The 123,775-nt window shown below is 34.0% G+C and overlaps 6 protein-coding genes across 9 annotated transcripts; 3 read left to right on the forward strand and 3 right to left on the reverse strand.

The window, feature by feature from the left end:
* The first annotated feature begins 7,210 nt into the window (after positions 1–7,210).
* LOC139485865 (tubulin beta-4B chain-like) lies at positions 7,211–87,388 on the forward strand. Of its 3 annotated transcripts, none has more exons than XM_071270514.1 (4): positions 7,211–7,523; positions 8,779–8,887; positions 9,807–10,162; positions 10,847–11,802. In XM_071270514.1, exons 1-4 carry the CDS (start codon positions 7,467–7,469, stop codon positions 11,660–11,662), a joined length of 1,338 nt encoding a protein of 445 aa, XP_071126615.1. In that variant the 5' UTR covers positions 7,211–7,466; the 3' UTR covers positions 11,663–11,802. The 3 variants fall into 3 exon arrangements, with proteins under 3 accessions (XP_071126615.1, XP_071126614.1, XP_071126613.1); XM_071270513.1 differs by lacking the exons at positions 8,779–8,887; positions 9,807–10,162; positions 10,847–11,802 and adding exons at positions 84,493–84,601; positions 85,266–85,621; positions 86,417–87,388 and having other exon boundaries at positions 7,336–7,523; XM_071270512.1 differs by lacking the exons at positions 7,211–7,523; positions 8,779–8,887; positions 9,807–10,162; positions 10,847–11,802 and adding exons at positions 83,702–83,858; positions 84,493–84,601; positions 85,266–85,621; positions 86,417–87,388.
* LOC139485868 (tubulin beta-4B chain-like) lies at positions 20,950–24,836 on the forward strand. Its single transcript, XM_071270516.1, has 4 exons — positions 20,950–21,110; positions 22,723–22,831; positions 23,166–23,521; positions 23,898–24,836. Exons 1-4 carry the CDS (start codon positions 21,054–21,056, stop codon positions 24,711–24,713), a joined length of 1,338 nt encoding a protein of 445 aa, XP_071126617.1. The 5' UTR covers positions 20,950–21,053; the 3' UTR covers positions 24,714–24,836.
* LOC139485867 (tubulin beta-4B chain-like) lies at positions 47,266–50,906 on the forward strand. The gene is made up of 4 exons (XM_071270515.1): positions 47,266–47,575; positions 48,749–48,857; positions 49,197–49,552; positions 49,939–50,906. Exons 1-4 carry the CDS (start codon positions 47,519–47,521, stop codon positions 50,752–50,754), a joined length of 1,338 nt encoding a protein of 445 aa, XP_071126616.1. The 5' UTR covers positions 47,266–47,518; the 3' UTR covers positions 50,755–50,906.
* Positions 57,545–63,235, reverse strand: LOC139485862 (tubulin beta-4B chain-like). Its single transcript, XM_071270508.1, has 4 exons — positions 62,940–63,235; positions 60,131–60,239; positions 58,883–59,238; positions 57,545–58,485 (listed from the first exon to the last, which is right to left on the reverse strand). The coding sequence occupies exons 1-4, from the start codon at positions 62,994–62,996 to the stop codon at positions 57,661–57,663; spliced, it is 1,347 nt and encodes a 448-aa protein (XP_071126609.1). The 5' UTR covers positions 62,997–63,235; the 3' UTR covers positions 57,545–57,660.
* Positions 67,218–74,926, reverse strand: LOC139485864 (tubulin beta-4B chain-like). Of its 2 annotated transcripts, none has more exons than XM_071270510.1 (4): positions 74,589–74,926; positions 70,892–71,000; positions 69,153–69,508; positions 67,218–68,179 (listed from the first exon to the last, which is right to left on the reverse strand). In XM_071270510.1, exons 1-4 carry the CDS (start codon positions 74,643–74,645, stop codon positions 67,361–67,363), a joined length of 1,341 nt encoding a protein of 446 aa, XP_071126611.1. In that variant the 5' UTR covers positions 74,646–74,926; the 3' UTR covers positions 67,218–67,360. The 2 variants fall into 2 exon arrangements, with proteins under 2 accessions (XP_071126611.1, XP_071126612.1); XM_071270511.1 differs by having other exon boundaries at positions 70,892–72,545; positions 73,539–74,735.
* Positions 87,389–93,090: 5,702 nt separating the features above from the next.
* LOC139485869 (tubulin beta-4B chain) lies at positions 93,091–99,695 on the reverse strand. The gene is made up of 4 exons (XM_071270517.1): positions 99,514–99,695; positions 95,227–95,335; positions 94,550–94,905; positions 93,091–94,116 (listed from the first exon to the last, which is right to left on the reverse strand). Exons 1-4 carry the CDS (start codon positions 99,568–99,570, stop codon positions 93,301–93,303), a joined length of 1,338 nt encoding a protein of 445 aa, XP_071126618.1. The 5' UTR covers positions 99,571–99,695; the 3' UTR covers positions 93,091–93,300.
* Positions 99,696–123,775: the final 24,080 nt, after the last annotated feature.

Consider the following 123,775-nt stretch of genomic DNA (forward strand, 5'->3'; position numbering starts at 1 on the left):
CTTAAGGAGTCCTCTAATAATTTTGATCATGTTTGACTAATTTGTAGATCTTACTTTGCTGAACATTATTGCTGTTTACAGTTTATCTCTATCTATAATAGAATTCAAGATAATAACCAAAAACTGCAAAATTTCCTTAAAATAACAAATTCAGGGGCAGCAACCCAACAACAGGTTATCCAATTCGTCTGAAAATTTCAAGGCAGATAGATCTTGACCTGATTTAAGAAATAATTCATGGAAGCCATAGATTTGTTGGAAATTTACACATGGCCTGGGCCGTGATATTCGAATTTTATCCTGAGCGTTAGCGAGGGATAAAATTAACGAATATCACGGCCCAGGCCATGTGTAAATTTACAACAAATCTATGGCTTCCATGAATTATTTCGATTCTAATAGGACAAATACGATCATTAAAAAACTGAAGCGAATCGGATGATGGGTATACCGTGTGTGTGGCTGTTCTATTTTACCCACTGTTCGATAAATATAAATCAAATCTAATAAACCTGCATGAATGATTTCTTAACTAACCGCTAGAAAAAAAATTTGATTACTTTTTTTACTTCTCAGTAAACCCAACATTTGCAATTTCAAATTTACATTTTTTATCGTAAGCTACCGTTAAATTGTAACCTAGGAGCCGCCATGTTGACTTGCTGAAATTAGTAAATGTGCGAATAATGCAATAGAACAGAAAACAAGCAACACCTACCTCATTACTTTATTTTAATGCAATTGTATCCGAGTTTAGAAGGTAAACGCAATAGAAAAACCTTCAACTTTGACGTTTTCATTCGTATGACGTCATGTTTTGAAATGACGTTAATGCGCCAAAATCATTACTGGAATTTCGCGGAATTTGAATTTATTTTGTTTTTGTCTATTTTTCCGTTCTCTAATGTGTAAATTCTTTTTGTTATGCGTCAGAATCAGAATAAATGTTCTGTAGGGTTTTATTCAATTGTAATTGTTGACACAGCGAAATTCACACCGTTTACACATAGGTCACGATACATGTGGATTTACGTGGGAGGCATATTTAAACAGCCATTTGTGTACATCTTGGAGTCTGCGCTAAGTATAGATATATCGAGAATTTTATCACGGTGTTGTTTACAAAGCGAAAGAAGCACGTCATATTAAAATAACAATTTTACCTCATATCAGATTTGCTCTAAATGCTTTGGTTTCAAAGATATAAGCCAAAATATACATTTTACCCCTGTGTTCTATTTTTAGCCATGGCGGCCATCTTGATTGGATGGCCAGGTCATCGGACACATTTTTTAAACTAGATACCCCAAGGATGATTGTGGCCAAGTTTGGTTAAATTTGGCCCAGAGAAGATTTTTATAAAAGTTTACGGACGACGGACGACGGACGCCGGACGACGGACGCAGGACGCCAAGTAATGAGAAAAGCTCACTTGACCTTTCAGGTCAGGTGAGCTAAAAAGAAGATTACATTCTAGCTAGCCATTTATAATTTTAATCATGAGGGTAAATAAACTCATCATAGATACCAGGATTGAAATTTCATATTTACGCCAGACGCGCATTTCTACAAAAGACTCATCAGTGACGCTCGAATAAAAAAATATTAAAAAGGCCAAATAAAATGCTCTATCGTACCTCACCCATGCATGCATTGTCTAACCATTGCTGCATGTTGGTTATATCCTTAACGTTTAAATTGTTGCATCATCAAATATCAGTCTTTTCCGGGAGTTTTATAGACAATAACTGTTTAGTGTCTTTAAATATGAGCTGTATTTGTACGAGGCAAAGAAACAGGTGTAATACCAAACATTCAATATTTTGTCCACTGGTTGCAGTAAAAACCATCTACCGAGTGATCTATCTAATTTCGTGTTCTCATTAATTCACAGCAACTGTTAAGATGTTTTGCTTATTTGTTTCGTTCTGACTAACCAAGAAGCATTTGCATTTCAAATATAACTTGCACGTTTTTCAGTCAGACTATGTTCATATTATACCGACTTTTGACTCGGGCTTATACAATTTTTCGACAGGTCACCTTTTCTGTGGTCGGGCATCCTGGTACTCGGTCAAGTGTATTAAGGGCAACCAAAATAAGTATAATCAAGCTTGTAATCGGAGGGGTAAGTTTACTGTTTTCCTATGATTTTGTCGTGTAAAGAAAATATAAATAAGTTAATTTACTCCCCAAATTGTACTAATTAGTATCTTGATTTTACTTCTTTACGTTGCTCTCACTAGACATGGTACCAGGATGTCCGACCACAGAGTAGGTAACCTGTAGAAAAAGAATAAACGATTCAGAAGTTGCTAATATGAAAATAGTCTATTAGTACTGGTTGTAGAGGGAAAATAGAATTCTTAAGTAGCTTCTATAGTAGTCAATTGCAATATCTGAACGATTGTATGAACGACCGGGTTTTTAGTCTGAGTTCCGGTACAATAAATGCCAGACCGCCAATTCCAGTGCATTAAAGACTGTGTGTGCTTTGTACGAACAATTGTGTTGAAACTGAAGAACACTTTCTTTTAATTTCCCTCCTTTTTGATGACTTGAGATGGCTTCTATTTTCTGAATGTTCAAACTATATTGAAAACTTCGCTATGTTAGACGATGATCAGAAATTAGTTGAAATGATTAATTGTGATGAAAATCAAGCATTTTCAGCAGAGGTATCTTAACTTTTTTATAAGACGAAAGTTATTTTTAGTTTGGGATACTATTTTTTTATAGTTTTAGTAACCTTTAAACTAAGCTACTTTTAAAGTCATGTGACATTTAAATAAAATAAATAATTATGATTTTTGTCGAGCCTGCGACTTTTGTCGCAGAAAGCTCGAGATAGGGATAGTGATTCGGCGGCGGAGGCGGCGTTAGCTTATTCTTAACAGCAAATATATTTTAGAAGGTGGAAGACCTGGATGCTTCATACTTTGTATATGGATGCCTCATGTTAGGAAGATTCCGTCAGTCACATGTCCAATGTCCTTGACCTCATTTTCATGGTTCAGTGACTACCTGAAAAAAGTTAAGATTTTTTGTAATGTTAAATTTTTCTCTTATTAAAAGCAATAGGATAACTATATTTGGTATATGCGTATCTTGCAAGGTCCTCGTGCCCGTCCGACAGTTTTCACTTGACCTCGACCTCATTCCATGGATCAGTGAACAAGGTTAAGTTTTGGTGGTTAAGTCCATATCGCAGATACTATAAGCAATGGGTCTAGTATATTCGGTGTATGGAAGGACTGTAAGGTGTACATGTCCAACTGGTAGATGTCATCTGACCTTGACCTCATTTTCATGGCTCAGTGGTTATAGTTAAGTTTTTGTGTTTTGGTCTGTTTTTTCTTATACTATATGCAATATGTCTACTATATCTGGTGTATGGAATGATTGTAAGGTGTACATGTCTAGCTGGCAGGTGTCGTCTGACCTTGACCTCATTTTCATGGTTCAGTGGTCAAAGTTAAGTTTTTGAGTTTTGGTCTTTTTTTCTAATATTGTATGCAATATAAGGTCAACTATCTTTGGTGTATGGATATAATTTATGATCTATATGTCAGTCTCGCAGGTTTTATTTGACCCTGACCTCATTTTCACGGTTCATTGCTAAGTGTTAAGTATTTGTGTTTTGGTCTGTTTTCCTTAAACTATAAGCAATAGATCAACTATATTTGTTGTATGGAAGAATTGTTAGCTGTACATGCATGCATGTATTTAGGACTATTAACACTATATCAATGATAAGTAAAGAAGGCGAGACATTTCAGTGTGTGCACTCTTGTTTATCTATATAATTCATTATTCTAATTTATTCAAATGATAAATCTTTTTGAAATTTTTGTTCAAAAAAGAAATTTTAGGAAAAGCTACATGTACATATATTAAAAGTGAAATGTTTCGTAAATATGTGTCTCATGAGCCAACCCAATGACTTCGATTGATTGTTTTAATGTATATTTTTATTATGTCATTGTATAATGTACCATCAGTATGTCGTGACGCTACAATAAAATGAAATTTATACATTATTTATAATAATAAAAATACATTGGCATCTAAAACGTTTGTTATTTGGTTTGTCGGGACAATAAATGAAAGCTATTAATCACACTTTTCTCTAACACAAACAAATCAGACAAATAGAGTAAATAAATGACATGTCTTCTGACATATTCGTAAAAAAGATTTACCAAAATGTGTGCATGCAGGCAAAAATGCAAGTTATTTAGAAATTAAGCACTTTCCAGGGGTAAACAATCGCCATGCACAAAAAGAAAGAAAACAAGAATGTGTCCATAGTACACGAATGCTCCACTCGCACTATCATTTTCTATGTTCAGTGTACTGTGAAATTGAGAAAAAAATATCTAATTTGGCATTAGAATTAAAAAAATCATATGACAGGGAACATGTTTACTAAGTTTCAAGTTGTTCGGACTTCAGCTTCATCATAAACTACCTTGACCAAAAACTTTAACCTGAAGCGGGACAGACGGACGGACGCACGAACGAACGGACGCACATACTAGAAAAAATAATGCCTCTCTACTATCATATGTGTATCGTTTAGAGGGGCGCATAAAAATGTTAACCTTAAAATACTATATTGGTCTTCCAAAGTTCCACATTTGACATTGTTTTATCCACACAATTTATATGCAGAGGATCATTCCCTTCCCAATTGTATGAATGGATGAAACTACAAATAAAAACAATCAACATAATAAGCTATAAAACGGCAAGCTTTTTATGACACTCAGTCTTTGGAAGAAGCGATTCGATAAAAACTTTTCTTATATCAACGAGCGATATTGTCTTATATCAACTAGTTACATTGTGGGAAATTTCAGACGAATGTTATCATTTGTACGAAGAAAGACAGATTTCTCGGTATAAAGTAATGACTCTTTTCTTAAAACGTGGTGACATTTAACAAGACATACGTCTGCTGTATAATTTCCATGAATTATTTTATGTAATAACCTCCCTTGTTGTGGCCGATCAATGCATTTGAATGGGAACATATGGTTGGACCCCCCTTTATCCTGGGTTAGGTACCCCCTTTTGAAAACGGCTGGATCTACCATTGAGGTCACACTTCTATAGCCTATCCACATGGGTAATATCGACTAGACAAAAATATCATTACTTAAAAGAAAAAAAATACATATATTCAAACAATCCAATCCAATACAGCTCCAAATAACAATGAATATTCAAATTGTAAAATAAATATTCCAAACAAATTAAAATGTACAAATGCTGATGTCCCGAACTTTGAAGATACCAACTGAGTAGCCTCAAACTATAAATTGAACAACTTCAGATACAACGAAAATCAAAAATCTTGTCAAACAGAAAATGTGTTTATTATTAACATAGAAAACAAATATTGACAAGGAAAACAGTTCTTTTTGGATATCAAAGACTTTTCCCGTTGGTAAATCGATATCTCTATGAACATAATCAGCTCGCCGCATGGACGCTCTTTTACATCGCGATGACCGTGAGGACATTCCGATGTATTGTTGCCACACAGATTTGACTTTCGTTTTTGACTAGTAACCGATCGTATAAATACGCGAACATTTCTTAGTGCAAAATAACAATCCGTATCTTTTTCTATATTTATAAATTTAGATCGTTCAGTGCTGTTTATTTGGTAATTTTATTGATGTAATCGTTCTTGTACCATCATAACTGTGTATACCGTTAAATCTTTAGACGTTTGCTAGTTCATATTTCACTTTACAAAAGATTCAGCACCCAAATGACGTTTTTGGAGGTCTGGAAAGCAGTTATTTTATAAGGGGAAATTTTAAAGATTTATAGATATAAGAAGATGGTGCATGAGTTCGAATGAGACAACTTTCCATCAAAGTAATAATTGGTTTCAAGTAAACCATTATATATCAAAGTAGTGCCTTAAACACGGAGCCTTGGCTCACAGCGAACACCACGTTATATAGGAACAACACAATTACTATAGTGCTAAACCATTCAAACAGGAAAACTAACGGTCTAATTTGTATAAAAAAGGAGATTCAAAAGTACAGGTCAGATTTTGTCGAATCAATCTGAACGAGGACATTATGATTCATCTTTGTCACAAGTTAGTTTCATTGTTATCAAAAAAGGAAGTCTTCCATGTGTGCGTTGCGAGCATATCAGATATATATTATTTTGGTGCGTTCATTATAAAATTTGCTATGTGACCAATAATTTTAATACTTACATGCAGCTATTTGATTACGACATTATTAAACCCCGTCGGTACTGGCATTTTTTAATTTTGAAATTGGTGGATTGAACCTGGTTTTATAGAGCTAAACCTCTCACGTGTATGACAGTCTCGTCAAATTCTGTCATATTTACAACGATGCGTGAAAAAACAGACATAATAGGTAAAATTGTCAAAATATGGGTACAGCAGTCAAATATTAATACTAATAAGTACTAATATTGATATAAGAAAAACACCGCTATGATATTTTAAAAGTATCGCATTGATATTAGAAATAATAGAATTTGTATATTTATGTATATAAGAAAAACACAGCACTTCAAATTTTACATGGACATAAACGTTTGCTTCTAACTAACTTCTGAATGTATATTTAGACTCAATTGTTGTTTATATTTGAACAATACGTTTTAAAGTTAGTATTTTCTTAATTTTTCGTTGCCGAAAACAACATTTTCCACATGGAATGTCTGCATATTTACAATTGATATTAGACAATATCGCTAAGTGATATAATTGACCTTTCAATTGCCGGAATGAATGACAGTATACTGAACAAAAAAAACCAATTATTGAATAAAAAAAGTGTATCCATATCATCTATAATTAAATCATAGGTATCTTTAAATTTACATTTTGTCAAAAAAAATCAAGCGTTTTAAAATTTAGAGAGAAAATATATATATTACTTATTTTCTTGTATCATTCAATCTGCTTAAATTAAAGTGTTACAAAGAATTTGTTTTTTACCGTTAGCTATTTCACAATGGAATAATAATTTAAGCTATTAAAAATTAAATCAACAAATTGTATATTTAATCCTAATTATTATGTTTTTTTCCTATGCATATATCCAGAGACATATAATACATATATGTCTCTGATATATCAATAGAATTTATATAATGAGAATTATTGACCGAGCGGAAATTTTCTTTTCATAATTTAACAATTAGAACGTAATTTTTTAAGCCGTTAATAACAGTTGAAAGTTTATGGGCTTTAACTTGTTTGTGTGTTTGTTCGATATTACCTTCGACAACGGTAAACATCTTTAAATGAAATCAACCAATAGAAAACGATCGTCTGCCCGTTGCTAACACCCGGAACCCCACGTATCATACAAATAGGTTAACCACTCTTGGTTTTCAATATCAACATTTAAAATATCAACCACCGTGTGTAGCAGACGTGAATTTTATTAACAAAAATGAGGGAAATCGTACATTTACAAGCCGGACAATGCGGAAACCAAATTGGTGCCAAGGTAAGTCTTATTTGACAAGGAAATAGCATGATATAAGTAAGATTTCTATCAAAATATTGAAAATCCATTATCTGAGTTTTAAGCCGTACATATGAAATGGCGGTACTATTTTCAAAATGGCGCCCTGACTACACAATCGATTTTTAACAGAATTGTGTATTGTATGTGATTAACACAATGTTTGAGTCTATTAATATCTAGATCATTATTTAATAATCGGTTTTAGGAGTAAAACTAGCCAAATTCATATTTTTTTTTATTTTTATGTATAATTTCTTACAATATAGATAAGACCAGATAAATATTTTATTTCCTCAGACATAAACGTGTACAAGAGGTCAAAACATGATAAAATATACATATATTATATCAGTAGTGTATAATAGCACGTGATTTTCGTGACATTGAGATATATACATTATATTTTACCTATAAGTTTAAAGGATTACATTTGTATTTCTTCAGTGATTGTGAGACCCTAAATATATATGTATAAAAATTGTATGTAGATGAAGATTACGTCATTGATGTTATCATATAGTCTATCCAAGGGTGTATTTTAGTAAATAACCAAGCCTATTAAATTGAAAACGTTCACACCTATGATCATGATGATTGTGTTGGATAAAATCCGATTTTTGTTTAATCCCGCGTATGTGCTTCAATATTAAATGTAATTGTTTATACACACATATTCTCTGACTGTAACTGTGTAATTTGTTGTTAATGAGAAATAAAATGCATTCATTCATTTAACAAGGTCATCTGCCGGTGTGACAAATTATTGATCGTTAGCGAGCGATTTAAAAGATATAAGTCAAAAGTGATAGTGATAGTAATGTTTAATTTTCACAATATTTTGACCCTCTGACTAAAAATTTTTAAAAAGTCAAAAAACTCGAACGGATCAACCACCTTGTCAGTTTTTATCGGAAAAAAATCATTGGTTATATAGCAGTTTGGCAAACACTATTTTTGATCATTGAGAAGCTTAATACTTCCTTTTAACAATAGAACGTGATTAAAACGTTAAGCTGATTTTATAAAGAGTTATCTCCCTGTAGTATGCACCTTAATATGGACATGACTTTTTTGTCATCAAAAAGCAACACAAGAGGGAAACAATTTTTGGATTGAGATTTTTGAAATGAAGACTCCGATCTTTCGTATTGGTGTCATTAGACATGTAACCTTTTCACTAAAAGGAGTATTCATCGGAACTATTTATTCTATTGTTTACTCTTTTTAATTACAGTTTTGGGAAGTTATCTCAGATGAGCACGGTATCGACCCCACCGGAACCTACCATGGAGATTCAGATTTACAATTAGAAAGAATCAACGTCTACTACAATGAAGCTACAGGTAAGAAACCAAATACAAAATATAGGAAATACTCGTGAATAAAGGAAATGAATTAAAAAAAAGCTTTGTTAGCAAGGCCACACTTGGTTTGCCCAAACCTTACCCAAAGGTAGAGAAAGTGGGTAGGTAGGCATTTTTATTTTTTTTTGCAAAGAGAAATTGAAGTGTCAGTTGTTTGTAAGCCTTCATGGCTATCTGATTAAAAAAAAACTTTTTCACATGGGGACAATAGAAGATTTTGAGTTGGCAGCTTTTAACTGGGAAGGTAGGGTTAGGGCAAACACACATATTCTTTTTATGGCCCAATATACACTCATTGATATGCGTTTAATATTCGTGAGAAGTTCTGACTGCATTTAAAACTTCATACAATTTTTTTTCCCCCATTTTTTTTAATTGTTCAAAACATTGAACAAAAGGTGCATGATACTAAAATGAAACTATTAGTTTACGTGAAGCAGGGGAAAATAGGAAAAAGGGTTTTATATATATATATATAATTATTTTCTGTGACTGTATCTTGCATTAATTTGTAGGATCCTTTACTATAGATAATTGAACTGATCTGCAACTTTAACATCTCCATGAATTATATATCATGTACTGTAGTACGACGCTAGATTAAAACTAACGAGGAAAGGTAACACACGGCCACCGAAAGCTTTATTATTATGAAGTCCAGGTGGTCGTGTGGTCTAGCGGGACGGCTACAGTGCAGGCGATTTGGTGTCACGATATCTCAGTAGCATGGGTTCAAATCCCTGTAAGGGAAGAACAAACAATTTGCGAAAGCAAATTTACAGATCTTACATCGTGAGGTTGATGTTTAGACGAGTATATCTAGTTACGGTCATGCATGTAATATTATTATAAAACCTAGTACAGTTGACCTAAATTAATTTCTGTCCTTTTTTTACAGGTGGAAAATATGTGCCACGTGCTGTTTTGGTCGATTTGGAGCCCGGAACCATGGACTCTGTCCGATCTGGACCATTCGGTCAAATCTTCAGACCAGACAACTTTGTTTTCGGACAGAGTGGTGCAGGAAACAACTGGGCTAAGGGACATTACACCGAGGGTGCTGAACTTGTAGACTCCGTTCTCGATGTTGTCAGGAAAGAGGCTGAAAGCTGTGATTGTCTTCAGGGATTCCAACTTACACACTCACTTGGTGGTGGAACCGGATCAGGAATGGGAACACTCCTTATCTCCAAAATCCGTGAAGAATACCCAGACAGAATCATGAACACATTTTCAGTTGTACCATCACCCAAAGTAAGTTTTCGTTAACAAAAATGCAAATCCGTTGCTTTAAATTTGATACCGATCTGATTTTACTGAATGGTTTTGTCATTTTGGGGCCGTTATAGCTGACTGTTAGGTGTGAGTCGAAGTTCGATGTTGAAGACCGTACTTTGACCTATAAGGGGTTTTACTTTTACAAATTGTAATTGGCACTCATAACACATCTTCTTATATCTATGTTACAAGTACATGTAAATTAGAATTAAAAAAAAATATGTATGAAAGTTGTAGCGATTTCATATGACAAATTTCTTCATTGGGTTCTTTGGTCAAATAAATAATGAAGGACAAAAACAAAACAGTACCATAAGGACTACCTATTAGGGAGCTACCATTTGATTTTTATGGGGGGGGGGGGGGGGGGGGGGGGGGCTAGGATGAAATTTGAAAAAAATAGGCAGGACAGGAGTTTTGAGTAAAAAAAAAAGGCAGGATGAGACACTTGCAAAAAAAAAAAAAGTCAGGACTACAATTTAAAAAAAAGTCAGGATAAACTAAAAAAAAAAAGGCAGGACCGAACAGAGTGAAAAATAAAAAGGCAGGACTGAACAGAGTGAAAAATAAAAAGGCAGGACAAAATTTTTCATCCTAGCCCCTCCATAAAAATCAAATGGTAGCTCCCTTATTATATCGTTTACTCCATTCCTTTTTCAGGTATCAGACACAGTCGTTGAACCATACAATGCCACACTCTCCGTCCATCAGCTCGTAGAAAACACAGATGAAACATACTGTATCGACAACGAGGCTCTTTACGATATCTGCTTCAGAACCCTCAAACTTACAACACCAACATACGGTGATCTTAACCATCTTGTATCCGCAACAATGTCCGGTGTCACCACATGTCTCCGATTTCCAGGTCAGTTGAATGCCGATCTCCGTAAATTGGCCGTCAACATGGTACCATTCCCACGTCTTCATTTCTTCATGCCAGGATTCGCACCCCTGACATCCCGTGGAAGCCAACAGTACAGAGCTTTAACTGTACCAGAACTTACCCAACAGATGTTCGATGCCAAGAACATGATGGCAGCTTGCGATCCCCGTCACGGCAGATACCTCACAGTTGCTTGTATGTTCCGTGGACGTATGTCAATGAAGGAGGTTGATGAACAAATGTTGAACGTACAGAACAAGAACAGCAGCTACTTCGTTGAATGGATCCCCAACAACGTCAAGACAGCCGTCTGTGACATTCCACCACGTGGTCTTAAGATGTCTGCCACATTTATTGGTAACAGCACTGCCATCCAGGAACTCTTTAAGAGAATCTCAGAACAATTCACCGCTATGTTCAGGCGTAAAGCTTTCTTGCATTGGTACACTGGTGAGGGTATGGACGAGATGGAATTCACAGAAGCCGAATCCAACATGAACGATTTGGTCTCAGAATACCAACAATACCAGGATGCAACAGCCGAAGAGGAAGGAGAATTCGAAGAGGAAGAAGGAGAAGAGGAAGCTTAATCATTTCCTCCAGCTCAATGAACTTTGAAAAAAAATAGTCATTACAAAATGTTTGGATACAAACAAACACTTGTTAAACTTGTTTATCTATTGAAAACTTTACACCATAATGATATTAAATTATTTGTTGAAACAACAAAGTTATTATTATTACTTATTCATAAATGTAAACAATAGGTTTAGCATAAACTTTTAAGATTGAATTTCCTGGTTCAGATACTGTTGAGGTTTTTGGTTTTCACACATAGAATTTCCTAGTTCAGATACTTTTGAGGTTTTTGGTTTTCACACATAGAATTTCCTGGTTCAGATACTCTTGATGTTTTTGGTTTTCACACATAGAATTTCCTGATTCAGATACTTTTGAGGTTTTTGGTTTTCAAACATAGAATTTCCTGGTTCAGATACTGTTGAGGTTTTTGGTTTTCACACATAGAATTTCCTGGTTCAGATACTGTTGAGGTTTTTGGTTTTCACACATAGAATTTCCTGGTTCAGATACTGTTGAGGTTTTTGGTTTTCACACATAGAATTTCCTGGTTCAGATACTGTTGAGGTTTTTGGTTTTCACACATAGAATTTCCTAGTTCAGATACTGTTGAGGTTTTTGGTTTTCACACATAGACTTTTCTGGTTCAGATACTTTTGAGGTTTTTGATTTTCACACATTAGAAGTGGTTTGACATACGGTTCTAAAGGTTAAGTTGGCAGATGAGGTTTCTCCTTAAATTGCACAGATTGGTAGCTTGATTCTACCTTTTTAAGTTGCTCTTACCTGACCGAGTACCAGGATGCCCTTCCACAGATCAGGTAACCTGTTGAAAAAAATATAAATTACGGAGTCAAAAGTCGGTAGTGTGACTCAAGTCTGTTAAGGGCATACGATACAGTAGAGATCCTCTTCTTTTTTTCTTGAAATTTTGGTAGAAGGTCTATTTCAATGTGTACTTCTGAAAGGTGCAGAGCAAAATATATCTTCATGACTTTCTTTTTGAGGTAATTTGGTTCGAAATTTGCATATTTGAAGAAAAAAGGACATTTGATACGATTGTCAATAAAATAACTTTTAACCATAGTTCAAATGACGAATTCAGATAAACTATTAAAGGTCACCTTCCGGACTTCGACACACACAAAAAAAAAGCCACATCGTATATCCTGCTTTAAAAGGCATAGGCATGAAAATGATAACCATTCAAACAGGAAAACTAAAGGCCTTCTCTATAGACATTACATGGACACAAAACTATATCAAAATTAACTCTGGGCAGCTTAGACACTACTCTGAACATGTTAATTAAACCTTTTATAGTGAATATTTAGAGCTGTTTTGAGAAAAATTCGTAATTGCCTCTACGGTGTAGTTTAATATTTCATAGTAAGTACAGCAGTCGATATTAGAGCATACCATTGCATGATTCTGTATCAATATAGATAGGGTTGCCTTTGCCTGTCTTCAGGGTGGTTTTTTTTATTACGGTATACATATATTTATCGACTTATTTGTCTGTATATTATAATCTATTCTGGGAGTGCATGCAACACCGGTGGTCCAACATTTTTTTTGTTTTTTATCTGCATGAGAAACTACTTTACGAAAAGACTTCGTATTTGGTCAGCAGCATAATAACAAGGAGTTGTAACTTGTGAAGACTTTACTGGTCTGTCAGATACCTAATTCCGTTCTGCCGATATTTCGATTTTTTTTTGTCTCGATATGTACTGTTTATAACTTTTTTACACCAAATCCATTGGATGTTGAATGTGTTCTGATTTATAATTTTGTCTTGGATGGATGATTTTTTTAATAGTTGTTAGTGGCTTTGAACTAGCGGTCTGAAACTGCAAATCTCTCAGATCTGTACTTCATGTCTTCTTGTGGTTGGGATATACAAGTACCCGGCCACGTCCACTCTGTGTTTTCATACGACCGCAAAACAAATTTTGCGTTCGTACATTGGTATCACGTCGTCAGCGTCGTCAGAAGATACTTAGTTTCTGGACAATAACTTTATTTAAAGTGAATAGATCTCTACGAAATTTAAACGCAAGGTTTGAAACCACAAAAGGAAGGTTGGGTTTGATTTTGGGGGTTGGTCCCAACAGTTTAGGAAAAAGGGGTCAAAATAGGTATTTTTCTAGACAATAACTTGTGTAGGTATGGATTGTACCACAAGGTTCCATACCAAAAAAAAGAAGGCTGGGATTGATTTTGGGGGTTATGGCCTAACTTTACTGTTTAGGAATTGATGCCAAAAACAATACTTTTCTTATACTTTATATAAATTGCTTATTGCTTGACCAATTTCAATGGGATTTTATTCTTGAAATCTTGGGGGTTCTTTTAAATGCTGAATCTAACCGTGTATTACGTTTTGAAAATTTGGTCCCCGTTTTTAAATTGATCCACATGAGGTCAAAAGGGTTCAAAATTAAAGTTTGTTTGATTTCATCAAAAATGGATTTATTGCCGAATCTAACCGTGTACTTAGATTTTTAATTTTGGGTCCCGTTTTCAAATTGGGGTCCAAAGGGTCCAAATTTAAATTTAGTTTGATATTTACAAAAATTGAATTCTTGGGGTTCATTGATATGCTGAATCTAAACATGTATTTATATTTTTGATTATTGGCCCAGTTTTCAAGTTGGTCCAAGTTGGGGTCAAGTATTTAACTTTATTTGATTTCAAAACATTTGAATGTCTGGGGTTCTTTGATATGCTAAATCTAACCATGTATTTAGGTTTTTGATTTTTAAGCCCTGTTATCAAATTGGTCAACATTGAGGTCAAAAGGGTCCATCATTAAACTTTGTTTGATTTTATCAAAAATTGAAATCTTGGGATGGATTCTTTGATATGCCGAATCAATCCATGGATTTAGATTTTGGATATTGGACCATAATAGGTACAAGAAAACACATTTCAAGGTCATTAGACCACATTCGTTCTGTTTCAGAAACCTATGCTGTGTCAAATATTTAATCACAATCCAAATTCGGAGATGTATCAAGCTTGAATGTTGAGTCCATGCTGGTCCCAATTGTTTAGAGTTCGACCTCTGCGGCCTGTGGAGCATTTTATTGTTATGTGTTTTTTTATTTGTATCCATCTAATGAGTTAGGCGTTTCTCAGCGGATTTTTATAGTTCGTTCTTATGTTACATCACTGTCCCTGGTTAGGGGAGGGTTTACATCCCGCTAACATGTATAACCCCGCCACATTCTGTATGTATGTGCCTGTCCAAAGTCAGGAGCCTGTAATTCATTGGTTGTCGTTTGTTGATGTGGTATATACATATTTGTTTTTCGTTAATTTTTTTGTACATAAATTAGGCCTTTAGTTCTCACTTTTGCATTGTTTTACATTTGTCATTTCGGGGCATTATATAGCTGATTTTGCGGTATGGGCTTTGCTGTTTGCTGAAGGCCGTATGGTGATCTATAGTTATTAATTTCTATGTCATTTTGGTATCTTGTGGAGAGTTGTCTCATTAACAATCATACAACATCTTTATATTTATAGACCACAGAAAAGACATACAAGATCTTCTGCAATGTCAAGTGCAAAAGCTCAAACGTGATTTACGTTCTTGAGTGTCCTATATGTGGTCTCCAATATGTTGGTGAATCTATGCAGCCATTTCACAAACGCCTTAATGGCCACAGGAGTGACCTCACAAAAAAACCGTACATTCCTGTCAGCCAACACTTCAGGTTACCAGATCACAATCTGAAAGATTTTGATCACATGAAGATCCTTGTGATCGAACAGGATTGTACATGGCAACATAGGCAAAGAGAGAATCGGGAGAGGTTTTGGATAAAAGAACTGGGTGTCCTCCATCCAGACGGAATCAATAGAAAGAAATAATTAAATTAACAGTCTAATGTTTATAGTATGATATTCAGGATTTTGGATTAAAATCAATCGACCAAAACTTACCTGTATTATTACTGATCGATGTTTACACCTTATACATTATATATCAGTATTGTTAAAACATTTAACACTGACGAAGGCCATTTGTTGAGCCGAAATATTTGCAATTATTGTATAATTTATATCATCTGTTCAGTTTTTGCGTAAACCCCTGAGGGTTTACGCAGTATATATTGGACGAGTGATGTAGTCTTTCGGAACACCGGATGTTATTCGGAACACTTCTGTTCTTTCTATGACCACCCTTCAAATACATGCGCAATAGCTATGACCACCTTTCAAATGCATGCGCAATAGCTTACTAATCTGTTGAATATGCATTAGCATCTTAAGTTGCTATAGAGATATTTTACGTATGATCTGAAATTTATTATGATATAATATTTTCTTGCACACGATTACAAGCTGCTAATATTAACCTACATGCGTAGTATTTTAATTAGTCAAACGATGTAACCAGCTGTGTTTAGATATGAGATAAGATTTCATGTAAACAATGCGCTTTATATTCTGAGAGAATAATTAAAAATAAAATCTTTAGAAAGAGTTTTAGTAGCATTTTATTTTTGATTTAACGTTTAGTGAAGATGTATATGTTGTAAAAAGCAAGTTATTTATTTTTTTATACTGATATTAAAGGGAAGTCTTTCTTGCATATGATTAAATATGATTAAATAACAGTTATTTTTTTTTTTTGTTAAATATTACAACTTTAATAAATAAAAAAAATGGTTATTAAAAATAAAATTAAACAGATATTGAATATGAAAAAATAGAGAACAATTAAAAATAAAAACTTTAAAAAATGTGTTAGATTTTTCAAAAAAAAAAATCGTTTATTGAAAGTAACGTTAAAATTAATTATGAAAGTTATGTCCGTATTTATTTTCATTAATATTGCAAATTTTAAGTTATTTTCTTTGTTTAAATATTGCAACATTATTTACTTTTTTTTTTAAACAAGGAGGTCACATAATAACCTCTGAATCCTTTTCGTCATTAAAATGCGACTGATAAGTATAGATATTCAATATGAAGGGGGAAAATAACCGTGACTGAAATCTAAATCTAAAATTTATTTTTAAAAAAATACACATTTGACCATGCAGATGTAAGAAATGATACTTCAAGCAATGAAACAACGAATTAAATGTGCCACTTTAATTACGACTGATAACTTAAAATGAATCATGCATGCATTTTTAGCAGACTTAACAAGGTCGGCGATAAGATATCGAATATAAAAAAGAAGATATGGTTTGGTGTCAATGAGACAACTATCTACAAGAAACAAAATAACACAGAAATACAAACTATCATGGGTCACCGTACGGCCTTCAACAACAGACAAAGCACGTACCGCATAGTCGGCTATAAAAGGCCCCGAAATGACAGCTCAAGCGTTTGTCAAGCGTATACCTGTAAACTGCACGCATATAATATACACGCTACACGAGCGTTGAAAACGCTACAGATAACTTTGAGACACGTTAAGGGCACATTGCATACACAAATACTCGTCGCCTTAAAGCTTTCATTCAGGAGAAGAAGTCCGATACGGTTGAAACTTCATAAACCTACCGGTACAGAAGATACTACACCCTCTCCAACCATGCAACAAGGGACTAGACATAGAAGTACAGGAACTACTCCCATTAGTTTGAGCTGTCAAGATCTACAAAAATATCCCGCCTGCCTCAAAGGTGCATAGGATCGACCATGGTCCAGCACTAATGATACAAGTACCAACCAGAGTTACAATGACGTGGTAGTAAGTCTTTAAAGGCTACCGAGCGGCCTCCAAAAATGAAAAAAACACTATTTAGTCGGCTATTAAATGCCCCGACCATTAAGATTTAAAAACAAAAATCAAACAAAACTAAACAGCCTTATTGATTAACAAAATAATTTACGAAAAAAACTTGACCGACATGAATTATGAACAACAACCATTGTACTACATGTTCCTGGCTTTAGAATGGACATTGGCACATAAACAATGTGGTGACCATAAACCCAACCCTCCGAATGAACCAAACCTTAAGGACAACACATCGCAAGAAAAAACTGTAAAATATAAGTTGCAATTCGCGTCCCTAAAAATATGTGTACGGTGCATGTAATAATCACTTACATAAAAACAATAGACACAATTAAATCACTGAAATAATCGCACTTACCGAAAGCTATTTCAAAGCTAGTTAACATGTAGACGAACCAGTGAACATAGGCGGACTGGTAAACATGTAAACAGACGGGCGAATGTGACAGACTTATTGACAAACATTTACAGCAGTTGGGAATGTAGAAAGACTAGGAGAAACGCTTAGGTACGTTTTACGCACACCCAATACACGCTTTAAGCTCGTTATGCACTCGATACATATATGATTGACAGGTTGAATGCATCAAAATTACTAGCCAATTGGTAGCGTGCATGATTTTTTTTACCACGACCGATGTACGTCGATTCTATACGTTGATGTGTGAAGCCGGTATTACATTAAGTAAACAGGCAATGTCAGTTTCTAATTGTTATGCACAACAAAAGTAATATAAGACAATACATCTTTATTAAACAATTATCTAATATATATATAATGCCAAACAAGCATTTGGGTTTACGATTGCATTTCTTTTTTTTAAAGAAAGCAACTTGTTCCATCTTTGTGCGATATATACGTGGAAAGGTGGTTCATTTTGAAGCCCAGGTGGTTGTGTGGTCTAGCGGGACGGCTACAGTGCAGGCGATTTGGTGTCATGGGTTCGAATCCCGACAAGGGAAGAACAAATCTAACATTGTTGGGTTGATGTTTAGACGAGTTGTACATGTATATACATAATGTACACCGCCATGTACGTATCACCATCACTGCTGGTGATCCGATGGATAAATCTGTTGTAGAGTTGTCACAGGCTCATGCAGACGTATTTATAAAAATGCTGTTCAACTTTTATATGTACCTATTCAAATTCAATGTTATTTTGTCTTTGTGTTGAGTTTCTGTTAAATTTATTCGTACAATTCTCATACGATTCAGAGGTCGCCAAATGGTGTAGATACTATATTCTGGTCAAGACAGTACGTTGAATTATTTATTGGGCTTTTTGTGTAGTTGGGTTTTTATCTCATCGGCGTATAATTTTTTACAAATGATCTTTTATTCATTTCCTATTTAATGAATGGCTATTATCTATTTTGAATTTATTGAACCATAAAACTAATTTTTGACTCTTCACATTAAATAATCCGCGAAGCGGATTATGTAAAATGTGAAGAGTCAAAAATTAGTTTTATGGTTCAATAAAATCAAAATAAATTATTGCCATTCATTATAAATAAATTTCTATCAAAAATAAGTCTCAAAGAACTTTTTATATTATTTATATTACACTATAACAACGTTCACACATGTTGGCGTATGAATACACAACGTCAGAGTGGGCGTTTCGCCATCAAAATTGACAACATTGGAAATAAAACTAATAATTTTAACCAATCAGAAGACAGTAAATACACCAAATTTATTTATCATGAAATAAAACGCATAACAATACTCTGAGCACAGACCAACCTCAGCATCTGGAAAAGTTTTAAGGTTCATGTGGACGTTTTGGCTCAGTCAAATGGCTGCGTTTTCACTTAAAATTTACTCTGAGTACAGACAAAACTGCACATCTGGAAAAGTTTTAAGGTTCATGTGGATCTTATGGCTCAGTCTAATGGCGGCATTTTTCACTAAAATTTACTCTGAGTCTGACAGACAAACCTGTGCAACAGGAAAAAGTTTTAAGGCATAGCATGCTCTAGATAAATAAATTTCTAAAGCATTGTATGTTTCAAAAAAATTAACTGGATTCTGCAATGAATTTTTACCCGTCCCTTCAGAAGATGATAAAATTTAGGGGTCCTTCAGTGGCCTTTGAATTATGATTTTTTTTACAAACTGTAATAGTAACAAAACAAGCAAAGATAAACACTAATAGACACAGGCACTTGTCTCAGAATTTTTTTTCTTCTATATACCTTAATATAACACTTATATTAAGGTATATAGGAAATTTAAGGTATATAGGAAATTTTTTTCTGAGACAAGTGCCTGTGCTAATAGAGATGGGCCATTTTGTACGTATACCAAGGGGAAACTTCGTGCAAAGCATAATTATTTAGAGTTTCATTGCATTCAATAGAAAAAAGAGAATTTGGTGAAAATAAAATCAAGAATTTTGTAGAAAATCCACAGACTTTAATACAGAGGTTTTTGTAATAAAATTTTAAACAGGGATTACTCACTGGGTTTTCTATGATGTGCTAGCATATTTTTTTTTACAAAATTGAAAGTCCTATAAACAACCTTTTAAATTCCAAAACACCTCATGCTGAGTCACTAAAGTCGAGTGCACCTTAGAAGATGTACTTGAATTGGTTCAAATTTATATTTGACTCTCATATTTGTTTTAACCAATATCTAAATTTTTAAACTTGTTTTAATGAAATCCTTTCTAGCTAGTTGCATGCAATTATCCTCTATATAACAAGTACTGAATTGAATTGCCAAATATGAGAGTACAAGGGGGAAGGCTGTTGATTTCCTATAAAATTTCCATAGTATTGAATCAACACAATGGTACATAATACTTAACAAACAGTTGCGTTTCACTTTGTATGGTCCACTCAGGTACACAGTTTAAATCACCAATTATTGTCCGTCGGATGTCTATTGTCCTTGTATTGTCCATGTCAATCTATATAGTTCACTCAACTATTACCTGTGGGGAAGTTCTCAAACCTTTTTCCGAACTTAAAGTTTATTTTTGCACCTTCCGGAGGAAGGCAAACAAGGGGCAGATGTAAAATTCAGTATTTGATTTTTTGAATTTTGAATTTTAGTTATATCTAGGGCAATATGTCGCATGCTATGTTCTCAATCACAGCAGTCTTTAAAGTTCGCTAATTTTTTGTTTCCTTATTCAATATGCTTGAAATTAAAGTGTCACAAAGACTTCGTTTTTTACCGTTAGCTAATTCATAATTGAATAATTAACTATGGAAATGAAAATTGACAAACTGTATATTTAATCATAATTATTATGTAAATAAATAAATAAATAATTTGTGACCTATTCATATATCAATAGAAATTATGTAACGAGTATTTAACCCCGAGCAGAAATGTTCTTTTCTTAATATAATTATCAGAACGTGATTGTTGAGCCGTTAATAACAGTTGTTGAAATTTTATAAGTTTGAACCTGTTTGTTCGATATCTCCTTCGGCAACGGAAAACAGCTTACTTTAAGTGAAATCAACCAATAAAAACGATCGTCTGACCGTTGCTAGTATACTTACACCCGGAACCCCTCGTATACAAATAGGTTAACTACTCTTAGTTTCAATAAACATCGCAACCACCGTGTGTAGTAGACGTGAAATTTATTAACGAAATCAAAATGAGGGAAATCGTACATTTACAAGCCGGACAGTGCGGAAACCAAATTGGTGCCAAGGTGAGTCTTATTAAACAGGGAAATAGCATGAAATATTTAGATATCTATCAAAATATTGAAAATCGATTATCTGAGTCATGTCGAATTTGTAAGTTGAAAGGCGGTTAAAAATGGCGGTCTTGACTACACTATCGATTTTTAACAGAATTGTGTATTCAATTGTATATGAAGAAGAGGAAATGTTGATTTGAGGTATTGAATAATGTCTAGATCATTATTTAATAATCTGTTTTTGGAGTTGAACTTGCCAAAAGCACTTTTTTTTTATAAAAATAAAAAAATGATTATTTCCTACTATCAGAGACATATAATACATTATATATGTCTCTGCTACTATATAGGTCATCATGTCTGGACATTTACTCAAAAACCCTAAACCAATTTGCATAAAACTTTGAATTGGTTATATATATTGACGTGAGCATCCTTTCGTTTTTATAAATTTCAGATTTTGCGTTTCTAAATTACTAGGTCTTATTCATTTAAAAGGGTGGATTTTCCTGTTTCGTGCAATAACTCAAAAATGCTTTTAGCAGGTCTCATGAAACTTTCAGAAATAGTTTATATCGATTGAAGTAAGCTCCCTTTCCATTTTAATAAATTTAAGATGTTACGTTTCTGAGTTACTGGGTTTTATTCATTAAAAAAGGGGGGATTTTCGAGTGTTCGGACAATCACTCAAAAATGCTAATGAAACTTTGGTAAATTGTTTATATCTATTCCCTTTAGGGTTTTTTAACCAGTTTTTTAATAGAATATTGAAGCGATTTTTAAATGGTTATTAGTATATTTGCTTAAACATGTTAAACATTTGCAATATATTTTTCGTGTCTGATACATACCCGAAGCCAGGGGGAACGAACCCCCCTCGAAAACAAATAACCACTGTTAAAGTCAACGTTCTGTTCGAATTGTGACTGTTAAAGTCGAGTTCTAGGATCCAAATAACCCCCCCCCCCCCCCCCTGGAAATTCCTGGCTACGGGCCTGTGATAAGTCAATTTGTTTGGCTGTGTGTTGATAATTTCAGACATACGTAAATTCGTTACACTTTGATAAATGATTTATTATGTTTTTTTTATTCATATGTTATCTTGAATGATACAAATTTAGAAGTGGTTTGATTAATATGAAAGGTCCTGAGGTCGGTACCAAACACCTTTACTAAAATTAATTTGGCTCGTTTGATTTTTATAAAATTTTGGCATTATATAAAATATTTATTTTTACCCTTTGACAAAAACATAAAATTTAAAAAAAAATATCGAACAAACTACATTGCATATATTATAGCAGTTTGACAAACACTAATTTTGATCATTTAGATGCTTAATATTTACTTAACAATAGAACGTGATTAAAACGTTCAACTGATTTTTGCAGAGTTTTCTCCATGTAATATTCACCTTAATATGCACTTGTAAAGAAAAAACATTGAGGTTGTGTTGGTTCAAAGGTTTGTTCAATATTACAACCAATATTTCAGTAATTTTGATTTTGTGTGGTGCGACTCCGATCTTTTGTATAGGTTATTATTACATAAAACATGTAACATGACGCAAAAAGGAAATATTTATCTGTACTTTATTCTATTGTTTACTCTTTTATTGTAGTTTTGGGAAGTTATCTCAGACGAGCACGGCATTGACCCCACCGGAACATACCATGGAGATTCAGATTTACAATTAGAAAGAATCAACGTCTACTACAATGAAGCTACAGGTATGAAACCAGATAAAAAATTATAGGAAAAAAATCTTACGTCAAAAAGTGAAAAAAGAAAATGAAATTAAAAAAAAAATCGTTAGCAATTCACGCTCATTGACATACCCGCTAAACAGAGCGTTTAATTTTCATGAGAAGTGTTCTGGCATGCATTTTTTTTAATTGTTTGAAAACTTTAACAAAAGGTGTAAGTTACAAAACAAAACTTTCAGTTTAAGTAAAGCAGGACAAAAATAGAAAAAGGGGTAGGTACAATCACGTCATGCATGCAAATATGAAACCTGGAAAAATAATTTATTAACATGAATTAATTTCTGTCCTTTTTTTACAGGTGGAAAATATGTGCCACGTGCAGTATTGGTCGATTTGGAGCCCGGAACCATGGATTCTGTCCGATCCGGACCATTTGGCCAAATATTCAGACCAGACAACTTTGTTTTCGGACAGAGTGGTGCTGGAAACAACTGGGCTAAAGGACATTACACCGAGGGTGCTGAACTTGTAGACTCTGTTCTCGATGTTGTCAGGAAAGAGGCTGAAAGCTGTGATTGTCTTCAGGGATTCCAACTTACACACTCACTTGGAGGTGGAACCGGATCAGGAATGGGAACACTTCTTATCTCCAAAATCCGTGAAGAATACCCAGACAGAATCATGAACACATTCTCAGTAGTACCATCACCAAAAGTAAGTATGGCTTCGAGTTCAAGAGATAACTTGGATAATCATTAAGAAAAAATGTTTTCAATTTTACTGAGATTTTGGCTTCTAGATATTCATATTCTAAAAAAAATTAACAATTTCATTTGAAACACAGACAATATTGGAATATAGGAGGGTGCATCTATTGTTTTTTAGAAAATTGTAAGCTTTGAGAAACTAAATCAAAATGCATTTTCAAATATAGTATAAACAATAAATAGTGAACTAGAATAAATCTGTATTTTCCATTTCCATTTAGATATGAGGTCAACTGGAATATAGCTTTTGTTTAAAACTTCCTTCATCTGTATTCATTAATATTTTGCATGAATGAACTATATGTATACTTTATCTTTTCCAGGTATCAGACACAGTCGTTGAACCATACAATGCCACACTCTCTGTCCATCAGCTCGTAGAAAACACAGATGAAACATACTGTATCGACAACGAGGCTCTTTACGATATCTGCTTCAGAACCCTCAAACTTACAACACCAACATACGGTGACCTTAACCATCTTGTATCCGCAACAATGTCAGGTGTCACCACATGCCTCCGATTTCCAGGTCAGTTGAATGCCGATCTCCGTAAATTGGCCGTCAACATGGTACCATTCCCACGTCTTCATTTCTTCATGCCAGGCTTTGCACCCCTGACATCCCGTGGAAGCCAACAGTACAGAGCTTTAACTGTACCAGAACTTACCCAACAGATGTTCGATGCCAAGAACATGATGGCTGCTTGTGATCCCCGTCACGGCAGATACCTCACAGTTGCTTGTATGTTCCGTGGACGTATGTCAATGAAGGAGGTTGATGAACAAATGTTGAACGTACAGAACAAGAACAGCAGCTACTTCGTTGAATGGATCCCAAACAACGTCAAGACAGCCGTCTGTGACATTCCACCACGTGGTCTTAAGATGTCCGCCACATTTATTGGAAACAGCACTGCCATCCAGGAACTCTTCAAGAGAATCTCAGAACAATTCACCGCTATGTTCAGGCGTAAGGCTTTCTTGCATTGGTACACTGGTGAGGGTATGGACGAGATGGAATTCACAGAAGCCGAATCCAACATGAACGATTTGGTCTCAGAATACCAACAATACCAGGATGCAACAGCCGAAGAAGAAGGAGAATTCGAAGAGGAAGAAGGAGAAGAGGAAGCTTAAACATTTCCTCTAGCTCAATGAACTCTCAAAAATGTTTGGATACAAACAAACACTTGTTAAACTTGTTTATCTGTTGAAAAATTTACACCAGAATGATATTAAATTATTTATTGAAACAACAAAGTTATTAGTATTTCTTATATGTCATAAATTTAAACTATATGTTTAGCATAAACTTTTAAGCTAGAATTTCCTAGTTCAGATACTTTTGAGGTTTTTGGTTTTCACACATTAGAAGTGGTTTAGCATTACGGTTTCTCAGGTTAAGTTGTCATGGTCTTCAAATTGCAGATGACATGCCCCCTAAATTGTACAGATTGCAACCTTTATTTTCCTTTTTAAGTTACTCTTACTTGACCGAGTACCAGGATGTCCAACCACAGATCAGGTAACCTGTTGAAAAATATAAATTACGGAGTCAAAAGCCGGTAGTGTGAAATAAGTCTGACTGAATTAACAGAAGAGATCCGTCGATGATTTGTTACTGAATTTTTGGTAGATGGTCTATTTTAATGTTAACTTTTGAATTGTGCAAAGAAAAATATACCTTCATGACTTACTTTTTGAAATAATTTGGCTCGAAATTTGAATATTTGAAAAAAAGGACATTTGGTATGATTGCCAATGAGACTACTTTCAACCATAGTAAAAATAACGAAGATAAACGCTGTATTAAAGGTCATCCAATCGACACACAAGAAAAAACATCTTACAGTCCGCTTTAAAAGGCTTGGGCATAAAAATGTGAAACAATTCCAACAGGTCAACTAAAGGCCTTCACTATATACATTACATGGACACAAAACTATACCCAATTTAACTCTGGTCAGCTTAGACACTACTCTGAATATGTTAATAGAGAAAAGTTAGTAATTGTCTCAATATATATAGTCAACTGTGGTTTAACATTTCATAGGAAGTACAGCAGTCGATATTAGAGCATACCATTGCATGATTCTGTATCAATAGATAAGTTTGCCTTAGCCTGTCTTCATACTTTGAGTAATTACAGTGCATATAGTTATTGACTCATTTGTCTGTATATTATACCTCAAATATTGGAGTGGATGCAACACCAATAGTTGTTCGTCCGTCCGGAGGTCCAACTTAGTTGTTTCTTTTCTGAGAAACTACTTTACGAAAAAGACTTCGTATTTGGTCAGCAGCTTTTAACAACTATTAGTTGTAACTTGTGAACACTTCACTGGTCTGTCAGATACCTAATTCCGGTGTGCCGATATTTCGATTTATTTTGTCTCGATATGTACTGTTTAAGACGTCTTTACACCAAATCCATTGGATGTTGGATGTGTTCTGATAAATAATTTAGTCTTTTTGGATGGATGTTTTTTTTATAGTTGTTAGTGGCTTTGAACTAGCGGTCTGTAACTTCGAATCTCTCAGATCTGTACTTAATGTCTTTTTGTTGTTGGGATATACATTACCCGGCCACGTATACTCTTTAATAGTTATCCCACAAGGACGCGGTGTGTCAGTGTAAGATCACCCCGATGGCCGGAGGTGAGTCCGAGTGGCCGGATAACTATTTTTCATCCCAGCTGTTTGAGATTAGACGGAAAACCATTTAGAATTCATAAAATCTAGTTTAGAACGCCACACAACCATTATAATATACTTTATATATATTACTATATGATTATACCCTTTATGACCCCCGAATACTATGAGTAGATATCAAACAATGCCAACTCGCCCCACTTTCCAATCGGCCCATACTATAACGCCACTTTATAAAAAAAAATCGTCCAACTCTTGTTTACCGACTCGCTCACACTTTTGAAAGTGTAAAATCAAATTGAACAATCAGTCTGACAACTCACTTATTTACGAAAAAGTAGCAAATTTACCTGACCATATCGGGAAATAGGTATTTAGTCGGATCTTAACACGTACTTGTGATTTGTTAAAACCGGTTTTTGATAAAAATAAACGAAGAAATGTCGAAATGTTCAGGACTTAATTAAATGCGTATTTCGGTAAGATGGTGGAAGCATACGGTTTTTATTGCGTCTTACACTTTGAGAAGCGAATAATCGTTAACTATTTTATTCAAATATTGTGTAAAAACGTTAATTTTGAGCTATGAAAGTCAAGTGGCTCGAGCATTTTTCTGAGGAAGTTTTAAAAAATTGCAAAGAAATATTTTTACAGTGGGTTGGCTTTCAATAGTCTTCACTATCTATAGATTAACAACTTTTGGTTATATTTATAATTTAGAATCATCATTGAAGGTGGAGTACGCTTGTGCAGTTAATTAATTATATTGATGTGCCATTTGTATTTAAGAGTGACATTCCGTTGTATTATGTGCCAATTCGAAAAAGTGATGCGAGTATTGTCTCCCTTTAACAGGTTCATTATTTTATAATTAAGTTTAGGTTTCTGATATAATTTTGAATAATTAAAAAATGTATCAATTCAATATATTTCAGTTTGTGTTATTGTTGTATCAAAAACATTGATTTACGAATATAGTTTCATAAATTTGAAACGTTTAAATTGATTACATACCAATATAAAGAACCGTTCATCATTTTTGAAAAAAACTATGAATGAAAACCGTATTATTTGTCTTCCCTTGATGATAGATTGATTGGGGAAATGAACCAGAGTTATCTAATGGTAATCACAGAGAGGGACTAGCAAGCAATTTTTAATTGAAGCTTATTCAACGTTAAAACATTTTCCCACTATAAACGAATGTTACTTTATACAAATATAAGGACTTTGTGACCTAAATCTACAATTTTTTTCAGATATTATAATTTTTTATTACAATAGATTAATATGCTAGAAAAAGGCTTAAACCCCACTGAATAAAGGTCTGCCAACTCGCCCCACTTATAAAAATATCTTGCTTTCTTTAAGTATGTTAAATTCATGACTGTTTGTCGTATCCAGTCGTCCTGGTGTAGGGTTATGTGTCGTGGCTTGATATTTTAAAGGTCTTGAGTTCGAATCCCAGAATATACACTGGATTTTTTTCTACGTGAATGTTGATAGATAGTATTTTCCCTATAATTAATTATAAGTTTTATAGTGGATTTGACCTTCCCGCCAAATTGTTACAGAACAAAGGAAAGCATGCATAACAAGGAAACTGAAACTGAGGTGATCTGGAAGGGGCGATCCGGCTCAGATCACCCCTGTTAGAACAAAGAAGCTGGGATGTAAGTTTCATACGACCCCAAAAATATTTAGCGTTCGAATATTGGTATCGCGTCGCAAGCGTCGTCAGAAGACACTTAGTTTCTGGACAATAACTTTATTTTAAGTGACTAGATCTCTACGAAATTTAAACACATGGTTTGAAACCATATAAAGAAGGTGGGATTGATTTTGGGGTTATGGTCCCTACAGTTTAGGAACAATGGGCCCAAAAGGGGTCAAAATAAGTATTTTTCTAGTTTCCAGACAATAACTTGTGTGTAAGTGTGTGGATCTTTTTTGAAATTGTACCACAAGGTTCCATACCACAAAATTAAGGTTGGGATTGATTTTGGGGGTTATGGCCTAAACTGTTTAGGAACTGGGTGCCAGAAAAGGGGCCAAAACAATACTTTTCTTTTACTTTGTATAAATTGCTTATTTGTTGGGTTCAAAATTAAAATTTGTTTGATTTTATCAAAAATCGAATTATTGGGGTTCTTTGATATGCCGAATCTAACCGTGTATTTAGATTTTTAATTTTTGGTCCCGTTTTCAAATTAGTCTACATTAAGGTCCAACGGGTCCAAAATTAAACTTTTGATTTAAATAAAAAATGAAATCTAGGGGTTCTTTGATGTGCTTAATCTAAACATGTATTTATATTTATGATTATTGGCCCAGTTTTCAAGTTGGTCTAAGTTGGGGTTAAAATTTAACTTTATTTGATTTCAACAAAAATTGAATGTATGTGGTTCTTTGCTATGCTTAATCCAACCATGTATTCAGATTTTTGTTTTTTGGGCCCTGTTATCAAATTGGTCAACATTGAGGTCAAAAGGGTCCAAAATTAAACTTCATCAAAAATTGAATTCTTGCGATGGATTCTTTGATATGCCGAATCAATCCATGTATTTAGATTTTGGATATTGGACCATAATAGGTAAATTTAAGTTTCTTAAGTTCATAAGATCACATGTATTCTGTGTCAGAAAACTATGCTGTGTCAAATATTTAATCGAAATCCCAATTCGGAGATGTATCAAGCTTAAATGTTGAGTCCATACTGGCCCCAATTGTCCAGAGTTCGACCTCTGCAGTCGTATCAAGCTGCTCCCTGCAGAGCATTTTATTGTTATGTGTATTTCTATTTGTATCCATCTAATGAGTTAGGTTTTTCAGCTGATTTTTATAGTTCGTTCTTATGTTACACCACTGTCCCAGGTTAGAGGAGGGTTTTGAATCCCGCTAACATGTTTAACCCCGCCACATTCTGTATGTATGTGCCTGTCCCAAGTCAGGAGCCTGTAATTCATTGGTTGTCGTTTGTTGATGTGGTATATACATATTTGTTTTTCGTTCATTTTTTTGTACATACATTAGGCCTTAAGTTTTCTCTTTTGCATTGTTTTACATTTGTCATTTCGGGGCCTTATATAGCTGACTATGCGGATGGGCTTTTCTCATTGTTGAAGGCCGTATGGTGACCTATAGTTATTAATTTCGGTGTCATTTGGTATCTTGTGGAGAGTTGTCTCATTGACAATCATACAACATCTTCTTTATATATATATATATAGGGGATAATGTTGAACGTACAGAACAAGAACAGCAGCTACTCCGTTGAATGGATCCCAAACAACGTCAAGACAGCCGTCTGTGACATTCCACCACGTGGTCTTTAGATGTCCGCCACATTTATTGGAAACAGCACTGCCATCCAGGAACTCTTCAAGAGAATCTCAGAACAATTCACCGCTATGTTCAGGCGTAAGGCTTTCTTGCATTGGTACACTGGTGAGGGTATGGACGAGATGGAATTCACAGAAGCCGAATCCAACATGAACGATTTGGTCTCAGAATACCAACAATACCAGGATGCAACAGCCGAAGAAGAAGGAGAATTCGAAGAGGAAGAAGGAGAAGAGGAAGCTTAAACATTTCCTCTAGCTCAATGAACTCTCAAAAATGTTTGGATACAAACAAACACTTGTTAAACTTGTTTATCTGTTGAAAAATTTACACCAGAATGATATTAAATTATTTATTGAAACAACAAAGTTATTAGTATTTCTTTGTCATAAATTTAAACTATATGTTTAGCATAAACTTTTAAGCTAGAATTTCCTAGTTCAGATACTTTTGAGGTTTTTGGTTTTCACACATTAGAAGTGGTTTAGCATTACGGTTTCTCAGGTTAAGTTGTCATGGTCTTCAAATTGCAGATGACATGCCCCCTAAATTGTACAGATTGCAACCTTTATTTTCCTTTTTAAGTTACTCTTACTTGACCGAGTACCAGGATGTCCAACCACAGATCAGGTAACCTGTTGAAAAATATAAATTACGGAGTCAAAAGCCGGTAGTGTGAAATAAGTCTGACTGAATTAACAGAAGAGATCCGTCGATGATTTGTTACTGAATTTTTGGTAGATGGTCTATTTTAATGTTAACTTTTGAATTGTGCAAAGAAAAATATACCTTCATGACTTACTTTTTGAAATAATTTGGCTCGAAATTTGAATATTTGAAAAAAAGGACATTTGGTATGATTGCCAATGAGACTACTTTCAACCATAGTAAAAATAACGAAGATAAACGCTGTATTAAAGGTCATCCAATCGACACACAAGAAAAAACATCTTACAGTCCGCTTTAAAAGGCTTGGGCATAAAAATGTGAAACAATTCCAACAGGTCAACTAAAGGCCTTCACTATATACATTACATGGACACAAAACTATACCCAATTTAACTCTGGTCAGCTTAGACACTACTCTGAATATGTTAATAGAGAAAAGTTAGTAATTGTCTCAATATATATAGTCAACTGTGGTTTAACATTTCATAGGAAGTACAGCAGTCGATATTAGAGCATACCATTGCATGATTCTGTATCAATAGATAAGTTTGCCTTAGCCTGTCTTCATATTTTGAGTAATTACAGTGCATATAGTTATTGACTCATTTGTCTGTATATTATACCTCAGATATTGGAGTGGATGCAACACCAATAGTTGTTCGTCCGTCCGGAGGTCCAACTTAGTTGTTTCTTTTCTGAGAAACTACTTTACGAAAAAGACTTCGTATTTGGTCAGCAGCTTTTAACAACTATTAGTTGTAACTTGTGAACACTTCACTGGTCTGTCAGATACCTAATTCCGGTGTGCCGATATTTCGATTTATTTTGTCTCGATATGTACTGTTTAAGACGTCTTTACACCAAATCCATTGGATGTTGGATGTGTTCTGATAAATAATTTAGTCTTTTTGGATGGATGTTTTTTTTTATAGTTGTTAGTGGCTTTGAACTAGCGGTCTGTAACTTCGAATCTCTCAGATCTGTACTTAATGTCTTTTTGTTGTTGGGATATACATTACCCGGCCACGTATACTCTTTAATAGTTATCCCACAAGGACGCGGTGTGTCAGTGTAAGATCACCCCGATGGCCGGAGGTGAGTCCGAGTGGGATAACTATTTTTCATCCCAGCTGTTTGAGATTAGACGGAAAACCATTTAGAATTCATAAAATCTAGTTTAGAACGCCACACAACCATTATAATATACTTTATATATATTACTATATGATTATACCCTTTATGACCCCCGAATACTATGAGTAGATATCAAACAATGCCAACTCGCCCCACTTTCCAATCGGCCCATACTATAACGCCACTTTATAAAAAAAATCGTCCAACTCTTGTTTACCGACTCGCTCACACTTTTGAAAGTGTAAAATCAAATTGAACAATCAGTCTGACAACTCACTTATTTACGAAAAAGTAGCAAATTTACCTGACCATATCGGGAAATAGGTATTTAGTCGGATCTTAACACGTACTTGTGATTTGTTAAAACCGGTTTTTGATAAAAATAAACGAAGAAATGTCGAAATGTTCAGGACTTAATTAAATGCGTATTTCGGTAAGATGGTGGAAGCATACGGTTTTTATTGCGTCTTACACTTTGAGAAGCGAATAATCGTTAACTATTTTATTCAAATATTGTGTAAAAACGTTAATTTTGAGCTATGAAAGTCAAGTGGCTCGAGCATTTTTCTGAGGAAGTTTTAAAAAATTGCAAAGAAATATTTTTACAGTGGGTTGGCTTTCAATAGTCTTCACTATCTATAGATTAACAACTTTTGGTTATATTTATAATTTAGAATCATCATTGAAGGTGGAGTTCCGAGTACGCTTGTGCAGTTAATTAATTATATTGATGTGCCATTTGTATTTAAGAGTGACATTCCGTTGTATTATGTGCCAATTCGAAAAAGTGATGCGAGTATTGTCTCCCTTTAACAGGTTCATTATTTTATAATTAAGTTTAGGTTTCTGATATAATTTTGAATAATTAAAAAATGTATCAATTCAATATATTTCAGTTTGTGTTATTGTTGTATCAAAAACATTGATTTACGAATATAATTTCATAAATTTGAAACGTTTAAATTGATTACATACCAATATAAAGAACCGTTCATCATTTTTGAAAAAAACTATGAATGAAAACCGTATTATTTGTCTTCCCTTGATGATAGATTGATTGGGAAAATGAACCAGAGTTATCTAATAGTAATCACAGAGAGGGACTAGCAAGCAATTTTTAATTGAAGCTCATTCAACGTTAAAACATTTTCCCACTATAAACGAATGTTACTTTATACAAATATAAGGACTTTGTGACCTAAATCTACAATTTTTTTCAGATATTATAATTTTTTATTACAATAGATTAATATGCTAGAAAAAGGCTTAAACCCCACTGAATAAAGGTCTGCCAACTCGCCCCACTTATAAAAATATCTTGCTTTCTTTAAGTATGTTAAATTCATGACTGTTTGTCGTATCCAGTCGTCCTGGTGTAGGGTTATGTGTCGTGGCTTGATATTTTAAAGGTCTTGAGTTCGAATCCCAGAATATACACTGGATTTTTTTCTACGTGAATGTTGATAGATAGTATTTTCCCTATAATTAATTATAAGTTTTATAGTGGATTTGACCTTCCCGCCAAATTGTTACAGAACAAAGGAAAGCATGCATAACAAGGAAACTGAAACTGAGGTGATCTGGAAGGGGCGATCCGGCTCAGATCACCCCTGTTAGAACAAAGAAGCTGGGATGTAAGTTTCATACGACCCCAAAAATATTTAGCGTTCGAATATTGGTATCGCGTCGCAAGCGTCGTCAGAAGACACTTAGTTTCTGGACAATAACTTTATTTTAAGTGACTAGATCTCTACGAAATTTAAACACATGGTTTGAAACCATATAAAGAAGGTGGGATTGATTTTGGGGTTATGGTCCCTACAGTTTAGGAACAATGGGCCCAAAAGGGGTCAAAATAAGTATTTTTCTAGTTTCCAGGCAATAACTTGTGTGTAAGTGTGTGGATCTTTTTTGAAATTGTACCACAAGGTTCCATACCACAAAATTAAGGTTGGGATTGATTTTGGGGGTTATGGCCTAAACTGTTTAGGAACTGGGTGCCAGAAAAGGGGCCAAAACAATACTTTTCTTTTACTTTGTATAAATTGCTTATTTGTTGGGTTCAAAATTAAAATTTGTTTGATTTTATCAAAAATCGAATTATTGGGGTTCTTTGATATGCCGAATCTAACCGTGTATTTAGATTTTTAATTTTTGGTCCCGTTTTCAAATTAGTCTACATTAAGGTCCAACGGGTCCAAAATTAAACTTTTGATTTAAATAAAAAATGAAATCTAGGGGTTCTTTGATGTGCTTAATCTAAACATGTATTTATATTTATGATTATTGGCCCAGTTTTCAAGTTGGTCTAAGTTGGGGTTAAAATTTAACTTTATTTGATTTCAACAAAAATTGAATGTATGTGGTTCTTTGCTATGCTTAATCCAACCATGTATTCAGATTTTTGTTTTTTGGGCCCTGTTATCAAATTGGTCAACATTGAGGTCAAAAGGGTCCAAAATTAAACTTCATCAAAAATTGAATTCTTGCGATGGATTCTTTGATATGCCGAATCAATCCATGTATTTAGATTTTGGATATTGGACCATAATAGGTAAATTTAAATTTCTTAAGTTCATAAGATCACATGTATTCTGTGTCAGAAAACTATGCTGTGTCAAATATTTAATCGAAATCCCAATTCGGAGATGTATCAAGCTTAAATGTTGAGTCCATACTGGCCCCAATTGTCCAGAGTTCGACCTCTGCAGTCGTATCAAGCTGCTCCCTGCAGAGCATTTTATTGTTATGTGTATTTCTATTTGTATCCATCTAATGAGTTAGGTTTTTCAGCTGATTTTTATAGTTCGTTCTTATGTTACACCACTGTCCCAGGTTAGAGGAGGGTTTTGAATCCCGCTAACATGTTTAACCCCGCCACATTCTGTATGTATGTGCCTGTCCCAAGTCAGGAGCCTGTAATTCATTGGTTGTCGTTTGTTGATGTGGTATATACATATTTGTTTTTCGTTCATTTTTTTGTACATACATTAGGCCTTAAGTTTTCTCTTTTGCATTGTTTTACATTTGTCATTTCGGGGCCTTATATAGCTGACTATGCGGATGGGCTTTTCTCATTGTTGAAGGCCGTATGGTGACCTATAGTTATTAATTTCGGTGTCATTTGGTATCTTGTGGAGAGTTGTCTCATTGACATTCATACAACATCTTCTTTTTATATATATATATATATATAGGGGATAAGCTTAGCTAGCGGAAGAATGGGTGCGTTTTTCTTTTGGTCTGTAATACGTACGGGGTTTAAAACTGTTTTCTAAACTGAGAGTTCTTCTTCATACACATATATATTCCACTGGGTTAGATTTTAAAAATGACGTTCAACTTTTATATGTACCTATTCAAATTTAGGGGAACATCTTTATTCTCATACGATTCAGAGGTCGCCAAATGGTGTAGATACTATATTCTGGTCAAGACAGTACGTTGAATTGTTTGTTGGGCTTTTTGTGTAGTTGGGTTTCTGTCTTATCGACGTTTTATTATTTACATATTATCTTTTATGTATTTCCTATATGAAATAAAACACATAAAATACTCTTGAGTACAGACAAACCTGCGCATCTGGAATAGTTTTAAGGTTCATGTGGACCTTTTGGCTCAAATTGCTGAATTTATACTTAAAATTTACTCTGCCTGAGAACAGACCAACAGACCAACCTGTGCATCTTGGAAAGTTTTTTTTTAAGGCATAGCATGCTCTAGATAAATAAATTTCTAAATGCTCTAGATAAATAAATTTCTAAAACATTGTATGTTTCAAACAATTTAACTGGATTTTGCACTGCATTTTTTCCGTCCCTTCAGAAGATGATAATCCTTAACAGACAGTTGATTTTCACTTGATATGGTCCACTCAGGTACAAGTTCAGTTGGTCTTATGCAAGGGGAAGTTCTTTCTCCGATACTTTTTTCGTTATATGTAAATGACTTTAAAATTGAATTTCTACGTAATAGCAATATACCATATGAAGTGCAAGACTTGTCATTATTTTTACTTATAGATGTACGCTGATGACATGATTTTATTTTCTGATTCAGTTATTGGCTTGCAAGATATGTTAAACACATTATTATTATATACTTGTAAATGTGGTTTGACTGTTAATATTGCCAAAACAAAAATTATAGTATTTAGAAACGGAGGTTTTGTAAAAGACGAAGAAATTTGGTATTATGATGGCAATGCTATTGACATAGTGGATGAATTTTGTTACCTTGGTGTACTGTTAAATTTAAACGGTAAATTTGCTAAAGGCTTTTTTTAAGCTCAAAAACATTTAGCTGAGCAAAGTAGAAAAGCTGTACTTGGTTTAAAATCGAAGGTTTCGTCATTGTACTTGAATGTTTTTACATATTTGAATTTATTTGATACTTACGTAAGCAGTATTTTATGTTATGGTTGTGAAATATGCGGCTTCCATAAAGCTCCAAGTATTGAAAAAATACAACTTGATTTTTGCAAAAATATATTAGGTGTCAAACAGTGTACAACAAATGTTATGGTTTATTTTGAATTGGGTAGATACCCTATGATATATTTTAGAATGTGCAAAATAGTGAAGTACTGGTTAAAATTGTTATCCACAAGCAACTGTATTCTTAAAAACTGCTACAGGGAACAACTGTATAATTTCTGTAATATTAGAAGTAGCTGGATTTATCAACTACAACAATTATTATTTAACTTAGGTTTAAATGAGATCTGGTATAACCAAGACAATTTGATTATTGATACAAATTTATTATTATTTGTAAAAACAAGGATATATGATCAAGCAAAACAGACTTTGAATGATCAACTGAACGTTTCATCTAAGTGTTATTTATATAAATATATTGTCAATAATGTATGTTTACAGAATTTCTAACTAAACATATGAATTTTAGAGTGTATTTAACTCGCCTTAGATTGTCTTCTCATAATTTGTTTGTTGAAGTAGGCCGTTATCATGGAGTAAATAGGTTAGATAGAAAGTGTACTCTTTGTACTTTGAATATCACTGAAGATGAATTCCATTTTGTTTTACAATGTGAATGCTATAGAGACTTATTATGGCACCCTCAACGGAGTTGGGGTGACATATTGTTATTCTACGTTTCTTTTTTTTCTTATTATGTCACCCGATCGACAATGTCGGGTGACATATTGCTTTTCCTCTGTTTCTTTGTTATTATTATTATTCTTCCAACTATTTTGTCCGCCACTTTTCTCGGAGCCAATGGAACCAATCTTAATGATAGTTAAGTATAATAGGGAACACAAAATTGCGGGTTGCAGTAGGGTCTAAGACCAGAAAAAATGGCTGCCGTTTCTATGGAAACGGAACAATTGTGAAAAATTCCATTTTTTGTTTTTTTGGAATAATTTGGAGATGCTTAAACTCAGAATCATCATATTTTAATACAACGAAGGTGCCACCCATATACTGGTTTGGGATGATTTTGGCAATCATTGGAACTACTATGTTGCCATGGATACTACACCAAAAATTTCAAAAATATGAAAATGCTTCAAAATTTTTGAAATTCTAGCATAACGATGAGCAACTTTGGTAGATGTGGAAATTGGCGTTGGAATTTCCAAAATGTCTGCCGTTTCCATGGAAACAATGCAAAAAGGTCAAAATGCTCCAAAAACTTCCGGGTTTGGTGAATAACTTTGGTATGCTTGAACTTAAAATCATCAAATTTTTATACAATATAGTTGTCCACTATATACAGGTTTTGAATGATTATGACAATCATTGGAACTACTCTGTTACCATGGATACAGGATCAAATGTTTCAAAAATTTCAAAATGCTCCAAAATTGATGAAACTTAATATGATAGTTGACTGGCAAGTCTGGATGAGACTTTTGACTTTGGAATTTCCAAAAATGGCCACCGTTGCCATGGAAACTGCAAAAAAGTCAAAATTTCTCAAAATGCTTTGAACTTAATGAAACTTGATATTATTGTTAACTGCCAAGTACAGATGAGACTTTTGACTTTGAAATATTCAAAATGGCTGCCGTTGCCATGGAAACAGCAGAAATGTGAATTTTTTTAAAATGCTCTGAATGTACTGAAAATTTACAAAAAGATGTATTGCCATAAATATATGTGCATTCACTGTTAAACCATTTTGAAATGGCTGCCGCTTAGTGGCAATAGGGGAAGGGTGACATCCGCTATTGCTTGCAATGGCAATTCTAGTTATGGCACCCTCAACGGAGTTGGGGTGACATCTTGTTATTGTTCGTTTCTTTTTTTTCTTTTTATTATGTCACCCGATCGACAATGTCGGGTGACATATTGCTATTCCTCTGTTTCTTTTTCACTATTATTATGGCACCCTCAACGGAGTTGGGGTGACGTATTGTTATTCTACGTTTCTTTTTTTTCTTATTATTATGTCACCCGATCGACAATGTCGGGTGACATATTGCTTTTCCTCTGTTTCTTTTTCCGTATTATTATGTCACCCGATCGACAATGTCGGGTGACATATTGCTATTCCTCTGTTTCTTTTTCACTATTATTATTATTATTATTTTTCTTCCACCTAGTTTTGTCCGGCAGTTTTCTCAGAGCCAAAGGAACCAATCTGAATGATGGTGCACTATAACAAGGAACCCTGACTTTCCAGTTGCAGTGCAACTTTGGAACTAAAAAATGGCTGCCATCACCATGGAAACCGAAAAATAATGGAAAATTCCAGTTTTTGGTTTTGATGAATTATTTGGAAATGCTTTAACTTAGAATCATTATATTTTGATACAATGTAGGTGCCGGGCATATACTGGTTTTGGATGATTTTGGCAATCATTGGAACTGCTATGTTGCCATGGATACTACACCAAAAATTTCAAAAATATGGAAATGCTCCAAATTTTATAAAACTTCACAGTAATGATGAGCAACATTGGTAGATGTGGAATTTGGTGTTGCAATTTCGAAAATGTCTGCCGTTACCATGGAAACAATGCAAAACAGGTCAAAATGGTCCAAAAACCTTTAAGTAGCATTTACTTTCTTAAAATGGTAGGTCAAATTGGTTGAAACTTTGATGGTATGGTCCCTCTCATGTACCAATGTGGTATATGCCATTCAATTTTGGGAACGGTCTCTGTTGCCATAGGAACCATCCCAAATGTCAAAAATTTCAAAAATTTCAAAATGCTCCAAAATTGATGAAACTTAATATGATTGTACACTGACAAGTCTGAATGAGACTTTTGAAGTTGGAATTTCCAAAATGGCCACCGTTGCCATGGAAACTGCGGAAATGTCAAATATTTTCAAAATGCTTCAAACTTTATGAAACTTAATATTATTGTTAACTTGCATGTAAAGATGAGACTTTTGACTTTGGAATTTTCAAAATGGCTGCCGTTGCCATGGAAACAGCAAAAATGTGAAATTTTCTAAAATGCTCTCAATGTACTGAAAATTTACAGAAAGATGTACTGCAATGCATATATGTGCATTCACTGTTAAACAATTTTGAAATGGCTGCCGCTTAGTGGCCATTGGGGGAAGGGTGACATCCGCTATTGCTTGCAATGGCAATTCTAGTTATTATTATTTTTCTTCCACCTAATTTTGTCCGGCAGTTTTTTTGGAGCCAAAGGAACCAATCTGAATGATGGTGCACTATAACAAGGAACCCTGACTTTCCAGTTGCAGTGCAACTTTGGAACTAAAAAATGGCTACCATCACCATGGAAACAGAAAAATAGTGAAAAAATATAATTTTGGAGTTATGTGATTTGTTAGAGAATGCTTAAGCTTAAAATCTTTAGATTTTAATACAATGTAGGTGCCCACTTTATACTGCTTTGGGAGGATTTTGGCAATCATTGGAACTACTATGTTGCCATGGAAACTAAACTAAAAATTTCAAAAATATGAAAATGCTCCAATTTTTTTGAAACTTAAGCATAACGATGAGCAACTTTGGTAGATGTGGAATTTGGCGTTGGAATTTCCAAAATGTCTGCCGTTTCCATGGTTACAATGCAAAAAGGTCAAAATGCTCCAAAAACTTCCGGGTTTGGTGAATAACTTTGGTATGCTTGAACTTACAATCATCAAATTGTTATGCAATGTAGTTGTCCACTATATACAGGTTTTGAATAATTTTGACAATCATTGGAACTACTATGTTACCATGGATACAGGTGCAAAAATTTCAGAATGCTTCAAAATTGATGAAACTTGATATGATTGTTGACTGTCAAGTCTACATATGACTTTTGCAGTCGGAATTTCCAAAATGGCCACGGTTGCCATGGAAACTGCAAAAATGTCAAAAATTCTCAAAATGGTTTTAACTTAATGAAATTTGATATTATTGGTAACTGACAAGTAAAGATGAGACTTTTGACTTTGAAATTTTCAAAATGGCTGCTGTTGCCATGGAAACGGTATAAATGTCAAATACTTTAAAATGCTCTGAATATACTGAAAATTTACAAAAAGATGAATAGCCATGCATATTTGTGCATTTACTGTTAAACAAGTTTGAAATTGCTGCCGCTTAGTGGCAATGGGGGGAAGGGTGACATCCGCTATTGCTTGCAATAGCAATTCTAGTTATTATTATTTTTCTTGCAACACTTTTTGTCCAGGCGATTTCTCGAAATCAAAAAGACCAAAGTTGATGGAACTTTACTATAATAAGGACCCCCATATGCAAAGTTGCAGGAAGCATGGAATGGTTCAAGATGGCTGCCGTTACCATAGAAACGGAACAAATGTGAAAAAATACAGTTTTTGTTTTTGGTGAACTGTTTGGATATGCTTTAACTCAGAATCATTATATTTTAATACAAAGGAGGTGCCCACTATATACAGGTGTAAGGTGATTTTGGCACTCATTGGAACTACTATGTTGCCATGGAAACTACACCAAAAATTTCGAAATTTTCAAAATGCTCCAAAATTCAGGAAACTTCACAGAAACGATGAGCAACATTGGAAGATGTGGAATTTGGCGTTGGAATTTCCAAAATATCTGTTGTTACCTTGGAAACAATGCAAAAAGGTCAAAACTTTGAATTTTCACAGAACATTCCAGAACATCAATGTTAAATTTATTCTAGAGACATTAAATGGTATATGATTATGGAGGGAAAAAATTGCAGCAGGGGTTTGACTTTGGAATATTCAAAATGGCCGCCGTTACCATGGAAACAGCAAAAATATCCAAAATTTCAAAATGCTTCAAACTTTATGAAACTTTGCAAAAATGTTACTAGACATCTGTAGATACACTTTTTGACTTTGGAATTTTCAAACTGGCTGCCGCTCACCTGGCAATGGGGGAAGGGTGCCATCCGTTATTGCTAGCAATTACAAATCTAGTTATTATGTCACCCGATCGACAATGTCGGGTGACATATTGCTATTCCTCTGTTTCTTTTTCACTATTCTTATTATTATTTTTCTTCCACCTACTTTTGTCCGGCAGTTTTCTCAGAGCCAATGGAACCAATCTTAATGATAGTTCACTATAACAAGGACCCCTGACTTTAGAGTTGCAGTGCAACTTTGGAACTATAAAATGGCTCTCGTTACCATGGAAACAGCAAAAATGTGAAAAAAAAATCAAAATTGAAAATCCATTCAATCTTTCATCATTAGACCCAACATGATGAAACTTTATGGGAATGTTGTCTGGCATGCCAAGATGTGTTGACCATATTTATAAATTCCAAAATGGCTGTTATTACCATGGAAACTGGATACACATTTACCATTAGACCCTATGGGAAATTCTTAAAAGTGGCATTTACTTCCTTAAAATGGTAGGTCAAATCCATTGAAACTCTGATGGCATGTTCCCTCCCATGTACCAATGTGGTATCTGCCATTAGAAATTTGGAATGGTCTGTGTTACCATAGAAACCAGCCAAAATATCAAAAATTTCAAAATGCTCAAAAAATAATGAAACTTAATATGATTGTTGACTGTCAAGTATGCATGAGACTTTTGGAGTTGGAATTTCCAAAATGGCCACCGTTGCCATGGAAACTGCAGAAATGTCAAATATTTTCAAAATGCTCCAAACTTAATCAAACTTAATATTATTGTCAATTGGCATGTATAAATGAGACTTTTGACTTTGGAATTTTCAAAATGGCTGCCGTTGCCATGGAAACAGCAGAAATGTGAAACTTTTAACAATGCTCTTATTGTACTGAAAATTTACAGAAAGATATATCGCAATTCATAGATCTTCATTCACTGTTAAGTTGTTTTGAAATGGCTACCGCTTAGTGGCAATGGGGGGAAGGGTGACATCCGCTATTGCTTGCAATGGCAATTCTAGTTATTATTATTATTATTATTCTTCCACCTAGTTTTGTCCGGCAGTTTTCTCAGAGCCAAAGGAACCAATCTGAATGATGGTGCACTATAACAAGGAACCCTGACTTTCCAGTTGCAGTGCAACTTTGGAACTAAAAAATGGCTGCCATCACCATGGAAACCGAAAAACAATGGAAAATTCCAGTTTTTGGTTTTGATGAATTATTTGGAAATGCTTTAACTTAGAATCATGATATTTTGATACAATGTAGGTGCCGGGCATATACTGCTTTGGGATGATTTTGGCAATCATTGGAACTACTATGTTGCCATGGATACTGCACCAAAAAATTCCAAAATATGGAAATGCTCCAAATTTTATAAAACTTCTCAGTAACGATGAGCAACATTAGTAGATAAAGAATTTGGCGTTGGAATTTCGAAAATGTCTGCCGTTTCCATGGAAACAATGCAAAACAGGTCAAAATGGTCCAAAAACCTAAAAGTGGCATATACTTTCTTAAAATGGTAGGTCAAATTGATTGAAACTTTGATGGTATGGTCCCTCCCATATACCAATGTGGTATCTGCCATTTAATTTTGGGAATAGTGTCTGTTGTCATAGGAACCAATCAAAATGTCAAAAATTTCAAAAATTTCAAAATGCTCCAAAATTGATGAAACTTTATAAGATTGTTGACTGGCAAGTCTGCATGAGACTTTTGAAGTTGGAATTTCCAAAATGGCCACCGTTGCCATGGAAACAACGGAAATGTCAAATATTTTCAAAATCCTCCAAACTTTATGAAACTAAATATTATTGTTAACTTGCATGTATAGATGAGACTTTTGACTTTGGAATTTTTCAAAATGGCTGCCGTTGCCATGGAAACAGCAAAAATGTGAAATTTTCTAAAATGCTCTCAATGTACTGAAAATTTACAGAAAGATGTACTGCAATGCATATATGTGCATTCACTGTTCAACAATTTTGAAATGGCTGCCGCTTAGTGGCAATGAGGTGAAGGGTGACATCCGCTATTGCTTGCAATGGCAATTCTAGTTATTATTATTATTTTTATTCTTCCACACATGTTGTCCATACTATTTCTCAGAATTGGGCAGACCAATGTTGATGGAACTATACCATAATATGAACCGCCGTGTGGAGTTGTGCAAGAGACATTGGAATGGTAAAAAATGGCTGCCGTTACCATGGAAACAGAACAAATGTGAAAAAATACAGTTTTTAGTTTTGGTGAACTGTATGGTAATGCTTTAACTCAGAATCATCATATTTTAATACAATGAAGGTGTCCACTATATACAGGTGTTGGATGATTTTGGCACTCATTGGAACTACTATGTCGCCATGGGAACTACACCAAAAATTTCAAAAATCTCAAAATGCTCCAAACTTCACGAAACTTCACAGTAACGATGAGCAACATTGGAAGATGTGGCATTTGGAGTTGGAATTTCCAAAATAGCTGTTGTTACCATGGAAACAATGCAAAAAGGTCAAAACTTTGATTTTTCACGGAACATTCCAGAACATTAATGTTAAATTTATTCTAGAGACATTAAATGCTATATGATTATGGAGGGAAAAAATTGCAGCGGGGGTTTGACATTGGAATATTCAAAATGGCCGCCGTTACCATGGAAACAGCAAAAATATGAAAAACTTCAAAATGCTTTAAATTTAATGAAACTTATAACAAATGTTGCCTAGCTTATGTAGACTTGACTTTTGAGTTTGGAATTTTCAAAATGGCCGCCGTTACCATGGAAACAGCAAAAAATTCAAAATTTTCAAAATGCTCCAAACTTAATGAAACTTTACAAAAATGATGTTTTGCATGTGTAGATGCACTCTTTGACTTTGAAGTTTTCAAAATGGCTGCCGCTCGCCTGGCAATGGGGGAAGGGTGCCATCCGCTATTGCTTGCAATGGCAAATCTAGTTATGGCACCCTCAACGGAGTTGGGGTGACATATTGTTATTCTACGTTTCTTTTTTTCTTATTATTTTTATTCTTCCACACATTTTGTCCACGCTATTTCTCGGAATTGAATGGACCAATGTTGATGGAATTATACCACAATGTGGAACACCATGTGAAGTTGTGCAGCAGACTTTAGCATGTGCAAGATGGACGCCGTTACCATGGAAACAGAACAAATGTAAAAAATATTTTTTTGGTTTTTGGTGAATAATTTGAATATTCCTGAACTGAAAATCATCAAATTTTTATATATTGTTGGTGTCCACCATATACAGGTTTGGGATGATTTGGGGAATCTTTGGAACTACTATATTGCCATGGAAACTAAATATGTTTAGCATTAAACCCTATGGGGAAAATCTTAAAGTAGTATTTAAACTCTTAATATGGTATATCCAACCATTAAAACTTTAATGGTATGTTCCTTATCATGTGCCAATGTGGTAGGTGTCTTTGGAATTTTGGAAATGGTCACCGTTATCATGGAAACAGCAGAAATGTCCAAAAATTTCAAATTGGTCCAAACTTTCAAAAAATTGACAGACATGTTAAGTGGCACATCAAGAGTTGGTATTCGACTTTGGAATTTCCAAAATGGCCGCCGTTTCCATGGAAACAACACAAAAATAAAAAATTTCAAAATGCTCCAAAACTGATGAAATTTTACAACAACGTTGATAGACATCTTTAATCTTGGAAATTTCAAAATGGATGCGGCTCGCCTGGCAATGGGGGACGAGGGTGCCATCCGTTATTGCTAGCAATTACAAATCTAGTTATGGCACCCTCAACGGAGTTGGGGTGACATATTGTTATTCTACGTTTCTTTTTTTTCTTATTTTTCTTATTCTTCTTCCACACATTTTGTCCGTCGTGTTTCTCGAAATCCTATGGATCAATGTTGATGGAACTTTACTATAATGAGGACCCCCATGTAAAGTTGTGCACCTTGGTATGGAATGGTAAGAGATGGCCGCCGTTTCCATGGAAACAGCAAAAATGCGAAAAAAATCAAAGTGTTCCAAAATGGAAGAAACTCCACAGGAATGATAACTGACATGCGCTGATTTCCAATTTGACTTTGGAATTTTCAAAATGGCTGCCGTTACCATGGAAACAGCTAAAATATCAAAAATTCTAACTCTTTCGTTATAACACTCAGCTGGATGAAACTTTATAAAAATGTTACCCGGTACGCTAAGATGTCAAAACAATATTTTGATAATCCAAAATGGCCGCTGTTGTCATGGAAACTGGGGCCAAGTTTTGCATTGACCCTATGGGAAAATGCATAAAATCTGCATTTTCTCAGAGAGTATTGCAACAAAGTAAATGAAACTGCATTGATATATAACATGACATGTGGCAATAAGATGTCTGCTTTTAGAATTTTGGAATTATCTACTGTAACCATGGTTGCAGGACAAATGTTCAAAATTTCCAAAAAAAATCAAAATGCTGCAAACTGGATAAAACTTTGCAGGAATGGTGACTGACATGTGCGGAGTTGCATTTTGAAGTTGGAATTTCCAAAATGGCTGCCGTAACCATGGAAACAGCAAAATTGTCCAAAATTTCAAAATGCTCCAAACTTAATGAAATTTTACAAAAATGATGACTTGCATGTGTAGATGCACTCTTTGACTTTGAAATTTTCAAAATGGCTGTCGCTCGCCTGGCAATTGGGGGACGAGGGTGCCATCCGTTATTGCTAGCAATTACAAATCTAGTTATTTTTATTATTCTTCCACACATTTTGTCCATCGTGTTTCTAAGAATTGAGTGATCCAATATTGTTGGAACTATAACATATTGAGGACCCCCATTTGAAGTTGTGCACCTTGCTATGGAATGGTAAAAGATGGCCGCCGTTTCCATGGAAACAGCACAAATGCGAAAAAAATCAAAGTGGTCCAAACTGGAAGAAACTCCACAGGAATGTTAACTGGCATGTGCTGATTTCCAGTTTGACTTTGGAATTTTCAAAATGGCTGCCGTTACCATGGAAACAGCTAAAATATCAAAAATTCTAACTCTTTCGTTATAATATCCAACTGGATGAAACTTTATGAAAATGTTCTCCAGTATGCCAAGATGTCAAGACAATATTTGGATAGTTCAAAATGGCCGCCGTTGTCATGGAAACAGGGGCCAAGTTTTGCATTGACCCTATGGAAAAATGCATAAAATCAGCATTTTTTCAGAGAGTAGTGCACCAAAGTAAATGAAACTGTATTGATATATAACATGACATGTGGCAAAGAGATGTACGCTTTTAGAATTTTGGAATTATCTACTGTAACCATGGTTGCAGCACAAATGTTCAAAATTTCCAAAAAAATCAAAATGCTGCAAACTGGATGAAACTTTACAGGAATAGTAACTGACATGTGCGGAGTTGCATTTTGAAGTTGGAATTTCCAAAATGGCTGCCGTAACCATGGAAACAGCAAAATTGTCCAAAATTTCAAAATGCTCCAAACTTAATGAAATTTTACAAAAATGATGACTTGCATGTGTAGATGCACTCTTTGACTTTGAAATTTTCAAAATGGATGCCGCTCGCCTGGCAATGGGGGGACGAGGGTGCCATCCGTTATTGCTAGCAATTACAAATCTAGTTAAACCTTATTATTATAGACGTCCATCGTTGTTCAAATTAGTGCAACTTCTCAGCACTGAAAATATTAAAGACAGCGGTGGATCCAGCCATTTTAAAAAGGGGGGTTCCAACTATATGTCCCATTCAAATGCATTGATCGGCAAAAAAAAAGGGGGGTTCCAACCCCCGGAAACACCCCCACCCCCTGGATTCGCCAATGAAATATTTGCGTAATTAGTGTAAATTCTTGTTTGATGCACTTAATCATAGGACCGAACTGTTATTGGTCAATACTTGATATTTATTTGCTTCTCTGATGTATATTGTGTGTTATAAAAATGTACTTGTATTTATTGCACTGATAAGCATAATGTGCTTAAAGTAATAAAGAACTGAAATTACACAGTTTAGTAATTCACCAATTATTGTCCGTCGAATGTCTATATTGTCCTTCTATTGTCCATGTCTATCAAAATACAGTTCACTCAACTATTACCTGTGGGGAAGTTCTCAAACCTCTTTCCCAACTTAGTTCATTTTTGTCATTTTTGCACCTGCTGGAGGTAGGAAAAAGGTGCACTGTAAAATCCAGTAAAGGTTTTAATTTTCTAAAACATAAAATGTTTTTGAATTTTAGTTTTCTCAATCACAGCAGCCTTTAATGTTCGCTAATTTTTTGTTTCCTTATTCAGTCTGCTTGAAATTAAAGTCGACTTCGTTTTTTCAAGGACGTATATTATGTTAGTTATACGTCCTTGGTTTTTTACAGTTAGCTAATTCACAATTAGATAATTAGCTATTAAAATGAAATTTAACAAACTGTATAAATGTAATCAAAATTATTATGTAAATAAATAAATACATAACTTGTTTATTATGTGTTACCTATTCATATATCAATAGAAATTATATAATGAGTATTTACCCCTGAGCAGAAATGTTCTTTTCTTAATATAATAATTAGAACGTGATTGTTGAGCCGTTAAAAACAGTTGTTGAAATTTTATGAGTTTGAACCTGTTAGGTCGATATTTCCTTCGGCAACGGAAAGCAGATTACTTTAAGTGAAATCAACCAATAAAAACGACCGTCTGACCGTTGCTAGTATACTTACACCCGGAACCCCTCGTATACAAATAGGTTAACTACTCTTAGTTTCAATAAACATCGCAACCACCGTGTGTAGTAGACGTGAAATTTATTAACGAAATCAAAATGAGGGAAATCGTACATTTACAAGCCGGACAATGCGGAAACCAAATTGGTGCCAAGGTGAGTCTTATTTTACAGGGAAATAGCATGAAATATTTAGATTTCTATCAAAATATGGAAAATCGATTATCTCAATTCTGAGTCATGATTTTGTAAGTTGAAAGACTAGTAGTTGAAAGGCGGTTAACTGGTTAAAAATGGCGGTCTTGACTACACTATCGATTTTTAACAGACTTGTGTATTCAATTGTATATTGTCGGATAACACAATTTTAAGTCTTTAGAATCTAAAACGTTTAAGAAGAGAAAATGTTGATTTGAGGTATTGAATAATGTTTAGATCTTTATTTCAATTTCATAATCGGTATAAGAAGTTAAACTTGCCAAAAGGACATTTTTAATATAAAAAAATTGATTATTTCCTACTACATGTATATAGGTCAACATGTCTGGACATTAACTCAAAAATCCTTTAACCAATTTGGATAAAACTTTGATTTGTTTATATCTATTGACGTGAGCTCCCTTTCGTTTTTATAAATTTAGATTTTACGTTTCTGAGTTACTGGGTTTTATTCATTAAAAAGGGGAATTTTCCAGCTTTCGGTCAATAACTCACAAATGCTTTCAGCAGGTATCATAAAACTTTGGATAACAGTTTATATCGATTGAAGTAAGCTTACTTTCTATTTTTATAAATTTATGATGTAACGTGTCCGAGTTGTGGGGTTTCATTCTTTAAAAAAAAGGGGGGGGCATTTGCGAGTTTTTCGAACTACAACTCTAAATGCTTTCTACAGTTCTGAAGATTTTTAATGAATTGTTTAAATCTATTCCCTATTGATTTTTTGGGTGTTTTTTTAGCCAGTATTTTATGTAGAATATCGAAGCGATTTTTAAATGGTTATTTAATAGTATATTTTTGTTTAGAACTTTGCAATATATTTTTTGACGTGTCTTAAAAGTCAACTTGTTCAATTGTTTGGCTGGGTGTTGATTGCAATGTTAATTGCTCAACTGTACACTTAATCAATACGTCACACTTTGATAAATAAGGGGGTATCAAACACCTTTACTTAAATTAATTTGGCTCGTTTAATTTTCATAAAATTTTGACAATACATAAAATATTTCCGATCTTTTGTATTGGTTATTATTATACATTAAACATGTAACATGACGCAAAAAGAAATATTTATCTGTACTTTATGCTATTGTTTACTCTTTATTGTAGTTCTGGGAAGTTATCTCAGACGAGCACGGCATTGACCCCACCGGAACATACCATGGAGATTCAGATTTACAATTAGAAAGAATCAACGTCTACTACAATGAAGCTACAGGTATGAAATCAGATAAAAAAATATAGGAAAAAAATCTTACGTCAAAATGTGAAAAAAGGAAATGAAATTAAAAAAAAACTTCGTTAGCAATACACACTCATCGATAGACCACCCGCTGCGTATAAAACTTATAATACAATCCTCTTTTCTTTGAGTTTAATTTTCTTCATTTCTTTAATTGTTGAAAAAAATGAACAAAAGGTGCATGTTACAAAAATAAAACTTTCAGATTAAGTAAAACAGGACAAAAATAGGGGAAAATATATATAGTCACGTCATGCATGCAATTATAAAATCTGGAACAATTAACATGAATAAATTTCTGTCCTCTTTTTACAGGTGGAAAATATGTACCACGTGCTGTTTTGGTTGATTTGGAGCCCGGAACCATGGACTCTGTCCGATCTGGACCATTCGGTCAAATCTTCAGACCAGACAACTTTGTTTTCGGACAGAGTGGTGCAGGAAACAACTGGGCTAAGGGACATTACACAGAGGGTGCTGAACTTGTAGACTCTGTTCTCGATGTTGTCAGGAAAGAAGCTGAAAGCTGTGATTGTCTTCAGGGATTCCAACTTACACACTCACTTGGAGGTGGAACCGGATCAGGAATGGGAACACTCCTTATCTCCAAAATCCGTGAAGAATACCCAGACAGAATCATGAACACATTCTCAGTTGTACCATCACCAAAAGTAAGTATGGCTTCGAGTTCATGAGATATAACTTGGATAATCAACAAGTTGTTTAAAATTTTACTGGGATTTTGGCTTTGAGATATTCATTTTCTAGACGAATTTCAGTTGGAACATATAAAGGTGCATCTATTGTTTCATATTTTTTTTAAAGAAAATTGTAAGCTATGAGACACTAAATCAAAATTTCAAGTAAAAGACATTATATAGTGCACTATAAATAAAGAATAATTTTAATAGTGAAACTAAAGAATAACTTACTGATAAATATATATTTAGATATGAGGTCAACTTAATTACGGTTTTGTTTATAAATTCCTGTAATATAATTCATTAATGTTTTACATGAATGAACTATATTTATGTAAACGTTATTTCTTTTCCAGGTATCAGACACAGTCGTTGAACCATACAATGCCACACTATCTGTACATCAATTGGTAGAAAACACAGATGAAACATACTGTATCGACAACGAGGCTCTTTACGATATCTGCTTCAGAACCCTCAAACTTACAACACCAACATACGGTGATCTTAACCATCTTGTCTCCGCAACAATGTCAGGTGTCACCACATGTCTCCGATTTCCAGGTCAGTTGAACGCTGATCTCCGTAAATTGGCCGTCAACATGGTACCATTCCCACGTCTTCATTTCTTCATGCCAGGATTCGCACCCCTGACATCACGTGGTAGCCAACAGTACAGAGCTTTAACTGTACCAGAACTTACCCAACAGATGTTCGATGCCAAGAACATGATGGCAGCTTGCGATCCCCGTCACGGCAGATACCTCACAGTTGCTTGTATGTTCCGTGGACGTATGTCAATGAAGGAGGTTGATGAACAAATGTTGAACGTACAGAACAAGAACAGCAGCTACTTCGTTGAATGGATCCCAAACAACGTCAAGACAGCCGTCTGTGACATTCCACCACGTGGTCTTAAGATGTCTGCCACATTTATTGGTAACAGCACTGCCATCCAGGAACTCTTTAAGAGAATCTCAGAACAATTCACCGCTATGTTCAGGCGTAAAGCTTTCTTGCATTGGTACACTGGTGAGGGTATGGACGAGATGGAATTCACAGAAGCCGAATCCAACATGAACGATTTGGTCTCAGAATACCAACAATACCAGGATGCAACAGCCGAAGAGGAAGGAGAATTCGAAGAGGAAGAAGGAGAAGAGGAAGCTTAAACATTTCCTAAAGCTCAATGAACTTTAAAAAAGAATAATTTTAAAAGTGAAACTAAAGAATAACTTACTGATATACTGGATACAAACAAACAACTGTCCAGTTATCTATTGAAATATTACACCATCATGATATTAAATTATTGAACAATGAAGATATTATTATTACTTTGTCATAAATTAAAATGATATGTATGACATAAAGTTTTAAGATAGAATTTCCAGGTTCAGATACTTTTGAGGTTTTTGGTTTTCACACATTAGAAGTGGTTTGGCAACACGGTTCCGTTAACATGACATGGATTTAAGCAATTATCTTCAATGTAAAGGTAGCCACACGGCCTTCCACAATGAGCAAAAATCATACGGTAAAGTCAACTATAATAGTCCCCGACAGTAAATAGAACAAGGGCCTTATTTAATTGTAACGGGGGAAAATGTAACAGTCAGAAACTTAGACAATCACTATTTTTTTTTAGCTCAATCCGATGTACCAAAAACACGCATCAAAGGTCTAACAGAACAACAAATTAACAATATTTGAAATTCGTCTGTAAAGGGATTGAAACTGAAGGTTACTTGCACAAATATCATAAATACAAAAGACACAAAGCACCGATCAAAAAGCTCTCGCAGTAAAGCTTATCCAAAGCAAGTACATAAACATACTCTCGTGGGTCATATGTTATTGGTAGTTTTGTGCTACGCTAGAAGGTTCTTGTATTTATTTTTCAATGGTTAGTCTTTCTTCTAAGTTGAACACATGCAAAAGTGATAGTTTAGTATATTTTTGTTAAGCCGGGCTTGGCAAAAAATAGTTCTGTTATTTGCTTGCTTATATATACATGATGTAATAATGATTCCCAAGTATGAGATTTTATTTTGGCGTTTAGCTATAGATCTTAAGATTTTATTCTCTCGCCTAAATCAAATGTAACAGAAGGCAAGACATTACAGATATTTAATGGTGAAGGTGTTGCTCAATGTTAAAGGTCAAACGGCTAATTGTTGGTGTCTAGTGTAGGTGTTAATCCGGTGAAGGTGACGTAAACTTCTTGTGTAAAGATTTATGTTCGGTATCCACATTCTGTCAAATAGATACAACTGCCTTGTGTTCTGCAGTTTCAATCTGCTATATTTCGGATTTCATTGGCCTCATGTTCTTGGTCCAGTGTCTGAATTAATTAGCAATGTTCATATTAGGTTTTTGGCTTGCGTACAAAATGTAGGAACTACTTGTATTATATAGATGATATTTTGTATGAATGGCATTACTATCAGTACATGTTAGTGTGACAACTATTTTAATGCCCGGTCATCTAAGTCAAGGGCCATCGACTCTGCATTAATTAGCAATGTGGCGGTCTTTTTTTCTGCCAACAAGCGAGACGTTGATGTCTCTGTGTCAACAGTTAATTTATATAATCGTTGAAATATTATATATACATGTCAATAAAAAGGGTTTGTTTCGTTTCACCATGACCTGATTTATATGGTTCATTGATTTACTTTAAGAAACTATAAGAGCCTAATGGGTTCACAAAACATTGTCCTCATTTTGATTAATCGTTTGGTCAACATTATAAAGTTGGATTTTTTTCAGATTAATTGCTCAGATAAGGCATAAAATGGGTGTACATGTTTGCCTGACTGTGCTGAAATCATTTTCATGGTTCTTTGAGCAACATTAAATGTCGTAACAAAACAGTATACGTTTTTAACCTTTAATATGAAATCAAATAGACCTAGAAAAATCTAATTGCACGAGTTCGCTATCTTTTTATAACTTTATCTATGTTTATGTGGAGTTATATGACTGTATGGAGTCTTCAGAGGACACCTCGATGGTTAATTAGATGGCATCTACATTAGAATACACACGAAGTCTGATACAAGTAAGGAACACTACGCCAAATTTTATGGTTTTGGGTGAGCTTGGGAGATTTCCCCTCGAAATTAAAGTTAAACTTAGAATGGTATCATTCTGGACAAGACTTGTACAAAATGATACTAAACTAAGTAGTATTTTATATCAACTGATGTTATCCTTACAAAGTAAAACTAAATATACCTTCAAATGGATTAAACATGTAGAAACTATTTTTGATGAAGTTGGGATGAGTTACATTTTTAAAAACCAGTATGCATTTTGTGATAAAATTGTTGTGAAGCAAATTTTATGTGACCAGTTTATACAAAAGTGGTATAGTGATATACAAAACTCCTCCCGTGGCCTCTTTTATTCGATATTCAAAAAACAGTTTTGTTTGGAAAATTACCTATTGAGACTTAGTGACTATAATCGAACGTGGTTAACCAAACTGCGTACATCTAATTTACATTTACCTATAGAAACTGGTCGTTGGTTCAATATCCCAAGGGAAGAAAGAACATGTAACTTATGTACAAATGGTATTGGAGATGAATTCCATATTATGTTTATATGTAAAAATGAAAATATTGTTTTATTAAGAAACAAGTACATACCTATGTACTACACAGCTCACCCGAGCATTATCAAGTTAGAAGGTTTACTCTCTTATTGTAATACTGCACTATACAAAAAGCTATCATTGTTCATCAGAAAAGTTAATGTATTTCTTTGATTTATGTCATATCGATCCATATATGTTGTATATCTTTCTTTTTTTTTTTTATAATCATTCACACTGTTTGGTTCTAATGAGCTGTATATATTGATTTAAATATGTTTAATCGTTCTTCTGTCATGTTGTTTGCATATAATATATTATATATTTGACCTCATGTTACACGTTTATATGTGTCTGAGTGTTTTCTAATAAATCGTAAATCGATACATATTATCGAGCCCGTGCATTGTTAATTGGTTTTTTTAGACCTTTTAATTTGGATATACATTTTATTGTGTTACAAATCAAATATAAGAATATTGAATCAAAGGTTGATGGTTTGGATAGATCTTTATTTCTGAAATCTCATTATTCTCCATTCTTTTTTATTTTAGCAGCCTATTATTCTCTATTACTTATTATTTGGTCATTTTTTTCTATTCTGTTAATAACATTCAAACCCTTATAGTTTATTTATTTACTTCATTGACAAGATGATTGGTGGCTATTTTCACGTCCAGCGGAAAGTTTTAAAATAATCGCATTTTGAGGACGAGATCATTATATAATTAATGCGAAATGAATATAACTCGGCTTTGTACTAGACAGACTTTTAACGCGCTATAGTTAACCTGGTAGCAATCCGCCAGACGACATCCACCCTTGACGGACACTTCCTTCTGAATCCGAGACGACCAGTTCTTTCCCCTTACTCCTTAAGAGTTGGTGTCGTGTGATAAGCAGATGAGCAGTAAATACCATTCTAAAGTCGTCGGTTCGACCCCATGACTTAGCGCTGCGCAACATAGGCAAACATGCTACCTAAAGACCAGCGAGATGGTTACTTTATTGAAAAGCGTTATACGCCCACCCATTTATTCAGAGTGACGGATGTTCACAGCCAAGGGCAAGTTTGTAGCAATTAATATCTTCAATCTTGTTTTAATAGAAGTATAAACTTCACAATCGGCGGATTTAAAAAAAAATAAATGACCAATGTCAGTTCTGATATCATTAGCCTAATTATTTACCGTTATCAATCTTTTAATTTCGCCTATGCTTGGAAGCATCAATATAATACTTCCATGGTCTAATAAAGAAATGAATTGATTTGAATAATAATTTCATTGCGATTTAAGCACATCATCTTGAAGTCTTCAAATAGATTAAAAATACCAGGCGAAATAAGTTTAAATTACAACTTGGAATATATATGTACGAAACAAGAGAACTGAAAACTATTGTAAGTCGCGTGAACTTATTGAATAATTTGAGTAAAATGTTCACGGAAATGACTTCGGAATATACGAACACAGATCAAGATTGGACTTGATCTTAGCTTTCCTAAAAATATTTCTCAATTTAATATTATATTTAAGATTAGCAACTAGCTAACATACAAATAATCAGTGGCGGATCAAAAACTTTATAAGAGGGTCTACTGACTGCAAAAAAAAATGGGGCCCGCTACAGTCATGCTTCAGTGATACCGTATACAATAAACCAATTTTTTCCCACGAAAGGGGGGCACGGGATCCCTGTATCCGCCTATGCTTAGAAGCAAAGTAAGGGTACTCGTAGTAACTAAACAGGGGCGTAGCTATAAAGAAATGATGTGGAAGCAACTAGCGCCGAGCGGAGCGAGGCGAAAAAAAATTTGGGACCCTATTATGCAGAAATTTATTTTTTTTCGGTTTTCGGTCATAGGACGGTTAAAAGAGGAGCTATATGTAGATAAAAATTTATGAATGTAAAACTATTAATAAATCTTCTGAATATAGTAATACTTAAACAACACATATTTGTGATACAGAATTTACTCAAAATTGTCTAAAATCTGCTCTTCGGGTCTGGGCAGAAACAAACTTCTCTATTACTTTGTCAACATTCACACTGAAATCCTGATGAATATGCAGTAATGCTATGTAACTTTCGTTGTTAATTGTTGATCGTACATTTGTTTTCAATTAGATACGTAGTACCGTGACTGCATGATCTCAGTGTCATCATGGTATGGTAGCACTCGCGAGATGTTATAAACCAGCGTACGTGTTCGGCATCGAGCGACCTCTTCGTCAAAATTACATGCTAGGTCAGTTTCGTATGTTCAGACAATATTGAGATTTGTTTGTTTGTGATATTTCCTACAACACGATGAGCAACGCAGATACAGCACAAAGAAGCGATTTTCTGATAACTTGACGCGACTCCACTCTCCAGTTGTCTTATCATATGGTCTATGAACGCAAAAAATAATGAGACTTTCCAATACTGTTTTGGCGTGGTTGCAGGGTGATTGGCTCCGGTAGTCTGTCAACCACATCGCCTCGGCATATTTTCAACGATATCGAAGGGATCTGATAATTCTAATGCCGATTGGTACATCTCATTCCAAACTGATGAACTGTACACTGTAAAATGTGCTACAAAACTACATATCTTAGATTGAGTATTACAAATTCAAAAGTAAATATCTTGTTAAAGATACAAGTAACCTTCCGATTTTGTCATAATCTCCAAAAAAAAATTTTATTTTGAAACCAAATGTCGTTATTTAATGATATTTCATCAATTACAAAAAAGTGACAACATAGGTGTTTCCTTTAACATTCCATTTATAAATTTTTATTTTGCCATTTCTTTTTTTGCATGCCGAATCAATGTGCACGCAACTTCGGAGCTACGATCTTTTTCTGAAATAACAGCTTCATCGACACTTGTAACTAGGTTGTCAAACTAATATCCGGGATAGACGGAAAAGACACCAACAGTCTCCGATTCCGATTGACCAAATCATCTCTCTCTTTTTTTTTTTTTTTTTTTTTGTGTGAAAACGACGTGGATGCACGTGCTGTCGTGCCTCCGGGTAGCTCGTAGTAACTAAGTAAAAGCTAGTTTAAAGTCTTTATTTCATATACTACAAAAGGTACGTTCTCCCTGACATGTATCCTTCAACACTAAGACCGGTTAAAAGATATACAGGTATACATTCGTTTTCCATGTATAGTCACGTGTCTTTTGTTGACTTATGAAAACAAAGATAGATCAATATGATTGACACAAAGACCACAAACCAAAATACAACGGTGTGAACAACTATTGGTCACCGTAGTCACCGGAGAATTGGGTTGGTAAATGCTCACATTTATCTGAACAGAAACAGGCTCCAAATGTCCTCCTTTACACGCCATAACTCATGGTGGAGCCTAAATAAAGGAGGCTCATACGGAGAACAGAAGATACAAAGGCTGCTATATGCGAAACAACTTCGCAGAAAAATCTTACGATCTCGTTTAAAAAAGAAGACTGTTTATAATGATATTGTAACCCGTTTTATGTGCGTTATTTTTTGTATTGTGTTCCTGTCACATCGACATTTATCTCAGTGTCTTTATACGTGTTACCGTCGCCTGCTTTCGTCGTTAATAACGTGATTCCATAACACTGAACAGATAATTGAATAATTGTGGCGAGCGGGGCGATCCGAAAAAAAATGTTTTGAACAATATCATACTAAATGTTTATATAAATCGTGTTAAACATAAGATTTTTATTATTTTTTAGTGATCAATCCAGCTGAATCTGACACCATGCATGTTGAATGACTTAACGTCCGGGTACTGTAATACGATTGGTGAAAAAAAAGTTCCAAATTCCAAAAACCTATAATACACGGTTAGATTCAGCATATTTAAGAACCCCAAGAATTCAAGAATAAAACCCCATTGAAATTGGTCAGGAAATAAGCAATTTATACAAAGTATTAGAAAATTATTGTTCGATCTCGGCCCCCAATTCTTAAACAGCTTGGGCCATAACCCCCCAAAATCAATCCCAACCTTCTTTTTTTTAATGGAACCTTGTGATACAATTTCAGAAAGATCCATACACTTACACACAAGTTAATTATTGTCTCGCAACTAGCAAAATACTTATTTTGACCACTTTTGGGACCCTTGTTCCTACACTGTTGGGACCAAAACCCCTAAAATCAATCACAATCTTCCTTAAGTGGTTATAAACCTTATGTTAAAATTTTATTGATTTCTATTTACTTATACTAAACTTATTACCCGGAAATCATCCGAAGCTGATGACGACGACGACGTGATACCAATAATACAACCAATTTTTTTTTATTTTTGCGGTCGTATAAAAATATAAACAGACTGACAATTATCAAAGCATACAATGAGTCAAACTTATTCAAATAGATTTTAATAAGATATTCAATGAAATATTTAATTACACGTAGATGTAAAAATATTCGGTATCTTATATCAATTTTCAGAAGAAATAAAAATTGTCCACAATCTTGTTATGCCTGTTGTTGTTGGTCTTCTTCTTCTTCCTCGTCAAATTCACCTTCTTCTTCGGCTGTCGCATCCTGGTATTGTTGGTATTCTGAGACCAAATCGTTCATGTTGGATTCGGCTTCTGTGAATTCCATCTCGTCCATACCCTCACCAGTGTACCAATGCAAGAAAGCCTTACGACGGAACATAGCAGTGAATTGTTCTGAGATTCTCTTAAAGAGTTCCTGGATGGCAGTGCTGTTTCCAATAAATGTGGCGGACATCTTAAGACCACGTGGTGGAATGTCACAGACGGCTGTCTTAACGTTGTTGGGGATCCATTCAACGAAGTAGCTGCTGTTCTTGTTCTGAACGTTCAACATTTGTTCATCAACTTCCTTCATGGACATACGACCCCGGAACATACAGGCAACTGTGAGGTATCTTCCGTGACGGGGATCGCAAGCTGCCATCATGTTCTTGGCATCAAACATTTGCTGTGTCAGTTCTGGGACAGTGAGAGCCCTGTATTGCTGGCTACCACGTGATGTCAGGGGAGCAAACCCTGGTATGAAGAAATGAAGACGCGGGAATGGAACCATGTTTACAGCTAATTTGCGGAGATCAGCATTCAACTGACCTGGGAATCGAAGACAAGTTGTTACACCAGACATTGTTGCAGAGACGAGATGGTTAAGGTCACCGTATGTTGGTGTGGTCAGTTTGAGGGTTCTGAAACAGATATCATATAGAGCCTCGTTATCAATGCAGTAGGTTTCATCCGTGTTTTCTACCAGTTGATGTACAGAGAGTGTGGCATTGTATGGTTCAACGACTGTATCTGATACCTGGAATGATAAAATAGTCAGTTTGATATTATCATTTTCATGTGTCAAGAAGATATGATTGTAAAAATGTGCATGATAGTCATCTTGAATTCAGATAAACAGCAAAATAACAAAACTCAATAAAGATCCTTTTAAAATATCTTTGTTTATAGTACCGTTTCTCATAATTTGAAGGTGAAATAAAAAAAAAAATTGTTTATTAATTAATTATTTCAAAGTATCATTTTTTCAGTTAAAAAGTTAAAATCAATTACACAAAACGTCCTTTGTGTTTAAAACATAAATGCACATTCACATTCTAAGAACCTCTTTTTTTTCATATACGATCAAACAGGAGTATAAAATATATATAATATGAATTGAAATCATAGCGAAATGAGTATGTTAAAGAACTAACTTTGGGTGATGGAACAACTGAGAATGTGTTCATGATTCTGTCTGGGTATTCCTCTCTGATTTTGGAGATGAGAAGTGTTCCCATACCGGCTCCGGTTCCGCCGCCAAGTGAATGTGTGAGTTGGAATCCCTGAAGACAATCACAACTTTCAGCTTCCTTCCTGACTACATCAAGAACAGAGTCTACAAGTTCAGCACCTTCTGTGTAATGTCCCTTGGCCCAGTTGTTTCCAGCTCCACTCTGTCCGAAAACAAAGTTGTCTGGTCTGAAGATTTGGCCAAATGGTCCGGATCGGACGGAGTCCATGGTTCCGGGCTCCAAATCAACCAAGACAGCACGTGGCACATACTTTCCACCTGATAAAAAAGTGACTTGATGTTATTTATTGTATACTAGTCTAGAATAATGTATTTTCTTACTTGTAATGCCTTTCCACCGAGTTAGTTTTTATGAGACCCGCGTCTTCAAACGAGTTTAACGCCGCCGCATTCTATATGTGCCTGTACCAAATCAGGAGTCAGTAATTCCGTGGTTTGTATGTTGCTGTGTAACAGAATTGTTTATCGTTCTTTAATTTGCACATAAATAAGGCCTTTAGGTTTTTGGTTTAAAATGTTTACGTTTGTCGTTTTGGGACCTTTTATAGGTTACTATGCTGCATAGGCTTTGCTCATAGTTGAAGGTCGAAAGAAGGTGACCAATAGTTGTAAATTTCTGTAATATCTCAGTGGTCTCTTGTGAACAGGTGTATCATTGGCAATGATACCACATCTTCTTGTTTTTATCTTTAATTCATATTTAAGATGACTTCTTATCTTCCACATTAATGGTGTGTTATAGTTTTTTAAGAACAATGTGAAGTCCATATATAAATGTGGCTGTATGTTTAATCTTCATAGTCGATTTGGTATAATGTTGAAAATTACTTTAGACATTTTACAAAGTTCAGAAAAACAGCGTCGCAGACTTAGAAATTTTCAAAAGTTTATATGACGTGATATGGATAATCAGTGTTATTACAGGTTACCAGATATAAACACTTAAAATTGACATTGATGGAACTTCTATTATATTTGTTTGCATAAGGAGATAAATCTTAAGTAGAAAAGACTGCGGTACAGCCTATACAAAACAAATAACATGGTGTATTGTGCTGGGTTTGGTTATGACGCTTCCATAAAATTCTAAATGGAAGTAAATGATGAGCTAATGTGAAAAAAAAAAAGAAATTTACGGGTCTTTCGTTACCTGTAGCTTCATTGTAGTAGACGTTTATTCTTTCTAATTGTAAATCTGAATCTCCATGGTAGGTTCCGGTGGGGTCGATACCGTGTTCATCTGAGATAACTTCCCAAAACTGTAATTAAAATTGACTGTAACATTGAAATACTGGTATTGTAATTGAAAGGTACATATGTCGTGGACAAATTACTCGTCGTTGTATCTGCTAAATATATGTATATAGGCCATGTTTTCAAGATTACAGATATGGAGGCGAGTGGTAAAATAGTTTTTTGGCGGGTGTAAAATAAGTTTTTCAACATCTAGCTTTATCTGCCCGTGTTAAAATAATTTAGTTTCGTTTGCCAAGGTGCAGTTCAATTGAGTGGATTTTTACGACATTCTTATATGTTGAATAAGATATTTCAGTTTTCGGTTTAAATAAACAATTATTTGATTGTCTTTGTTAAATTTAGTCATAAAGTTTATATACCTACATTGTAGTTTATTTAGTCATTGAGTTGTTTGTTTTCGCAATGACGTATATACTACATATATAAATCTTCCTTTTATTCATGAAAATTTAAAAAAAATTATTGTCTCATTGATGTCTACACCATACAAGTCTTTCCTTTATTCATGAATATTTGAAAGAAATTAATGCAAAGCATTGACAAAAAGCATATAAGAAATGCAAAGTACATGCAAGTATTGACAAAAGAATAATTATATTGCAGTGAAATATGGTCGTTTTTATTATTGTTTATAACTGCTTAGCAACATGGATGCACACAAATAATACTATTAAATACCTTTCATCGTTTATTATTTATTTATCAAATTCAGTCGAGCAAGAATTTCATTTAAATTTTACTTTTTGGACTTCGTCAACTTTCGTATTATTCATTGACTGTTAATTGTATTTGAAGGTTGTCACAACAAAGTTCTGCATTTTGGTCCATTTAAATTCTGACAAATTGATTTGTATATATTATGTAAAGAAATTATAAAATACCATAGACTTGGGCGCATGCAAACATGTTTAAATAACCCCGCCACTTTATGTATGTGCATGTCCCAAGTTAGGAGCCTGTTATACAGTACATGTAGTCGTTGGTTGCAGCATACAAATATATATCTGTTTTTGTTTGATTGGGTGTTTTTTTTTTTTTTTTTACATATGATAGGTTTCTCGTTTGAAATGTATTATGTTTGTCATATCGGTGGCTTTTATAGCGTGGTATGCGATAATGACTTTGCTCATTGTTGAAGGTCGTATGGTGACCAATAGATGCGGCTTATATATGTAATGTCTTTGCGGGAAACAACGCATTGTCAATCTCGCACCTATCCTATCATTTTTATAAAAAAAAATATGTACAATAATTAAAAGTGGGGATTTTAGGCGGTACAGCCAGAATTTGAATAACATAAATGTGTTGTGTTATGTCAATGAGACAGCAAGCAAATGACACCCCTCCCTCCCCCTAAAACTATGGGTTTTCACACCCTTTTTGAAGTCGCCTTCAGATGATTCGTTTTCAATAAAATGTTCCACGTGATGTCTTGAAAAAATGAGCAGATACAATAATTTCTAGCAGCAGACATTCGATAAATGATTATCTGATAATGCTAACAAATAAAGAGATTTAAGTAACCTTATGGATATCATATTGAATAAAATGAAATGTTAGCAGCGGATCCAGAATTTTTAAAAGAGGCTAGTTGAAAAATAGTTGTCTTAAATAAAGACGCCCAAGAAAATCAGGCCAGAAAAAGGGGGTTGTCCGAGCCACCTTAGGCCCCGAGAAATCTTATATAGCACATTGAACGCATCTGTTGCTACAAGGAGCACGTGCCGTTCTTGATTGAGTGCTTAGCAGAGGCGGATTTAGAGGGTTTTTCGGGTGGTCCCCTTTTGTGGGAAAATTTGGTTTATTATATAGGGAATCACTGAAACACGACTGGAGCGGGACCCCTCTTGTGCAGTCAGTGGGCCCCCACTTATAAAAATTTCTGGATCCGCTACTGCTTATAGTAAGATAAAGTTTGTATATTTGGGGATAAGTTGGGACTTTAATAACAAATTGTTTCTTTCCTGTTATTATTGAGCACAATGAACCTTTTTGTATTGACGTAAGGAACTATAACAGGTATTGCACCAAGCCTGTATGCATCGAACTTGGGTAACAATATTTGATAGAACAAATATTATTAACTTCCGTGTTAACCACCATCCCCCCTTTTCTCTTTATTTATTGTTGTTGGGTTTTTGCATCTAAATTTTATTTTATTATCTGTTTAGCCCTGGTATTGTGTGTGTGGACTGCATGTTGTTTGTCTTCTTATCGAATTTTTCTTCTGGTCGTCTTTCTTTTTTGTTTGTTTGTTGATATTCAGTTCTATATTGATTTTAAGCGTATAGCCGTCTGACTACTTCCAATAAATTACGTAACACAGAAACTCTTTAGTTCTTACCGTCTAAACGAGTTTCTAGAAGTGCAGTTCCATCTGTTTATTAGTCAGACAAGATATGAATTTACAATGTTGTATTTATATTCATGTTAACTGTTTTGAATTTGTAATACTCAAATTGTGGATTCGTGTGGAATGTACGTGATTCTTAAATTGTGGATTCGTAGATTGAAGATATAATTTAAAGCTGGAGAGCTGTCAACTCATTTGAAATTTTTTCTTGATTGACATTTTTTTCTCTTCGAAAATCGATGTAATGCAGTTGTAAGAATCAATAAATTATTTAAAAAATATTCAACTATTTTATGTCAATAGAATGTAAAAAAAAAAAACAAAAAAAAAAACAACAGCATCAACTGACCTTAGCTCCTATTTGGTTTCCGCACTGACCAGCTTGAAGATGTACAATTTCCCTCATCTTTATCTTCGGAACTTGGAACTACCTGGTATCTTGTTCAGCTTTCCTCGCCGTTGCTATAGGGTTTTATAATGTGCACGAATTTATATCGAAGAATCGGTGCCGCGTCACTTGTTACAGATGATTTTAATGATGCGCCTCGAAACGCATGTTAATTTAAATTTCATATTTTTAATATCTTTCTGCATCATCTCTTTTGCAAAAAGGGTGGTTATTGATTTGCAAAACCTAATTAAAGTGAAGGTTTTTAATTGTACGGCTTTGAACAGAGATTTGAAATGGGTGTATGCATAAGGATACGGATTGAATGTCCTCAATTTTTTATAATCTTTAAATGTTCTAAATCAGTTTTAGAATAACGGATATTCTGTAAAAGTTTCAAGAAAATTATTTAACAATTTAAATTTTCGGTAATAAGATGATTTCTTTACATCCTTCATTTCTGTAATCAGTATTTTATGAAATGAGGTCAATTTGAATGAACACTGCCAGACGGACACACGAAACCTTACACTCATACCATATACACGGAATAAAGTTAATATTTTGGGCCATACCGTCTGATCTACAGAATTGATCAAGAAAACTTAACCTTGCATGATAACCGATCAATGAAATGAGGTCAAAGTCAGATATAACCAATCTGACGGACGCAAAGACTCCTTACTCACAAGTACTTGTACATACAATTCACTTGGTTTCATTGAGCGGTCGCAAGACCATGAAAATGATAAAACATATGCCAGAATACAGCTCTGAATAAACAACAGCTTTATATAAGATACATGTATGAAGTATCCTTCTAAAATAACGAGGCCAGTGTTACCTGTAAAAGATTCAGTTTTTGTTATCAAATGAACACAACTTTTCGATAAATTTAATATGCTAGCACAACTGTTTTCGGACTCAATAGTATGTTCATTTCATGAGTGTTTTAAAGGAATTGTCATCTGTAGCAAATAGCCAACACAGTCATTGCTACCTTTGTATCCTTCCGTCTTGCATTTGCGAAATGTAGAGGGTGATCCAAATAACAACAACGGCCGCCATGATCATAAAAGCTCATTTAAACCCTACGTACCAGGTGAGCTAAAAATAGACAAAATTCATATTGTGGACAAAAGCTCATGAGGTCGTCCGAAAGTATTGATGAAGATGACAACAAGAAGTTTATATTTATCATTTCTGTCCCTGTCAAAATTTATCTTAAACAATTTTCAAGATAAGCAAAATCTTGCAACTCGCCCAGTCTTCATTTTTTTTAGCCTTGTCGATTGTACACAGGGTGGCAATTTCGAAGCGAAGAAAAACTATCTAATTAAGTTTAAGTATCAAAATTTCTTTTATTATAATTCGTAATACCATATAATGTATTGCACGGAAGGAACAGAAACACAATCTATTTCCTGCAAGCAGAAGCAGTCGTTTTCAGTGCTCTGTTTTCTCAAACACCTCTCCCTATAGTTGTCTGTGTTGCAGATTTTGAGGCTTCATATGCAAATTTCTGGATACATAACTACTTTAGACGACTCCCCCCGTATCATTTATATAGATACGTAGGTAAAAAGCTGGTATTTGGTGAAATTCCATGATAGGAATTCAATTCTATATAAATGATACGGGGGGGAAATCGTCTAAAGTAGTTTTGCATCAAGAAATTTCCATATGAAGCCTCAAATCGGCAACACGGAAAACTAGTTTCTCAGAGAACTGGAAACGACTGCTTTTGCTTGCAGGAAATAGATTGTGATTCAAATCCTTCCGCGCAATACATTATATGGTGCTAAGAATTTAAAAAAAAAAAAAATACTTGAACTTATTTTGATAGTTTTTCTTCGCTTCGAAATTGCCACCCCGTGTCAATTATAGCCGACACCCCGCATGTGGCGTTCTACACGGTGTAGATGCGTCAGTGACGATTGTTGGTTTCGTTTCAATTGGGTCAGAAATTTCATAGATTTTTTTATTTCAAATTAGCCAAAATCTGCAAACTCGAGAAATTTCAGGGGCAAGAATTCCAAAATTTGTATTCATGTTTTTCTTTTGATTTTTAGTTGTAGATCGATGATGCACTGCTCATCAGTTTTATCCCCAACTAAAATGATGTCGTGCAACGTTGTAGATAGTGTAGTATCTTTTATAATATACATAAAAAAAAAGAAGATGTGGTATGATTGCCAATAAGAAATATTTTCTTTTTTCCCTAGCTATTAGCGGGCGCTTAATCCCGCTTTTTTGCAAAATGTATTGTGACGCGTACATGTAGCCTACATGATATTGAAGAACGCGAAATAGAACGTTATCATTGGACGCTTATGTACATTTGAAAATGCCTTTACCAAATCAGGAATATGACAGTTGTTGTCCATTCGTTTGATGTGTTTTGTCATTTCAGTATTTTTGTGATTTTACTATTTAGTCGAGCTAGGAACCGTCTACGTCATAGAGCTTTTATGTCATAACCAAGTTGCGTTAGTTGATGCTCATAAACAATAGGCTGTTTGTTTGGTCTTAGTCCTACTTCGCACTAGTCTTATGCCGAAAACTTGTCATTGATTAGTTGTCTTCTTCCTTCTATTAATGTCTGTATATGAAGTATTTCAATTTTGTACTGTGTCAAGTTACTTTTAAACTGAGACTATAAATTAAAACAAGAAGTCGCACTGAACATTCAAGACAATTTAATTTATGCAACTCTTAATTCAGTTTTATTGGGTTGCTGTCGTTAAGGTCAGACAAGCTCACCATTAAAATGAGTTCAATGCAAGACAGACTGTCCAAAAGACGGTTTGTTTATGTGTTACATATTTGTTTTTCGTTCATTTTTTTACATTAATAAGGCAGTTAGTTTTCTCGTTTGAATAGTTTTACATTGTCTTATCGGGGCCTATTATAGCTGGCTGCGGTATGGGCTTTGCTCATTGTTGAAGGCCGAAACAATGAGGGCCGTGTACGGTGACCTATAGTTGTTGATGTCCGTGTCATTTTGGCCTTTTGTGGATAGTTGTCCCATTGGCAATCATATCACATCTTTTTTACATGTACAATTTACAACTTACTTATACTATCCCTGCAGAAGAAACGCAAAAACTGTTCATCACAATGAAGGTAAAATTAAAACTGCGCAACTGCAGGAACACCTTACAATTATTTCATACACCTGCTAATGGTATTCAAGAAACATGACATGTATGTACTAACAAACCATGAAAAAAGGTTGAGGTCATGTAGACCTTGCATGGATCCAATATACCAAATATAGTAATGACAATTTCACAGGAGACAAAAAAAAGATACTCACAAACCAATCTAGATATCATTTTTGTGCAGGAATTGCATTAAAGTTTTTCAGTTGGCTGCTTTACTGTATGCACAACAAGAGTATGTGTAGAAAAGTTGTATAAACGTGTGATATTTGTTGCATGTTAGGATTGTTCCATGAAAACATGTTGGTCGAGAGAAGGAAATTGAAATTTTAACTATTGGTGTCAAGTACAGCATCAATTTGTAAAGTGTTCTTCAGACACATGTATCACCTGAGATTGCTGCTGTCATGTTTAAATTGTGATTTTTAAAAAAAAATTTCATGTCATAAAATATTGAGAAAGTTGTTTTTTTTTATCATAAAAGCATCTTCTGACTAGAGTAAGGTTTGACAATCACAGATTGAAACTAAATACTGAGCAGTTGATGGTGGAATGTAGGAAAGACATGTCTCGCTTCCTCTCAAATGTAAATGCAAGTGAAATAGAATCCACAAAATGCCTTCAGTTTACTTTGTTCAAGTATATTTTTTGTTCATGTATATATAATTGTTTACTTTTTAACAAATTGTGACTTAGAAGGAGTTGTCTCATTGGCACTCATTCTACTTTTATTGTATCTATGGCTGCTGAAATGGAACAATTATCTAAGAAGAAATCTAATTTTCAGTTCAGTTTTGTGATAACCCATCACAAGGGACAAAGACATTATCCATCGAGGGGTTCAACATGTCATAATAACAAAGGTTAATATAAGCATCAGACACTTTCACCTTATATTTGGCCCTATATTTCATATACTGGCATATGATCATTATCTTTTTACCTTTATTAATTTAAGTAACAATAAAAAATTCAATAAATAAAAAAACTGACTTGAAATAATATCCATATTACAGAATTCGTTAAAGCTGTATCTGAATAAAAATGCATTGAATGTATCCAATAAACAAAGGAGTTTTGATAAAATAATGCAATTATTACTTTAATTAATATTTAAAACTACATGAAGAACGTTTTTTTTTTTAGTGTCTCTTTCCGATCTTATCAATTAGACATGGCACTTTCAGTAGAATTAAAATTTTGTTTTCTAGTGTTTATTTAAGCTTCTTCTCCTTCTCCTTCCTCTTCCTCGAACTCTCCTTCCTCTTCAGCTGTTGCGTCCTGGTATTGTTGATATTCTGATACCAAATCATTCATGTTGGATTCGGCTTCTGTGAATTCCATCTCGTCCATACCCTCACCAGTGTACCAATGCAAGAAAGCTTTACGACGGAACATAGCGGTGAATTGTTCCGATACACGCTTGAAAAGTTCTTGAATGGCTGTGCTGTTACCAATAAATGTGGCAGACATCTTAAGACCACGTGGTGGAATGTCACAGACGGCTGTCTTGACGTTGTTTGGGATCCATTCAACGAAGTAGCTGCTGTTCTTGTTCTGTACGTTCAACATCTGTTCATCTACTTCCTTCATTGACATACGTCCACGGAACATACAAGCAACTGTGAGGTATCTGCCATGACGTGGATCACAGGCAGCCATCATGTTCTTGGCATCGAACATCTGTTGGGTAAGTTCTGGTACAGTTAAAGCTCTGTACTGTTGGCTACCACGTGATGTCAGGGGTGCAAAGCCTGGGATGAAGAAATGAAGACGTGGGAATGGTACCATGTTGACTGCCAATTTACGGAGATCAGCATTCAACTGACCTGGAAATCGGAGACATGTGGTGACACCGGACATTGTTGCAGAGACAAGATGGTTAAGGTCACCGTATGTTGGTGTTGTAAGTTTGAGGGTTCTGAAGCAGATATCGTATAGAGCTTCATTGTCAATGCAGTATGTTTCATCTGTGTTTTCTACCAATTGATGTACAGAGAGTGTGGCATTGTATGGTTCAACGACTGTGTCTGATACCTGAAATGATAAATAGTAAGTTTAATTTTATTATTTGCAATTGTCCTGCTGGTAAGATTTTCTTTAAATTTAAAAAAAATAAACAAGTCATTAACTTTGAATTCATATCAAAGTTCTTCCAAAACTCAAGGTCATAATTTTTTTTTTTTGCATAGACATACATTTGTAGGTTTCCTATCCCATTAGTTGATTATTATTTTTTGAATGATTATAATTAAATTTCTTAATTGACAATATACAATGTAAATAAATACATTATACCTATTGTCCCAAGTTGGAAGTGGTTAATTAGCCACGACAGTTTAACTGAGAATTTTCTGAGAATTGTCGAAAATTACGCGCTTACCACAGCGCTATCCAAAAATCCTGGGGAGAACACTGTTAAATAGTTTGTTGTTTGTTGCTTTATGTCATATTTGTTTATTTGTTCATTATTATGTTCCTTAATACAAAAATAAGTCTTCTTGTTTGAATTGCATCTGTCATTATTCTATGTAAAGGTTTGGTTTATAGTTGAAGGCTGTATGGTGATCTATAATTTATAAGTTCTATGTCATTTAGTTTCTTGTGGCGAGTTGTCTCATTGACAATCTTACCAGATCTTTATATTTTTATATCAACTCCTTATCTCTGCTCCAGTTGTTATATCAGTTGGGGGTTGATCTTGATATTGAAAGAGCTTCAATTAATACCTAAATAGAAGTTTTTCAAATGACATGACCTAAAACTGATTAGAATTTCATGTAGAGCTATTGCAAACGTAACTGATACCCGTATCATCATGGATGGTTGTTCCAGAACAATTGCCATTGTTATTGATCATGTTAATTGTATTTTAATACTTATACACTGATGATTCAGTTTATTTGTATATACTTACAGTATAATGTATTTATTTTCTTACGATTTTTGTCAAGTGCAGAAAATTTTGAAATGAACAAGTCTTACTCTTATGTTTGTTAAGAATACTTACTTTTGGTGATGGTACAACTGAGAATGTGAGCATGATTCTGTCTGGGTATTCTTCACGGATTTTTGAGATGAGTAGTGTTCCCATGCCTGATCCGGTTCCACCTCCAAGTGAGTGTGTAAGTTGGAATCCCTGAAGACAATCACAGCTTTCAGCCTCTTTCCTGACAACATCAAGAACAGAGTCTACAAGTTCAGCACCTTCTGTGTAATGTCCCTTGGCCCAGTTGTTGCCTGCACCACTCTGTCCGAAAACAAAGTTGTCTGGTCTGAAGATTTGGCCAAATGGTCCAGATCGGACAGAGTCCATGGTTCCGGGCTCCAAATCGACCAACACTGCACGTGGCACATATTTTCCACCTGTAAAATAGTAATGTTGAGTTATTTCTTGTTCATAATTTGTTAGCCTTCATTTAAATCATAATTAGAACTACATAATACTAACTAAATGATACTCTGAAAAAAAAAAGAGTTCTTCCCCCAGATACTGGATATGTATATATGTTCACTACAATGTACTGCTGGTTTACCAAACTTCAAAATGGTAACACCTTTGACTCGTCCTGAGAAGGGAACAGTGCAGTTGTGCATGTTTACTGATATTTTTTTATACATTTATAATCAATGTGCATGTGGGTTATGATAAGTTGATAGTCATGATGATCCATGTCCTGGTATCAAGAAATTGTTTCTATTCTAGAAATTGAATAAAGTGGGGTCACTACTAGCAGTTCCATCTGAAAAAGTAATTAAGTTCCGTAGGTATTGATGAAATGTGACTGATAACATGTTGTACTCTCTGAAACCACAATGCCACTTGAAACTAAACAAAAAAATAAACTTTGTTACCACTAACATGCTGAAAATAGGGTTGGTAAACAAAAATGTACTAGAAAATTTTTCCAAAAAATACAAGGAATTCTATCTTCTCACCATTGATACAAGCTAGGAAAAGGTGTCAATTCCAGTATCAAGATAAAGAAACATTAGATACATGTCTTCATAAAGGGTATTCTCTGAATTATTTTTTATGATATTGAACCTGTATATTTCGCCTTTCATAGGTTCAAAATTATTTTCCAAGTTAAATGGTCATGGTTTTTGTTGACTTATATTCAAGGTAACAGTGTGTTTATGACATAAAAGAGATAAGGTCAGGTGCTGGGAATAATTCACAGCAGTGGAAGGTTCTGAACATTATCAATTTAAAATTAAAGGTTCACATTTGACATTGATTAAATGTCACACATTTCATTTGAATTATACATGTACGGGTCTCTCAAATGGTTTTTGTGCCAAAAATTAATCAGTCTTCAGGAGTAACATATCTTTTGTATATATACACACGTTAGATATTAAGTTCTTTTTTTCTTTAATATTAACTTTCTTCTTTTTTCTTTTAGAATTTGCAGTTTATAGCAGTTCAACAATAGTTATTGTAATTTTATGATGTCCCAATTCCTTAAGACTTCACTTGACATATTTTTTAGACACCTATATCTATTCAGTATTGTTGAAGACGGTATATAAATATATATGTGTATGTCGCTATCTAGTGGTCTTTTGTTTATTAGCATGGTTGAGTTGCAGTCTCATCAACATATACATAGTCATGACAGTATTGTATTCATGTGTCCCTAATAAATTTTATGACCCAAGGAATATTTTATTTAAGACATATATGAACAACAGGACAACTTTAACATGTGTTTGCATGTCAAAGCTTCATTGACAAAAATTTACCGGTGGCTTCATTGTAGTAGACGTTTATTCTTTCTAACTGTAAATCTGAATCTCCATGGTAGGTTCCTGTGGGGTCAATACCGTGTTCGTCTGAGATAACTTCCCAAAACTAGAAGTAATAAAGCTTACTGTAGAATGGAATCATTGAAGGTAAAGAAATACATGTACATGTCAAAGAACCAAACTTATGGATCTTTCCCAGAAAGTAGGTATATACATGGAGATCGAGTAGTAATTTTGACGAGAAAACTTGTTTCCCCATAAGGTCAACGGCTAGCATGCAATTAACCGTTGTCTGCAGCAGCATGCAATAAAATTATACATGTACTATTATTGCTAAAAAGCAGATCCCCAAAGCATTATAAGAAAAATAAATATCTATTTTCAACAAAGATCTATAAAATAAAAAGTTATTCCCCGTGTAATTGTTCCCTCTTTTGGAGGCAAGTTATAGTGGAAATTGAGAGACATGCCTTTTCAAAACAATTTCCAACCAATTTGGTCCAAACAAATGCTGTAATTGAATGTAAGGGCCCGATTATTAAGGTTTTTTTTACTAAAAATTTACATTAACTACATGTACAAAATCTATATACTTGAATGTAACCAATAATAATAGAACTCACATATCAAATTTTCAATTAAATTTAACATTGTAATGCCACATGTACATTCTTGCATCAATTTTGTGACAAGAGATTAAATATGCACAATAAAAACAAAATACACAATGAATACACACATTCAACTAATCCAGACAATGTTCTATTTAATAATTAAATTACAAAGTTCTATAAATACATGTAGTTCTATAAATCAATATACTGTAAGTCTGTGTTTGTCTCTCTAGATTTACTTGACTGAGAGGTTTACTTCTTATTCAAGATGTTTGTTTCGTTTAAGTTATTCAAATTTCAGAAGTGCCTATACATACATGTACAAAAATGTATGTATGACTTTCATTTCTTCTTTAAATAGTTCTCTCAATTTACAAAAGGAAATTTAATTAGAAACTGGTGAAGTGTTAAGATTGATATGTATTGCATAGCAACATCGATACACATTGATAATACAGTACAGCTATTGAATCAAGTTCATCATTTATTATCAATGAAAGTCTTTTCAAGCAAGAAAAGCATTTAAATATCACTTTATCGGACAAGGTCATGTATTTAACAACTGTATTTTATGGTTGTCATAACGAACTTGAGAACCTTGGGCCATTTAATTTATCAACATTAATAAATATGTTTGTTTTAATATATAAGACATGTACAATGTTACTCATAGTTTACAAGTATTCTTTACCTAAAAGCTTTTGTTATATACATGTACATGAATTTCAGAAACATTTTTTTTTCAAATATTTCTTGTTATGTCATTTTAGCTGGATTTTAATCAACTTTGTACAATATATTTATAGAAACAGAAGTGCTAAAGGCTGGATTTATAATTGGGGTTATAATTGTTACATACATTTATATTGTTATCATTTTCATCAGTCCAAATAAATATGACATCTCAGAATGGCCGGGAGGCTTCACAGCAAAAATTAAATTAAGACTTTCTGGAAGTCATTTTTAGGACTATCTTTATATCTAATAAAATCGACCATATAATAAAATTTTATATTTTTCGTCTAGAATGTTGCTGTCTATTTCCACATTTCAGTACTCATCAGTGAGAACAAAATTGTTTGACCAAATTATAATAAAACTATCAAAAGTTCGTCATGTTTGCGCTCGTCTCCTACTGCTGGCCTTTGTTAGTCTAGCATGATTTTTTTTAAGGCCTCCTGGTGCAGGATTTTCTCCCCCTGTTTATTCCATAGTCCAAGATTACTCTGACGTCCAACAGCTGTTTTGCCAGACAAGCTGGGGCCGTGGGACGTCAGAGCTCGTCCCATATCAAAAAGTGGATATTTGCCCACCCAAAATAGATGCGTTGCATCGTCGCTTCTGGTGCCGATTGAGGGCCTTGGAATTTTATAAATCGGGCATCAATTTGTTCATTTTTCATTTATCTCTTCATTTATGTAAGTTTCACCTACCTGCCAACCTTTACTTTTCCATATTTTAACAGTTTTCACAGAGACCCATCAATTTCTGCATTTTGACTTTCATTTTCAAAGATTATCACGTGACCACGATAAAACATTGCAATGACCATAATGTAACACTTCGTTCATTTATCATGCAAGTTATCTATATGTCCGAGAGCTTCCGATTGTTAACGTGGTCGGAACTAATTGCTTAATACCGATCTCCTGTGAAGGAGGTGAAAAAATATAAATATTTGCATATTTGAGTCTCGAGGCCACGAACTCTCGTAGCTTGACTTCCATTTGAAAGTGAAAGTCAAAATGCAGAAATCGATGGGTCTCTGTGAAAACTGTTAAAATATGGAAAAATAAAGGTTGGCAGGTAGGTGAAACTTACATAAATGAAAAATGAACAGATTGATGCCCGATTTATAAAATTCCAAGGACCTCAATCAAATGGCACCAGAAGCGACGAAGCAGCGCATCTATTTTGGGTGGGCAAATATCCACTTTTTGATATGGGAGAGTTCCGACATCCCACGGCCCCAGCTTGTCTGGCAAAACAGTCGTTGGATGTCAGAGTAATCTCCTCAGAGTTATCTCGACTATTTATTCCATTGTGTATTTTACTGAAACTCTTTGATCAGGTTGTCATCTCTCAAGACACATTCACCATTTTGATTTTCATTCTTAATTTATCCAATGAAATTAAATAATCTAGATCTACCTTTAAAAATTAAAGTTGACAGGTCAGGTCAATAGTGAAAAGGTTGGCACCAACACCAGTGCCAACACCACATTGTTTATTTGAAAAAAATGAAGCTGCTAGGTGAACACCAGAAAAACAAAAAAAGTGTAAATTATCTCCAAAGGATTTAGCTACTGTACAGCACTGCTTGCACACTTTCCCCTGTAATAAAATTTTAATTGTCCTGATAACACCTTCAAACGTTATTTGGGGGTTTATCCCATTGGTGACCGGATTACTGAAAAGGTTGGGAGTGGCCACATTCTTTTTGGCGCTACAGGTAAAATAAATAATAAAATATGCTAGATATAACGATGTCGAACTTTAAACAGACCCTTCTCAGAAGGAATCCCGCCAAAATTATGTAATAAATTTGTTTCTGGCAAAATAAAGTAGATCTGGAATGTCGATAGGCTTGAGTTGTCCCCCCGTTGCACTTATTCAAGCCACGTGGTTTCGACCCATTGTTTTTTTTCAAATTCATTACAAACTGAAATATTTGTTTATTTTCAGAATCGATATATATGATTGATGATTATCATATTTAATTTCTGTTGAATGTGGTTTAGAATAAATTTATAATTAATTCAGATTATTGCTGGCGTTCTCAAATTTTGATTGTCATGATTTGACCGCCCTTTTTCACAAATTTTGTACCGCTTCAACTTGAAACATGTATGAATTTTCTGTAATCGAAAACCTTTTAAATCATAATTAAAGAGAAAATGTCGAACGATATACTGTTAAAATAACCAAATTTACTTCTGGTTTGATAATTTTATTCAGAAACCAATCCCGCCGCAATCGGCCATTGAATGAATGAATCATAAGCCGATAAGGAAACAAATAAATTAAACCAACCTATTCAATTTACTTTAAACCGATATAATATAGAACTGTATACTGACCTTAGCTCCAATTTGGTTTCCACACTGACCAGCTTGCATATGTACGATTTCCCTCATTTTCAAATTTTTCTCAGACCGTTAGTGAAACTTGTATCAGACTTCGTTCAAACAGCGTTGCTATGGATTTGATTGTGTCAACGTATTTATATCAGTAAATCGGTGCCGCGTCACCAGTTTCCTTCATACGCAGAATGAGATACATGACACACTTCTATTTTAAAATTTATAATTTAGATATTCTTTAGTGTGTTCTGCATCATTTCGTTTGCACAATCGGGGTTATTGATTATCAATGATCATTTTGTCCTATGTATTTTAATAAGAGACATGAGGTGAATGCATAAGTAATGAATTAATGAGAGATGTATTAGATAGCTAGGGATTAGACTGAGGATTAGATTAACATGATTCGACTGCCTTTATAAACACTAGGGGATATATATATATATATATATAGGGCCTCTTCCTATATCGTATCTGAAGGTATACACAGACGTGCCGCTGCTATGTATCATGGGTTTACTTTCTTCACATCACAAATATATTAAAGGGGTGCAATTTCACGGATGTTTTATTTTTCTAATAACCAAATAACAACGGGTCATAAATTTGCATCTGTCTGATAAGGCGATCTGTGTATTTACACGGTATATTGCTCCTTTTATTAAATAATTTATTTAATTAACATAAATTGACCTTGTCAAATGCATATTATAATGTAGTTTGCTGGAACTTTTTTTACAACGGGTGTCCCCAAGCGGAGTAAGCCTGGGGTGAACGGAGATTTCAGGCCCCGTGTAGTATAGGGAGCTACTTCAGGGTTGTCGCTATTTTTATGGTTTATACCTCTTTTATACCTCTTTTGTCCAGATTTTTCACTTAAACAAGTCCATATTCTGTCTAGTTTGAGGACTTGCAGACATTTCATGATCATCAAAATCCTGGATTTGCATCTGCCCCCCCCCCCCCTTTTTAGCAAGTGGTACGTATACATATACACTCTCTTTAAAGAATACAAAGTGAAAACAACATGTATGATCATGTATGAATTCCATGCGTCTGAAGCACTTTTCTGGATTTACTTCCATCAGCTACAAATCCAAATATTTGTAATTAAGACAAACATGTACTACCGACAAGAACCGAAATACATGCAGTTTTCACCATTTTTTTTGCAATGAAGTTAAAATTAATAACAAGATTTATAAACGGACATTTTAAAAAGGATTGTTATGAATCATGTCACTGGTACTGAAGAACTGACTATACTGAGTGGGTCTCATTGGGGTTTAAGCGTGACGCGGGATTGCCGATTTTTTGTAAACGTGACACGTGAAAGTCAAATTATTGTGCCGTGAGAACGGGAAATGAAGTCTAGCGGGACACGGGGAATTACAAAAAATGAGAATTGCTTACATGCATAGCGTAAGCGGGATAAGGGAATCTGACAAAACAGTAAGCGGGATCCGGGATTAGAACCCACAATAAGACCCCCATACTGAGCTGATGCTAACCTCGGGGATTAATGTCCATCAGCAGAGGGATCGGGACCACATATAAATATATACATGTATAGTATGTCATTTAAATCTTTAAAAAGTTTCATTACATTCTGTTGTGTGATTTCAGAGAAGTTGCGATGACAATCTGTTGCAGCAGTATATATGGCAAATAAGTTCAAAGGGGCGTAACTCCTAGAGAAAAAAAATTGAATCGTAATTTCCTGTCGATATGCAGGACTGACGGACGGACAGACGGACGGATCAACACTATTATACCCTCCGCAACTTCGTTGTGTGAAGTATAATAACACTTTGCATCTGTCTGCGAGGGCATCAAATGTGTCTCCTATATAATATGTCATTTTTGTTATAATGTAATAAAGTAACTTCAAAGTTGAGTGCTCGGGCATTTTGCGCTTTTTTCCAAGTGTGTTTTTCTCTGATTTTTTTTTGGTGAAAAAGGGGGGGGAGGGTTATAGGGAGTGATCCCGAAGTCCCAAAAATAGACGCTGCATGAATGGCGAACTCATGGCGTTATAAACACCCTTTCGGGCCGTATTCCAATAAATTAATCAATAAGCCTACTGGCAAATTTCCGAGTCACGATTAGTGAAAATTACGAATTACGACCGCGAAACAAAAGTCCGACCCCGCCGTACCGAAAAAAGATTCATTCCACATTTTCATTGTTTTTTCCCGACATGTAACTCCCTACGGAAATATTCGGGCCCACTATGCCTACCTAGATCTGCCTCTCTATTTATGATTTCAAGACAATCCTCTGACACAAACTTATGGTTTTAAAAGCTTAATGTATTTGTTTATTGTGGAACCAAAGGACCATAAAGCGCACGAATCAATTTATAAACAAGACTTGAAAGTTTATAACAGAGAATATGTATTATACATCGAATAGCCTAAAGAAAATCGTAGGAAAACATTGGATTATTCCCCTTTGCTCAGCTATGTATATAAATTTTGTTAAAGTATGTGAATCTTTTTTTCTGATATGTGTGTGTTGGTGTATGTGTGTATGTGTGTGTATTTTGGAAGGTGGAAGAAATGGGTTCTTGGGTAACACACATTTTCAACTTAAATATAAAAATATTTCCAACCAATGACATATATACGAATAAAAAGAAATCGAATTTTAAATAAAACAAACTCCTCTGAAACTTAGTTTATTCTTTCAAGATTCTTGGAGTTTTTATTTTATTTAAACAATTCTAAGCATCTCCCGACATAAAATGAATTTGTATTTTTTATATGATTCACGTGAAAATTAAATAATGCAAAAAAATAATTATAATATTATCTCGACACATCTATACTATTAAACGAGAAGACCTCATATTTTGTGTCGCTTCTCTTCCTGTCACAATAGATTAATCATCATGCCTCTGTGTCTTATAGGTAACATGCATAGTCGCATTTGTCATCCATTCTTATGATTATTCAGATTGAGTTATTTTGGGAGAAAAACGACAAAAAGGCTGCACAACTACATCCAATCGTATGATGGATAACAAAAATGTAAAATAGATAAGCCAATCAGAGCGTTCTCCATATTATGGTTTATGGGTCAATCGTATGATGGATAACAAAAATGAAAAATAAATAAGCCAATCAGAGCGTTCTCCATATTATGGTTTATGGGTCAATCGTATGATGGATAACAAAAATGAAAAATAAATAAGCCAATCAGAGCGTTCTCCATATTATGGTTTTTGGATCGCAAGAACCACAACTATTATACCTCCTTATAGAGAGGACAATTATTTTTCGCGTTTATCTACATGTACAATGTAAGCTACAATTATAATACTATGATATATAGAGACTTTCTGTATAATTCTGTCTACTGTTTTCTTTGAAATGACTATTTAAGGGGTCCTACCAGTTGCATATATATTGAAATAAGTAAAACATGTGGAAAAAAGAATGTGTCCATAGCACACGGATGCCACATCGGCATTATTATTTTCTATGTTCAGTGGACCGTGAAATTGAGTAACATCTCTAATTTGGCATTCAAAATTAGAAAGATTATATCATGGGGAAAATAATTATTTACTAAGTTTCGAGTTGATTGAACTTCAACTTCATCAAAAACTACCTCGACAAAAAAGTTAAACCAGAAGGACAGACGGACGGACGAACGGACGAACGAACGGTCGCACAGACTAGGAAACATAATGCCCTTAAATGGAGCATAACAATTTATTGTTGAAAGTGAAAGTAGTGATTTGGCCAAAATGAAAGTAGGGTGGAGACTTGAGGGAGGCAGGACTTTTTCGGGACGTCAGGATCGGGTGTTTTTAAGGAGTGATCATTTCGTGATCCGGGATTTTTTTTTCGAATTTCGGGATGTCAAGATATGATAGTCTTTTAAAAAATTCGGCACCTCGGGATTTCATGTTTTTAAGCCCATATTTCGGGATGAGGACCCCTCCGAACCGTGACCCTTCAAATTAGCCTTCGTCGTTTATACAAGATCCATTGGGATGTTAACAGGGCTCTCAAAAGAAAAAAGCACGGATGGATTGTCCTAGAAGCATATCTATTTTTGTTAGAATAATAATGTTCTATAAGCAGTTACATTTATTTTATGTTTGAAGCGGTGCAAATTTTTAATTTGATAATTTGATTTGACTTTTACAAAGAAAATGCATTGTAGCAAAGGGGTAGAATAATTGTTGTTTGATGCCAGAGACATGAACATAATTGAATTTAACAGAAAAGAAACAGATAACGGACTTAGGAACAAAAGTGAGGGGGCTTTTGATACCTTTTATGAAATTCTACAGACATAATATCTTTTACAAAAATTCATCCTACAACAGTTTACAACTGTGTATGCCCGCAATTTCGCGGATGTGATCTAGTTGTAATAAAATTGAGAATGGAAGTGATGTCACACTAAACCCAAAAACATACAAATGAAAAAAAAACAAAAAAAACAACATTCAAAAGTAACAAAAGCAAGACGCCCTTGACTTGGGCCAGGGGCGCAAAAATGCGGCCAGGTTAAATTAAACATGTTTTGTGAGATGCCACCTCCCCCTATACTCTAGCCATAGAATAAAAAGGGGCGAAAAATACAAGAGGGATATTCAAACTAAACGAAAATAAACTGACAACGGCATGGTTAAAAAAGAAAATGACAAAGAGACAAATATAAGTACACAAGACACAACACAGAAAACTTAAGAATAAGCAACACGAACCCCACCAAAAAATAAAGAAACACACAGTAAAAACTCAGCCTGATCCGATGTCAGAATAGGTAACAAAAGAAACAAAGCAAAATTACAATGATACATAAAAAACAACAGACTACATTTGCCATTAATCAAAGCTTACCTATAGAAGTATGTAAGTAAAAGCGAATTCAGCAAACAATCCATACATGAAATAAAGACGAAAAGCTATAGAACGCCATGACTGCCTTATGTTGATAATCAGCTCACAATATTATATGCAGTTGTCACACCATTATATGCAGTGCTCACAACATTATATTCAGTGCTCACAACATTATATGCAGTGCTCACAACATTATACGCAGTGATCCAAACATTATATGCAGTTGTCGGGACATTATATGCAGTGCTCACAACATTATATGCAGTTGTCGGTACATTATATGCAGTGCTCACAACATTATATGAAGTGGTCACAACATTATACGTTTTTTGTTGATGAGGGTGATGACCAGTGATGGTGATGATGATGATTGATACAATTGTATGTGATGGCGGTGGTTCATTCGGTAAACTTCGGAATTTTTTATCGGAAATTACCGAATACAGTCATAATTGATAGTGCCCCGCAAACAAATTGAAACAGTTGTTGAAATCATGTTACTATCAAGGTAATTCGATTGAAAACTATATCAGAAAAAAACACGCCTACTACAATTTTAATAATTTATTGGAAGTTCATTCTGCATGAGGAAAAGATGAAACTAAGAGGTGAATGAATGAACTAGTTCTGTCCGTCGTAAGAAATACGCATGGCATAATGTTAGTTAAATAATGATAATTTTAGTTACTGAAATATCGAAGGAAAATTTGTATGATATATGCCTCGAGTTAATTTCAGGCTACTGAAGAACTTTAGCAAGATGCCACTTTTAGTCAGTACTCAGTTTCAAAAAGCTTAATTACATTTTAAATAAAATAGTCAGCTTTCTATAAGACCTAAGTGTCATATTACGCTAGCTTATTTAACATGACTTTACAATTTACATCAATTATTCCATTTTTTACAAGCTTTTTAGCACGTCAAGCAGTTTGTCTTCTAAATATGAGCAGCAGCCTTATATGGAATATAAACTTTCATAAGAAATATTTACCCTTTCAAGACCCAGTTTAACCGTTTTAATTTATAGTTATCATCTCTTATGAAAACTGAGTTTGTGGGGTGAATAAAACGTTTACTACGTTTGTTCGTCAGTCTGCACGGTTAATATATGAAAAAGGTGGTATGCTTGCCAATGAAACAACTTTCCACAAGAGACCAAATGACACAGAAATTAACAACTATAGGTAACAGTACGGCCTTCAACGATGAGCAAAGTCCATACTGGCCACATAGTCAGCTATAGAAGGCCCCGAAATGATAAACGTAAAACATTCCAAAACGAGAAAACTAACGGCTTAATTTATGTACAAACAAACGAACGAAAAAAAAACAAACATGTAACACATCAACAAACGACAACCACTGAAATACAGGCTCCTCCTGACTTGGGACAGACACATACATACAGAACGCGGCGGGTTTTAACATGTTATCGGGATCCCAACCCCCTCTAACCTGGGACAGTGATGTAACAGAACAACATAAGAACGAACTATGAAAATCAGCTGAAAAAGGCTTAACTCATCAGATGGATACAAATATAAATACATCTAACTAACAAAAAACCAGAGTGGACGTGGCCGGGTACTTGTATATCCCAACAACAAAAAGACACTAAGTACTGATATGAGAGTTCTCGTAGTTACTGACAGCTAGTTCAAAGCCACTAACAAACTAATAAAAAAAAATCATGCATCTGAGTTTTGCATTTAGGTAAAGATTGAAACAAACTGTGAATATTTTTCGTTATCCGGAAAGTTACCTTTGACGATGGATCTTAATTGTTTCTGTGGGGCTTCTTTCTCTTGTATATGGATCACTCACGGGGTAAAAATTGAAAAAAAATTGAAACTTATTTGACTTTTATGTATAGCATAGTCCTGGGAACAGTATACCTAACTATATATATGTGTTCCTGCATAGTCCGAATTATATACTTAAAATGATTAAAATTCACAAAAAAGTTATTTTGCACTATAAATTCTGTGCCATGCCTTTTTAAAATAAGATTGAACATCGTATATGTTTAAGTAAAATTCTATTTCGAATAACATCGCTGACCAACATTAATAATAATAATAAAAAAATATGCAATGAACAGTATACTTCTGACAGATATTTGGTTCTCCTTGAAAAATACTGGGTCATAACATATTTAAATTGCAGTCCCGAGTAATCTGAAGATATTCATTTAGAGTTAAATGATCAAAAATGCACAATTATATATGTAGGTGTCTAAAGTGCGATGGGGACGCTAAAGTACGATGGTAACGCTAAAGTGCGATGGTCTACGCTAAAGTGCGATGCTTCCATACGCTAAAGTCCGATGGTCCGCGAAAGTATAGACGTTAGAAAAGTAGTTCGAGAATGACGATTTGATTAACAATTTTTACACCAAATGTCCATGACTTACGATTAATTGATTTAATTTAACCGTTCTGTGTCGGCTGAATCACAATGTTTATTTTTTCGAGTGCTGGAAGAAGGACTTGTATCCTACAGTTTTTACTATATATAGATACCAAATAGTATACGCATACTTATCCTGCTTCTATTTGAACGGATACATTCGAATCATTGTTTATGTGGCAGTTTACTTTGTAATCCCCGTTAAAATGCCGTCGATTCTATTATGTGTCAAATTAAAATTACAATACGAATTCAGACCTTCGCGAATATTGTGTCCATTTGTGTCCCAACGGTTCAGGGTTGGACCTCTGCGGTCGTATCGACCTGCGCTCGGCGAAGCAATTTATTAAATACTTAAAGTATATACATATCTTAAAGTTGTGAATATGATGAAACTGATCATCAAAATAAGTTCAAAATGCCCTGGTGTGGAATAAATTTGTGGTAAATTGATCATACTTCTTAATTTCCTTATTTCAATCAATTTTAAATATTGCATACTGCCTTAATGATAACACGACTTTAATAACTGTTTCAATTTGTTTGCTGGTCATTATCAATTATGGATTCGGTAATTTTCCGCTAAAAAAAACCCGAAGTTTACCGACTATCACATACATCAAACATCCTCATCACGATCACTGATCATCACCTTCATCAACAAGAAACATATAAGGTTGTGACCACTGCATATAATGTCCCGACAACTACATATAATGTTTGGACCACTGCGTATAATGTTGTGAGCACTTCATTTAATGTGGTGAGCACTGCATATAATTGTGGTGAGCACTGCATATATAATGTCCCGACAACTGCATATAATGTTTGGACCACTGCGTATAATGTTGTGAGCACTTCATTTAATGTGGTGAGCACTGCATATAATTGTGGTGAGCACTGCATATAATGTCCCGACAACTGCATATAATGTTTGGACCACTGCGTATAATGTTGTGAGCACTTCATTTAATGTGGTGAGCACTGCATATAATTGTCGTGAGCACTGCATATAATGTTGTGAGCACTGAATATAATGTTGTGGCCACTGCATATTATGATGATAATCAATATAAGGCAGTCATGGCGTTCCATAAAAATCAGTTCATTATTTAAGGGCCTTTTGTAGGTAATACCGTATACGACACGAGTTTTTCTCATTGTTGAAAGCCACACATGACCTATATATATAGTATAACTGCTTACATCCTTGTTTTTGGTCTCTGATGGATAAGTATCTTATTAGCAAGTATAATACTTTAGCTCTGTATTTTTATATTCATTTACAAATAAAATATTAATACTTTCAGTTATTTTACTCACAGACAGCGTGTAGGACGGACAGAAGAACTCCCCAATCCGACAATTTATGAGGTTCTGCTTAGATATACAAGATAGACTGCATGATGTAGGTCTCTCTCTATATATAGCTAGAATCATTTGGTTACTTGTGTCGTAGAGGACTGATGCATATATCTCACATTTTTTTTTCCAAAATAAGTATGAGATATAAAACCATTAAATAAAACCAGAGGACCTGCACAATCATGCATCATATTTCAACCATAAATAGAAATAATCTGTACCTCTCATTTTATTCAACGATAAAATATTTATATTTTGCCATTACCTCGCGTGCTAAATGGGGACATACCGTCGCCCCGGATGCCACCTATTCATCTCTGGGCTAAAGATTATATCGGTATTTATATGTTTAACAGCATTAATATTCATGGAAGTAAATTGCTGTCCATGCTCCTATACTTACATATGAAACATACTAAATTTATGTCCTTTAAGTACATAGTTTTAAAACAGTTTTCGTTAACTACCGACTGTAAGACAATAGGGCAAGCTTTGTTGCTACACACCGGAATCTTCATATAAAACAGCACGCGTTGTTAGGTTTCTCACTTTTGCAATCTTCTGTTGAAATATGAGGGAAATTGTACATCTTCAGGCTGGTCAGTGTGGAAATCAGATCGGTGCAAAGGTAGGATTTATTTCTATGATATAGAGACATATATAATACAATATGTATTATATATACAACAAAAGATTTTTTTTCACTCTGGTTTTTACATATTCTTTTTATTATTGTAATTGCAATTTTTCACATCAATTTGACAAAATAAATTAAGTTAGTCATTCGTAAGTTTAATGTTTAAATTGATAACCCTTCACCAAATCGTACCAACAAAACAGCTGTTAAATATGGGACCGTCTTATATTTCAGCTCATCGGTGAAATTCAAAAGTTTTCTTTTTAATAAACATGCATTGGCTGTAATGAGTGTACAGACTCGTACATAATATATTGTTTTAACTGAACTCGTTTGAATGGTTCACTGCAAAAGTAAAGCTTGCAGGAATATAAAATAAAGACCACCACATTGCTATGTGTTCAGTATATTGTTACGTTTTCTCCTTCCAAAGGAGGGGGAAAGGGGGGGGGGGCTACAAATTAAAATTTTAAATGATGTAGCTGATACTTGAATCGAATTTAAATTTAAAATTACACGAAAAGCGAAAATAAAACCCACAGAAAATAATTGAGTAAATGTGATTGATATTTCTGACTGTTGCTAGTAAAATATATTATAATCTTTTGTGAAATATCTATTATAGTTCTGGGAAGTTATCTCAGATGAGCACGGTATTGACCCTACAGGAACCTACCATGGAGATTCAGATTTACAATTAGAAAGAATAAACGTCTACTACAATGAAGCTACAGGTGAGTAAACTATAACGGAGAAAGATCATTAGATTATAAAAAACAGTATGGATTTTAGTTTTATGGGTTTTGCTTATTGTTGAGGGCAATACGATGATCTATAGAATAGCTAACTTCAATACGGCATATGATCTTTTGTAGACAATTGTCTGTCATTGTTATTCATGTCACATCTTCGTATATCTTTTGATTATTTGACAGATTCATGAGGCCAGACATTAATCTTATATCGTTCATGAATTGTAACAGATCTCTTTATGAGGGTCTGGTTCATGGGCTTATAGTATATGAATTTAAGAGCAGAATGAATAAATTAAAAAAATAATGTAATAAGCCAAAAAGTTATAAGAGCGAAACAAAAGTTAAAGCAATGCATAAAAAGGACCACCGTCCCATTTTAAAAGACCCTTATCTATCAATGAATAATAATGTTTTTCTAAAATGTGTCCTAGCATTTTTTTTTAATTTATACCTTTAATAGACATGCATTATTTTTTTAAAATACAACAAGCTTATATTCCTATCTTTGTTACATTTGTTCTATAGAATAGTTTTGTATGAAATAACAACCCCTTTCAGAATACCATTGACATTTTATCATCTGGATATAACGCTGTATTCCGGTTGTTTAACATGTTCACTTATGACTGTTTGTCTTTACCAGGAGGAAAATATGTTCCACGTGCTATCCTGGTCGATTTGGAGCCTGGTACAATGGATTCAGTCAGGTCTGGACCATTTGGCCAGATCTTTAGACCGGACAACTTTGTCTTCGGACAGAGTGGAGCCGGAAACAATTGGGCCAAAGGACATTACACTGAAGGCGCTGAGCTTGTGGACTCTGTTCTTGATGTTGTCCGAAAGGAAGCAGAGGGTTGCGACTGTCTTCAAGGATTTCAACTAACACACTCGCTTGGTGGCGGAACAGGATCAGGCATGGGAACTCTCCTTATCTCCAAAATCCGTGAGGAATACCCTGATAGAATAATGAATACATTTTCAGTTGTACCATCACCGAAGGTATACATCTAGATATACAAATATTAGATTAAGATAATATTAACAGGTTTTTGTTTGTATTAATGAGTAAAAAATATGACGTTAAGCTAAGATCAATGAAAAAAAAAACCAATCGAAATCGAAAATCTTAAATCCAGATGAAAACACAATATAGACGTTTGCAGCATCTTAATATAAAAGAACTAAATTATTTAAGGAGTGCTGACTGTAATATGTTTTCTGTCTACGAAGAAACAACTTAAAAATTGTGATGCACACTAAATAACTTGCGTAGCGGGTTATTTTAGAGTGTGCACCACATTCCTTATAATTTAATTCTAATCTATTTTAAACCGGAGTAAACCAAGAAAAAAACGTCGATGACGTCAGGATTACATGACAAAATTATGTTTACGAGCTGATAAACACAAAAAACGTCAGCCAATCAGAAGAATCGTTACATCCAAAATTATTTTGTTTAACAATACAAATCTGATAATGAATATATAAGTCGGTACCCTGTGCATATTCAGTCGTAAATGATGTTGTGTAGAAATTTGTATTTTTCAAGTAAACCGTGTACACAGGGATCTTTACATGCAAATTTATTGTTATATTGAAACTGGCATATTTACATATTGTTAATGTTTTGATACAGAAAACTCCTTGTAAATTTATACGATAGTATTTTTGCTATAATTATTTTAGAAAAAGGTAATGTAACTTTTAGAAAAGATCTTAGATATAAACTCTTATGACTTGCTATCTAAGTGGAAAAGCTGTACAAAGACTTTTTGGTATATTGATCTATTTCAGGTATCAGATGTAGTTGTAGAACCATACAATGCTACCTTATCCGTTCATCAATTGGTTGAAAACGCCGACGAAACTTTCTGTATTGACAACGAGGCTCTGTATGATATTTGCTTCAGAACTTTGAAACTGACTACTCCTACCTATGGAGATCTTAATCATCTGGTCTCAGCGACAATGTCAGGTGTTACAACCTGTCTTCGATTCCCAGGTCAGCTGAATGCAGATCTACGCAAACTTGCTGTTAACATGGTTCCATTTCCACGTCTCCACTTCTTTATGCCAGGATTTGCTCCCTTGACATCACGTGGTAGCCAACAATATAGGGCATTGACTGTACCGGAACTGACACAACAAATGTTTGATGCAAAGAACATGATGGCTGCAAGTGATCCCAGACATGGTCGATATCTTACATGTGCTTGCATGTTCCGTGGGCGTATGTCAATGAAGGAAGTCGACGAACAAATGTTGAACGTCCAAAATAAAAACAGCAGCTACTTTGTTGAATGGATCCCCAACAACGTCAAGACAGCCGTCTGTGATATTCCACCACGTGGTCTCAAGATGTCTGCAACATTTGTTGGTAACAGCACTGCTATCCAGGAACTATTTAAGAGAATCTCAGAACAATTTACCGCTATGTTCCGTCGTAAGGCTTTCTTGCATTGGTACACTGGTGAGGGTATGGACGAAATGGAGTTTACAGAAGCTGAATCGAATATGAATGACCTAATTTCAGAATATCAGCAATACCAGGATGCAACAGCGGAAGAGGAAGGAGAATTCGAAGACGAAGAAGAGGAAGCTGAGGAAAACTAAACATATAACCTCTGCTCAAAAGACAGATGTTACAAAGCTTATAACGATAGAGGAGGATTACAGTTGGATTTTTGAACTAGAATTGATGAAGGACTAACTGTTTATTTTTAGCATGTAGCTTCTTAATTTTAAAGAATAAAGTGACAGTCTGTCTTTAATTTGTTCTTCGTGCATGTACAATACAATACTGGTTTCTCTATATCTTCTTTGAGTAACTATTTACGAATAAAGAGGAATGAGACGGTATATTCCAATAAGACATCAGCTCATCGACATAAAATAATCAAAATACATGTACACTCAAAAGTGTTGATTGAGTATACGCAAATGCAATATCATATTCAGAGCTAACTTAGAGAGTTTGAAAATTAAGGCATTTACTCGTATATGTTGCATTGTGTTTTGTTTGGTTAACATCTTTCCCAAATCTTCCTACTCTTATATTAATTATATTTGGTTTTAAAATAACGAATAAAGAATAATTATAAAAAAGAATATCACACTTTTAAAATAATGATTATCGATTGATTGGGTTCCTTCATTTAAAAAGAAAGATAAAGAACTTGTATTAAAATAGATAAGACATGAATAGAACATTGCAATTTTACCCCGCTTCTCCTTGATGTTACTCCGAGAGAAGCACCGGAACATTTAAAGTGAACCTTTTTATATAGGCATTTTTGAAGCACGAAGAAACAAATCATTTAAAAAGCAAGTGGAGAAAATACCTAGGGGCAAGAAAAAAGACAGACAAACATGTTCTTAAAACACTACTTTTGAGCAATACGAACTTCATGTACATTGTCTTTGGAGGGAGGTACTCAAGTGTTCCGGAAGGGATACCAATGTCAGCAGCATTATCTTTTTTAAATTGGTCAACGACTTACGACAAATAAAACAATTCAATTTGTTGTGTTATAGATTATTGTATGCGGTATTGTTTTTTTCTCATTGTCGTAGGATATATAAGGCGAATAATGTCCAAACCATATAAAGATTAGAGATAGATTACATAGATTACTATATAAGTTATCGGTTTTGCTCATTGTTGATTACCCCCAACCCCAAATATAAAAAAAAATAGGTACCAACAAAATTTCAGAAATAAGGTAAACAATGTGTCATCTTTTCGAACAATACACTGGGGAGGATCCATCCATTTTTAAAAGGGGGAGGGGTCACGACCCATGATATAAAGGGGGTCCAATACATGTTCCCATTCAAATGCCTTGATTGTCAAAAAAAGGGGGGTTCCAACCCCCGGAATGACCCCCCCCCCTTTTGGATCTGCAATGATGAGGATGGATCGAGTTCCCCTTCTTATTGGAGTGTATCATCTATCTTTTGATGACAAATTCAACGGGATATTCAGTAATACAGATAAAAATGTATCAATGAGCTAGTGTATATGTTTCAAGTTTCATTTGAGAGGAAATACTAACAAATTATGCCAAAAATTAATTGTTTGCAAGTATTAAATTTGAGTAGGAGTAACCTCCCCTTAAACGACTATGTAGATGCTCAGCTCCGATGGTAATTGTTTTATTGTGAATAATTGGACTAAAAATATATATTTATGGACAATTCACATCAAAACTTTTTGTAGATGTGGTTCTGGCAAGATTTTATTTCGTTTTTGGGCTCAAATGTTTGTACTAGCCGCATAAAAGGCGTTGTTATTTTTTCTGCTTTGATTTGTTGTCGTGTCCTTTCAGTTTATTTTTCAAGATATTTTGTTCCCTTCAAAACCCGTTGAGTCATCTATATATAGAAGAAAGTTACAATCATATTGACCAGTATAACTACATTAATACGTCTAATTTGAAAATAAACCATGTGTTCATTGAGCAAACATTTATGTGCAAAAATTAAACATCAGTTGGAATTAGCACCTTATGAGTCACCTTTTATGTATTGAACATAAAAGATTAATAACACCATATTCCTTTTCCATTCAATAAACATTTGTATCTAATACTAGTACTTACAAACGTCTCATTTCGATACCCATTGTTTGCATTCTAAAGAAATAAGAAAAAATGTATACTGATAATGGAATCACAGACTTCTTTATAACAGAGATGAAATATTGAATTACGTCAACATTTCCTGTGCTATATTGATTTCACGGTGTGCCGACCACTTGCATGCAATCATGAGACGACGATGCACTCAGACTTTGATTCCAACTGCAGCAGCATTTATCTGGATTTTGAATATTAATACGATATAGTTACAACAGTTAATGAACATTTGAAATTAGAGTGCCAGACTAACTGTCTAAGAATCAGGCAGTGGGGAAAACATGTCTGTGTCATTTTGGTCTTTTGAGGATAGTTGTCTCATTGGCAATCATAGCACATCTTCCTTTTTTATATGACTAACAAAACCATATTCAAATTGCATTGAGTTCAGTTTATAGTTTGTAGTAATGTACACAAATAACGTATATTTCCTTATTCTGTTCTGGTAAATTAGTAGAAGATATACTTTGGTTCAAATGCAATAAAAATAAGCATTCTAGGGGAGATAATTCTTTAATATACTATCATTCTAACCAAAACTTATCACGAGTTGTCAAGTTAGAATTACCAGAAAAACAGAAACGGAAGACTCACCATTTCTTACTAAGAATGTATGTAAGCCCAAAATAGCATGGTTATTTTTTTTTTTAATTATGCTCCTAGTCTAAATGATGTACATGCATATCATGATATTCTCTTTACTTGTTCACTAGCTGGTCAAGACCTATTAAATTTTTAAAACGGTCATATACAAAGCCAGATCGACCATATATAAACTGAAACATAACAGTATATACCGGAATATACATGTAATCTTTGCCACTGGATAATAGAATGCAATACATTATTAAACAACCGTTGATGTAAATGACCCATCAAAACAACATTTGATACAAAAATTTAACAATACTTTTAGATATTTGGATGATATATTGGCTCTAAATAATGACGACTTCAGTATGTATACTAAAGAAATTTATCCTGTAGAACTTACTTTAAATAAAGCTAATGATAACAATGACCACTGCCCTTTCCTCGATCTTGATATCTATATCATAAACGGGAAGCTTTTAAAATACAAAAATTTATGATAAAAGAGATGATTTTTCATTTCCTATTGTTAATTATCCATTTTTAGATGGTGACGTTCCCTTGTCACCATCTTATGGTGTTTATATATCTCAACTTGTACGATTCGCTCGTGTATGTAACAATGTATTAGATTTTAGCGAGAGAAATTTATGTATTACTGAAAAATTATTACACCAGGGTTTTCGATATCACAAACTGGTCAAAACATTTACTAAATTTTATCACCGGTATAAGGAAATAATTCGTAAATATAACTCAACATGCAGACATCTTATACGTTCAGGTATTTCACATCCAAAATTTTATGGAAATATTCTTTATAAAGCACAAAAATGTCAGTATTCTCCTCAGAAACTAACAAAACCTTTAAATAGACTTATTAAAAGAGGATATAGTTACGATACTGTTGTCAGGTCATTAAAGATTGCATATTTTGGCTTTAACATTGATTCACTGATAGGGTCTTTGCATCGGAACTAAACACATTTATTTCTTATAAAAAAAACAGTTGTTGGCATGACACGGGTTATGTTCTTCTCTTATATTTTATGATAGTATGATACTAAACCCCTAACGGGAGGGATTGTACCTGATATTCATATGATGAAGACATAATCTTTCAATCAGTTTAATTGAGGTCTGGAGCTGGCATGTCAGTTAACTGCTAGTAGTCTGTTGTTATTTATGTATTATTGTCATTTTATTTATTTTCTTTTGTTACATCTTTTGACATCGGACTCGGACTTCTCTTGAACTGAATTTTAATGTGCGTATTGTTATTCTTTTCAGTGGCGGATGCAGGAATTTTCGAAAGGGGGGGTGCTAGCCCAGGGCAAAGGGGGGGTGCAAACATATGTCCCGATTCAAATGCATTGATCGGCCAAAATAAAGGGGGGGTGCGGACCCCCGGAACCCCCCCTCTGGATCCGCCAATGCTTTTACTTTTCTACATTGGCTAGAGGTATAGGGGGAGGGTTGAGATCTCATAAACATGTTTAACCCCGCCGCAATTTTGCGCCTGTCCCAAGTCAGGAGCCTCTGGCCTTTGTTAGTCTTGTATGATTTTAAATTTTAGTTTCTTGTGTATAATTCGGAGTTTAGTATGACGTCCATTATCACTGTACTATTATGCATATTTTAGGGGCCAGCTGAAGGACACCTACGGGTGCGGGAATTCTCGCTACATTGAAGACCCATTGGTTGCCTTCGGCTGTTGTTTGCTCTATGGTCGGGTGGTTGTCGCTTTGACATATTCACCATTTCCTTTCTCAATTTTATGGTATTTGTATATAAAGTGCCAATATATTCATCATCCATGAATATGCCAACTAGCTGAAACCAGTTACTCTTTAAGTGCACGAGAACTGAAAGTACCAAGTATTTCCATGCAGCAATCTGTTAGATGTAATCAAATCGATGTCTGTGTTGCATTGACATTACCGAGTTATTCATAAAATTGTCTCGTTTACATAAAACCTAATATTCCTTTTCTGTAATTGATGATCTCGACTGATGGTTATGACGTGGTGTGTGCATAGAAATCAATATCGTATGGTTTAATTCTTTGTAAAATGCCACGAACATTAACATTTCTATCACGAGGACTTTAAACTTGCAATGCTGCAACAGTTTGATTCATTGTTGTAGTTCGTTTAGAGTCTGTCAAATATTTGTTTTTTTAGTACCATTTCCGTTTGGATTATATATCAAGAACTTGACCATATTGTTTTGAGTACTCACATTAACTCCCATACTACAAAATATATGCTTATTTTAAATCTGCAGTACGTAATATAAACAACTGGGTTTTTTTTTTATGGGAAATACCCATTTCAAGTCAGAAATATGGCATGGCAGTGGTTTTTTCACTTGTTCAGTTGATTCATAGCATTTGGTTTTGTCTGTTTAATATATGGAGATTACCCCTCTTTGCATTTAGCTTGGGAATATTTTTATCTTTTTTCAAACAGTGCAGTAGCTAGCATTTTAATAGTGCACATTTTCAGTTAATGAAGTATACACGTATACTTTAATGACGTTGTCAGTTTATTTTCTATCTATGAGCCTTATGCAGTCATGGAAAGATTCAAAATGATGTTGTTCTGCATGTAGACAAGCTTTTTCATATTTTAGAAGTTCCTCTAACATGTGATTTTGCCTTAAAATTTGCATGTGTGCTATATTTAATGTGTACTTAATTATAGTTGTGCTTCAGCTTTGATTTATTTACACGTGCATTTTAGTAGTGCTTTGCCAGTGTTTCAATATGCCTGTGCTATTAAATATGTTGTCTGCATGTTGTGTGTTTTAATGTTGTGTTTGTTATTTTATATTCGGCTAAAAGCTCTCAAGAGCTTATGTTTGTATTGTTATATGTGAACCGAATCAAAATAAAACTTTCGTATTCGTGTAGACTGTCTGGTATCTTTCGCCCCACTTTTAATTAATATTACACGTCTCGCAGGAAGAAAGCTTTTTCTTGTTTACTTTATGATAAAACATTCTGGTTTTTTTGTTGTTTATTAACTGAGTTTGTCTCGAGCAAATCAACCTTGGAAAGCCAAGTTTTGGTATTTAACTTCGCCCTTTTTCGTTCTATGCTTAAAAACGTTGTTTTTTCTTCTGTGTTCTGAAATTTTGGCTCCGAGTAAAAATAATGGAGGTTTGTTTTAGTTTTGTACACATGGTGACTGGTATTATGTTTATCAGTTATCAATTATAAAAAAAAATAAACTCAGATAAGTAGTATTTTTGTTTTCTATTGGATTGTAGACGTAGCTACACCTGATTGCAAAAGCAATATAGTAACATATTGGAATAAATATTATTTCAATAAGTCATAACAACAGATAGAGTTCAAAGATTATGACTGAATGTAGGATTTCAAGATTTGTCAAGATAAGAGATTGAAAGTAACAGTTTAAAAGTTCATTGAGCTTTAGGAAATGTTCAAGCTTCCTCTTCTCCTTCTTCCTCTTCGAATTCTCCTTCCTCTTCGGCTGTTGCATCCTGGTATTGTTGGTATTCTGAGACCAAATCGTTCATGTTGGATTCGGCTTCTGTGAATTCCATCTCGTCCATACCCTCACCAGTGTACCAATGCAAGAAAGCCTTACGCCTGAACATAGCGGTGAATTGTTCTGAGATTCTCTTGAAGAGTTCCTGGATGGCTGTGCTGTTACCAATAAATGTGGCAGACATCTTAAGACCACGTGGTGGAATGTCACAGACGGCTGTCTTGACGTTGTTTGGGATCCATTCAACGAAGTAGCTGCTGTTCTTGTTCTGTACGTTCAACATTTGTTCGTCGACCTCCTTCATGGACATACGTCCTCTGAACATGGCAGCAACTGTGAGGTATCTGCCGTGTCGGGGATCGCAAGCTGCCATCATGTTCTTGGCATCGAACATCTGTTGGGTAAGTTCTGGTACAGTTAAAGCTCTGTACTGTTGGCTTCCACGTGATGTCAGGGGAGCGAATCCTGGCATGAAGAAATGGAGACGTGGGAAGGGGACCATGTTTACAGCCAATTTACGGAGATCAGCGTTCAACTGACCTGGAAATCGGAGACATGTGGTGACACCGGACATTGTTGCAGAGACAAGATGGTTAAGGTCACCGTATGTTGGTGTTGTAAGTTTGAGGGTTCTGAAGCAGATATCGTAAAGAGCCTCGTTGTCGATACAGTATGTTTCATCTGTGTTTTCTACCAATTGATGTACGGAGAGTGTGGCATTGTATGGTTCAACGACTGTGTCTGATACCTGAAAAAAGATAAAGTATACATATAGTTTCATTCATGAGAATCATTTTCGGCAATGAATATAGATGGAGGAAGTTGCAAACAAAATCAGAAATTAAGCTGACCTAATATTTAAATTCATACTTCCTGGGCAAAGGAAAATATATTTATCCTAAAATTACACTATATATTGTCATATTTGAATCCTATTTGAAAATATATTTTGATTTAGAGTCTCATAATTAAAAATTTCCTAAAATTATGAAGAAAAGAAAAAATCCTCTCAACTTCATACCCCTCTTTCAATATTGGTGGTGTTTGAAAAACGATTTTTTTAATAACCATTTAAGACCACAGCAATGCTGTCGAATTCGAAATCCCATTTAAATTTACAACAGCTTTTTCTTGATGATAGATCAAAGTTATCTCTCTCTTGAACTCAAAGCCATACTTACTTTTGGTGATGGTACTACTGAGAATGTGTTCATGATTCGGTCTGGGTATTCTTCACGGATTTTGGAGATAAGGAGTGTTCCCATTCCTGATCCGGTTCCACCTCCAAGTGAGTGTGTAAGTTGGAATCCCTGAAGACAATCACAGCTTTCAGCCTCTTTCCTGACTACATCAAGAACAGAGTCTACAAGTTCAGCACCCTCGGTATAATGTCCTTTGGCCCAGTTGTTTCCAGCTCCACTCTGTCCGAAAACAAAGTTGTCTGGTCTGAAGATTTGACCGAATGGTCCTGATCGGACGGAGTCCATAGTTCCGGGCTCCAAATCGACCAAGATTGCTCTGGGTACATATTTACCACCTGAAATAAACAAAATTGTAAATCGTAAATATATGGACCTTGTAAAATATTGAATTTGAATCAGTTAATTCATAACTTGATGTCCATTATTTAAAAATATTTTTTTGGGGTGTAAAAACACTACTTTTTGTAAGATCCCATGCATGTGGGTCGTTAATTTTTGAAAAGATAAAATGCAAAAGAAGAATTTTTTTCACTTGAAATGTCTGATTAATTGCTCTGCTGTTGTGTCTGCTGCTGGGAGTCCATCCTTGAAAACTCGGTTTAGAGTTACGAAAAATTATCAACATTGACAAAAAGAACTGTTCAGACGAGTATTACCTGTAGCCTCATTGTAGTATACGTTGATTCTTTCTAATTGTAAATCTGAATCTCCATGGTAGGTTCCGGTGGGGTCGATACCGTGCTCGTCTGAAATGACTTCCCAAAACTGAAAGAAAGAAAATATAGGTAAGTTATGAAACCAATAAAATAACATGAATAAAGGAGTGAAGTTCCAGACTTGTGATGTAACATTTAGCAAAACATTAATGTTTTCAAGAATGACAAAAAATTTCTAATGCACACGTGCAGAAAACTATGCAGTACATTTATGACATTTATCGTCTGCTATCATTTACCTTTTCTTTTTACAGCTGTTTTATTGTTTTTGGAAGAAAGATTAATTTGAAGCAAGCTATTGATTTTGTTTATCAATATCATCCGTTACTTATTTATTAATATTAATCGATCTGGGATAGTGTCAGACATATTTATTAATCATATAATTAAGTACCCTGGGAACCTTGACTCAGCAATGAATATCCTATTCATGTTTTTGTCAGCATACATCATTTATCAACTTATAAATTACTTATTTGTTGTAGGTAAAGTAATCGATTTTCCGTGCATTTATCTAGAACAATATCTTGTACATTTTTAAATTGACGAATTTAAATATCTTAACCACGATATTGGAAACCTAAATGTGTATTGATTTTCAACTATAAAAGTCAAATTGTCAATCCTATAGAATTTAATTTAATCTGCATGTACTGTGGTTAGGCCGGATTGTCAAAATTGGTAGCATGCATGTACTTGAAATAGAGATCAGTGACTTTTTGTTTACTTTCGCCATGGCAACAAATGACCATGCATCGACTTTCTGATTTTCATGTCTAAACAAGAGAAGCAATCAACCGGTTTATTGATCAAAATTCATAACAATGATAAACATTTAAAACAAGATTAAATTACATACGATTTAATTTTAAATAATAAACTTTAAAATTATGATATATTTATTAAAAGGTGAAATAATCAGTTTAACAGAACCGAAAGTCTTTTATGCTTAAAAAATAAACACCCTTTAAAACCAAATGACCCAATAAAGTTATTGTTTAAATCAATTGTTTATGTGAGGTTGTTAGGGGCGATTTAAAACAGAAAATGTTTGAATTGTTGCTAGACATATCTTTTAAGATGTACTTTGATAACATACAAAATTATATCACTATGACGGGCAGCGACCTTTTACGATCCCAAATATTTCAATAAATATAAATGACAAGACAGTCATATATCCCGAGGAGGAATATTATTAAAATGTCAAAACATTTTCCACTAGAATGAACTTAAAGATTGACTAAAAACAGGCTGCAAGATCTTATGCTTTCCCCAAGACTAAATAATTTTTACTTTTGAAGTTTAGTCATTGCGAACTCTGCGACACAAGTCTATAACAGATCAAATATTTTGATTGGGCGGTGAGGGACGGGCATGCTCAGTTATTGCTGTTTTGATAAAAATCAGACGCTTTCTTTCCCGCATCATGAAATGCATGGCTGCTTACACTGAATTGACCGGCACAATCCCAATAGACTTAATTTTAATTTTAGTTTTTGTTTATGAGTAATCAAAGAATAGATCCATTACCAAGGAAATAAATATGTGATTTGTAAACCAGGTGCTCCGCAGGGCGCAGCTTTATACGACCGCAGAGGTCGAACCCTGAACAGTTGGGGCAAGTATGGACAAAACATTCAAGCATGATACAGCTCTGAATTTGGATTGTGATCAAATTTTTGACTTTACATGGTTTTTTTTTACACAAAACAAATGCCAAGATTTTACAAATCAATTAAAGATTTCTTCTTCAAACTTTTTAAATCTAAAATTAAATAGTTTACACAGCATAGGTTTCTGACACAGAATGAATGTGGTCTAATGAACTTAAAAGGTTTTTTTTGCCTTTGAGCAAATCACTATGCTGTTGAACATTAATCCTCTCAAAAAAATGTTTGAAGAAATTTTCTTTTTATTTATGAAATCTGAAATGAGAAAAATTTAACCCCCCCCCCCTTTTTTTTCACATCCCCGTTTCCCTTTTTCAAAACTGATATCAATTCAAATTTCTAATGGAGTTTGCAACAATAACTACCGGTACTCATTTAAATACATCATAAAATATTAAGATGTAAAAAAACTGCTTGTTATCACTGAATGGTAAAGATTATTTAAATTTATCAGTTGGTAGTAAAAAGTGTATATACATTGTATATTGTATATAACAAAGATTTAAGTTGATTCTGGACAAAGAAAGATAACTCCAATTAAAAAAAATTCTTGCTATTGCACAAATAGGATATTTCTTGCTTACTATTCTGGACAAAGAAAGATAACTCTAATTAAAAAAAAATTTGCTATTTCACAATATTGTGCAATTAGATATTTCTTGCCATTGCACAATACTGTGCAATTGAAAAGACTTGCTATTGCACAATACTTAATATAATAATTTTAGATCCTGATTTGGACCAACTTGAAAACTGGGCCCATAATCAAAAATCTAAGTACATGTTTAGATTCAGCATATCAAAGAGGCCCAAGAATTCAATTTTTGTTAAAATCAAACTTAGTTTAATTTTGGACCCTTTGGACTTTAATGTAGAATTTGAAATTTGAAAACAGGACCAAAAATGAAGAATCTACATACACAGTTAGATTTGGCATATCAAAGAACCCCAAGGATTCAATTTTTGATGAAATCAAACAAAGTTTAATTTTGGACCCTTTGGACCTTAATGTAGACCAATTTGAAAACTGGACCAAAAAAACTTCAATAATCAAGAATCTAAGTACATTTTTAGATTCAACATATCAAAGAACCCAACCGATTCATTTTTTGTCAAAATCAAACTAAGTTTAATTTTGGACCCTTTGGACCTTAATGTAGACCAATTTGAAAACGGGACCAAAAGTTGAGAATCTACATATACAGTTAGATTCGGCATATCAAAGAACCCCAATTATTCAATTTTGATGAAATCAAACAAAGTTTAATTTTGGACCCTTTGGGCCCCTTTTTCCTAAACTGTTGGGACCAAAACTCCCAAAATCAATACCAACCTTCCTTTTATGGTCATAAGCCTTGTGTTTAAATTTCATAGATTTGTATTTACTTATACTAACATTATAGTGCGAAAACCAAGAAAAATGCTTATTTGGGTCCCTTTTTGGCCCCTAATTCCTAATCTGTTGGGTCCTAAACTCCCAAAATCAATACCAACCTTCCTTTTGTGGTCATAAACATTGTGTTTAAATTTCATAGATTTCCATTTACTTAACCTAAGGTTATTGTGCAAAAACCAAGAAAAATGCTTATTTGGGCCCTTTATTGGCCCCTTATTCCTAAACTATTGAAACCAAAACTCCCAAAATCAATCCCAATCTTTCTTTTGTGGTCATAAACCTTGTGTCAAAATTTCATAGATTTCTATTAACTTAAACTAAAGTTATGGTGCGAAAACCAAGAAAATGCTTATTTGGGCCCTTTCTGGCCCCTTATTCCTAAAATGTTGGGACCAAAACTCCCAAAATCAATACCAACCTTCCTTTTATGGTCATAAACCTTGTGTTAAAATTTCATAGATTTCTATTCACTTTTACTAAAGTTAGAGTGCGAAAACTAAAAGTATTCGGACGCCGGACGACGACGACGACGACGACGACGACGACGACGCCGACGCCAACGTGATAGCAATATACGACGAAAATTTTTTCAAAATTTGCGGTCGTATAAAAAGTAGATCTATAAAGATGTTTTATTACCAAGTTGCAACCAGATGTGAATACACTAAAGGAAAATCGTATTCAGTGGATTTTAAAGTTTATCATAACAGGTTTAAATCGACAACAGCCTTGAATTTTGACCTAAATATTTTTGAGCGAAAATAATTTTCGAGTATAACATAGTGATTGTAAAACGAAAAAGATACAAATTATCGAAAAATATCCCACAATAGCCTTAGTCTATTTTAAGACTATGATAACATGTCTAGTGATGACTCACTAATTTTAGATCACCCTAAAACCAGTTCAGTATTCAGGCGTATTGATCCGTATAGGTAATTAATGAAACTCGACAGTTACTATAGATTAAAATCAGCAGAAATTAATAAAGTCATCATAATAATATATAATAATCATACTTTTCATTGGTACACGTGTACCTATTTTTCTACCATGAGTCGACAAAAAGGCGGCCAAGCCAATTAAGAAAATATCGATATTAAAGAAGGTAAATATAAAAAAATAAAAAAAATAATTTTTTTTTCTTCCCCAGCTTACCTTGGCACCAATTTGGTTACCGCACTGTCCGGCTTGTAAATGTACTATTTCCCTCATTTTGTCTTTGTGTCTTTATCTTTTGCTGACCCCGTGTGTTACTAATTCAAATGAGAAAGTTGTGCAGTTTTATACTACGGTTAGTCACTAACGAATCAAAACCTTTGTTATGTTTATAGCAACAAGAAACGAATACTTTCATTGGTTAGTTTATCTGATGGCACTATTGACCCGAGGGATTATACCATAATTCAAATGGTTTATTGTTTGTGTGTATATCCATTTAAATTTTCTAAATATACTTATGACAACATAACACAAAAATAATTTTAGTAAATTTGATAATATTCGTGCTGGAGGTTGAATTAAGAAAAAAGTGTAATATGCATAGAAACTACAAAGGAACATTTCCTAGTTTCTTTGATAAGCCACAAAAAAGGGGAGGGGATACTCCCTTACAATTCGTATATATAAAAATTCTTCAGTGCTCGTGTTTTAAAAAGAAATACGAAATTTGAAATGCGTTTCTAAACAGAGAAAACAACAAATCTAAAGTTTTAATAACCAGTCTCAAACTAAGCATACAAAAACTATCAATTTGACTTCAAATCAAAATTGAGAAATATGTTCCAAATCTTTTGAAATTTCGTTATTTGACCTTTGAATTTAAGTTTTTTTTTGTAAGGTTCAGCAGATGGTCTTGACAATAAAGGAAATGCATGTATGGCATTTTTTCACCACATTTCTATTGATAAACATGATAAAGACAATCTTGACTAAATTTTGAAAATGTTTGCATATACACTAGATGAATAAAAGGAGAGTCTGGATTGGGCCTTCAATTCGTATTCTTCAGTTTGTTAATCAATGTTCTCTATTCTCTTTAACTTTTGTCCTATTCCACCTTTTAGGCCATTTATTCTATCTGTTTTTTTGTCTTCATGGTAAACCACTTTCATACCCTGTTTTTATGTATCAGAAAGATATTAGAAAACTTTCCTGGCTTTATATTTTCATTTTATTTTGTTGTTTTATCAGAGGCGGATTTAGGGGGGGGGGTGCAGGGGGCCCGCCCCCCCTTTTAGGGTAAAAAATGATAGCTTATATAGGGAATCACTGAAGCGTGACTTAGGCAGTCAGTGGTCCCCACTTTTGAAAATTTCTGGATCCGCCACTGTTTATGGAAGACTGTGCACGGGGAATATGGTTGAGTTGTTTTACATGGACAATAGAAGTACAATAAATCTCTGCACAACAATAATAGATGATTCAAATTGTGTGTATAAATGAGGGGATCGTATCAAAGTGTGTGTATAAATGAGGGGATCGTATCAAATAACATTAAGGTGTTTTATTTATTTTTATTGATCTTCTATTCACTTGACTTGAAAAACAGAATACAATTTCAATATAAACAAAAATATTTTCTCTGAACATAAATGCGTATCACTTTAATATATATTTAGGTATGCCATGACTTAAGACTCTTCGAGTGCAGAGGCCGCGGCTTTTGGGTATAAAGAGTAGCTGGCCCCTTTTATGGAGCTACATATTTATATAGTGAATGCATATAGTTTTTACATGCAATACTACTAAGTGCATGCGTCGTGCTAACATGGCAATAGTTGTCAATTCCTTAAGGAATTTACAATATGGAATTGATGGAACATGTATCCTATTTCTTGTATTTCACAGATATATATATCCATGCACCGAAACTGATGTTGCCACGGTATTTTTTTTTTTTCAACAAATTGTTATAACATTAAAGTTTTGCAAAATTTGTACGAATATTCAGCCTTTTTAACAAACCCAGGAGGATAGCCAAATCCAATTAAGCTCCATTTAAAGATGGATCGATATAAGGAGAAAAAACGTGAAAGAAAAATTGAAAATATTCAGAGGGAGACAGGATAGAAAACAAAGGTTTATAGAAAGAAACCATTTTTTTTTATTCTAGCCAAAATATATGAAATGATATAGAATGAATTGAAAAGCAACATCGAATCTACAGTGACCATATATAATATTCAATCAATATTATGAATCTAAATCTACATTCTTTGGTAGTTTTAATTTTCCATTCATGAATATTACATATTCTGACTTCTCAAGAGAATTAAGAAAATCAATGAATTAATATTTAAATACTTTTTTTGTTTACATACATAAACATATAGACTTCGTCATAACATGATTTTAAAAGTGAGTCCCACCTAGCGGTCGTTATAAACAAATTAAAGTCGACGTCAATTTTGGATTATCTTTGGATAATAATTGAAAACAAATTAAATTTTAGATTATCGTAATTAGCTATAGTACAATGACTTGCATGAACTCGCCTGCTCAAGTATAATTATACATACATATATTCATATTTATGAAAAGTTAGAAATCGTTAATGTGTTAAATTATTGTCTACGTTTGCGAAATATGAAATTCTGCTTATGCAGGCACTGTTGAAAAGAGGGGGAGGGCGGGTGTATTTTTTTTATGAAATGTACTATGAAAACACCATCGAAAAACAATCGCAACTTGTATGCAATACACAGACACAGAGGAATTAACTTGCCTAATACTTAAGTTTCACAATTTTTTTATACATTGTATATGGTCAGTTAACTAAATTGTCTGTTTGACGCTTGGACTGTCTTTCATTTTGTTTTATGTTTACATTTTTTAAGTAATTTTGTGATATACGTCAACTTATTTTTCACTTATATATTAAAGTATGTGTTTTTGACCTTATCTAGATGATATTACAATAAAAGAGGTCAGTGGTACTCCCTTTTTAACGATAAAACATTTGAATAGGGACATATATATATAGTTCCAAATCTTCCTTTTAATAATCGATGGATCTGCCACTTGTAGTGTAAATAAGTTGCCCCTTATTTTAGTATAATAAAAGGGCTGCATATATAAAATGTACTGTTTTGTTATATCGAGCAAAACCAAAAAAGTTCAACCATTAAAGAATACATAAAAACCAACAAAAAAGGGGGATCACATGGCCCTGACTCCTTTAAATTGGTCTCGCTTAGATATGAATAATATTTATTCTTATTTTTGGTTTAAAAAGTATCATATGATCGGAGATATTTCACCATGAAGATGAGCATCAGGAGAGAAATGACTTAAATTGCATTAGACAGTCCATGTACAGAGAGAGAAGAAAACTTAATGCTTTGCTGAATATGTAATACAAGTTATGCCAAAAGAGAAGAAAATATAAGCTTTTGCTGATAATGTTTTAGCCACATACGTTGATGACACAGTGTTTTGCTTCCACCATCCGTATGGACTTAAACTCGATCTACCGCAAGACGTACTATTAATGGAGCAGAAGCATTCCACCGGGAATTATTATGAACTGTTTTATACATTTCATCCTTCAATGTTTGTCTTTTTGGACAACACAATGAAGTTACAAGCTACTACATACATTAAATTAGGAAGTACCCATGCAGCAGCAGTAAGAAGAAAGTATGTGTCAGAACAGGGAACATTTGCCGTGTAAACTGCCGCGGTTCCAAGTCCGAATAAAGGTGGGGGGAAGTCATTTTTCTTCTAATTAACGCAATCGTATGTTTTATTTTTGGCGCAAATGATACCATGTAATTTTAAAACAGGTGGCGCAAACGTAGCATTGGAAAAAAAGTTGTGGCGCAAAAGGACGTATTTTTGGCGCAAACGGATCTCTCCAAATTAAATATGGTCAGAACTTGTACATGATATACGGAAGCTAATATCTGAAAATGTCTTTCAGTATACAGGAGTGTCGGCCATATTTTTCTATCTAAATAATAGGTTGTGACAATCTAAGTAATTATAAAAGTCAATATTAACTAATGGTTGATACCGTCCATAAAACCTTCACTATACCGATCAGAGTGTGTGTAGTACTTGTAGTGTAAATATGATATACCTGATATATGCTAATTTATGCACAATTTAATATAAATGAAGTTATATGAATTAAAGTTCTACAAATAACGGCCATGTTCATATTTAAGTGTTTGCGATAGTATACTCAAAGAATAGTGCATGTGCAGGTGTCATGTGTATATATATTCCACCAAACAGAAGTTTCCCAGGAAACTAAAAAAACACGCAAAAAACAATGCCACAATCTGTTTCTAAAGGAACAAATATTCTTTACCCCATAATTCATTTGGATCGATTACTGTACTATTTGTTACGTTACAGTGAAAATATTATTACTGAATATGTTTCCTTTCTTCCTCTTGGAACTTCTTTTATGAAAGAATTTTTATTTCTTGACACCAAATCTGCATATATCTCAAGTTCAGGCTGACATTTTGGTGGACCTCTTTTTTGCATGCTACGAAATTGAATATGGAACCATTGGCGAACCCAGGGGATGTGTTCTTTTGCTGGAAAATTTTGGTTTATTATATAGGGAATCACCAAAGACTGCCTAGAGCGGGCCCCCTCTTAGGGCAGTCAGTGGGCTCCCCCCCTTTTATGAAAATTTCTGGAACCGTCACTATAAATCATAGGTAGAATATTATCTTTCTACAGAAAAGTGTTAAGTTTTCTAATCAGTGTTATCGTCCTTCCCTCCGCCTATATCACCCTGCTCTGCTGCTCCGTAATTCTCATATCAAGACCAGGCATTATCAGCGACGTCACAATGTGAGAGGAGAAGTTATCAGCGACGTCACAATGCGAGAGGGGACGTTATCAAGCTTGCTTTTGTCAAGCGTAAACCTGTCTTAGGGAGAAAGAAACGACCAGTAATAGAACGATAAAGAGATAATCGGGTTTTCTTCGTATAGATATCGTAAAATATCAGCCGCTCGACACAATGTGAAACTTTTTAGCTCGTTCGCTACGCTCACTCGTCAAAAAGGTTCACATTGTGGCTGGCGGCTGATATTTTACGATATCAATGTGTAGAAAACCCGATAATCTATAATACTTATCATGCAGTACTTTATTGAATATATCACTCTCGATGTTTAATTATAAATATATAAAGTATGTCTTTCAGAGTTTGTAGTTTGATAATAGATATATAATGTATGTCTTTTAGATTGGATCAGTAGATTAACCTTCTCAAAAGAAGAGTGATATCTCTCTCTATTTACACATAATTGATAATCTCCATTCACCCCAAGAACATATCGCCTTGCATTTTAAATCATGGGATATAATTCATAAGTTTTCCTTACACAGAATTGGGACGACATAATTGTTTCACATTGTCATTTCGGGGCCTTTTATAGCTAACTTTGCGGTATGGGCTTTCCTCATTGTTGAAGGCCGTACGGTGACATATAGTTGTTAATTTCTGTGTCATTTTTGTCTATTGTGGAGTGTTGTTTCATTGGCAATCATACCACATCTTCTTTCTTTATTTATAGTGCATGGAGGAACTTGAAACTTCCATAGAAGTAATAGAAAATGATTTGATGTTCAGTGTCCCAGAGCTACTAGTTTCCTTGCTGAGTTCGATGTACTCTACGTCAAACTTTTATACTTTGTATACTTTATCTCGAACACTACAGGGAGATAACTCTGTAAAGTCAGCTAAACGTTTTAATTACGTTGTGTTGTAAAAGGAATATTAAGCTTCTCAATGATCAAAATTGGTGTTTGTCAAATTGCTATATAAACTGTGTAATTTTTCTGAACAAACGGTTTGTTCAAATTTTTTTAAATTTTTATAATTATGTCAAAGGGTCAAAGTAAATACTTTTTCAAAATTTTATGAGAATTAAACGAGCTAAATTAATTTTAGTGAAAGTGTTGGGTACCACCTTAATGCAGATTAATTATATGTACTATATTTTAAGAAAAGAATCTGTAATAATAAATAAATACAGGTTGGTCAATTTTATATTTTCAGGTAGGTTCTAAACACTTAGCTAGTGATAAGGAGGGGTTGGATCGTAAACCTTGTTAGGTGAAGATGCCTGCCTCCAGACAATGCTTGAAATGGGACGTATAAACGTTGTTTTCTATTTATTGAAAAAGAACATTTTGTGAATGATATAGGATAACTCGAAGGCCAAGTTAAAATCTTTAAACTTACTAAACAGCTACTTAAATTGAAGCAGTTATGGTTGTCTCATATATATGTAGATGTCACTATATTTATGCAAGAATAAAAACACGACAAATCTTATGATTCAGGCAAGAAAATTGCTGTAAAAATCCTATAAAACAAGCTGACAATATATAGTCAGGAGAATAAAATTCAGATTTCTTTTCATATGAAACAAATTCAATTCACACGCATTAAATCGATACCAAGTCGTCTAAAGTTTTTTTTTCATTATACCTTCCCTTACATACAAAAGCATGCATACTCAAAATCTTTCTTTTATAGAATTATTGGCTCACTCTGAAACAGAATTATTTTATTTTTAACACAACTTTTTTTAAGATACAGCCTTTAAGATACGAGGTAAAATCAGGCAGCTAGCATGATAGGAATTTCATCTATTTCTTTATTTATATATGTTTTCTAATGATGAATTTCAGTAAGCGAGTATAATTAATAAACTATGTGTACGTAATTGTTTGTATACATTTTTATTTTTTTTGCAATTTGATTATTTCTATGCTAGTTACGACAGGTTTGAATTTTAATCCGATTGTGTTTCTGTTCCTTTAATAACTTATTATATTCCTTAGTGTAGAAATTTAATGGCATGAATTTACAATATCATTGTTATTCCTAGCTATTTGTTTTAAAAGAGGGGCGAACGATACCAGAGGGACAGTCAAACTCATAGATGGAAAATAAACTGACAACGCCATAGCTAAAAAAGAAAAGAAAAAAACAAATAATAGTATGTACAGGACAACATAGAAAACCAAAGACTAAACAACACAAGTGCCGGATCCAGAGGAGGACCGGGGGTTGGAATTCTTTTTTCTCGACGTTCAATGCATTTGAATTAGGACATATTGTTGGAACCCCCCTTTTTAAATGGCTGGATCCGCCCCTGAACACGAAAAACATTTTTGATAAAAAATGAACATAAAATACTAAAATTATCTGCTAGGTTTTTGACGTCTGCTGTGGGATAATTCCGTAATAAACAGTTATCGATCATAGCCGATGAATCACTTTCAGCCTCAGTACACACGTACTAGGTTCACGTAAGATTATTTTTTCATGTGATAATTGATTTCAATTATTTAGTGTATCTTCTGCAACAAAGCTACAAACAGAAAAGTATATGTGTATTTGATTGCATTTGCTAAAACGAGGTGTAATAAACACACTTATGAAAAATGGCTTCAGATGCTAAAAAATGCTTTATACTAATGAGAATACTGCATGCCACATCTTGGTTTGTAGTATAAATGTGCTTAACCAAATTATGAGTCATCGCCCTAGCTTCCATTCAATATTCTCATCTTTGTTTAAATACATTCAGTCTGGGATCTATTAAGCTGTTTTACCCTGTCCAATTTCCTCTGAAATTATTCCATACTAGGGCCATTTTAAAAAAGGCTACCGATCTTTACTTAAATAAATAGCATCACATCTTAATGTATGTACAGTTTTAAGGTTTAACTTTACTATGGTTTATTTCTAAACAGATCACTTAATCATACACAAATGTCTGAAGATAACCCGAAATCGAAAACTTGATAAATAAAATTGAGAATGGAAATGGGGAATGTGCCAAAGAGACAACAACCCGACCACAGAGCAGACAACAGCAGAAGGTCACCAACAGGTCTTCAATGCAACGAGAAATGCCCGCACCCGGAGGTGTCCTTCAGCTGGCCCCTAAACAAATATATACTAGTTCAGTGATAATGAACGCCATACTATAAACGCATATTTGGTCGGGTTGTTGTCTCTTTGACATATTCCCCCATTTCCATTCTCAATTTTATTTGAGTATTTGATTCAAAAAATTAAAAAACAAAGATATCGTTACCCACATTTGGTTAGATTTAAAGATACATGGGTTGTATACGACTTTAATCTCCGGCTTGATATTTACACAACACATAAACCACACATTTTTTCATTAGTTTGACCAAAATATATTTTGCAACTAATATTTTTTTTTTATTTCATTCATCGGTTTGAATGCTGTTTTATATATATAATGATTAAATCCCTGATATCTCCTTTCTTTCGCCTTTGTTTGTGTATATAGGTTTGTGCAGATCCGTGCTAGAATCTGTGGAATCCAGGATTTTGATTAGGAGTACTGAAAACGAGGCAACGTTATAGGAGAATTTGCATTAAACATGTATGTGGCTCCATGCATAATGAGGGCATGGACCCCTACCCCTATGTCCGCCTCTGTGGTGTTCATATGGTAGAAGTAATATTTTTGACTCCCTGGTATATTTAAAGTTTAAAATTTCAATCCCCCAAAGGCTTTCAAATTTATCTAAATTAACACCCTTCTGCTATTGACGAGAAAAAACATGTAATCAATATACTATTGGGGTTTTAGTTGAAATGTTTATATGAAAAAAATAACAATATAATATACTACTGTTAAATATTGAGAAGATAAACAAATCATGAATTATAAAAAAAAAACATATAACCGTACACAAAAAAAGTTATCATGTAAGTGTTACACCACTGTCCCAGGTTAGGAGTAGTGTTGGGATCCCGCTAACATGTTTAGCCCCGCCACATTCTGTATGTATGTGCCTGTCCCAAGTCAGGAGCCTGTAATTCAGTGGAACTTATTTTGTCGTCTGTTTATGTGTTACATATTCGTTTTTCCTTCATATTTTGTACATAAATTAGGTTGTTTGTTTTCTCCGTAGAATTGTTTTACATTGTCATTTCGGTGTCTTTTAAAGCTGACTACACTGCATTGTGGTATGGGCTTTGCTCATTGTTGAGGACCGTACGATGACCTATTTTTGTTAATTTCCGTGTCATTTGGTCTCTTGTGTAGAGTTGTCTCATTGACAGTCACACCACATCTTATTTTTTATATGTAAACTGTAGAGCAAACAGCACCAACTGTTGACATTATTACAACTATATACCAACTATAAGAATAAAATCAGTGCAAGGACTGAAAACAGAATTAAAGCAACAAAATTACTATGACTGAGTAATGACATCATTTCACAAACAATTGTGCAAAGAATGTCAGAATGACGAAACAGTATATATTACCAATTAATCAATAAATGGATGAGTAATATTATATTTTTATGTAACATAAAAAGAAAGAAGTTAAATGATATCGAAAATGCAAATAGACCAAAGAGGGATAACTCTGACTTTTTGTTACAGTATTGGCCAATAAGGTATTATACTCCAAAGTGTAATCGTTTGACTGTTTTGGTCGTGTGTTACACCTCAATATTAATAATAATAAAAAAAAAAACATCATAGAGTTCATATAAAATATTTATATATTGCAAACATGTAGCCAACTTTTCACATCGAGCAACAACTTTAAAACTGACCAGCATATATATTAAATCTGTCTTTATCTTTAAATGTTAAACATATTAAAATTACCAGAAACTTAAAGTGTTCTTCAGCAGCAACGTTATGACCATAGATAAATACCGCTAATAAATTGCGATAGTTCTATAGATAGATATAGGAAGATGTGGTGTGAGTGCCAATGATACAATTCTCCATCCAAATAACAATTTATAAAAGTGAACCATTATAGGTCAATGTACGGCCTTTAACACGGAGTCTTGGTTCACACCGAACAACAAGCTATAAAGGGCCTCAAAATTACTAGTGTAAAACCATTCAAACGGGAAAACCATAGAGTCCATTTCTAAGAAAATACAACTATTTAACGCTTAAAAGGTGTCACTGTCAAAGTTGCTGGAACGTGTATTACACAAATCATATTGAAATTAGCCTTTTAACATCGTGTTTATTGTTACAACAAAGATCCTTTCCTGTGATATTGTCACTGTGTGAATTTTCTTAGTTCATATTGTAATCGGAAGATGACTAAACCCAACTATCAGTAAAATGATTTGATGAAAAATATTAACATGCCTAGAACAGAATTGAACCAACAAAATTGCAATGACTTAAGTTATACTATCATTATTATCATCAATCTAGTTAAATATAGAACTCTGATTTCTCAATGTGGACCAATCTGATAACCGGGTCCAAACATCAAAAATCTAAATACATAGATTAAGCATATATCAAAGAACCTCATATATACAAGTTTTGGTTGAAATCAAACAAAGTTTAATTTTGGACCGCAATTTGGACCAACTTGAAAACTGGGCCTATAATCAAAAATCTAAATACAGGTTTAGATTCAGCAGATCAAAGAACCCCAAGGATTCAATTTTTGTTGATATCAAACAAAAGTTTAATTTTGGACCACGATTTGGACCAACTTGAAAACTGGGCCCATAATAAAAACTATAAGTAACCAACAAAATTACAATGACTGAAGTTATACTATCATTACTATCATCAATCTAGTTAAATATAGAACTCTGATTTCGTTATACTCCATCAGGAACTTTCTATACTATTTTTATATCGGTTAGTATAGAAAGTCCTTGAATTTACATGGTAATTTAATTAGATTGTACATTTGCTATATATTATTATACACAAATTGTTTTAAAGAATGTTTGCACTTGTCCTAAGCCATTAACCTGATGTTCAGTATAGTTATCGTTTGTTGATGTGGTTCATAAGAATAGTGTTTTTTGTGTCTCATTTTTTTTATTTAGACAATACCGTTTGTTTTCCCGTTTAAATGGTTTTACACGAGGCATTTTTGGGGCCCTGTATAGCTTGCTGTTTGGTGTTACATTGTAGCTAAGGTTCCTTGTTGAAGACCGTACTCCGACCAATAATGGTTTTACTTTTATAAATTATGACTTGGCTGGAGAGTTTCTCATTGGCACTCATACCATTCCTTCTTATAGCTATGAATGTTGAAGCTGTATATTTTACAAATTAATCAATACATTATTTTTAAATGAGTAATGCTACTACGAATAGAACTTGCATCAAATGACCAAAGAGGGATAACTCTGACTTTTTGTTACAGTATTTTGAGATCTTTCTTGAGGGTTTTAAGTGAAAATGGAGTCTAATGTATACGTGAAAGTATAATCGTTTTGATCGTGTTGCTTGAATTGTCGCAATAAGTACGAAAGCTATCATTTCCTGTGAAGTTTTCATTAAAGAACTATGCCTTCAACTTCCGTTTGTTTTTTATTCTTCAATTCGTTTTAACACGTCTTGCTATATTCAATTTATATTCCAAAATGACAAAAACTATCGTTCAAACGAAAACTGTATAAAGTGATAAAAAAAGCTTGTGTCATTGGTACAAATTATTGCTTCATTGCTGACTTCAGGGTTCAAACCCTACATGCCCTACACGTTGTAGCTTAGTTCGACTCCAAAACTATGTTTGACAGTTTCCCAGCCGAAGGTCAGTAGCCCTGTCCCGGCGCTCGAACTTTCTTCACCATAAAAATGATAAATCAATCATTGTATATTTCAGACGTTTCACACACATATCTTATTTTTGTTAAACAAGACGATATTCATTTGAAATTGAATTTATCGATAGAGTTTTTCAGCATGGTATAATGATGAATCTGGACATGACTGTAATATGTGCCGCTGGACAAACTCTTCATTTTTGCAACATTGTAATACCTATAAGAATGGCAGAATTTAAGGGAAATTTTATTTTCATCATTTGTGAACAAGTTCAGAGGAAAGCTTAAAAGTTAGAAGATTTGTTAGAATTACAAGATGAAAACATAATGGAAGGGTCTTATTTTTAAAGGTTGATGTGTCCATCATATTACATATGTGGCAACCTTTTTGTTAAAGTCTGGTATTAAATTCAACTTTTTAAAGTTTTTCAAGTTCCATTACTAACTTAACGTCGACACCTTATAATGTAGAATATCTATATTGAATAAAAAAGGGTGTTTTCTATTTTTGACAATTGCAAAATTTCTGAGTATGAATCGAACAGTCCCTATTCGAATGCTGCATTCACTATCTTGTAAGACATGTCGATGACAAGCTACACTCTTTACCACTAACAGCGTCTATAAAGATTCCATGTGCAAAAATGACAAAAATAGGGGTACAGAGTATTGTCCCTGCTAAACTGACGTGTGCACGTTTCAGCTCTGGAGTTCCCAGTGAAGACATATTTTTCAGATAAAACATTTGAGGTACATAGTCTACAAAAGGAAACAAAAGTTGAAAAGATGATGCTCCTCTTGGCGTAAACTCAATAATTTACTTATTCGGAACTGCTTAAACATGAAATGAAGTCACAAGACATGTGCGAATCGTCCCTCGATGCTTGAATTGGCAGAGTTGCCCTTCATACAATTTGACACATAGTCCCACAATGCCCCAATGATATAAACCATAATACAAAAATATCATAAAGGTCATTATAAAAGAAATTACATAACTGATACTTTTAGTCATAGTTTTTTATATGTTAAAAAACACAGTACTAAAGGTTTACATTCATAAAAAATGCCAGGAACTATATTTATAGACAACCGATTACGAGCGACCAAACAGGTCACTTTTGAAAATCAGATCATTTTGGTTTTTTTTCTTTATTTCTTTGAGTCTCTCTTTTGCTTTTTTCAGCACTCAATTATGCATGACATACCATCCTAACTTTATGTTTTAACATGTATACTTATGTATTGTACATCAAAGTGACAATATGAAGTAAAAGCAATTAGACAGTAACCTAGCAACATCAATAATCATGGGCATGTGGTTAGTTTGACTGTAAGTCAGACTACACGAATTTCCCTCAACTGGACAGCATCTTAACGACAATTTTTTTTTCAGCTACCGTTTTTTTTTTCTTCAATTCGTTTTAACACGTCTTGTTATATTCAATTTATATTCCAAAAAGAAAAAAAACTATAGATCAAACGAAAACTGTATGAAGTGATAAAAAAGCTTGTGTCATTGGTACAAATTATTGCTTTATTGCTTATTTTAGTGTTCAAACCCTACATGTCTTACACGTGTTGCTTAGTTCGTCTCCAAAACTATGTTTGACAGTTTCCCAGTCGAAGGTCAGTAGCTCTGTCCGGGCGCTCCAGCTTTCTTCTCCATCAACAAAAAGCTGGCCACCATGAAATAGCAAACAAATAATTAAAGTGGCGTTAAAGACCAACAACGAATAAATCAATCATTGTATATTTCAGACGTTTCACACACATATCTTATTTTTGTTAAACAAGACGATATTCATTTGAAATTGAATTTATCGATATGGTATAATGATGAATCTGGACATGACTGTAATATGTGCCGCTGGATAAACTCTTTATCTTTGCAACATTGTAATACCTAAAAGAATGGCAGAATTTAAGGGAAATTTTATTTTCATCATTTGTAAACAAGTTCAGAGGAAAGCTTAAAAGTTAGAAGATTTGTTAGGATTACAAGATGAAAACATAATGGAAGGGTCTTATTTTTAAAGGTTGATGTGTCCATCATATTACATATGTGGCAACCTTTTTGTTAAAGTCTGGTATAAAATTCAACTTTTTAAAGTTTTTCAAGTTCCATTACCAACTTAACGTCGACACCTTATAATGTAGAATATCTATATTGAATAAAAAAGGGTGTTTTCTATTTTTGACAATTGCAAAATTTCTGAGTATGAATCGAACAGTCCCTATTCGAATGCTGCATTCACTATCTTGTAAGACATGTCGATGACAAGCAATACTCTTTACCACTAACAGCGTCTATAAAGATTCCATGTGCAAAAATGACAAAAATAGGGGTACAGAGTATTGTCCCTGCTAAACTGACGTGTACATGTTTCAGCTCTGGGGTTCCCAGTGAAGACATATTTTTCAGATAAAACATTTGAGGTACATAGTCTACAAAAGGAAACAAAAGTTGAAAAGATGATGCTCCTCTTGGCGTAAACTCAATAATTTACTTATTCGGAACTGCTTAAACATGAAATGAAGTCACAAGACACGTGCGAATCGTCCCTCGCTGCTTGAATTGGCAGAGTTGCCCTTCATACAATTTGACACATAGTCCCACAATGCCCCAATGATATAAACCATAATACAAAAATATCATAAAGGTCACTATAAAAGAAATTACATCACTGATACTTTTAGTCATAGTTTTTTATATGTTAAAAAACACAGTACTAAAGGTTTACATTCATAAAAAATAGCCGGAACTATATTTAGACAACTGATTACGAGCGACCAAACAGGTCACTTTTGAAAATCAGATCATTTTGTCTTTTTTTATTTATTTCTTTGAGTCTCTCTTTTGCTTTTTTTCAGCACTCAATTATGCATGACATACCATCCTAACTTTATGTTTTAACATGTATACTTATGTATTGTACATCAAAGTGACAATATGAAGTAAAAGCAATTAGACAGTAACCTAGCAACATCAATAATCATGGGCATGTGGTTAGTTTGACTGTAAGTCAGACTACACGAATTTCCCTCAACTGGACAGCATCTTAACGACAATTTTTTTTTTCAGCTACCGTTTTTTTTTCTTCAATTCGTTTTAACACGTCTTGTTATATTCAATTTATATTCCAAAAAGAAAAAAAAAACTATAGATCAAACGAAAACTGTATAAAGGGATAAAAAAGCTTGTGTCATTGGTACAAATTATTGCTTCATCGCTTATTTAAGTGTTCAAACCCTACATGCCTTACACGTGTTGCTTAGTTCGTCTCTAAAACTATGTTTGACAGTTTCCCAGTCGAAGGTCAGTAGCTCTGTCCGGGCGCTCCAGCTTTCTTCTCCATCAACAAAAAGCTGGCCACCATGAAATAGCAAACAAATAATTAAAGTGGCGTTAAAGACCAACAACGAATAAATCAATCATTGTATATTTCAGACGTTTCACACACATATCTTATTTTTGTTAAACAAGACGATATTCATTTGAAATTGAATTTATCGATATGGTATAATGATGAATCTGGACATGACTGTAATATGTGCCGCTGGACAAACTCTTTATCTTTGCAACATTGTAATACCTAAAAGAATGGCAGAATTTAAGGGAAATTTTATTTTCATCATTTGTAAACAAGTTCAGAGGAAAGCTTAAAAGTTAGAAGATTTGTTAGGATTACAAGATGAAAACATAATGGAAGGGTCTTATTTTTAAAGGTTGATGTGTCCATCATATTACATATGTGGCAACCTTTTTGTTAAAGTCTTGTATAAAATTCAACTTTTAAAAGTTTTTCAAGTTCCATTACTAACTTAACGTCGACACCTTATAATGTAGAATATCTATATTGAATAAAAAAGGGTGTTTTCTATTTTTGACAATTGCAAAATTTCTGAGTATGAATCGAACAGTCCCTATTCGAATGCTGCATTCACTATCTTGTAAGACATGTCGATGACAAGCAATACTCTTTACCACTAACAGCGTCTATAAAGATTCCATGTGCAAAAATGACAAAAATAGGGGTACAGAGTATTGTCCCTGCTAAACTGACGTGTGCACGTTTCAGCTCTGGGGTTCCCAGTGAAGACATATTTTTCAGATAAAACATTTGAGGTACATAGTCTACAAAAGGAAACAAAAGTTGAAAAGATGATGCTCCTCTTGGCGTAAACTCAAGAATTTACTTATTCGGAACTGCTTAAACATGAAATGAAGTCACAAGACACGTGCGAATCGTCCCTCGCTGCTTGAATTGGCAGAGTTGCCCTTCATACAATTTGACACATAGTCCCACAATGCCCCAATGATATAAACCATAATACAAAAATATCATAAAGGTCACTATAAAAGAAATTACATCACTGATACTTTTAGTCATAGTTTTTTATATGTTAAAAAACACAGTACTAAAGGTTTACATTCATAAAAAATGCCCGAAACTATATTTATAGACAACTGATTACGAGCGACCAAACAGGTCACTTTTGAAAATCAGATCATTTTGTCTTTTTTTATTTATTTCTTTGAGTCTCTCCTTTGCTTTTTTCAGCACTCAATTATGCATGACATACCATCCTAACTTTATGTTTTAACATGTATACTTATGTATTGTACATCAAAGTGACAATATGAAGTAAAAGCAATTAGACAGTAACCTAGCAACATCAATAATCATGGGCATGTGGTTAGTTTGACTGTAAGTCCGACTACACGAATTTCCCTCAACTGGACAGCATCTTAACGACAATTTTTTTTTTCAGCTACCGTTTTTTTTTTCTTCAATTCGTTTTAACACGTCTTGTTATATTCAATTTATATTCCAAAAAGAAAAAAAACTATAGATCAAACGAAAACTGTATCAAGTGATAAAAAAGTTTGTGTCATTGGTACAAATTATTGCTTCATCGCTTATTTTAGTGTTCAAACCCTACATGCCTTACACGTGTTGCTTAGTTCGTCTCTAAAACTATGTTTGACAGTTTCCCAGTCGAAGGTCAGTAGCTCTGTCCGGGCGCTCCAGCTTTCTTCTCCATCAACAAAAAGCTGGCCACCATGAAATAGCAAACAAATAATTAAAGTGGCGTTAAAGACCAACAACGAATAAATCAATCATTGTATATTTCAGACGTTTCACACACATATCTTATTTTTGTTAAACAAGACGATATTCATTTGAAATTGAATTTATCGATATGGTATAATGATGAATCTGGACATGACTGTAATATGTGCCGCTGGACAAACTCTTTATCTTTGCAACATTGTAATACCTAAAAGAATGGCAGAATTTAAGGGAAATTTTATTTTCATCATTTGTAAACAAGTTCAGAGGAAAGCTTAAAAGTTAGAAGATTTGTTAGGATTACAAGATGAAAACATAATGGAAGGGTCTTATTTTTAAAGGTTGATGTGTCCATCATATTACATATGTGGCAACCTTTTTGTTAAAGTCTTGTATAAAATTCAACTTTTAAAAGTTTTTCAAGTTCCATTACTAACTTAACGTCGACACCTTATAATGTAGAATATTGAATAAAAAAGGGTGTTTTCTATTTTTGACAATTGCAAAATTTCTGAGTATGAATCGAACAGTCCCTATTCGAATGCTGCATTCACTATCTTGTAAGACATGTCGATGACAAGCAATACTCTTTACCACTAACAGCGTCTATAAAGATTCCATGTGCAAAAATGACAAAAATAGGGGTACAGAGTATTGTCCCTGCTAAACTGACGTGTACATGTTTCAGCTCTGGGGTTCCCAGTGAAGACATATTTTTCAGATAAAACATTTGAGGTACATAGTCTACAAAAGGAAACAAAAGTTGAAAAGATGATGCTCCTCTTGGCGTAAACTCAATAATTTACTTATTCGGAACTGCTTAAACATGAAATGAAGTCACAAGACACGTGCGAATCGTCCCTCGCTGCTTGAATTGGCAGAGTTGCCCTTCATACAATTTGACACATAGTCCCACAATGCCCCAATGATATAAACCATAATACAAAAATATCATAAAGGTCACTATAAAAGAAATTACATCACTGATACTTTTAGTCATAGTTTTTTATATGTTAAAAAACACAGTACTAAAGGTTTACATTCATAAAAAATGGCCGGAACTATATTTAGACAACTGATTACGAGCGACCAAACAGGTCACTTTTGAAAATCAGATCATTTTGTCTTTTTTTATTTATTTCTTTGAGTCTCTCTTTTGCTTTTTTTCAGCACTCAATTATGCATGACATACCATCCTAACTTTATGTTTTAACATGTATACTTATGTATTGTACATCAAAGTGACAATATGAAGTAAAAGCAATTAGACAGTAACCTAGCAACATCAATAATCATGGGCATGTGGTTAGTTTGACTGTAAGTCAGACTACACGAATTTCCCTCAACTGGACAGCATCTTAACGACAATTTTTTTTTTCAGCTACCGTTTTTTTTTTCTTCAATTCGTTTTAACACGTCTTGTTATATTCAATTTATATTCCAAAAAGAAAAAAAAACTATAGATCAAACGAAAACTGTATAAAGTGATAAAAAAGCTTGTGTCATTGGTACAAATTATTGCTTCGTCGCTTATTTTAGTGTTCAAACCCTACATGCCTTACACGTGTTGCTTAGTTCGTCTCTAAAACTATGTTTGACAGTTTCCCAGTCGAAGGTCAGTAGCTCTGTCCGGGCGCTCCAGCTTTCTTCTCCATCAACAAAAAGCTGGCCACCATGAAATAGCAAACAAATAATTAAAGTGGCGTTAAAGACCAACAACGAATAAATCAATCATTGTATATTTCAGACGTTTCACACACATATCTTATTTTTGTTAAACAAGACGATATTCATTTGAAATTGAATTTATCGATATGGTATAATGATGAATCTGGACATGACTGTAATATTTGCCGCTGGACAAACTCTTTATCTTTGCAACATTGTAATACCTAAAAGAATGGCAGAATTTAAGGGAAATTTTATTTTCATCATTTGTAAACAAGTTCAGAGGAAAGCTTAAAAGTTAGAAGATTTGTTAGGATTACAAGAAGAAAACATAATGGAAGGGTCTTATTTTTAAAGGTTGATGTGTCCATCATATTACATATGTGGCAACCTTTTTGTTAAAGTCTTGTATAAAATTCAACTTTTAAAAGTTTTTCAAGTTCCATTACTAACTTAACGTCGACACCTTATAATGTAGAATATTGAATAAAAAAGGGTGTTTTCTATTTTTGACAATTGCAAAATTTCTGAGTATGAATCGAACAGTCCCTATTCGAATGCTGCATTCACTATCTTGTAAGACATGTCGATGACAAGCAATACTCTTTACCACTAACAGCGTCTATAAAGATTCCATGTGCAAAAATGACAAAAATAGGGGTACAGAGTATTGTCCCTGCTAAACTGACGTGTGCACGTTTCAGCTCTGGGGTTCCCAGTGAAGACATATTTTTCAGATAAAACATTTGAGGTACATAGTCTACAAAAGGAAACAAAAGTTGAAAAGATGATGCTCCTCTTGGCGTAAACTCAAGAATTTACTTATTCGGAACTGCTTAAACATGAAATGAAGTCACAAGACACGTGCGAATCGTCCCTCGCTGCTTGAATTGGCAGAGTTGCCCTTCATACAATTTGACACATAGTCCCACAATGCCCCAATGATATAAACCATAATACAAAAATATCATAAAGGTCACTATAAAAGAAATTACATCACTGATACTTTTAGTCATAGTTTTTTATATGTTAAAAAACACAGTACTAAAGGTTTACATTCATAAAAAATGCCCGAAACTATATTTATAGACAACTGATTACGAGCGACCAAACAGGTCACTTTTGAAAATCAGATCATTTTGTCTTTTTTTATTTATTTCTTTGAGTCTCTCCTTTGCTTTTTTCAGCACTCAATTATGCATGACATACCATCCTAACTTTATGTTTTAACATGTATACTTATGTATTGTACATCAAAGTGACAATATGAAGTAAAAGCAATTAGACAGTAACCAAGCAACATCAATAATCATGGGCATGTGGTTAGTTTGACTGTAAGTCCGACTACACGAATTTCCCTCAACTGGACAGCATCTTAACGACAATTTTTTTTTTTCAGCTACCGTTTTTTTTTCTTCAATTCGTTTTAACACGTCTTGTTATATTCAATTTATATTCCAAAAAGAAAAAAAACTATAGATCAAACGAAAACTGTATCAAGTGATAAAAAAGTTTGTGTCATTGGTACAAATTATTGCTTCATCGCTTATTTTAGTGTTCAAACCCTACATGCCTTACACGTGTTGCTTAGTTCGTCTCTAAAACTATGTTTGACAGTTTCCCAGTCGAAGGTCAGTAGCTCTGTCCGGGCGCTCCAGCTTTCTTCTCCATCAACAAAAAGCTGGCCACCATGAAATAGCAAACAAATAATTAAAGTGGCGTTAAAGACCAACAACGAATAAATCAATCATTGTATATTTCAGACGTTTCACACACATATCTTATTTTTGTTAAACAGGACGATATTCATTTGAAATTGAATTTATCGATATGGTATAATGATGAATCTGGACATGACTGTAATATGTGCCGCTGGACAAACTCTTTATCTTTGCAACATTGTAATACCTAAAAGAATGGCAGAATTTAAGGGAAATTTTATTTTCATCATTTGTAAACAAGTTCAGAGGAAAGCTTAAAAGTTAAAAGATTTGTTAGGATTACAAGATGAAAACATAATGGAAGGGTCTTATTTTTAAAGGTTGATGTGTCCATCATATTACATATGTGGCAACCTTTTTGTTAAAGTCTGGTATAAAATTCAACTTTTTAAAGTTTTTCAAGTTCCATTACTAACTTAAGGTCGACACCTTATAATGTAGAATATCTATATTGAATAAAAAAGGGTGTTTTCTATTTTTGACAATTGCAAAATTTCTGAGTATGAATCGAACAGTCCCTATTCGAATGCTGCATTCACTATCTTGTAAGACATGTCGATGACAAGCAATACTCTTTACCACTAACAGCGTCTATAAAGATTCCATGTGCAAAAATGACAAAAATAGGGGTACAGAGTATTGTCCCTGCTAAACTGACGTGTGCATGTTTCAGCTCTGGGGTTCCCAGTGAAGACATATTTTTCAGATAAAACATTTGAGGTACATAGTCTACAAAAGGAAACAAAAGTTGAAAAGATGATGCTCCTCTTGGCGTAAACTCAAGAATTTACTGATTCGGAACTGCTTAAACATGAAATGAAGTCACAAGACACGTGCGAATCGTCCCTCGCTGCTTGAATTGGCAGAGTTGCCCTTCATACAATTTGACACATAGTCCCACAATGCCCAAATGATATAAACCATAATACAAAAATATCATAAAGGTCACTATAAAAGAAATTACATAACTGATACTTTTAGTCATAGTTTTTTTATATGTTAAAAAACACAGTACTAAAGGTTTTCATTCATAAAAAATGCCAGGAACTATATTTATAGACAACCGATTACGAGCGACCAAACAGGTCACTTTTGAAAATCAGATCATTTTGTCTTTTTTTATTTATTTCTTTGAGTCTCTCTTTTGCTTTTTCAGCACTCAATTATGCATGACATACCATCCTAACTTTATGTTTTAACATGTATACTTATGTATTGTACATCAAAGTGACAGTATGAAGTAAAAGTAATTAGACAGTAACCTGGCAACATCAATAATCATTGGCATATGGTTAGTTTGACTGTAAGTCAGACTACACGGATTTCCCTCAACTGGACAGCATCTTAAAGACAATTTTTTTTTCAGCTACCGTTTTTTTTCCTCAATTCGTTTTAACACGTCTTGTTATATTCAATTTATATTCTAAAAAGAAAAAAAACTATAGATCAAACGAAAACTGTATAAAGTGATAAAAAAGCTTGTGTCATTGGTACAAATTATTGCTTCATCGCTTATTTTAGTGTTCAAACCCTACATGCCTCACACGTGTTGCTTAGTTCGTCTCCAAAACTATGCTTGACAGTTTCCCAGTCGAAGGTCAGTAGCTCTGTCCGGGCGCTCCAGCTTTCTTCTCCATCAACAAAAAGCTGGCCACCATGAAATAGCAAACAAATAATTAAAGTGGCGTTAAAGACCAACAACGAATAAATCAATCATTGTATATTTCAGACGTTTCACACACATATCTTATTTTTGTTAAACAAGACGATATTCATTTGAAATTGAATTTATCGATAGAGTTTTTCAGCATGGTATAATGATGAATCTGGACATGACTGTAATATGTGCCGCTGGACAAACTCTTTATCTTTGCAACATTGTAATACCTATAAGAATGGCAGAATTTAAGGGAAATTTTATTTTCATCATTTGTAAACAAGTTCAGAGGAAAGCTTAAAAGTTAGAAGATTTGTTAGGATTACAAGATGAAAACATAATGGAAGGGTCTTATTTTTAAAGGTTGATGTGTCCATCATATTGCATATGTGGCAACCTTTTTGTTAAAGTCTTGTATAAAATTCAACTTTTTTAAGTTTTTCAATTTCCATTACTAACTTAACGTCGACACCTTATAATGTAGAATATCTATATTGAATAAAAAAGGGTGTTTTCTATTTTTGAAAATTGCAAAATTTCTGAGTATGAATCGAACAGTCCCTATTCGAATGCTGCATTCACTATCTTGTAAGACATGTCGATGACAAGCAATACTCTTTACCACTAACAGCGTCTATAAAGATTCCATGTGCAAAAATGACAAAAATAGGGGTACAGAGTATTGTCCCTGCTAAACTGACGTGTGCACGTTTCAGCTCTGGGGTTCCCAGTGAAGACATATTTTTCAGATAAAACATTTGAGGTACATAGTCTACAAAAGGAAACAAAAGTTGAAAAGATGATGCTCCTCTTGGCGTAAACTCAAGAATTTACTTATTCGGAACTGCTTAAACATGAAATGAAGTCACAAGACACGTGCGAATCGTCCCTCGCTGCTTGAATTGGCAGAGTTGCCCTTCATACAATTTCACACATAGTCCCACAATACCCCAATGATATAAACCATAATACAAAAATATCATAAAGGTCACTATAAAAGAAATTACATAACTGATACTTTTAGTCATAGTTTTTTATATGTTAAAAAACACAGTACTAAATGTTTACATTCATAAAAAATGCCAGGAACTATATTTATAGACAACCGATTACGAGCGACCAAACAGGTCACTTTTGAAAATCAGATCATTTTGTCTTTTTTTATTTATTTCTTTGAGTCTCTCTTTTGCTTTTTCAGCACTCAATTATGCATGACATACCATCCTAACTTTATGTTTTAACATGTATACTTATGTATTGTACTTCAAAGTGACAGTATGAAGTAAAAGTAATTAGACAGTAACCTGGCAACATCAATAATCATTGGCATATGGTTAGTTTGACTGTAAGTCAGACTACACGAATTTCCCTCAACTGGACAGCATCTTAACGACAATTTTTTTTTTCAGCTACCGTTTTTTTTCCTCAATTCGTTTTAACACGTCTTGTTATATTCAATTTATATTCCAGAAAGAAAAAAAACTATAGATCAAACGAAAACTATATAAAGTGATAAAAAAAGCTTGTGTCATTGGTACAAATTATTGCTTCATCGCTTATTTTAGTGTTCAAACCCTACATGCCTTACACGTGTTGCTTAGTTCGTCTCCAAAACTATGTTTGACAGTTTCCCAGTCGAAGGTCAGTAGCTCTGTCCGGGCGCTCCAGCTTTCTTCTCCATCAACAAAAAGCTGGCCACCATGAAATAGCAAACAAATAATTAAAGTGACGTTAAAGACCAACAACGAATAAATCAATCATTGTATATTTCAGACGTTTCACACACATATCTTATTTTTGTTAAACAAGACGATATTCATTTGAAATTGAATTTAGCGATAGAGTTTTGCAGCATGGTATAATGATGAATCTGGACATGACTGTAATATGTGCCGCTGGACAAACTCTTTATCTTTGCAACATTGTAATACCTATAAGAATGGCAGAATTTAAGGGAAATTTTATTTTCATCATTTGTAAACAAGTTCAGAGGAAAGCTTAAAAGTTAGAAGATTTGTTAGGATTACAAGATGAAAACATAATGGAAGGGTCTTATTTTTAAAGGTTGATGTGTCCATCATATTACATATGTGGCAACCTTTTTGTTAAAGTCTTGTATAAAATTCAACTTTTTAAAGTTTTTCAAGTTCCATTACTAACTTAACGTCGACACCTTATAATGTAGAATATCTATATTGAATAAAAAAGGGTGTTTTCTATTTTTGACAATTGCAAAATTTCTGAGTATGAATCGAACAGTCCCTATTCGAATGCTGCATTCACTATCTTGTAAGACATGTCGATGACAAGCAATACTCTTTACCACTAACAGCGTCTATAAAGATTCCATGTGCAAAAATGACAAAAATAGGGGTACAGAGTATTGTCCCTGCTAAACTGACGTGTGCACGTTTCAGCTCTGGGGTTCCCAGTGAAGACATATTTTTCAGATAAAACATTTGAGGTACATAGTCTACAAAAGGAAACAAAAGTTGAAAAGATGATGCTCCTCTTGGCGTAAACTCAAGAATTTACTTATTCGGAACTGCTTAAACATGAAATGAAGTCACAAGACACGTGCGAATCGTCCCTCGCTGCTTGAATTGGCAGAGTTGCCCTTCATACAATTTCACACATAGTCCCACAATACCCCAATGATATAAACCATAATACAAAAATATCATAAAGGTCACTATAAAAGAAATTAC

This window comes from Mytilus edulis, chromosome 8, assembly GCF_963676685.1.
Source record: "Mytilus edulis chromosome 8, xbMytEdul2.2, whole genome shotgun sequence".
Lineage (NCBI taxonomy): Eukaryota > Metazoa > Mollusca > Bivalvia > Mytilida > Mytilidae > Mytilus > Mytilus edulis.

Excerpts from the sequence above, each read along its gene's own strand:
- LOC139485862 (XM_071270508.1), bottom strand. The coding sequence starts at position 62,996 with ATGAGGGAAATTGTACATCTTCAAGCTGGTCAGTGCGGAAACCAAATA. Across the intron at positions 59,239-60,130 it reads CTACTACAATGAAGCTACAG|GTGGAAAGTATGTGCCACGT; the intron begins GTAACGAAAGAC and ends CTTTTTTATCAG. Across the intron at positions 58,486-58,882 it reads CAGTTGTTCCATCACCCAAA|GTATCAGATACAGTCGTTGA; the intron begins GTTAGTTCTTTA and ends TTATCATTCCAG.
- LOC139485868 (XM_071270516.1), top strand. The coding sequence starts at position 21,054 with ATGAGGGAAATCGTACATTTACAAGCCGGACAGTGCGGAAACCAAATT. Across the intron at positions 21,111-22,722 it reads GAAACCAAATTGGTGCCAAG|TTTTGGGAAGTTATCTCAGA; the intron begins GTGAGTCTTATT and ends CTTTTATTGTAG. Across the intron at positions 22,832-23,165 it reads CTACTACAATGAAGCTACAG|GTGGAAAATATGTGCCACGT; the intron begins GTATGAAACCAG and ends CTTTTTTTACAG.
- LOC139485869 (XM_071270517.1), bottom strand. The coding sequence starts at position 99,570 with ATGAGGGAAATAGTACATTTACAAGCCGGACAGTGCGGTAACCAAATT. Across the intron at positions 95,336-99,513 it reads GTAACCAAATTGGTGCCAAG|TTTTGGGAAGTCATTTCAGA; the intron begins GTAAGCTGGGGA and ends TCTTTCTTTCAG. Across the intron at positions 94,117-94,549 it reads CAGTAGTACCATCACCAAAA|GTATCAGACACAGTCGTTGA; the intron begins GTAAGTATGGCT and ends ATCTTTTTTCAG.
- LOC139485865 (XM_071270513.1), top strand. The coding sequence starts at position 7,467 with ATGAGGGAAATCGTACATTTACAAGCCGGACAATGCGGAAACCAAATT. Across the intron at positions 84,602-85,265 it reads CTACTACAATGAAGCTACAG|GAGGAAAATATGTTCCACGT; the intron begins GTGAGTAAACTA and ends TGTCTTTACCAG. Across the intron at positions 85,622-86,416 it reads CAGTTGTACCATCACCGAAG|GTATCAGATGTAGTTGTAGA; the intron begins GTATACATCTAG and ends GATCTATTTCAG.
- LOC139485867 (XM_071270515.1), top strand. The coding sequence starts at position 47,519 with ATGAGGGAAATCGTACATTTACAAGCCGGACAATGCGGAAACCAAATT. Across the intron at positions 47,576-48,748 it reads GAAACCAAATTGGTGCCAAG|TTCTGGGAAGTTATCTCAGA; the intron begins GTGAGTCTTATT and ends TCTTTATTGTAG. Across the intron at positions 48,858-49,196 it reads CTACTACAATGAAGCTACAG|GTGGAAAATATGTACCACGT; the intron begins GTATGAAATCAG and ends CTCTTTTTACAG.
- LOC139485864 (XM_071270510.1), bottom strand. The coding sequence starts at position 74,645 with ATGAGGGAAATCGTACATATGCAAGCTGGTCAGTGTGGAAACCAAATT. Across the intron at positions 71,001-74,588 it reads GAAACCAAATTGGAGCTAAG|TTTTGGGAAGTTATCTCAGA; the intron begins GTCAGTATACAG and ends TATTACTTCTAG. Across the intron at positions 68,180-69,152 it reads CAGTTGTACCATCACCAAAA|GTATCAGACACAGTCGTTGA; the intron begins GTAAGTATTCTT and ends TTATCATTTCAG.